Below are 144179 nucleotides of genomic sequence, written 5' to 3' on the forward strand. Positions count from 1 at the left end.
AAGGGGTATCAGAGCTCGGTTGGAGCAGAAAATCCAGATTGGAAGTAATCCCGAAATTCAGAGCTCTGTCTAGTAGATCAAAACTGTGTTTTGAGGCCACCATCGCATTCGGCTTGCCGAGACGAAGAGAAGAGTGCAATCCGGAGCTCAAACGGAGTTCAGACAAGCCTTCACGTGCCGTCACGCGCCTTGATGGAGCAAGACACCATTCCACACTCCAGCCACGCGCCAGACACGCCGCACGCGTCTTCCTAGCCCAAACCGCCTCAACCCGACCCGATTCGCTACCCAGCCCGACCTGAAAATTCTCAAATCCGGGTCAACCCGAGCGTCGATCCACGAATTGGATCCAACCCACCGCTCCGCCCACGTCAGTTGACACGCCAACAGGACACGTTAGCCGGAGGGACACGTCATCGACCACGTCATCAGTGGGCCCACCTTGCCACATCATTGGTAGGTCCCACCTCTGCCACGTCAGCAGAGGTGCCACGTCAGCAAGCTTGACTAAGTTTGATCAGGTTTGACCAAACTTTGACTTAGCTTTTTGGAGTCGTTTTGGGTCCGTTTTTCGAGCGACTCGAACCATTTCCAGGGTTTTCGATCGTTCCGGATCCAACCATGCTATCCTTTGAGCTAATTCCATCTCTAGATTAGAAAATCGAGATATCGAATGAAAAGAGCTCAAAAATCGAAATGTTCAACGGGAACAATTTCGATTTCTGGAAGATGCAGATAGAAGACTATTTGTTTAGGAAGGAATTGCACTTACCATTGAAGGAAGCCAACATCCATGAACGAGGACGAGTGGGAGTTGCTTGATCGAAAAGCCCTCAGAGCCATCAGAATGACGTTGTCGAAATCTGTGGCGTTCAATATCAAGCATATAACATCCACCAAGTCTCTAATGGATGCGCTCTCTAATATGTACGAGCAGCCTTCAACCGCAAATAAGGTACATCTCATGAAAAGACTATCTACGATGAACATGTCTGCATGTGAGAGTTTCAACAGACATCTGAATAACTTCAATGAGTTGTCTGATCAACTCACCTCAGTTGGGATAATGTTTGATAATAAGATTCGAGCTCTGCTGATTCTAAGTCAATTGCCTGAAAATTGAAATGGTGTCATCACTGCCATCAGTAGCTCTGCAGGAAAATGGAAGCTTGTATACGATGAGGTTGTCAACATGATTTTGACGAAGGAAATAAGAATGCAGCCGAACCATGGCTCCAATTCGAGTTCAGCCTTAAACATGGAGAGTCGAGACAGAGGAAACAAGCATGGACGATCAAACAACCGTAGCAGATCTAGGCCCAGGTGGTCTCAATCCGGAAATCCCAGAGGTACTCAGAACACAAGTTCCCAAAGCACAAAAGTTATTGAGTGTTGGAACTGTGGAAAGACTGGTCATTACAGGAACCAGTGCAGGAGTCGGAAGAAAGAATTCGAGACGAAAGCAAAGACAGAAGCAAATATTGCTTCCGAGAATGATGAGATGTTGATATGCTCTTTGGAGAGCAAGCAGGAGTCTTAAGTCTTAGACTCTATAACCTCATTTCATGCCACATGCTGCAGAGATTGCCTAGAGGAGTACACACCAGGTAATTTTGGTAAGGTGTACTTTGGCAACGATCAACCTTGCGACGTAACCGGTAAAGAAGTTGTGAAGATTAATATAAACTGGTTAGTATGGAAGCTGAAGGATGTCAGGTATATTCCAAACCTGAGAAAGAATTTGATCTCAGTGGGTCAGCTGGCAGATGAGGGATACACGATGAAATTCATTGGCAATGAATGGAAAGTTTCAAAGGGTGTACTAATGATTGCGCGAGGTAAGAAAAGTGGAACACTTTTTCTAACCTCCAATGCCTCCATCTCTATTTTAGTTGCTGCAAGAAATGGCGACAGCAACATCTGGCACCAACGACTTGGTCACATGAGCGAGAAAGGTTTCAGGGTGATGCACTCAAAAGAAAAATTGAGTGGTCTACAGCCAATGCAGGTTGACATGTGTGAGGATTGTATAGTCAGGAAACATAAAAGGGTTAGTTTCTAGATAAACACCCATGAATGTGTTGGGACACATCAGCAGAATACCGAGAATCCTCAGGTGGAGGAACCAGTGGAGCAGATCAACGCACCAACATCTTCTACTCCATCTCCGGAGCTTAGGAGATCTATTCGATCACATATATCAAACAGAAGGTATATTGATTATTTACTTCTTACAGATGAAGGAGAGCCCGAATGCATTGATAAAGCATGCCAGGTGGCAGATACAAGCAAGTGGGAGTTTGCAATGAAAGATAAGATGAAGTCCCTCACCTCCAACAGAATGTGAAAGTTGCCCAAAGGCCTTCACAACAAGTGGGTGTACAGAATTAAAGAGGAGCATGACGGCTCCAGAAGGTACAAGCCTCGGTTGGCAGTCAAAGACTTCGAGCAAAAGAAAGGGATTGACTAAACTAGCATTTTTACACTAGTTGTGAAGATGACAGCTATCAGATTAGTCCGCAAGAATTGAGCAGACAGGAAGATGGCGACTACAGAGGGGCTGAAGTTGTGTTCAACTTCAGTTGATTTTCATACTTGAAGACACATATTATGAGCACATCATTTATTCATGATACTCTGGTTGAGGAGGTGTCTCTGTCTCCAAGTGGGAGATTGTTAGAGATGGAGCCAAGATACAGCTGGAGACGACGCGTTGCTAAGTCGGAAAATGCGGTAGAATTATCTCTCAATTAAACTCTCCATTATAAGCTTCCAATTGTGATTAATTTGATTGTTTTGTATTTAATCATGATGTAAATTTCAAGCCTATATAAAGAGGGTTGTGGAAAGTGAAATATACAATAGCACAGAACAGTGTAGGGAGAGAGCACAAAGAAGCTCAGGAGAGCTGAGAGGAAGAAGGGAGGAAGAAAGAGAGAGAGAGAGAGAGAGAGAGAGAGAGAGAGAGAGAGAGAGAGAGAGAGAGAATTGTAACATTTTTCGGCGAGTTAGTGAATTTTGGTGTGTGCTCCGTGGACGTAGGTCGTTCTTGACCGAACCATGTAAAAATCTTGGTGTCACTTTGATCTGGATGCTCACAGGGTCCTAACACTCATATGGTATTTCAGTCAGTTTCTAAGAGGTCCTGGATTCTAGTCTTGTTGTTCGTATTTTTTTTTATCGTATGTTTATCTCTCCACGTGCTGTTGGGCTATACATGTGGAGAGTGTTAAAGCTTGTTATACATTGTTCGCTCGCAATCTGTTGACCTTATTGGTCACGCCCGGTTTTGATTATGACAAATACTCATTGTATCTAATGAGTATTTGAGTTTTTATACAGGAACCAAGAATGTTAAAATAAAGATGTGCACAAAGTCAAGTAAAGCCCGAAGACCAAAGTTTTATTCCATATTGTAATATATTTCTTTGGTCTATAATAGTAAGTAGGTACTTGGCTTGTAATAAGCTCACACACATCACATGTATGAGATACTACATAACCTCAAACAAACCATGAATAAGAAAGGACCTTAGAAAGACCTTAGGGTGTACCCTTCGATCGACCGACACCGGACATTTTTGGTATCTCTATTTTGGACCCAAGTGACCCTAAGACACACACATGTACACATATGATTGTTAGGCACTTGAATATGGCTTGTTTGTTTCAAAATGAGACCGAAATGCACACATGATGCACTTTCGGTCGACCAGCCAAGCCAGTACATTTTGGCCTGGTCGACCGAAATCGGTCCGGGTCAACTGTTGACCAAGGCCCTAGTCGACCAAGCCCTTACAGTTCATTTGACCCCGATCGACCGAACCACCTGGGAGTCAACATTTTGACCTCCCGGTCGACCGACCACTTTTGTACTCCAACTACCTGGTCGACCGGAGGGTCCTCGGGAGAATCCCCAGCGGTCTGGTCGACTGAACCAAGTAGTTCAAAATGTCCTGGTTGACCGAACCTCAAAAATTTGGAAAATCATCTTGCCCCAATCGATCAACCACTCAGTTCAAAATACCCCCGGTCGACCGTACCACTTGAGTCCTGGTAGACCGAGACATTTCTGGTCGACCGAACCTCTTGGGTTGCCTTGATTTTTTACCGCAGTTAATATTTTTTAAACATGGTGTAAATGCTTTAAACATTATTAAACTTTCTTAATAATACCCAATAGGTCCCCAACGGTCATATTTTCTCTCATGTCTATATATATGAGTTCATTTGAGAAAATTAACGGTGATTAGCCACTTTGATTAGGGTAGAATTTTCTGAAAAATAAAAACCCTATACTACTCATTTTTTTACTCAAATCACTTATACTTGCCTTCTATCATTGCCTATATCATTTGTAAGTTGATTGAGTGTTTTGCTTAAATAGGTTTGCTCTCCTTGTGCTACATGTTTTGATACAATTTTCTTGAGAGCCAAACTAAGGATTCTTAGGGGGCTTTTTATAATAAGCCTATCCTAAGAAGACCTTGATAGATCTTCCAAACTTGCACCTTCGTTGCAAGATCTTGAGAAGATTGTATTTGTTTTTGGTTGCAAAAACTTTTCAAACACTTCCAAATATCTATTGCGCTTTCATCTTGTGAAATACTTGAAGAGATATTTGTTTGTGTAATAGTGATCTTTTTTGCAATATTCTTTCACTCATATATTATTTGTTGAATACAAAGATTACACATCTTTTGCAAACCAAATATATATATTACTAGAGCATCATATGATTGAGGAAACCTGCTCATTAAAATATACATATTGTCTGGCTAGTATCTTTGTGTGAACTATTATATTGAACATATCTTGTTATACAAAGATTGTTTGTTTGACACTCTCACGTACACATTACACTGATAGAAAATACTTTGAGAGTTGAACCATCTAGACCACATTGAGCTTACATATTGAATCATATTTGTGGTGTATGTTATTGCGCGCATCTGGGTACATATCTGCTTTACACGAAAGTACAATCACTGTACCATTTGATTGCAATACACTTTGGTTGTATTTCCAGGTACGAGCTTGAAGAGGGATACTAGCCCTAGAATAGTCTCGAATTGGTTTTGACGCAGTTAGGAAAGCTAGGTGCGTCGTCCTGGTAAGACGTGTAGGTTGAGGTTAGCCCTGTGTTAATTTGACCTGATTGTAAACGGTGTTGCTCCACCCTTAAGTGAGCTATTAGTGGAATCCTCTGGCTTGCGAGCTAGAGGCGGGGACATAGGCACGGTTGGCCAAACCCCGGTAACATATTGTGCGTGTTCTTTACATTCCTGTAATTTATTTATCGTACGTGTATGTTATGATGTGAATGATGTGCATGATTTAAATTTCTGCATCATATATTATCTGCACATTTGGAATTGTATAAAAAGACCGTAGGCTACAAATATACTGTTGTTTGATTAGCAAAACCTAGGAGAAAAGTTTAAAATTCCAATTCACCCCCCCCCCCCCTCTCTTGGGAATACACCAATTCAAACACAATCTAATAGTTTAAAATTTTAGGTAAAGTAGTAATCTAACAATATGTTATAACATTCAATTTTTCTTTCAATAAATATCATGAAATGTTCATTCTATTAGGGGTGTTCACGGGTCGAGTTGGATCTGAAATTCTAGCTGACTCAGTTTCATTGATTTTATGAAAATTTAATTTTAAGTCAAACCGTTAATTGTATGATTTGGGTGTTGACTGGATTGGGTGATGCGAACCTCAATCGACACGCATTGAGACCCAACAACCAATATTGGAATGCTTGCCCAAGAAAGTTAAAATTCAGATTTTTGGATAAATATGAATGGTAGACCTCGACCCGTTGTTTACGACAAACAAGAACTTTGGTATATACGACCTCAACCCGTTGTTTGGTGCAAAACACGAACCTTGGTATAAGGAAGACGCCACAAACGGTGGTGGAAAGCCGTTTGATAAGTCATTGGTGAACGCCACGGGAAATCCCGATAAGTTCGAAAAGTTCTTCAAAAGAACCAAGAAGAAACAAAGCCTCAAAGCCTCACATTTTTATTTCCATCTTTCCTTCTTACAATGGTGAGATATATATAGCTAGTAAGGGAGACAAGGACATTAAACACTTAGCAGTACCCACACAAGCATGGAAGACAAGGACATTAAACACTTAGTGATTCCCACACAAGCATTGGAGACACACATAATAAATACATCAACTTACTAGACACATGAATGACTCTCACAACTTACTAAAAACCTATGCAAGCTAAGTTGCCTTGCAATACACCATTAAGTCAAATCCCATATTTGAATTAGTACACAATTATTAATAAGGACATTAAAGCCATTAAACAGGATTAGCTCCATCACAAACTTGAATTAAGTTTAGTAAGTCTTCATCTTTCTTTGGGCCATGCTTGGAGTGCCCCATTTTTGAATAAGCCCAAATATATTGAATCAGCCTGTGAAGTATTTCTTTGATTTTCTTGGATCTCGCTCTGATGATAGGCCCAACTGAAACATATAATGGATCCTTCCATGGTGCTTATTGACTCTCATCATTCCCCCACTCTTCAAAAGGATTCGACCTTGAATCCATTCCATGTAATATTAAACCAATAAGACAAGAAAATAGTGTAGAAACAACGAATCAAAGGAGTAGGGAAAAAAAAAAATCTGTTTCCTTTCTTTTCTTTTTGATTGTCTCCTTTTTTTTTTCTTTTCTGATGTGTCTTTTTTTTTTTTTTTTCAACTTACTACACGTCACAAAACAAGAACAATAAAACAAAACATAAGATAAAAGATAGTAAACCTGATTTTAGAGCCTAAGCTCTGATACCAAATGATGCGAACCTCAATCGACACGCGTTGAGACCCAACAACCAATATTGGAATGCTTGTCCAAAAAAGTTAAAATTCAGATTTTTGGATAGATATGAATGGTAGACCTCGACCCGTTGTTTACGACAAACAAGAACTTTGGTATATACGACCTCAACCCGTTGTTTGGTGCGAAACACGAACCTTGGTATAAGGAAGACGCCACAAATGGTGGTGGAAAGCCATTTGATAAGTCATTGGTGAACGCCACGGGAAATCCCGATAAGTTCAAAAAGTTCTTCAAAAGAACCAAGAAGAAACAAAGCCTCACATTTTTATTTCCATCTTTCCTTCTTACAATGGTGAGATATATATAGCTAGTAAGGGAGACAAGGACATTAAACACTTAGTAGTACCCACACAAGCATGGAAGACAAGGACATTAAACACTTAGTGATTCCCACACAAGCATTGGAGACACACATAATAAATACATCAACTTACTAGACACATGAATGACTCTCACAACTTACTAAAAACCTATGCAAGCTAAGTTGCCTTGCAATACACTATTAAGTCAAATCCCATATTTAAATTAGTACACAATTATTAATAAGGACATTAAAGCCATTAAGCAGGATTAGCTCCATCACAAACTTGAATTAAGTTTAGTAAGTCTTCATCTTTCTTTGGGCCATGCTTGAAGTGCCCCATTTTTTAATAAGCCCAAATATATTAAATCAGCCTGTGAAGTATTTCTTTGATTTTCTTGGATCTCGCTCTGATGATAGGCCCAACTGAAACATATAATGGATCCTTCCATGGTGCTTATTGACTCTCATCATTCCCCCACTCTTCAAAAGGATTCGACCTTGAATCCATTCCATGTAATATTAAACCAATAAGACAAGAAAATAGTGTAGAAACAACAAATCAAAGGAGTAGGAAAAAAAAAAAAAATCTGTTTCCTTTCTTTTCTTTTTGATTGTCTCCTTTTTTTTTTCCTTTTCTAATGTGTCTTTTTTTTTTTTCCAACTTGCTACACGTCACAAAACAAGAGCAATAAATCAAAACATAAGATAAAAGATAGTAAACCTGATTTTAGAGCCTAAGCTCTGATACCAAATGATGCGAACCTCAATCGACACGCGTTGAGACCCAACAACCAATATTAGAATGCTTGCCCAAGAAAGTTAAAATTCAGATTTTTGGATAGATATGAATGGTAGACCTCGACCCGTTGTTTACGACAAACAAGAACTTTGGTATATACGACCTCAACCCGTTGTTTGGTGCAAAACACGAACCTTGGTATAAGGAAGACGCCACAAACGGTGGTGGAAAGCCGTTTGATAAGTCATTAGTGAACGCCACGGGAAATCCCGATAAGTTCAAAAAGTTCTTCAAAAGAATCAAGAAGAAACAAAGCCTCAAAACCTCACATTTTTATTTCCATCTTTCCTTCTTACAGTGGTGAGATATATATAGCTAGTAAGGGAGACAAGGACATTAAACACTTAGCAGTACCCACACAAGCATGGGAGACAATGACATTAAATACTTAGTGATTCCCACACAAGCATTGAAGACACACATAATAAATACATCAACTTACTAGACACATGAATGACTCTCACAACTTACTAAAAACCTATGCAAGCTAAGTTGCCTTGCAATACACCATTAAGTCAAATCTCATATTTGAATTAGCACACAATTATTAATAAGGACACTAAAGCCATTAAGCAGGATTAGCTCCATCACAAACTTGAATTAAGTTTAGTAAGTCTTCATCTTTCTTTGGGCCATGCTTGGAGTGCCCTATTTTTGAATAAGCCCAAATATATTGAATCAGCCTGTGAAGTATTTCTTTGATTTTCTTGGATCTCGCTCTGATGATAGGCCCAACTGAAACATATAATGGATCCTTCCATGATGCTTATTGACTCTCATCATTGGGTCTGCTCAGCAATTGATTTTAATAATAATAATAATAATAGCAAATAAAATAAAAAGAAAGGGAATGTGTGGGATTAAAAATTTGCAAAATATGAGAAAATATCTTAAGAATACTAGTGTGTGTGAAAGTATTATTCGAGTTAAATATATTTCAGATTTCTCATTAAAAAAACTATTGCATCAATCATATTACATTATATTTTAAGTTGCATTATTATTATTTTTCTACAGTTATGTTAGTAAAATTTAGTTTGGGTCAAAACAGGCAGGTTCCACGCTCAATTCGTAACCCAAACCGTATTATTCGAATTATATATAAATTGGACCTGCCAAATTAAATAAAAAGCACACAACGCATCATCTATGCAAATTTTTAATTTATAAATTATCCGAAAAAATAGATTTTTTTTTTAAAAAAATTGTGCCTAGATATATAATATCCTTGTCACAAGAATCTATATTTAATTTAACTATTCCTAAAAGGTAAAAACTAAAATTTTGATAGTCACGAGTGACAAGTTTTATAATAGTCGAACTACAATATTCTTTATTTTAAAAGTTATTTCTTATTATGTTTAAACACATTAGAGACTATCCAAATGCTCTTTAAACTTTGTCAATTATATCATTAATTTGTAAATAGGTTGTGTCTCTTCGACTTTGCTCCCGAATGATGTATTTGCTTCATCCGGTTATAAATTAATTTAGGTAAATGACTAACGTACAATCTATGGAACCTTAACTTCGTATTATAAAAAATAAATTTAATAGAAGACTTTTGTATTAAAGGAGATAAGGATAGAGACACAATTCGTTATCTCCATATATGAGTTGAAATTGTTCTTAAACCCTTAATATATGTGCAAAATAATTTGAGAAGTATGTGGAGATCTACTTGTGAGGAATAATTTTCTTCATAGTCAAAATGACCAAACTCAAATTTTGTGCTTCTCAATTAATTAAATTTTTTTTTTTCTAATCAAATGAAAATTTTTGAGTTAATTCTTCACCTATTTAGGCAATCTTACTAATATAGTACTTGTAATAGGAGTGTTTCTTCCTTAACCATTATGTCTAAGGGTAGCAAAACGGGTTAACGGGTTGCGTTCGGGCATGTCATAACGGATTGGGATTAAAAAGATTCGGGTTTGAGTTGACTCATTTATTAACGACTGACTACTATGTAAACTCAAACTCACCCGTTTAATAAACGGGTCATAAACGAGTCACTTGTTTAAAAATATAACTTATTTATTTTAAAAATTTGTAAACATTTTATGTAAAATTTCATTTGAAAAAAAAAAAAAAACACTCCTTTCATTTTATTTTTAAACGGGTCACTTGGCGGATGACCCGGCCCGAACCTGCCTACCCGTTTAATAAACGAGTCGGATCCAGATTGATACATTTATAACTGGGTCAGTTTGTATTAGATTCAAACCCGATTTAAACGGACGGGTCACGAGTCATTCGCCGGATTTCAACTTGTTTTGTCACCCTTAATTAAAAATAATTTTCCTGGTTAGATAGGAAGTTGAGTCACCAAGTCTGTGTTTCTTGTTCCACTTCTTAACTGGGTATTTCAATTGATTCTTGATACATTGTAATATGTATGATTTGTTTTACTGACTAATGGTTTTTTTTTTTTTTTTCTAAAATATGCATTTGAAATTCCTGATACAAAAAACAACATCAAATTTATTTTAAAAAAATTCACTGGCCAAGGCCGCCATAAAAAAATTCACTTCACAAATTTGATACGTATAATGAGAGACTTATTTCTTGGCTTGAGCCAAAATTTTATTTTAAATTTTAAATTATTTGTTCATCACTATTACATTATTGGACCACGCATAGACGTAAACGATTACCAATTCATATTCTTCAAATGTTTTTCAAATTTCTTAAACCGGATGCCTAACTAGGGCTGATGTCATCCCTCCCAAAGGGTGTGTGCATTGTACTTCTGTCCGTGGGCTCAACTTCAATGTGTAGGCCCATGTTCCCTCTTAGCCCATCCATACTATAATGCAAAGCCCATATTGGGCCATCAACTGTACAGCAAGCCCAACCTCAAGCCCAGTAAGAATTGCACAATTGTAGAATGGAGGCCTAACAAAACTTCCTGCAGCCCGATAAAAGTAAGTCGGACCATAGAGTAAACAAGGCCCAGCAAGGTCCCCCCGGCCCCTAAATATCATGCTGACCACCGCAGGTAGGCCTGGCAAAACGGGGCGGGCGGGCCGGGTTTGGGCGGGTCACTAACGGGTCGGGTCATAAACGGGCGGGTCATAAACGGGTCAATGTTAAATGGATCACACACATGTCAACCCTAACCCGCCCATTTAATAAACGGGCGGGTAACGGGTCACCCGTTTAAAAATATATATATTTTTTATTTTAAAATTTTTAAAATTTTCATATAAAATGACATTTTTTTAATAAAAAAAAAACTGCATTTTATTTATTAATTTCTAAATGAAAAGAACATAAAATGTAAAAAACAATACATCCCTTTAATGAATACAATTTTTTTAAAAATGTAAAATTAAAAAAAACACGCACACCTCTAAAAATATTAAATATGCATAATACATGCATAAAATATTTATATATAAATCTAAATTTAAATGAGTCCCGTAATATTTACATATAGAGCTAAATGTAAAATATTTAATAAGTTCATTCATCATTCATATTTTTTTAATTCATGCATTATGCATAACACATGAATCAAATATTCAAGTCCCACAATCAAAACATAATCTTAAAAAATATAACAGTTAAATATTTAGAAACAAAACCAAATTTAAATGAGTTCCATAAAAATTCACAAGATTACAATTTTCAAAAGATAATAAAAAAACTTAATTAGCCATGATTGTTTGTCGAAGCTTCTCCCAAATCATTAATCAAAAGATTTTCAAATTTGACTTCTAATTGTTCAGCTTCTTCTCTTTCTTCACTTGGATCCACTGCAATGACAAGATAAATAGATAATAAATAAGAAACAATAACAATTGACAAAGGATATGAAAGTAAATAAAATGTAAGTATTGAAATTATTGAAATAATATTGGAAAAACTCAAAAAAAAAAAAAATGCATACTTGCGTAACCAAACAACCAATTTCGAGTTGTTATCAATGCTCCTGAATTTTCCGGCAAAAGTGATCTTCGATATTTGTTAAGAACCTGAGCTCCAATGCTGAATGCAGATTCTGATGCAACGCTTGTGATAGAAATAGTAAGTACATCACGCGCCATAAGAGATAAATCAGGATATCGAAATCGATTATCTTTCCAATACCGCAATATATCCATTTCAGCATGTTCCACACGATTTAGCCTAGGCTCTTCCAAATATAAATCTAATTGAGATTTTTCTGTAGTAGCACAATATTGGCTTTCATAAAATTCAAATTCCTGTCATATATTAGAATAGAAAAACAAACAATATAAATATAACAGCTAAAAATAATATATAAAGTAAGAAATGACAAATTAGAAAATATAAATGAAGTTACCGAAAGCTCATCTCTAATGAGATTGTCACTACCACCAGTACCCCCAGTAGATGAAGTAGTAGATTCCAAAGAAGATTTTGATTTGTTTGCATAATCTTGGAATAGAGAGTACAACTTTTGACGAAGGAGATTTAGCTTTTGCCGAGAAGTGGATGAATCAATCTTTGAGTAACAAAACTCGACAAATTGAAGCTTGTAACGAGGATCAAGAACAATTGCAAATGCCAAAACAACACTATAACACTTCCAATATTTATCGAACTTCTCTTTCATTTTTGCAGCCATACCATTAACAATGCAGTCCGGATTTTCCATTGTTTCAAGTAAATGCAATTGAATTTTCCATATATTTGAAAAATACAAATTAGATGTAGGATAATCCGAACCCGAGAAGAGTTTTGTCATGTCGTAAAATGGCTTCAAGAAATTGCAAATGACCTCAGCTCTATTCCACTCTTCATTTGACGGACAATACTTATAATTTGTATCAAGTAAAGCATAATGAATTAAAGCCCGTCGATATATGAGTGCACTTTCTATCATCATGAAAGTTGAATTCCACCTAGTTGGTACATCCAAGCGCAAACTGATTGAAGCAAGTATACCAACTCGTTTAATGCACTCTTCAAACTTAAGTTTTCTTCCTTCTGAACCCTTAATGTACTTGACACTTTCTCTAATGTTATACACAACACGTTCAATCACTTTTAAGCCTTCTTGAACAATAAGATTCAAAATATGAGCACAACACCTTACATGAAAATATTCACCGCCACTTACTAAAGGTGCTTGCAAAGACAATTGACTTGAAAGAATATCTTGCATACTATCATTAGCAGTTGCATTATCCAACGTGATGGAAAATATCTTGCTATCAATACCCCATTCCTTCAATACACTAAATGTTTTTTCTGACAAAGCAACTCCTGAATGTGGGGGTGGCATGTGAGAAAAGTTAATAATCTTACTATGCAATATCCAATTTTCATCCACAAAATGAACTGTAATGCATAAATATCCTTCAGTTGTAGGAGAAGACCAACAATCAGAAGTCAAACACACTCTACCAAAAGCACTCTGTAGTGTAAGTTTAAGTTTCTCCTTCTCCCTTTTATGTATTTTCAATACATCAGCTTTAGCAGTGTTCCTAGCAATTGGTTTAACATCAGGATTAAGATATTTATGCACATCTCGATTTCCTTCATGCTCAACCCATGAAAAAGGATAACAATGTTTTATTACAGCAATTGCCATCTTCTCACGATAAACATCTTGCTCAATTTTTTTCGCATGAAGTTTGGTTCCGTAATCCATGTGCATCTGCTTCACATCATAGTTATCACGTAATGGACAATTATTAATGTGGCGTCTCAAATTTTCCGTCCCATGAGTTGAAGCATTAGCAACATATTCAGCCCCACATTTTTTACATTTTGCCTTCTGTTTTCCATCAACATCTATAGGTAACAAATAGAATTCATCCCAAGCAGCTGATGTCTTTCTACGTTGTCTCTTTTTGTTAGTGCCATCATTGATAGAAGAACTGTTCTTTTCAGATTTATCTGAAGATGGAGTAATATTACACTCATCATCAAAATCCAAGTTTATGGTATCCATTATTTGCAATTTGTATTATCCCTAACAAAGAATAATTTTTTGGATACACTGGGTGTCTTGGGCTTTCGCACCAGACTAATTCCCTAACAAAGAAAAATAGTTAAGACTCCGAAAAATTATAAAATAAACAAAATAATGAAATATTTAAACAATAAACACAAATCTGTTATTGGGTGTATGTGTGTGTGACAACAAATTATTTTTTTATTTTCTGTAGGGAAACACAAAAAACATTATTATAAAAATTTCTTTTGTTATTACTTGATTTTCATTCTAATTAACTTGTGAACATGGTAGGATCCTTCTTGTTTTCTTAATTTATTTTATTTATCTACTATTTATTTATATACTATTTATTCATCACAAATCTTATTCATCACAAATCCATGGTGGCACTGGCATCATCCATGAACCAAACAAGTTACAAGCCAGTAAATTAGTAACAGTAACAGTAAGGCACTAGTAGCAGATACATGACTGCAGAGAGAGAGCCTACAAAATAAAAAAAGCTTAACAGTAAGTTACCTCTGCAACTCACCTCTGGAGCTGAAGCTGATGCAGTAAGTTGCTGTGGTCACTAGTCCGTGGAGCCTGGAGGCGACGACTCGAGCAACTCACAACACCGGCAGGTCCGGCAAGTAGCAGCATACCAGAGGAGAGGAGAGGAGACTCAGGAGAGGACAGGTCGGGGCAGTCCGGCACGGCGGCACGTTGCAGCGCACCAGATCCAGAGGAGAGGAGAGGAGAGTTAGGAGAGGCCGAGAGGGTGAGAGCTTGAGAGACTAGAGTGGAGACTCGAGAGCCGTGGCGTCACTGGCGTGGGTTAGAGACTTAGAGCCCTTACGGTTTTTTCGTCTTGATTGAGAGTTGAGACTCTTGAGTCTTGCAGGCCTACTGTCTACTGAGTACTGAGAAGTGAAATGCTGAAGGCTGAAGCAGTGAAGCCTGAAGCGTGAAGCACTGAAGCCTGAAGGGCGGCCGAAGGCATGTGCGGCTGTGCCGTGTGCGTGAAGTCAGGACTGCAGGCTGCAGCGTGAGTGTGAGTGACAGTGAGTTTCTGAAGGCTGAAGGCAAAGGGTGAAGCGTGAAGGCAAGCTGGCGCTGGAAGCCTGGAAAATTGGAAATAAAAAAAGCTATTAAGGATTCAAAATAACGGGTCACCCGCCGGGTGACCCGCCCAAACCCGGTGAACCCGTTTATAAACGGGTTAACCCGTGACCCGCCCAAATATTAAACGGGTTAATTTCTTCAAATCCGAACCCGTTTTAAACGGGCGGATCCAGGTGACCCGACGGGTCATGACTCGTTTTGCCAGGCCTAACCGCAGGTTAGGGTAAGTGTTCCATTCAAGTTTTAGGGTGCGTTTGGATCAAAGGTTTTATTTAAATTAAAAATAAAATAAAATTTCGTTATAGTCATTTTTTTTTTTTTTTAGTCTTAACAATGTTCGTGGGTGGATTATTTAGAAAAACAAATGATTAAATTGAAATAAAAAATTCTCAATTTCATGATTCGATCGAGTTGACGATTTTAATAGGCACTTCCTTTTCCGTGGACACCTTTCACATGATATTTTGATCATGATTCAAGTTGCACTGCATAATTGTATTTTGTTGCCATCAATTATGATTATTATGCCATTTGCCAAGGCAAGGAATACTCCTCTATTCCTTTAGCAGCTTCTAGATTGAATGCTAGCCACTACTCACCCTTGATCAATATAATTACTAATCTCTTTAAATGATGGCCCGGGCACACCTTATCATATGTAGGTTAATTGGAACTTATTAATTCGATAATTCAAGGTAGTGAATGTTTTTGGCTGGCCATGTTTCCCATTCTAAACAATGTACTGGAGCTTATTGTGAAGCTTTGTAGAGCCTTCTTTTAGGATGGAAGAAAGAAGTCGTTAGTGGCTTGGAAAGAGGTATGCTTACCAAAATCTGAAGGTGGCCTGGGGATATTTGACGTGAAAGCTTGGAACCTGACCCTTCTCACAAAGGCTATGTGGAATGTCCATGCAAAGAAAGATTCACTATGGGCTAAATGGGGTCATCATGTCAGGGGTGTTAATTTTCGGGAGGCCACTGCAAAGCATAATGACTCCCCTCTTTTAAAGAAATTGATTATGATCAAGAACCAAAATCTCATGAAGTGTGGCAACCATCCTGCCTTAACTAAAAATATGATGGAAGAATGGGATCTTGAAAACAACAACTGTTCTTATTGCCACAAGTTATGGAGACAAAAAGGTTCAAATGCCCCCTAGGGCAATGTTGTATGGAAGAGTGGGTGTACACCCAAATATGTGTTTACACTTTGGCTTGGAATTCAAGGGAAGCTTCCTACTTGTGATAACTTGCTTGGATTTGATGGGGACCCTATATGTCTATTCTGTAGGGAGATGGATGAATCAATAGCTCATATTTTTTTCAAATGCAAATTCTCATCTCAGGTGTGGAATCCAATTAGAAGCTGGCTCGGTCTAGTAAGGGTTATGTCATCTTGGAAAGTGGCTGTAAAGTGGATGCATAAGGAGGCAAAGGGTAATGGAATCAGATCGATAGGGAAAAAGATTGGCTTAGTGTTAGCTTTACTGTTAACCCAAGAAGGGAGGTGAATTGGTGTTTTTTAAAATTGAAGCCCTAGATAAATCTCCTAACAATAGTATTACACAACCTTATGATTAATCTAATGCAGATAAATTAAATTAATTTAAATATGCAGTGGAAATTAAATTGCATAATAAAATTAACCAAACATGTACCAGAAAGCAGTAAATAAGAGATGAAACCCATAAATGTTATCGAGGTTCGGCAAGCTGCCTACGTCCCCGCCTTGACTAACAAGTATAAGGATTACCACTATAAGGTTCACTTAACGGGTGGAGTGGCACCTAAACAACCAAATCAATTAGCACAAGGCTGACCTCAACTTTTATAATCAATCCTTACCGAACTGGATTACCGCCCCCTCAGGCTACGCTTGGAATATAATAGATTTCTTAAATAAATTTGCATACAACAAGAATGCTTCTTATCTAAGCAGATTATGTACCAATCTAATTAATACACCACCGAATGATATATGAAGTAAGTTCAATGTGGTTTAAAGGTCTACTCTCAAATATTTATGCAAATATTGCAATCAGTACGTGAGAGTATAAGTGATATGATATTTATGTCAAAATAATGATTTCAATCACAATGCACAAACAAAGATCCTTAGCACACTTTAAATATCTCAACAAATATTTTTCTCAAATTATAAACCTCAAGAGATATTCAAATTTAGTTTATCAAAATAATTTGATATTTGTGTTCAAGATGATAAAAACAATCAAAGGATATTGTTACAAATATCTCTTAGCACATGGACAAATATCTCAACAAATATTTCTCAAAGTAAACCACACGAAATTTTTGAAGATGATTTGAAAAATACTTTTAGCAATCAAAATGCAATGTAAACTCTCTAAGGTATTGTAATAAAAATGCAATACTCACAAGCTCAAATAAAGTTTTCCTAAGGAAGACTTATCAATAAAGTCTCCGAAAAACTTAAAGCTTTGCTCCCAAAGAAAATAATCTCAATTAACCAAGCAAGGGAGAGCCATAGTTTAGTGATAAAAACACTCAAGCACACACTTACAAATGGGCTTTAGTAATAAGAACTAGTTAGAGCGAGTGTAGGAAGCTTCAAAATGAATGTATGAGATTTTTGAATTTTAGAGAATTTTGCAAATCAAGATTGCTAATTTGGTACTAATCTTTTCAAATGAGGGGATATATATAGAGTACTCAATAATTATAACCATCCATGTAATGACCCGAAAAAAAAAATTATTAAAAAAAATTAATTAATTAAAATTATTAATCAATCAATTAATTAAACATTATTCAATTAATGTATTAAATAAACAAGCAAAAAGAAATAGTATAAAAAAAAAAAAAAAAAGTAATTATTAATTAATTAATTAAACCTTATTAAATTAAATAAAAAATAAAAATAAAAAAAGAAGAAGAAGATAAAGAAGCTGAGAAAGCTTCTTGAACCTGAATTCAGTGCGCGTCTCTCTAGAAAGTTCTCTCTCAATCTCCTTCACTCTTCGTCGCCACTCCTCCGTCTCTGCCTCTCTTTCTTTCATTATTTCTCGACGAGTTTATGGCAGATCTAAAAATGAAAGGTGCCGTTGGATTCGTAACTCCACCACCGACATTTCTACAAGGGTAGATTTGTCATGGGAACGACTTAAACCCTATTCCTAGGGAAAGGTATATTTTCCCTAATTTCTCAATTTTGCTTTAAATCTACTGTTGAATCGACGATCAGACACCACCACGGGGTCCTAGTCGTCGTTGTCGTCATTTTGACGTAGATAATTTTTGAATTGGGATTTTCTAGACCCTACTCCAAAGCGAGAGTGGGATTTGAGAAATTTGGCAATTTGACTAAATTTAAGGGTATATTTATTTATTTAGGAATTATAGCCTTATGAAATATTTAAATAATATTTTATTCAGGAATAATTTATTGGAGTTAGGAATTTTTGATTTAGGGTCCGGGTGAGCGCCACAAGTATTTTTCGGGATCCCTGTTGGCGTAGTTCAAGAAACCAGGTAAGGGGAAAAATATATATTAAATCAAAATTTTTATGAATTTAATGAAAAAAATAAATTGTGTTACATGTACGTGTATATGTTTCAGTATGGGTAAAATGTCAACTGTTTAAATTATATTTTTTTTCGAGTTTAGGGCTGTTTATTAGATATGTATATGCGAAAATGAATTGATAAAAGTGGGAAATATTTTCAAAATAATTAAGTAAGAAATGAAAGGTATTTTCAGTATATAAACATTAAATGTTTGTTGGCTTATTTTACAGGCAATGTATGAATTTTATTGTTAAATTGTATGGCATGAGAATCTGTGCAAATATATGTTAAATGTATGAGATGCAAGCTAAGTAAGTAAAATAATGAGAATAAAAATATGATATGGATAATGTTGCCTATGTGTGTAAATGCAACCATGTAAATGTAAGACAGCTGAAAGATAGCCATGTTAGTAGATCTAGCACACTTCTGTGTAGACTAACTGATGACAGCTAAAAGGAGCTGTGTTAGCAGATATAGCACGTTTCTACGTAGACTAACTGATGATGGCTAAAAACCAGCTGTAGTACGAAGTAATGAAATGAAATGTTATGCAATGAAATGACAATAAAATAAAATGACAAAGGTAAATGATGTAAATGGGAAAGACTCACTTAAAGTGAAACGAAATGCAAAGTTAAGTTATGAATTGGAATGAATGTGCATGAATGTATAATGATAGAAAAGAATGATGTATTATGATATTTGAAGTATGTATGTACATAGAACATGTTACGACTGGGCGAGGCATACCTTTCGCCTGAGGGCTCGCTGAGTAAGGCGAGTGCACTAGTAGCTACAGATGTGGCAGTAGCCGCATAACGTACTAGGGCAGAGGGAACCTACTTGTATGGGCGGGTAGATTTCCCTATCCTTAGGGTCTTTGCCGGTAAACTATTGTTGAACAGTGTGAGTACGAGATCAATTTATCACTTGAGAGCTTACTGAGTAAGGTGAGTGCCCTGGTATGCTTTAGCGGCAACCTTTGGGTTGCAAAAGTATCAGAGCAGAGGGGTGCTACTTGTATGAGCGGGTAATCACCCCTATCCTCAAGTAATCTCGTGGGTTAAACATTTACATGTGTTTGTTTAAGATCAGAAAATAGTTTCAGGAAATTATGTTAATGATTTGCAAATATTATAAAATGATATGTATAATCTCATGATGGCCACACGCTGAGTTTAACATATTGTTTCTTCCCTTACTGAGATGTGTCTCACCCGAATATAAATGTATTTTTTTTCAGGACATCCTCGAGGTCGAGCTTTGAGAGCTTGAGGTTTTTATAGCATTATTGGTAAATAGAAAGAGAAAATGGTATATTTTTATGTTAATTTTAATATGTATATTTTATGTTTTATATCTTTATATTTTAACTCAGTTATGAAAGGATAGTTGTGAAACATACTGGTATTAGTGGATAATGTTTTGGAGACATGTATATATTTGAATACTGGTGGATGATTAATTTATTATGGTTGGTAGTTAGAATTAGTAAACTCTGGTATTATATTATATGGAGATTATTTCCGCTGCGTGTGTTATAGATTATGATCTACCAGGATATGATCAGGTATAGAGCACTGGACCCAGGATTAAGGGTTCGGGGCATTACAATCCAGGACACAAAGAGTATTATTAGGATTGTTTTAAAAGCGTTTTAGCACAATTAACCTCGTCTAAAAAATTTAACTGCGGTAAAAAACTTGTTTAACCCGAGAGCACCGGTCGACCGAACTTAAGGTTCAGTTGACCGAGTGACAAAGTTCAGTCGACTGTGCAAAAAATGAATTGAAAGTTCAATCAATCGAATTAAGGGTCTCAATGGTGATTTTTCCAATTCCGCACGGTTCGGTTAACCAAGTGATTTTGAATTAGGTAGTTCAGTCGATTGGGCAGTTGGATTCTCCCACGTGGGGGTTCGATCAACCAGAGCGTTACCTGCATAAATTTAGTCGGTCGACCGAGGAGTCAAAACATTGACCAGTGTGGGAGTTCAATCGACCAAGTTGAATGAACTTTGTAAGGTACAATCGACCGTGCTATGGTCAAAATGTTGACCTCTGATCGGTTCGGTCGACTAAATGTTTTTATACATTCTGGTTCGGTTGATCGAACATGCATTTTTAATGCATTTCGGTTCTAATCCCCTTATACATTAACCTTATTCATATAATTACATATGTTTATGCATGCATGTGGGTCCTAAGGTCATTTTAAATCTTTTTGAGCTTACCTATCATACCATGCATGTAATGCATTTGATTATTACAAACCATTTTTCTCTTTCTAAGGTCATTTTAGGTCTTTTTGAGCTTACTTATCATATCATGCATGTAATGCATTTGATTATTACAAACCATTTTTCTCTTATTTACTATTATAGACCTGCATTACATAAAATGAATTTAAAGTACATCACAAATATGGTCTTTAGGGTCTTTAAGTTCTACTTCTCGTGCCATCATTTTGATTTGTCAATTATATACCTAAACATATCCTTAGATAGCAGTCAAGTACAACGAGTATTTGTCATTATCAAAACCGGATGTGACCTATAAGGTCAACACTTAGCCACTACTGCCTACTTCCTTTGGCACTTCAAGAACAGGAAAAGGTTTGAAGGCAAATCTATCTCTCCTGAAGTGGTCATTGGGGTAATTCAGAAGCATACCTACAGAGTGATTTATGATAAATTTAGATTGTACTCTACTTTTTTATACAATATGAACTAATTCGAAATGAACTAATTACATCTAACATAGTACTTGAGAAATGACGGAGTATAAAATCGAGCTCAAAACCTCTTTTAATTTGTTATACACCTTTATCATTGAATTACACTCGAAAGGATAAAAATTTAAATTTTTAATTATGTATTGGTATGAATTAAGGCCAAATACCTAAAAGCATCAAATAAGGATATATATATATATATGGTGGGGGTGTAACATTTTTTGAAAGCTATTTGTAGAAAAGGAAAGTCTCAATTATTGCTTGTGCACCAAATATACAGATGGGAGGGCTTGCAAGCCTTTTGTAAGCCTTACGTAGGAGATGAGCACAAAGCAAGAGCTAATTTGTTAAAACAAAAAAACAATGATGTGATTTATATCACTATAAATTCTCCATTTGATTGTTACTCAATCTCATTTTCCAATTTCTTAAAGTACTCTTGTCCCGTCCTCCTCACAAAGTAAACACAAATAATACTAAAAATAACTATACATATAGTTATATTTTAAAATAATAAAACTAGAAAATTTACAATTCGTGAAGCGTGCATATATTAATTGCATGTCTATAACTAATAATAATAATAATAATAACAAAATGATATTCAAAAGACACATTCATACATTACTCTATTTCGTATTCTTGTGTGTTAAAATTTGATATACATTGTGAATTCACAATCTAATAACTTAAACTTTTAGGTAAAGTGGTAATCTAACATGGTATCTGAGTCAGTTTTCAAGAGATCCTGAATTCTAGTCTTGTTGTTCGTGTTTATTTTTATCGTGTGTTTATCTCTCCACGTGTTGTTGGGCTATACATGTGGGAGTGTTAAAGTTTGTTATACATTGTTCGCCCGCAATCTAATAGTTTAAAATTTTAGATAAAGTGATAATCTAACAATATGTTATAACATTCAATTTTTCTTTCAATAAATATCATGAAATGTTCATTCTATTAGCGGTGTTCATGGGTCGAGTTGATCTAAAATTCTATCTGACTTAGTTTCATTGATTTTATGAAAATTTAATTTTAAGTCGAACCTTTAATTGTACGATTTAGGTGTTGACTGGATTGGGTCTGGTCGGCAATTGATTTTAATAACAATAATAATAATAATAATAATAATAATAATAGCAAACAAAATAAAAAGAAAGGGAATGTGTGGGATTAAAAATTTGCAAAATATGAGAAAATATCTTAAGAATACTAGCGTGTGAAAGTATCATTCGAGTTAAATATATTTCAGATTTCTCATTAAAAAAACTATAGCATCAATTTCGTTATATTTAAGTTGCATTATTATTATTTTTCTATAGTTATGTTAGTTAAATTTAGTTTGGGCAGGTTCCATGCCCAATTCGTAACCCAAACCATATTATTCGAATTATATATAATTTGGACCTGTCAAATTAAATAAAAAGCACACAACACATCATCTATGCAAATTTTTAATTTATAAATTATCTGAAAAAAATATTTTTTTTTTTTAAATTGTGCCTAGAAATATAATATCCTTGTCATGAGAATCTATATTTAATTTAACTATTCCTAAAAAGTAAAAACCAAAATTTTGATAGTCACAGGTGATAAGTTTTATAATAGTCGAATTACAATATTCTTTATTTTAAAAGTTATTTCTTATTATGTTTAAACATATTAGAGACTCTCCAAATGCTGTTTAAACTTTGTCAGTTATATCATTAATTTGTAAATAGGTTGTGTCTCTTTGACTTTCCTCTTAAATGATGTATTTGCTTCATCCGGTTATAAATTAATTTAGGTGAATGACTAAGGTACAATCTATGGAACCTTAACTTTGTATTATAAAAAATAAATTTAATAGAAGACTTTTGTATTAAAGGAGATAAGGATAGAGACACAATTTGTTATCTCCATATATGAGTTGAGAGTGTTCTTAAACCCTTAATATGTGTGCAAAATAACTTGAAAAGTATGTGGAGATCTACTTGTGAGGAATAATTTTCTTCATAGTCAAAATGACCGAACTCAAATTTTGTGCTTCTCAATTAATTAAATTTTTTTTTCTAATCAAATGAAAATTTTTGAGTTAATCCTTCAGCTATTTAGGCAACCTTACTAATATAGTACTTGTAATAGGAGTGTTTCTTCCTTAACCATAATGTCTAAGGGTGGTAAAACGGGTTAAAGGGTTGGGTTTGGGCATGTCATAACGGGTCGAGATTAAAAAGGTTTGGGTTCGAGTTGACTCGTTTATTAACGACTGACTACTATGTAAACTCAAACTCGTCTGTTTAATAAACGGGTCATAGACAAGTCACCCGTTTAAAGATATAACTTATTTATTTTAAAAATTTGTAAACATTTTATGTAAAATTACATTTGAAAAAAAAAAAACACACTTTCATTTTATTTTTAAACGAGTCACTCGGCGGATGACTCGGCTTGAACCTGCCTACCCTTTCAATAAACGGGTCGGATCCAGATTGATTCGTTTATAAATGGGTCAGTTTGTATTAAACTCAAACCCGATTTAAACGGACAAGTCACGAGGATCCAGATTGATTCGTTTATGAATGGGTCAGTTTGTATTAAACTCAAACCCGATTTAAACGGATGGGTCACGAGTCATTTGTCGGGTTTCAACTTGTTTTGTCACCCTTAATTAAAAAAAATTTCCCCGATTAGATAGGTAGTTGAGTCACCAAGTCTGCGTTTCTGGTTCCATTTCTTAACTTGGTATTTCAATTGATTCTTGATACACTGTAATATGTATGGTTTGTTTTACTGACTAATGGTATTTTTTTTTTTCTAAAATATGCATTTGAAATCCCCAATACAAAAAACAACATCAAATTTATTTAAAAAAATTTCACCTGCCAAGGCCGCCATAAAAAAATTTCACTTCACAAATTTGATACGTATAATGAGAGACTTATTCGCCAAAATTTTATTTTAAATTTTAAATTATTTGTTCATCACTATTACATTATTGGACCACGCATGGACGTAAAAGATTACCAATTCAAATTCTACAAATGTTTTTCAAATTTCTTAAACCGGATGCCTAACTAGGGCTGATGTCATCCCTCCCAAATGGGTGTGTGCATTTTACTTCTGTCCGTGGGCTCAACTTCAATGTGTAGGCCCATGTTCCCTCTTAGCCCATCCATACTATAATGCAAGCCCATATTGGGCCATCAACTGGTACAGCAAGCCCAACCTCAAGCCCAGTAAGAATTGCACAATTGTAGAATGGGGGCCTAACAAAACTTCCTCTAGCCCGATAAAAGTAAGTCGCACCATAGAGTAAACAAGGCCCAGCAAGGTCCCCCCGGCCCCTAAACATCATGCTGAGCACCGCAGGTTAGGGGAAGTGTTCCATTCAAGTTTTAGGGTGCGTTTGGATCAAAGGTTTTATTTAAAAAAAAAAACATTTCGTTATAGTCATTTTGTTTTTTTACTCTTAACAATCTTCGTGGGTGAATTATTAAGAAAAAAAAATGACTAAATTGAAATTAAAAATTCTCAATTTCATGATTCGATCGAGTTGGCGATTTTAATAGACAGTTCCTTTTCCGTGGACACCTTTCGCATAACATTTTGATCATGATTCGGGTTGCACTACATGATTGTATTTTGTTTGACATCGATTATGATTATTATACCATTTGCTAGGGCAATGAGTACCTCTATTCCTTTAGCAGTTTCTAGATTGAATGTGTAACGACTCGAATAATAATGGTATTTAAATAATAAAGAGGGAGGTAAACCCCCAGGGTGTGGTTCAGGTGGTAGTGTGGGCTGCGGGAGTGCCTCTCATGAGGTCAGGTGTTCAAACCCTCCTAAGCTCATTTCCGCCCCTGAACTCCTGAATTTACCCTCCTTTTGGAGTTGTGGGGTCAACTTCAAGGGGCGCAGGATTAGTCACGTAGACCGTAAAACGAACACGTGGATACCCGGTGCGTAATCCAAAAAATATATAAATAAAAAAAATAAAATAAAATAAAATAGGGAGGTAAATGGAATCAGTAACAGAAGGAGATAGTCGACAACATTGCATTTTGGAAGTAATAATTCCAAGAAATTTCCTCAGGCCTCGTCGACTAACACAGGGGTTTCGTCAACAAGGGTTCTTCAGGACCTCATCGACGAGGTCCCATCTTGTCGATGAGAAGATACTGAGAGAGGAATTTTATGAAGTCTGAAATTCGTCGACGAGAGTGTAGATTCGTCGACGAACTTTCCACAGGACTCGTCGACGAGGTGACGTGGCTCGTCAACGAATCTCGCAATATAAATAGTGCAAAATTTTGGATTAATTCAGAAATACAACGCCGCTCTCTCTCTCTCTCTCTCTCTCTCTCTCTCTCTCTCTCTCTCTCTCTCTCTCTCTCTCTCTCTCTCCCTCCCTCCCTCCCTCCCTCCCTCCTACGGCCCCTCTTCTATCTCTATTTGATTTTAGTCCCGTCAGTCGCCAGATCGACAATCTAAGGCCACCATGACGCTCCTGGCCGAGTTCTCTCCAAGTCTACCGGAGCGGATCGTCGGTAGAACGAAGTTGGGATTCATCCCAAATCCAGGGTAAAGACTTTTATTCAGAATTTGAATTTCCAGCAGTTGTAATAAATGTAATAGACGTAAAAATAGTAATGTTTTGTTCTAGAATTTATGATTTTTAGGGTGTTGAAAGGAGAACCCTGCGGGTGTTGAACCCGTTATAGTAGGGGATTTTTAGTAGGAAATAAGTAAGAAAAATATGCTATACTAGATTATTTGAGTATAATTTCAGTATAAAATTATAAATATTCTACCAAAGTATTATTCACAGTAGAGATTTATACAGTTTATTAAGTATGATTAATATGTTTTAGAATTACTGTGTGGCTTGAGAATAATATAGACATAGTACAAAAATATGTTTTACATTATTTTCCTGTGTTATGTTTTACAAAATATATAGACAGTGAATATATTTTATAGCAATTATAGAAATACCATGATTATACAATTTTACAGTATCATGATATACAGATTTACAGTTAATTATAGAAACACAGTTAATATAGATACAGTTTTCCACAGCGTCATGGTTTATACAGTTATTACATAATCATGGTAAAATAGATAGTTGTATATATAGAGATGTATTATAAAGTATTAGACCCTATTGGACCATACAGTTACAGAGTACAGTACCTTAGCTACATACAGTATGTAGAGTGCAACCACCTATTCAGATAATACGTGGTATAAAGGTCGATCGCATAGAGCCCACGAGTGGACAGACTCCCCATCAGATATGGGTTGAGGAGGGCTGATTAGACTATAGAGTATAGTGATTTATTCCTAACTGACTAGTTAGGGTAAATCCCACCTATGGGCCACACAACCTTGTCATAAGGGGTTAAATCATGACGCACAGTTATTACTATGTTTATACAGGTTTACAGAAACAGAAATATATATATATATATATATATATATATATATATATATATTAGCCGTATTTTGAATAAAAACCTAAAGTACAGAAATGTTAAGTAATAGGTAAAAGATGAAGATTATATTACTGGTATTGTACTTTACAAATTTAGTGATACATGACTATATAGTAATAAATTTTCACAGTATTGTAACTCATTTGCCACACGTTAGCAATAGCATATTTTGCCTTACTGAGCGTTGACTCATCCCAATTACTTTAACATTTTCCAGGTGATCCAGGTAGGCGAGCAGATCAGGCTCGCAGATAGAGGGGTCTCGGTATTGCCCTGACAATAGTGTGAGTATTTTTGGTAGTATTTTTGTATAACCCTAGCCAGTTGAGAGTATTCTGAAAAACAGACATATATGTATATTTTGGCAAACACTTTAGCACTCTGGTATTGTATATAACTACGTATGATTATGTTTATTTGATTTTTACTTCTTGCTGCTTAGGTTGATGATTGACTTTAATCCAGTTTGGTATTAGAGCATTTTAAATGTTATAATATAAAAAAAAAAACCATTTAAATAGCAGGTCATTACAGAATACTAGCCACTACTCCTCCTTCATCAACGGAATTGCTAAACTCTTTAAAGGATGGCCTGGGCATACCTTATCATATGCAAGTAAATTGGAACTTATTAATTCGATAATTCAAGGTAGTGAATGTTTTTGGCTGGTCATATTTCCCATTCCAAACAATGTACTAGAGCTTATTGTGAAGCTTTGTAAAGCCTTCTTTTAAGGTGGAAGAAAGAAGTCGTTAGTGGCTTGGAAAGAGGTATGCTTACCAAAATCGAAGGTGGCCTAGGGATATTTGACTTGAAAGCTTGGAACCTGCCCCTTCTCACAAAGGCTATGTGGAATGTCCATGCAAAGAAAGATTCACTATGGGCTAAATGGGGTCATCATGTCTACTTAAAGGGTGTTAATTTTTGGGAGGCCACTGCAAAGCATAATGACTCCCCTCTTTTAAAGAAATTGATTATGATCAAGAACCAAAATCTCATGAAGTGTGGTAACCATCCTGCCTTAACTAAAAATATAATGGAAGAATGGGATCTTGAAAACAACAGCTCTTCTTATTGCTGCAAGTTATGGAGATAGAAAGGTTCAAATGCCCCCTGGGGCAATGTTGTATGGAAAAGTGGGTGTACACCCAAATATGCGTTTACACTTTGGCTTAGAATTCAAAGGAAGCTTTCTACTTGTGATAACTTGCTTGGATTTGATGGGGATCCTATATGTATGTTCTGTAGGGAGATGGATGAATCAATAGATGATATTTTTTTCAAATTCAAATTCTCATCTCAGGTGTGGAATCCAATTAGAAGCTGGCTCGGTCTACTAAGGGTTATGTCATCTTTGAAAGTGGCTATAAAGTGGATGCATAAGGAGGCAAAGGGTAATGGAATCAGATCGATAGGGAAAAAGATTGGCTTAGTGTTAGCTTTACTCTTAACCCAAGAGGGGAGGGGGGGTGAATTGGTGTTTTCAAAATTGAAGCCCTAGATAAATCCCCTAACAACAGTATTACACAACCTTATGGTTAATCTAATGCAGATTAATCATATTAATTTAAATATGCAGTGGAAATTAAATTGCACAATAAAATTAACCAAACATGCACCAGAAAGCAGTAAATAAGAGATGAAACCCAGAAATGTTATCGAGGTTCAGCAAGCTGCCTACGTCCTCGCCTTGACTAACAAGTACAAGGATTACCATTACAAGGCTCACTTAATGAGTGAAGCGGCACCTAAACAACCAGATCAATTAGCACAGGGCTGACTTCAACCTTTACAACCAATCCTTACCGGGTTGGATTAGCGCCCCTCTCAGGCTACGCCTGGAATATAACAGATTTCTCAAATAAACTTGCGTACAACAAGAATGCTTCTTATCTAAGCAAATTATGTACCAATCTAATCAATACACCACCGAATGATATAATGAAGTAAACTCAATGTGGTTTAAAGGTCTACTCTCAAATATTTATGCAAATATTGCAATCAGTGTGTGAGAGTGTATGTGATATGATATTTGTATCAAAATAATGATATCAATCACGAAGCATAAATAAAGATCCTTAACACACTTTAAATATCTCAACAAATATTTTTTCTCAAAATATAAACCTCAAGAGATATTCAGATTTAGTTTATCAAAATAATTTGATATTTGTTTTCAAAATGATAAAAACAAACAAAGGATATTGTTACAAATATCTTTTAGCACATGGACAAATATCTCAACAAATATTTCTCAAAGTAAACCACATGAGATATTTGAAGATGATTTGAAAAATATTTTTAGCAATCAAAATGCAGTGTAAACTCTTTGAGGTATTGTAATGAGAATGCAATACTCACAAGCTCAAATAAAGTTTTCCTAAGGAAGACTTATCAATAAAGTCTCCTAGGAAAAACCTAAAGCTTTGTTCCCAAAGAAAATAATCTCAATCAACCAAATAAGGGAGAGCAATAGTTTTATGATAAAAACACTCAAACACACTTACAAATGGACTTTAGCAATAAGAACTAGTTAGAGTGAGTATAGGAAGCTTCAAAATGAGTGTATGAGATTTTTGAATTTCAGAGAATTTTGCTAATCAAGATTGCTAATTAGGTACTAATCTTTTCAAATGAGGGGTTATATATAGAGTACCCAATAATTATAACCGTCCAAGACACAAAGGGTATTATTAGGATTGTTTTAAAAGCGTTTTAGCACAATTAACCTCATTTAAAAAATTTAACCACAGTAAAAAACTTGTCTAACCCGAGAGCACCAATCGACCGAACTTGAGGTTCGGTTGACCGAGTGACAAAGTTCAGTCGACCGTGCAAAAAATGAACTGAGAGTTCAATCGATTGGACTAAGGGTCTCAAGGGCAATTTTTCCAATTCCGCACGGTTCGGTTGACCAGGTGATTTTGAACTAGGTAGTTCGGTCGACCGAGTAGTTGGATTCTCCCACGTGGGAGTTCAGTCAACCAGAGCGTTGCCCGTATAAATCTGGTCGGTCAACCGATGAGTCAAAACATTGACTCGTGTGGGAGTTCAATCGACCAAGTTGTATGAACTTTGTAAGGTACAGTTGAACATGCTATGGTCACAATGTTGACCTCTGACCGGTTCGGTCGACTGAATGTTTTTATACATTCTAGTTCGACCGACCGAACATGCATTTTTAATGCATTTCGGTTCTAATCCCCTTATACATTAACTCTATTCATATAAGCACATATGTTTATGCATGCATGTGGGTCCTAAGGTCATTTTAGGTATTTTTGATATCATGCATGTAATGCATTTGATTATTACACACCATTTTTCTCTTAGTTACTATTATAGACCTACATTACATAAAATGAATTTAAAGTACATCACAAATATGGTCTTTAGGGTCTTCAAGCTCTACTTCTTGTGCCATCATTTTGAATTGTCAATTATATACCTGCACATATCCTTTGATAGCAGTCAAGTACAACAAGTATTTGTTATTATCAAAACCAGGTGTGACCTATAAGGTCAACACTTAATCACTACCGTCTACTTCCTTTGGCACTTCAACAAGAAAAGGTTTGAAGGCAAATCTGTCTCTCCCGAAGTGGTCATTGGGGTACACAAGCATACCTACAGAGTGATTTATAATAAATTTAGATTGTACTCTACTTTTTGATGCAATATGTAGTGGTGTATATATACTATTAGGTTAGGAGGATATTGGATGTATGATGCATATTTTGTGATGTAATGCTTTGTATTCTTGAGGGGGTATGTATTCCCCCCTTGTCTGGATATGTCCAGCATAGTTGTATATATTCAATTTGATCAATACATTTACATTTAAGATAAAAAAAAAAACGAAGATTACTTTGATGTTATCTTAGTCAACGACTACAATCTACTCATCTCCATTAAATTATTTAAGAGTACTAAAAAATACAGTTATGCAGAGTGAATGGGCAACCTAAACTTTAGTGGCTAACAAGATTGCCGATGAGTGCATCATTATGGACTATAAGACTTCAGTTAATTTTTAATTGATAAATTTTTTTTATTGGTTTGCCTCTAAACTTAAGAGGTTATAATAGTTTTTTAACAACCATTAATATTTTTTTTATTTCCTTGATATATATTTTTATTTTACTTTTCATTTTTTTTGAATAATCAAATAATAATTAGATTCTTTCAATTTTGTTTCTTATTATTTTTGAAATTCCAAACAGGGATTGATCATGTTGGGCCAAGCCCACCCGAAATAATAGTATGGGGCCGGCCCAGGCCCTCATCGATAGGACATCGGCGTGACCAGAAAAAGTTTAGTAGGGGCAAACCGGGAAAAGAAAAGAAAATGGGTATTAGGGTTTATGGATATATAGTCTTGTTCTGTTTGCACATCGACGGACGTAGGGTTTGGGATTCTCCAGTTTCAGTCTCAAATCCGAAAGCAAAATGGTACTCTCTCTCTCTCTCTCTCTCTCTCTCTCTCTTCTCTCTCTTCGGTGATATAGCAATTCAGTTTATATTTCTTTGGGAGTTGTGCTGAAATTCTTTGCTGCCTGATGTATTGTGTTTGGATTTGTTCATTCATCTACGTATTTCATCAGCTTATGAAATGATGATATGTTTTTTTGGTTGTTTTGTTTTGTCATCTGGGTTTCGTATTGTTTGTTTTGTTTTTTATTTTTTGTTTTTTTTTAACAAAGGTAGTATTTTCCTGAGCAGATTTTTGTTTAATAGAAAAAAATTGGAATCGCGTAGAGCTGTGTTTGGTTGCTCAGAAAATGTATGAATGAACCAAAAGTATTTTAAAAAAGTTCATTTTGGTGTCATATGCTTGATTGTTTCAAGACCCGAGCAGAAAATTGTAGGGCTGCGCGTGTTTGAAATCAGTATAATTTTGCTGCAGTTGTTTGGTTTTCTTTTCTATTTTTTTCCTCAAAAGAATGGAAATAAAATGTATAAGTCAGGTTGCATCTGGGTCAAGGATTTTGAGAATCGAGAGTAATGAGAAATAAAATAAAATATGAAGGAAACTAATTTTTCTTTGTATTTTATCTATCTCATATATTATTGAAAATGAAAATTCAAATTGTGTTCATTGATTTGCTTTATATTATTTTATGAATGATAATCAAACATGAGAAAAGTGGCTCTCCTTAAAATTTTCCTTTATTTCACTTCCCTTTGTGTTTTCCACCTTCTATATGGAGCATGAAGTTTGATGTCTTTTTGTGTTCCTCTATTTTTTTTTACTTAACCCCTGCTGAGGTGTGGTTAATATGGCTTTTCTTCTGAGGTAGGCTAGGATACTTTTTAGGCCTTGGAAATAGTGCTTGGACCAAAAAGATCTCAGGAAGACCAAGGTAAAGGAATAAAATTGTTGAATGTTGCTATAAATGGATTTTGGTCTATGTCAAATCATTTATAAATTCCTCCCTTTCTATACAATTATCCTTCTGGAGATCTGAGATTTAAATCTGATGACCTCAAGCTGTATGTGCTGATTATAAGATTTATATCACTGGTTTTGTTTTTGAGATGCTTATACAGGTTAGGGTGAAGTTGGAAATCCTGTGAAAATTGAGTTGCTCCATCATGTTTTATGAAGTAATTTGGGGTAGATGTTCATTGTGTTTTCTTTTTTCCCAATGAAATGGATAGTGTTTTTCAACTGCTTTCCATCCTGAAATCTATAATATGTGTTGAGTTTACTTGTCCTTTGATCAAATTTTGTAATCATTGCAAAAAGAAAAAATTTCTTGACTCCAAATCCTACCGCCGCACAATTTCTCTTTTTCTCATTTGTATCTCTCCATAACATTTTGTTTTTTTGTTTCAAAATGATGGAAAATTCTCTCTCAAATCAAGAAGGCTTCTCCACAAATGCTTCAACAGATGCTTCTTGTGCAAGCTTCCCCCCTTCCCCTCAATTTTATAGCTTAAGAAGTTTGAATATATGGAGAGCATGCTTTATTCTCATAGCTAATGTGCCACAAGTTGTGTAAATAGTTATTTTTTACTTTTTTTTTTGTTGCTGGCTCTTGAAAGATTTGAAATTTGAACCGTTTGTAATGAAATCAAGATAGTGTGATATTTTTATATAATGTCGTTGAAGCTTGTTGCATGTTGTCTGGAAAAATTTTTTTAATGTTCTGTGTTGTGATATGCAGCCTAAGCAGATCCATGAAATCAAGGACTTCCTTCTGACTGCGAGAAGGAAAGATGCACGATCTGTGAATATCAAGAAGACCAAGGATGTTGTGAAGTTCAAGGTTCGTTGCTCCAAGTACCTTTACACACTCTGTGTGTTTGATTCAGAGAAGGCTGATAAATTGAGGCAGTCTCTTCCTCCAGGTTTGTTATCGCGGTTAATCTGAAATAAGGGGTGTATTCTGATTTATATGCATTAATTTTATGTTGCAATTTGTCCAGTATCTTCTTGTTTACAGGTATAAGATGAAATGCCACATATGCTTGTCACTTATCTTCAGTTACATCTCTTTTGTATTACACCCTGTGTTTTGCCCTTTTTTTGGGGAAATTCCATAGATGTTATAAGCGTGATTATGAGGGATTCTCCTTTGGTTCACATTTGGGGAGGAGGAGGGATCATTTGGTTTGTTGGGAGTTTGTTTGTAATCCTTGGTGTTAGGGGAATTTGTATAATAGAGCTTATGATGCCTTCTCAAAAAGTATTTAGAGTGGGGGATGTTTTAGCATACGGTGATCATAGCTGCAGAGTCATTTGAGTGCTTTGGTAGAAATGATGTGACTTTGGAATTCATATGCTGACTTTATCATCCTCTTTCTTCCTTCTACTAGAGTAATGGTGTAAAATGTGTTGTTAATATGGTTCTTATCTTTTTGCAAAAAAAAAAAAAAAAAAAAACAAAAGGATGACCTAACAGAAGTGGATTTGCACTCCAATATTACTCTTGGTTGCCCTTATTACCATTTTATTGTTCATCATGCTCCCATCTTATGGCTTGTAACGGGAGATATGTTTCTTGAAGCCATTGATTTGTTTAGACATGTAGGGAGCAAGAGAGAGGTGTTTTAATGGTCTGTGTGAGTTTCTCCTTGGATATAACTCGAATTCGGTTGATGGTGTTTTTCTCTTCATATTTTTTTTTTTTATATATTTTTTTTGCAGTTTTCTTAAGTGAAAACACTATGGGTCTGATTAGTTGTAGTAAAAAGCTTTTTTGATTTTGATTCTAGTTTTCTCAAGATTTACAGAAAATGCCATCTTCTATTCAGATATGTGTCATTGTCATAATAAACTTGGAAATATCTAAGTTCTCTGTATAAATTTGTTGTTAAACTATAAGCTAAACAGGCTATTATGATTCTGCCATTGGAGGCATGGTGATTTTTAGAAATCGTATAACACAATAATTTGTACTATTTTACTTATTTTCATTTCCATTTTTGTGTAGGTTTGAACGTGCTAGAAGATCCTCCTCAGAAGTAAAAGGATGGAGTTTGAGGATTGTCAAATGGCTACTGAGTTTTGTGTTATTTTTCTTTTTTTTTTCTAATGCTTTGTTACAGTAGTAAAAACATTTGATGGATGTATTCTGGAAATTCGAGGATGTGTTTCTTTTTCTTTTGGACGAGAGTTTAAATTCAATGTTTGGGAAATTACAATTCTTATTGGATCACTCTGCTTGTTTGCTTCCTTTATCACTTGTGTGGGAGAGCTCACATTTTGCTTTCTTAGATCAAACAAAAATATTTTTATAAAATACTTTTAAAATATGCCTTAATTAATTTATCAATTTGAGAAAAGAATTATCTTGACCTTAATTAATTTAGGGTTCCTTTGGATCAAAGGTTTCATTTGGAGTAAAAAAATAATGTTTCAATGTAGTCATTTTATTTTTCTCTTAATAATCTTCCTGGGTGGAATATTAAGAATAAAGAGTGACTAGATTGAAATAAAGTTTAATTTCATGGTCCTATCAAGTTGTTGGTTTTGATAAGCATGATTCTTGTTGATTATGATTACTATGTTGTGCTGGGCACCTCACTTCTACCAAATACTAATACTGTAATTATTGCTATTGTATAAAAAATTAAAGTAATGCAGAAACTAATAATAAAATAGTAAAAAAAAAAAAACAAGACAAGAAATTAACGAGATTTGGTATAAAATTACTTACGTTCTCGGGCGCCAACGATCAATATATTATTTCTTGACAAAGTACAACTTTGAGATGTTCTTTACAAATGAAGAGTTAAGCTCTTTATATTGCTTTAACTTTAAGTCTAAAAAACACTTCTCTCCAATGTGGGAAATAAAAAATTCAAACAACATTTTATACTAATGTGAAACTATTCTACCAATGTGGGATAAAAAACAACAAATCTCTACCTTAACGATAAATTCAACATATTTTTCAGTCATCAAAATTTTCTGGAGTTCCACATCATCTACGCTTTCCAAAAACATTCAGACTTGCAGGATATTGATAAAGTCCAAACAATGTTTAAACTCGTTTGTTGTCACAATTTTGGTCAACATATTTGCAAGATTTTCAGTTGTAACAATCTTTTGAAGAAGTATTTTGCCTCCAATAATATCCCGCATAAAATGAAATCGAAAGTAGATGTGTTTCGTTCGTGCATGGTAGACTTGATTCTTTGTCAAATGAATAGCACTCTGGCTATCACAGAACACAACAATGTGCTTCTGAAAAACTTCCAAATTTTCAAGTAAACCCTACAACCAAATAGTTTCTTTAATAGTCTCTAAAGCTGTCATATACTCTGCTTCTGTTGTAGACAAGGCAATGGTAGACTGTAAGGTAGACCTCCAATTCACTTGACCAATAGCAAATGTAAAAACATATCCAGTAGTTGATCGACGTTTATCCAAATCACCTGCAAAATCAGAATTCACATATCCAACAACACGTTTATCAATAGTATTATTTTTCTCAAATACTATACCAACATCAATTGTATTCATAATATATCTCAAAATTCATTTCATAGCTCGCTAATATCCTTTGCCCAGACCATGCATATACCTGCTCACCATACAAACAGATTGTGAAATATCAGGTCTAGTACAAATCATTGCATACATCAGACTACCAACAACACTTACATAAGGAACCCGTGAAATATATGTTGACCTTATAGGTCACGCCCGGTTTTGATTATGACAAATACTCATTGTATCTAATGAGTGTTTGAGATTTTGTGCAGGAACTAAGATTGTTAAGATCAAGATGTGCACAAAGCAAGTAAAGCCTGAAAACCAATTTTTATTCCATGTTGTAATATATTTCATTTAATTGGTCTGTAATAGTAACTAAGACTCTGGTTTGTAATAAGCTCACACACATCACATGTATGATAATACGTAAGCTCAAACAAACCGTGAGTGAGAAAAGGACCTTAGAAAGACCTTAGGGATTCGGTCGACCGACACCGGACTTTTTTGGTGTCTTAAAATTGGACTCCAAGTGACCCTAGGACACACACATTTGTACATATGTTTATTAGGCACTTCATTAGGGTTTGTATGTCTCAAAACGGGACTGAAATGCACACTTGGTGCACTTTCGATCGACCGAACCAGGCCATTCATTCTGCCCTGGTTGACCGAACCAGACCTGGGTCAACAGTTGACCAAGGCCCTGGTCGACCGAACCAGGTAGTTCAAAAACTCCTGGTTGACCGAAACCTCCCTGGGTCAACATTTTGACCATCTGGTTGACCGAGCCACTTTTGTACTCCAACTACCTGGTCGACCGAGGATCCTCGGGAGAAATCCCAGCGGTCTGGTCAATCGAACCAGCCAGTTCAAAATGGCCTGGTCGATCGAATCTCGAAAAATTGAGAAATCGCCCTCTCCTAGTCGACCGAACCCTCAGTTCAAAAGTTCCCTAGTCGACCAAACCATATGAGACTTGGTCGACCGAGCTTGTTCTGGTCGACCGGACCTCTTGGGTTGTCCTGATTTTTACCATAGTTAAATATTTTTTAAATAAGGTTGAAATGCTTTAAATATCATTAAACTTCCCTAATAATACCCAATAGGTCCCCAATGGTCATATTTTCTCCTATGCCTATATATATGAGATCATTTGTGAAAAAGAAAGATGATTAGCTACTTTGATTAAGGGAGAATTCTCTGAAAATCTAAAAGCTTATACTACTCATTTTTTAGTCTTATTCACTCAAACTTACCCTTTATTAGTGTCTAAATCATTTGTAAGTTGATTGAGTGCTAGTCTAAATAGGTTTGCTCTCCCACTCTTGATTGATTGACACGATTTTATTTGAGAGTAAAACCTAAGGATTCTTAGGGGACTTTATTGATAAATCTATCCTAAGAAGACCTTGATAGATCTTCTAAGCTTGCACCTTCGTTGCAAGATCTTGAGAAGATTGTATTTGTTTTGGGAGCAAAATATTTTCAAAACACCTTCAAATATCTAGTGTGTTTTATCTTGATAAATATTTTGAATAGATATTTGTTTGTGTGATAGTGATCTTTGTTGCAATATTCACTCACTCATATATTATTTGTTGAACACAAAGATTACACATCTTTTACAAACCAAGCATATACATTATTTGATACTTACATGCTTGAGACACCCTGCTGATTGAAATACTTAAGACTTGACATCTTTGTGTGAAATTATTGGCTGAATATCTTGTGATACAAAGATTGCTTGTTTGACACTCTCACGTATGCATTACACAGATAGAAAATACCTTTGAGAGTTGAACCATTTAGACCACATTGAGCTTACATATTGAATCATATTGTGGTGTATGTTATTACGCGTATTTGGGTACATATCTGCTTTACAGGAAAGCACAATCGCTATACCATTTGATTATATACACATCTGTTGTATTTCCAGGCAAGGGCCTGAAGAGGGAGACTAGTCCTATAATAGTCCCGGATTGGCTTAGACCCGGTTAGGAAAGCTAGGTGTGTCGTCCTGTTAAGGCGTGTAAGTTGAGGTCAGCCCCACTAATTGACCCGGTTAAGGTTGAGGTCAGCCCTGTGTTAACTTGACCTGGTTGTAAACGGTGCCACTCCACCCTTAAGTGAGCTATTAGTGAAATCCTCTGGCTTGCGAGCTAGAGGCGGGGGCGTAGGCACAGTTGGCCGAACCCCGATAACATATTGTGTGCTTTGTTTATATTTCTGCATTTTACATTTACCGCACATATATGTTATTGTGTGAATGATGTGCCTGATTTAAATTTCTGTATACTCTATTTATCAGCGCATTTGGAATTGCATAGAAAGACCCTAAGTTTGTGTAATACTGATTGTAGGATTAGTTGAACCTTAGAGAAAAGTTTAAAATTCCAATTCACCCCCCTCTTGGGAATACACCTTTTCTAACAATATACTTACATTCCTCATCTGATTTAGGAGATAAAGTCGCACTAAGTTTGAAATGAGGAGCATGAGGAGTGCTTACTGGTTTTGACTACTCAGATATGCCAAAACTCTGGACTACCTTATTCAAATACTGTTTCTGAGATAAACTAACTCTTCCTCTCATTTTGTCTCTAAGAATCTCCATGCCAAGTATCTTCTTTGCTTCACCAAAATCTTTCATCTCAAACTCTTGATTTAACTGACTTTTCAACTTATTGATTTCTTCCCTGTTCTTTGAAGCTATCAACATATCATTAACATACAAGAGTAAATATATAAAAGATCCATTTTGTAGTTTACGAAAATAAACACAATGATCATGTTTATTTCTGATGTACTTCTGATCCATCATAAATTGATGAAATCGTTTGTACCACTGTCTTGGAGACTGTTTTAAAACATATAACGATTTACCTAGTTTACATACGTAATTTTCTTTTCCAGCAACCTGAAATCCATCTGACTGAGTCATATAGATTTCCTCTTCCAAATCACCATGTAAAAATGTAATTTTTACATCAACCTGAACTAGTTCAAGATCAAATTGTGCTACCAAAGCCAATAAAATTCAAATGGAAGAATGTTTAACAACTGGAGAAAATACCTCATTATAATCAATGTCGTCCTTCTGTGCGTAGCCCTTAGCTACCAATCTAGCTTTGAAGCGAACATTATTTGCATCTAGAAATCATTCTTTCTTTACATAAACCCATTTGTAACCAATTTCTTTCTTACCCTTGGGTAGTTAGGCTAGCTCCCAAGTCTGATTTTGATGAAGAGACTGCATTTCTTCATCCATCGCTCTTTTCCACTTGTCTGATTCAGAGTTCCTCATTACTTTTTTGAAAGTGTAAGGAACATTATTATCCACAACTGGAAGTGCATAGGCCACCATATCAGTATACCGAGCAGGTTTTCGAATTTCTCGTCTTGGCCTCTAAGAAACAATTGATTCTTGTTGCTATGAAGATTTTCAATTTGAAATCTCCTCTTATTGTAAACTAGTCCCCACCGTAATTGGAGAGTTACCTTGTGTAGTCTCATTTCTCACTGGGTTTCCCAAAATTGTCTCAACCTCCACTTGTTGTTGAGTACCACTGGTCTTCTCTTCAACTCGTGACTCCTTGCGTATTGTTTTCTTTATCATCGCAAGTTCATTAAAAGTCACATCCCTAATTAAAATCATTTTTTTTCATCTCTAGACACCAAAGATGTAAGAACCTGAACCGTGATAAGTGGGTTTAAATATTTAAAGAGAGGGGCATTTTGGTAAAGAACAGGCCTCGTCGACGAAGTCTTTGTCATTCTTGTCGATGAAATTCAGAGACTCGTCGACGAGAGGAAGCCGAGGAGTTTCGAAAAATCGGGAATATCAGGGTTCGTCAATGAATTCCTCGTCTCGTCGATGAGAAGACTATAGTGCCCCATCGACAAGGACACCATTTTGTCGACGAGTTCGCCTGGGTCAAGGGCCTATAAATAGAAATTTTCTTTACTTCTTCATTAAGAAACTTCAAATATATATATATCTCTAGAACTCTCTCTACACTCTCTTTCTCTCTAGATTTCTTCACCAATCGTTGCTGGAATCAGGAATCTGAAGTTACCACGAAGATTGTGGAAGGATTCTCTATAAATTCTACGGATCAGAATCTCGTTTCGGAGATTTTCAGGTTTTGGCGTAAAATCGAGGTAAGGCTCGGTTTTCAATACTGATCCGATGGTTTTGTAGGTAACAGTCTTGTGAGTATATTATATACTGTGATTTGTAGGTTTTTGAACTCAATTCGCTGTTTAGGGACCTTGGAGTTCGGGATTTGCTATTCGAGGAAAAGGTAAGGAGAACTGTGTTTATATCAGTTATTTTTGAAATCGGACTCGGTGGAACTGTGGTTCACAGTCGTGTGTGTGTTTTGGCTACTCATTTGGGGGGATCTAACGGGGAAAACTATGAGTTTTTCATTATTACAGTTTTGGGAAAAAGGGGGCGACGGGCTGCATCCCTGGTTTTGTTGAAAACCGAGGGTATATGTTGATTTATACTAGATTATTGGGATGAGTGTGCCTTGACTTGTTTAAACTGTATTTTTTTGGAAAACCATGATTTAGATTACCAAATGGGTGTAGTTTGTTTGGTTATATGAGCATGCATGTGTGTGTGACTGTTGAAATGCTAGTAGGAACGGGGTTTCAAATTGTTCCAGGTACTTAGAGTGTCCGACTCTATATCCGAGGGCGTAAGCCTATTCCTGTAGATCAGACCGAAGGGTGTGGATCCACCAGTTAGCGTCGGTATGATGCCATGGGAGTCAGGGACTAGCCATGTGTCGGTGGCGCCGTGTTCGCGGGTTGGCTACAGGTCAACGCCATATGTCGCGGGCCAACTTCGGGCCGAAGGGTGTGACGACACCAGGATTGCTGATCATGTGTATGTGTATGTGTGCGTGTATGCACTGTGTAAACTAGTACTGGAATGCATTTAACTGCGTGTATGTTGCATCATGATAACACTCAAATGTCACACACCGATATAACATGTGTTCTCCCTTACTGAGAGGTGTCTCACCCCTACCGTAAGTACATTTTTTACAGGTCCTTCAAGTAACCGGAACTAGCGTCCTGGTGTAGGGAGCGTAGTGGCCGGTGTACTCTAGTTAGCGCTTGGGTAAGTGCTAGGACTGTATTTTTGGTGGGTTGCCATTTGAGATGTATTTGGGCACCCGTTTGTACGTTTGAATAGAGCATGTTTCTCTTATTGTATAGACTCTGGTATGGTACTGCATATGTTTATATAGAATAACCTTTTTCCGCTGCGTATATGATTGTATTTGGATGTGTTTAGCGTGCCTGGGAACCCCACGGGGTCGGACCCTGATCCATTGTACTGTATCTTTGGATGTTTTATCGGATACAGGGACAGGTTAGATTACATTTTCACCTTGGGGTCCCATTTCGGGGTTCAGGGCGTGACAAAAGACGATATCTTTTGACTCCTACACTAATCCCCAAGAATATTGCTTTCTTGGATCTTAGATCCAACTTAGATTCTTTAATATGATAATAAGTCATAGTACCAAATACATGTAAAGAATCATAATCACTAGCAGGTTTTCCAGACCATACCTCATAGGGTGTTTTTCCCCCTATTGCAGATGATGGTAGATGATTGATGAGATGACACGCATATCTAACAGCCTCAGCCCAAAACCTTTTGTCTAACCCAGCATTAAACAACATACATCGAACTTTCTCCAGCAAAGTCCGATTCATGCGCTATGCCACCCCATTCTGCTGTGGTGTATCTCGAACTGTGAAGTGTTGAGCAATACCTTCATTCTGACATACCTTCATAAACGGGTCACTCGTGTATTCACCACCATTATCTGATCTGAGTCATTTAATCTTTCTGCTAGTTTGAGTTTCAACTAATTTTTCCACTTAAAGAAAATATCGCACACTTCATTTTTATGCTTCATAGATTACACCCAAACTCTTATGGAAAAATCATCAACAAAAGTGACAAAATAATGCATACCACCCAACAAAACCATTTTTGTGGAACCTCATACATTTGTATGGATGTAGTCTAAAATACCTTCAGTCTAATGGATTGTTGTGCCAAATTTCATTTTAGTTTGTTTTCCCAGAATGCAATGCTTACAAAATTCAAGTTTGCACACCTTTGCACCCTTTAACAAACCTCGCTTAGCTAATTGTTGTAAAGATTTTTCTCCTGTATGTGCTAATTGCATATGTCATAACCTGGTTGTATCTGAACCTGCATCTTTCTCATAAACAACAACTGCTGAGCCAATAACTGTATATAAGTTGTTTTTCATTATTTCTTTCATCACCACCAGCGCACCTGATTTAATCTTTAAGGTTCCATCTTTCAAAGTGATAGTGAATCCTCTAGATTCTAAGACACCCAATGAAATCAGATTCTTCTTTAGGCTTGGGACATACCTAACATCAGTCAAGATCTTAATAGTTACATCTTGACATTTCAACTGTGTTGATCCTATTCCAATTTGTTAGCCCTGTCAGCTACACTATCTTGGTTTATACGTTTTGATGATATTAACCTATTTGTTGTTTCTAGTATTTTCCATCCTTACAGATCTTATCTAGTATAGGTATAAAGTGTCAGATACACAGAGGTACCAAATCAGAAGCAAAGATCGGACCTAGTAGACATCAAATAGAAAAGATCGGAAAGACACTGACTTAGAAGCACCAAAGCACATCCCGGAGTTTTTATTGTGTATAAATTAATTGTAATAAGGGTTGTGTGAGTGAGTGCGTATTATAACTCTTGCGGTGTGTGTCTTGCATGATTTCTGAGTAAGAGTTGAGCCATTGCATAAGCATACTAGGACACATGAGCATATAGGATCCGCACAAAAGCAACAAACTCACAATTCATAGTTTTCAAAGTAAAAACAAAGAGGTTGTCAAAATAATCCTATACTCAATTAAGTTTTCAAAATGGGACAAGTGTTAAATAATATAAACATTTTAAAAACTTGGTCCTAATTTTACAAAACTAGCTCTACGTCCTAAAGTCCTAAAAGTCAAGCATATTTTCAATAAAGGACATACTAAGCATATAAGATATCGAAACGAGTTTTCAAATATGTTTTCATAAAACAAGATATCTTATATTTATGGAGAAACTCACTTGGACAAGTTTTAATCTTCATTAGACTCAATATATTTCATATACTTTTTTCCAAGAATGTTTTAAGTCATTAAAACGCTTTTTAACAAGGAAAAACAAAGCAATCGTCACTACCGTAGTGCAGCATTGAGTCTTGAACACCTTTCGATATTTTGGGCATAACTTTTGCTAGAAAAGTCCAAATGGGACGATATTGGTATCCCAAGAAAGTTAAGACAAAATTCCACAATTTTCATTTTTATGACTTTTTCTAATTTAGGGACCTCATCGACGAACACAGGAGATTTGTCGGCGAGTCCAACGGGCAGAATGACACTAACGGGCGGAAAACGGCTAGTTTGCCAAATAAAATATCTTTTCTTCCCCCCAACGGCTAGTTAACGGCTCCTAAGGCTCTTGGGCTATAAATACAAGCCATTAGACTTGTATTAACATGGTTTTGAAGATCTTTGATCATTGTTAGTAAAAAACATCATTTTATACAAAACTTAGCACATTGCATATTAGTTCTTCATTACATGTGTTCATTCTCTCTTGCTCACTTATTGTGTTTGATTCAATTCTTGAGAGAATAGTGTGAGGTTTGAGTTGTAAATCATATTTGCTCATTGTAAGGAGTATTCTTTGTAATCTTCCATCTTCTTGTGAAAAGTTCTTTGTGAACCAAGTTGTAAGGTTCTTTGTAAACCGAATCGGTAAAGACTCTTTGTGAGCGATAGGGATTTGTTCCCGAGCTTGTAAGGCTTGCTCTGCCGCGGAAGGAGCGATTATAGTGGATTGTAGAATTCTTGGCTTGGTGCTAAGGCGTGGACGTAGGCTTGGTGCCGAACCACGTAAAAATACCAGTGTTGTTCTTTCTCAACCTTACACTCTTTATTTTATATCTTGTGTATGATTTATATTTATATTGCGATATAATTTCTTGTATCTTGCCAAGAGTTTTTATTTTGTAGAAAAATACGTATTCCGCGAAAAGAGTCTATTCACCCCCCCTCTAGACTATATACTCCGGGTTGGGACTTCCAACACAATTGTTTTACAAGTATTATCATTTTCCATAAAAACAACCCCACCATATAATTCTTCAAAATTAGAAAACCATTCCCTATTGGAACACATATGATAGGAACAACCAGAATCCAAAATCCACTCACCATAATAATGTAATGAAGATGTTCCAACATGAAAAAAATCTGACTCACTTCTATCATCATTGGCTATATTGGCATTTCAATGTGTTTTACCTTTTATTCTTCTGCTGTAATTTAGGGTAATCTTTCTTCCAATGCCCTCTCTCACGACAAAAGGCGCATTCATCTTTAGCAGGTCACCCACGAGATTTACTCCTCCCATGAGATTTACTCTTCCTTCCAGGCATACGACTCTAAGAACGTCCCCTTATTGTTAATGTTCTACTGTTTCCTTATGGATCCTCTGATCTTTCTTTCTGCATTCAGTACTAATCAATGTAATACAAACAACATTATAAGTAACTTTATCTTTCCTATACAATAAAGTGGTGGTCAAATGTTCATACTCATTAGTGAGAGAATTCAGTAATAATATGACTTTATCCTCATCTTTCACCTTTTCATCCAAATTTAACAAGTTGGCCAAAATTTTATTGAAAGCGTTTATGTGGTCATTAATCAAAATACCTGGTTGATACTGGAAGCGAAACAATTTCTTTTTCAAATAGAACCGATTTTCAAGACTCTTGGTTATAAATGTATCTTCAAATGTCTTCCACAATTTCTTTGCAGATGTCTCCCTTATAGCATAATATTTCTGATTTTTAGCGAGATACAGATAAATCGTACCACATGCCTGACGATTGATCTTTTCCCAATTTCTGTCACCCATATCTAATGGTTTATCATCCAAAGTAATATCTAGTTCTTGCCGATACAAGATGTCCATTACCTCACATTGCCATATATCAAAATTATTAGTAAAATCAAATTTCTCCACCTCAAATCTAGCATTAGCTATCGTCTTCAATAATGATGTCGAAGCCGAAGGGGTTGGAGTTCATGTGGACAAAGTTTCTTCTACTGCTGCACTAGTTTCTATCATCTTCTATATATTCAATAGCAACCAACAAAGCAAAAGGCCTAGGATGAATAGTACATACCAACTGTGTCTACTCTGTTTTATCTTATGAAATTTCACTTTGACCAGGCCGACCTCCAGGGAGCGACTGAACCGCAATGGTCTCTGAGCAATCGCTTAGACAATGTCTTTCTTAGGCATCAAACGTGGGAACAAGGATCCTAACAGAAGAACACCTCCGTATCGACACTATTCAACATTACTCTGATACCAATAATTGTGTTGGGCAACCTACTTGTGCCAAACACCAATACTACAACTATTGCTATTGAATATATAAGAAATTAAAGCAATGCAAAAACTAATAATAAAACAGTAAAAAAGAACAAGATAAGAAATTAACAAGGTTCGGTATAGAATTACCTACGTTCTTGGGCGCCGACGATCAATCCACTGCTTCTTGACAAAGTACAACTTTGATGTGTGTTTTACAAATGAAGAGTTGAACTTTTTATATAACTTCAACCTCAAGTCCAAAAAATACTTTTACCTCAAGTCCAAAAAACACTTATCTTCAATGTGGGACAAATAATATAAAAAATTCAAAACAACCTTTTATACTAATGTGGAACTATTCTACCAATGTGGGACAAAAAACAACATATTATACCATTTGCCACTATCCTTTATTTTGTTTTGTTTTATTTTGCAACGGCCCCAAGGCGCCTCTCTCACTGCCCAATCGAAGATCATTTGTCATCTACGACCAAGATTACTATGACGTTATCGTAGTCAACAACTACAATCTACTCATCTCCATAAAATTATTCAAGAGTACTATAAAAATACAATTATGCAGCAAAAATGAGCAACCTAAACTCAAAGTGCTCAACATAATTATATATGAGTGCATCATTGTGGACAATAAGACTTCAATTAATTTTTTATTTAATTTAATTAATAATATTTTTTTATTAGTCTCCCTCTAAACTTTAGAGGTTATAATAGTTTTTAAACAACCATTATAAATGTATTACTCTTTGAAAGGTGATTGTTTTTCTTTTATGGAGTATTGTATAATTGAATTTAAATATAAAATAATTTTATTCATTTTAATCAAGAAATAAACTCATTTTTTACTGTACATTTGTTCTTTATCAAACGCTATTGAAAATGAAAACTTGTTTTAAATGATTAAAAATTAAAAAATTTAAATATTAATGATGTATAAAATTAATATTTTATTTATTGACTTGGTTTATATTTTTCTTTTTCTTTTCATTTTTTTGAATAATCAAATGAAAATTAGATTCTTTCAATTTTTTTTCTTATTATTTTTAAATTTCAAACGGGGTTTAATCATTTTGGGCCAAGCCCACCCGAAATATGAGTATGGGCCCAGGCCTAGGAAAAGTCTGGTAGGGGCAAGCCGGGAAAAGAAAAGTTTAGGGCTTACGCACATTAGTCTTGTTCTGTTTGCAGATCCGGGGAACGTAGGGTTTGGGATTCTCCACTTACAGTCTCAAATCCGAAAACAAAATGGTACTCTCTTTCTCTCTCTTCGGTGATATAGCAATTCAGTTTATACTTCTTTGAGAGTTGTGCTGAAATTTTTTGCTGCCTGATGTTATGTGTTTGGATTTGTTCATTCATCTACGTATTTCATCAGCTTATGAAATGATGATATCTGTTTTTGGTTATTTTGTTTTGTCATCTGGTTTCGTATTGTTTATTTTATTTTTGATTTTGAACAAAGGTAGGATTTTCCTGAGCAGATTTTTGTTTAATTGACAAAATCGAAATCGCGTAGAGCTATGTTTGGTTGTTCAGAAAATGTATGAATGAACCAAAAGAATTAAAAAAGAAAAAAGAGGTCATTTTTGTGTCATATGCTTGTTTGTTTCAAGACTCTAGAGCAGAAAATTGCAGGGCTGCGCCAGTTTGAAATCAGTATAATTGTGTTACTGCAGTTGTTTCTTTTTTCTTTTTCTATTTTTTCCAATGAAATGGAAAGAAAATATGAGTCAGGTTGCATCTGGGTCAAGGATTTTGAGAATCGAGAGTAATGAGAAATAAAATAAAATACAAGGGGAACTAATTTTTCGTCCTATGTTATCTATCTCAAATATTATTGAAAATGGAAATTTATTAATGACATGTAACATAAAAATTGTGTTCATTGATTTGCTTTGCAATTTTTAATAATCAAACATGAGTGTAAAAATATCAATGTGATAGGAGTAAATGAAGCAGAGGATAGCAATATTTGAGTTCTGGATTGATATATTTCAACATGATACATGGGTGATTCTTATAAAGTTCTAGTACAACAGAATAGCTGATTTTCCTCTAGTTGACAGCTACTGGTTTATTTTCTTGTTTTGTTATTCAGCTCAACATTTTCCTCCGCTTTTGATGCACTTAATGTCCTAATTTTTTCATACATAGCCGGTCCCAAGTCTAGGTAAAGGAGGGAGGGTTGCGTTAGGTAGTTGGCAGCTAGCGTAAAATTTGTCAAATCACTATGATATGAATCCTTACCGAATATTTGTTGGGATGTCCCCTATGAGCGCTGCGTTGCACTTGAATCACCCGAGTGTAGCGAATAGTGGGCGAGAGTGGGCTAGGTCGTCACCTCGAAGCGACGTGCCGTGTCAGCGCCCGAGTACGGTGTCAAATATGCGAGGGTTCTTGCAGTCCTGCATCATTTTGGACGTCGACAGGTAAATACGTTAGTTCAGAAAAGTAGGATTAGATTAGCAACTTGGAATATAGGGGCACTTACGGGTAAAAACATGGAAATTGTGGATACAATGATCAGAAGAAGAATTAATATAATTTGTCTTCAAGAAATTAAGTGGGTGGGGAAGAAAATTAGAAAAATTGATAAATCAGGATTTAAACTTTGGTACATTGGAAAAGAAAAACATAAGAATGAAGTAGACATTATTATAGACAAAAACTTAAAAGATAACGTTGATGTAACTCGAGTGGGGGATAAAATTATAAAAATCAAGATGGTATTAGGACAAGAGATAATAAATATCATTAGTGCTAAGGTTCCTCAAGTCGGCTTAGTAGAAAATTTTAAGAAAAAATTTTGGGAAGATGTGGATAGTATTATACAAGGCATACCAAGGACTGGGAAAATATTTATAGGAGGAGATCTGAATGGACACGTTGGATGAGATAATAAAAATTATGAGAGGATACATAGAGGATATGGATATGGAGACAAAAATGAGTCTGGGGAGATGATCTTAGACTTCGCTATGACATATGATTTTAGTATAATGAATACTTGCTTTAAGAAGAGAGAAGAACACTTAATAACTCTTAAAAGTGGACAAAATAGAAGTCAAATAGATTTTTTTTTTCAACTAGGAGGGTAGATCGTTTATCATGTAAGGATTGTAAAGTTATTTCGTGTGAAAGCCTAACCACATAATATAGAGTCTTAGTGTTAGATATATGTATATAAAAATGGAAGAAAAATGATAAAATAAATCAGGGTAAGAGAACTAGATGGTGGAACCTAAAAGGAGAAAAATATAATAAAATTTAAAAATAAAATGATCAAAGATGGGGATTGGATCATAGAGGATGGGATAGATATAAATACTCTTTGGTTAAATTAGCTAGCTCTATTAAAAAGATAGCAAAAGAGATTTTAGGTGAATTAAGGGTAAGATTCTCGAATAGCAAAGAGAGTTGGTGGGATAAAGATGTACAAAAAATCATAAAGACAAAAAGAATTTGGTATAAAACGTGACAAAAATGTAGAAACAGAGAAAACTTTGAAAAATATAAGGAGGCAAGAAAAAATGCAAAAAAGGCCATTAGTGAAGCTAAATATAGATCATTTAATAGTTTGTATGATAGATTAGGTACAAAAGAAGGGGAAAGAGGTATATTTAAACTTGCTAAAGTTAGAGAAAGGAAGAGCAAAGATTTATGAAATGTAAAATGTATAAAAAGTGAGGATGATATTGTTTTGGTTAAGGACAAAGACATAAAAGAAAGATGGCGAAGTTACTTTGGTAAGTTGTTTAACGAAAATCAAATAGAAGGCTTAAACTTAGAGTTTTCAAATGAGGAAAAGATTAATATAAGATTTATTCGCAATATTAAAGTTAATGAAGTTAAGTTTGCACTAAAAAAGATGAAAAATGGGAAAGCTATGAGATCAAATAACATCCCAATTGAAGTTTGGGAATGCTTAGGTGATAACAGAATTATATGGTTAACTAATTTATTTAATACAATTGTAAAAAACTAAGAAAATTTTAGTTGAATGGAGGAAAAACATTTTAATACCTATATACAAAAATAAAAGAGATATTCAAAATTGTAATAACTATCGTGGAATTAAACTTATGAATCATATAATGAAATTATGGGAAAGGGTAGTTGAACAAAGTTCAAAGTTAGAAACAAAAATTTCAGAAAATCAATTTGGTATTATGCCTGGGAGATCTACCACGGAAGCTATTTATCTTTTAAAAAAATTAATGGAAAAGTTTAGGGAAAAGAAGAGGGACTTGTTGGGAATTAAGAACAAATTCCCGAAACCTGTGAGAAACAAAATAGAGAAAGAATACACGCCAAAGAAAAAAATCAATCACACGCACAAGACAGTATTTACGTGGTTCGGTAATTTTGCCTACGTCCACGGAGTTGCAGGGATTTCACTATTATCGGAAAGAAAAATACAGAGAGTGTGGCGGTACAATGCTCTCTCTCTCGCGAAGTGTGACCGCATACTCAATCACCCAAAAATAATCATTTTATATGTTGCACACAGGGTTCTGAATGGATTACAAAACGGGCCCAAAAATTTTTCCCAGGGTGCGTTGCCCCTGGACCCCCACGGCCCAAGCCGCATCGCTCATGGATTCAGCCTTAGGATAGAAATCTCTCATTACAGAAAGGTCGGGTCATCATCCAAATTTAATGCAACTAAGCTCCACAAAAGCCCAACAGGACTTGCATACGATGTTTATTGACCTTGAAAAAGCATATGATAAGATACCTAGGGAATTTCTATGGTGGGTTTTAGAAAAAAAGGGTGTATGTAGTAGGTATACCGATGTCATTAAGGATATGTAAGATGGAATAATAACTAGTGTAAGAACTATAGATAGAGAAACTAGAGAATTTCCATTCACCATATGTATACATCAAGGATCTGCTTTGAGTCTTTATCTTTTTGCTTTAGTGATGGACCAATTGATCGAGAGTATTCAAAAGGAGGTTTATGGTGTATGTTGATTACAGATGATATTGTATTAATTGATGAAATTAGGGACGGAGTAGAGACTGAGTTAGAATTATGGAGAGAAGTTTTGGAATCTAGAGGCTTTAGAATAAGTAAAGATAAGATAGAATATATGAAATGTAATTTTAGTAATGATGGGAGGAATATTAAAGACAAAGTTAAACTTGATGATGAAGAAATAAATAGCACTTATAGATGTCGATACCTTAGATTTATTATGCAAGCTGAAGGAGAAGTTGAAGATGATGTAATCCATAGAGTTAAAGCAAATTGGGTAAAATGGAGAATTGCTTCAAGTGTGTTATGTGATCGTAGAATACCCTTAAAATTGAAAGGGAAGTTTTATAGGACAACTATAAGACCAACTATGCTATATGGATTGGAATGTTGGGCGATGAAGAAACATAATATCCAAAAAGTAAAAGTTGCCGAGATGAGAATGCTTAGATGAATGAGTGGTATAACATTGAAAGATAAAATAAGGAATGAACATATTTGTGGTAAGTTAGGTGTAGCTCCTATAGGAGATAAGATAAGGGAGGGATAACTCAGATGGTATGAACACTTGCAACGTAGGCCACATAGTGCACCTGTGAGGAAGAGCGACTTAGTTACTGTGGGGGGTAGTAGAAGAGGTAGGGGTAGACTTAAAATAACTTAGGAGGAGATAGTGAGTAATGATTTAATATCCTTAAATCTATCAAAAGAATGGGTCCATGATCACATAAATTGGCAGAAAATGATTCATATAGCCGACCCCACTTAGTGGGACTAAGACTTGGTTTTGTTGTTTGTTGTTGTTGTTGTATTTTCCTCTACATACCCCCTCAATCTGAAGGGTAGTGTTCGAACATTCAAATTGGCCAAGACGATTTGAAACTTGCGAGGGGACACCGTCTTAGTTAATGAATCAGCAAGTTGATCTTTACTGGAGATAAACTGAACATTAAGTTGCTTTCTTCAAACTTGGTCGCGCACATCATGGAAATCAATCTCGATGTGTTTTGTAGGAGCATGAAACATAGGATTAGCAGTCAAGTATGTGGCGCCAATATTGTCAAACCATAACACAGGCGGTTTAGGAATCTTTGGCCAATTTCATGTAAAATTGATTGCAACCATTGTAGTTTTGAAGTTGTATTTGCTAGTGACTTATATTCAGCTTCGGTACTACTACGGGCAAATGTGAATTGTTGCTTGCCCTGCCAGGAAATAAGGTTGCTGCCCATAAAAATGCAGTACACACCTATTGATCGACGATCATCTCGATCAGCTACCCAATCAAAGTCCGAGAAAGCTTGAATTGCAAAATTAGATGATCTATTGAGGAACAAACCCGTTGATATGGTATGTTTAAATCATTTCATAAGGTGACAAATTTTTGAGAATAGGTGTTGGAAGACGATTAATTAAATAAATTGCCGTGTAAAATGTGTCTTCCCAATAAATTAGAGGTAAATTTGAATGTGATAACATACTAAGCCCAATTTCAACAATTTGTCTATACCTTCGTTCAATTGACCCCATTTTTTGGTGAGTATGAGGGCATGCTAGGCGATGGGTAATGCCATGTTGTTGAAAATAATTATGTAGCCTACGATACTCACCACCCCAATCAGGTTGTATGGCCTTTATTTTACGTGCAAAGTGTTTTTCCACACAACATTGAAATTGAAGGAAAACACGCGCAACATCAGACGTTAATATAATTGGAAATAACTATAAAAGTTTTGAATAATTATCCAAAAAGCTAACATAGTACTGAGCACCTGTAGTGTAGGCTACAGATGTCGGACCCCATACATCTGTGAAAATTAAGTCTAATGGAGCATCGGAAACATAATTGGAATTGCTAAAAGGCAAAGCATGGCTCATGGTTGATTGGCAATCATGACTCATAGAGCGCCTCTTTATTTTATCAGTTGGGAGCTTATTGAAGGACAAACACGTTGAACAACTTGAGGAGAAGCATGGCCAAGTCCACAGTGCCACTGATAAAGAGAAACACGAACACTTGAAAGGGCTTGAGGATGAATGTTGGTGTTGGAAAAATGGTATAAACCATTACTAACTTGGTCTCAATGAAGGACATTCACTAAGTAATCCTTAACAAGAAAATATTTGTCATGAAACTCGAAATAAACATTATTATCAAGATAAAATTTTTTAACGGAAAGTAATTTTTTTCTGAATTTGAGGGACTAAGAGTACATGATTTAATACAAAAGAATGAGATGATGTATTAAGAGTAGAATTGCTAGTTTTAGAGATACACAAACCTTGACCATTGCCAACCTGAAGTTTGTTTGTACCATTATAATCATCACTTCATTGGTTCAGATTGGCCATATCATGTGTGAATATGGTGAGTGGCACCCATGTCCGCGTGCCATTCATTCTCCCAGCCGTCATTGTTAGCTGCAATCAAGGCTATGTTTATTCTGAGGGCGAGGAGGATCCTGATATGTTAGGTCAAAGCGGTGGTTAGCACTTGTGAGCTGAGTGGCCAGGTTTCCTGCAAACTTGACACACAACTGTAGAAGAAGTACGTGTCACTGCGAGTATAAGAGGAAGCACCCCCCCTCGAGAATTGAATTGTTATGACGGCCTCTACCACGAGAGCCACCTCTCCCTTTATTGTTGGATAGCGGTGTTTGTCTCTGGACAACATTTGCCTCAGCAAGTGGTTCAGGAGCAGAAATATGATGGTGGCTCATATGAGATTCAGTTATAATCAACAGAGAGTATCCTCCTCGAGTGTGACTTGATCAGTGCGAGCATAGATGGAGGACACGAAGCTGTCATATTCGTGTCCTAATCCAGCAAGAACATAATTAATGACGTCGTCACACTAGAGGGGTTGGCTGGCCATAGCGAGTTCATCAGCTAATTTTCTGATCGATATAAAATAAGCATTGGCGGATTGACTGCCTTTCTTTGCATTGGCAAGCTGAGTTCGAACCTGGATGGTACGAGCTCTCAATTGTGAAGAAAAAGTTGTTTCAAGTGCTCACCAACCCCCATGAGAGGTGGCATGAGAGGCAACCTGAGTGAAGACGCCCTTAGTCATGGAAGACATGAGAATGCTCAGGATGTGATTGTCCTGTCGCCCCCACTCACAATGTGCAGGATTTGGAATTTGAGTGATTGCACCTGTATCAGGATGCGGAGTATCAATAGTTTGGGGTGGGATTTTGGACGTACCATTGAGGTACCCATACAGATCCTGGCCACGGAAGTAGGGCACTAATTGTGCCTTCCACAGAAGATAATTATCGGCAGTCAGCTTGATGGAAACAATATTTGAAATGGGAATGACTGTAGTGATAGAAGAGGATGGATTATCAGTGCTAGTCGATGAGGAAGGAGAGGAAGACATGATGAGACGCTTGTCTTTTTGTGGCTCAAAATGATACCATGTAAAAATATGAAAGTGATAGGAGTAAAAGAAACAGAGGATAGAAATATTCAAGTTCCGGATTGATATATTTCAACATGATACATGGGTGATTCTTATAAAGTTCCAGTACAACAATATAGATAAATTGTAGTGATTTCAAAATTTAAATAACAGCAGAAATATCATATTGTTTGTCTTCCTTGATCTCCCCTTGATTATCCTCTAGTTGGCAGCTTGATCTCCTCCTTATTTTCCTCCAGTTGAAAGCTACTGGTTTGTTTTCTTGGTTTGTTATTCAGCTCCACATTTTCCTTTACAATGGGAATGGCTTTCTTTAAAAATTTTCTTTATTTCACTTCCTTTTGTGTTTTCCATCTTCTAAATGGAGCATGAAGTTTGCATGTCCTTTTGTGTTTATCTATTTTTTTGACTTAACCCTTGTTGAAGTGTTGAGGCGTGGTTAATATGGTTTTTCTTCTGAGGTAGGCTAGGACACTTTTTAGGCTTTGGAAATAGTGCTTGGCCCAAAAAAATCTCAGGAAGATCAAGGTGAAGGAATGAAATTATTGAATGTTGCTAGAAATGGATTTTGGTCTATGCCAAATGATTTATAAATTCCCCCCTTTCTAGACTATCATCCTTCCGGAGATCTGAGATCGAAATCTGATGACCTCAAGCTGTATGTGCTGATTATAAGATTCATATCACTGGTTTTGTTTTTTAAATGCTTATTCAGGTTTGGTTGAAGTTGGAAATCCTATGAAAATTGAGTTGCTCCATCATGTTTTATGCAGTAGTTTGGGGTGGTTGTTCATTGTGTTTTCTTTTTTTCCCAATGAAATCGATAGTGTATTTCAACAGCTATCTGTCCTGAAATCTAGAATATGTATTGAGTTTACTAGTCCTTTGGTCGACTTTTGTAACCAGTGCAAAGAGAAAATTTTCCTGAACTCCAAATCCTAGAGCTGCACAACTTTACTTTTTCTCATTTGTAACTCTCCGTAAAATTTTTTGTTTCAAAATGATGGAAAATTCTCTCTCAAATCAAGAAAGCTTCTCCACCAACCCCTCCCCCCTCCCCCCCAAAAAAAAAATTTCTAGCTTAAGATCTTTGAATATATGGTGAGCATGCTTTATTCTCATAGCTGATGTGCCACGAGGTTTGTAAATAGTTATATTTACTCTTTCTTGGTTGCTGGTTGTTGAAAGATTTGAAATTTGAACCATTTGTAATGAAATGAAGATAGTATGACATTTTTATATAATGTCATTGAAGTTTGTTGCATGTTGTCTGGAAAAGTTCTTTTAATGCTCTGTGTTGTGATATGCAGCCTAAGCAGATCCATGAAATCAAGGACTTCCTTCTCACCGCGAGAAGGAAAGATGCGCGATCTGTGCAAATCAAGAGGACCAAGGATGTTGTTAAGTTCAAGGTCCGTTGCTCCAAGTACCTTTACACACTCTGTGTGTTTGATTCAGAGAAGGCTGATAAGTTGAAGCAGTCTCTTCCTCCAGGTTTGTTATCGAGGTTGACCTGAAATGAGGGATGCATTAATTTTATGTTGCAATTTGTCCAGTACCTTTTTGTTTACAGGCATAAGATGAAATAGCACATATATGCATGTCACTTGTCTTCAGTTACATCTCTTTGGTATTTCAGCCTGTGTTTTGCCTTTTTTTGGAAATTCCATATATGTTACAGGCATGATTATGAGGGATTCCCCTTTGGTTCGGATTTGGGGAGGAGGAGGGATCATTTGGTTTGTTGGGAGTTTACAATTTGTCCAGTACCTTCTTGTTTACAGGCATAAGATGAAATGCCACATTTATGCATGTCACTTATCTTCAGTTACATCTCTTTGGTATTTCAGCCTGTGTTTTGCCTCTTTTTGGAAATTCCATATATGTTATAGGCATGATTATGAGGGATTCCCCTTTGGTTCGGATTTGGGGAGGAGGAAGGATCATTTGGTTTCTTGGCAGTTTATTTGTAATCTTTGGTGTTAAGGGAATTTGTATAATAGAGCTTATGATGCCTTTTCTAAAAGTATTTAGAGTGGGATATGTTTTAGCATACAGTGATCATAGCTAGCATACAGTGATCATAGCTGCAGAGTCATTTGAATGCTTTGGCAGAAATGATGTGACCAAGTCCTTTGGAATTCATATGCTGACTTTATCTTCCTCTTTCTTCCTTGGACTAGAGTAATGGTGTAAAATGTGTTATTAATATGGTTCTTATCTTTTTGCCAAAAAAAACAAAAGGATGACCTCAAGGAAGTGGATTTGCATTCCAATATTACTCATGTTTGTCCTTAATACCATTTTATTGTTCATCATGCTCCCATCTTATTATGGCAACGGGAGATATGTTTCTTGAAGCCATTGTTTCGTTTAGACAAGTGGGGTGCAAGAGAGAGGTGTTTTGATGGTCTGTGTGAGTCTCTCCTCGGTTTTAACACGAATTTGGATGATGGTGTTTCCCTCTTCACATTTTGATTTTTTTATCTTTTTTGCAGTTTTTTTAAGGGAAAACACTATTGGTCTGATTAGTTGTAGTAAAAAGCTTTTTGGTTTTGATTCTAGTTTTCTCAAGAATTACAGAAAATGCCATCTTCTATTCAGCTTTGTGACACTTATAATAAACGTGGAGATATCTAAGTTCTCTGTAAAAATTTGTTGTTAAACTATAGGCTAAACAGGCTATTATGATTCTGTCATTGGAGGAGGCATGGTGATTTTTAGAAATCTTATAACACAATAATTTGTACTATTTTACTTATTTTCATTTCCATTTTTGTGTAGGTTTGCACGTGGTAGATCCTCTTAAACAGTAAAAGGATGGAGAACAAGGATAGTCAAATTGCTACTGAGTTTTGTGTGTTTTTTCTTTGTTCTTTCTAATGCTTTGTTACAGTAGCTAAAACATTTGATGGATGTATTCTGGTAATTCTAGGACATGTTTCTTTTGCTTTTGGACAAGAGAGTTTAAATTCAATGTTTGGGAAATTGCAATTCTTACTGGATCACTCTGCTTGCTTTCTTGCTTCTTCACTTGTGTGGGAGTACCTCTAGACTCCAGGCAATTATAATTATACTAATTATACTTCAATCACTGGTACGGTTACGTCACATTTTGCTTTCTTAGATATAATGTTCTTAACAAATGCTTACAAATGCTCACAAGTCTGACTGGTTCACTTAATATTGAACCAATTCAGATTTAACCTCTATTTAGAAGTGATTTAGATCAAACTGACTATCGTAGGAGCTACTTTTGCCCTAGTTTTATAGGATTCAAACAAAATGGACCAATAGAGGTGTCTTCTCTGACAAAAGAAAACGAGTGCATCCAATACAATTGACTTTTATCTTTGATGCCTATTACATACATAAAGAGGCCAGAGGCCAATCCAACTCGCTTAGTAGAATAGATTCTATTCTCAGTTTGATTGCAACTCCAATGATTTTCTATTGATTTTGACACGGTCAGTTGTAATGCTTCCTAATCATGAATCAAATGGCTACTGAGTTTTGTTTTCTTTAAAGTTTGTATTTTGATTGACATAGTTTTTATCAAAAAACTGAACCAAGCCATGTAAACATTTGAGGTGACAAATAATGTTTATGCTCCAACTAAAACTTACAATATCGTTTACAAGTGATTGAAACTGACAATGTGCTTTGATTTTGATTTCTACCTTCTATAGATATGTTCTAAATTTCAAATTTATGGACTAGGAATCAAGTTTCTCCTACATAATTTATGCTTAACCTTCCTAGTAGCATGACCTACATTCCTCTTCAAATTATTTAATTATATTTTATTTAATTCCCTATTAATTAGGTGTTCATGGTGCGAATGATTGAGCCGAAGCAAAGGTATCAATTTGACTTTGTAAACTAAAACCAAATTGAAATTAGTTAACTAATAGTTTGATTAACCTAATTCAATTGGATTATACAACACAAATTGAATTCAACAACATAGTAATTTCTTTTAATGACTTTTTACTTTAATTCGGTTTAGTAAATACAATCACACTTCATTTATGTAGACCAATCATTAAAAAATAATCACATGCACTACTTTCAAATTTAAAAAATATATTGAATAATAGTATATCATATATGGTAAAGAAAAAAAAGTATCATTTAATAATTACAAAATTTGAGACTAAACTACTAACCAAAAAAGCATAAAGATGGTGAATTGAAACCAAACCAAAAAAATATAAAAATGGTCAACCAAAATAACACAAAAAGTATAAATCTTGAAATTGAATTAAAGAAAAGCAAAAGATATTGATATCACCTTATTCAGCAAAAAGGTAATGACCTTCTTTTAGATTTTAAAAATTTCAAGAACTTTTCTTAAAGTTTCAAAAACTTTTTAATATATTTTGTAAAAAAATAATTTTTTTAATGAAAAATATGCATCTTTTTTACAAATCTTATGAGAAGTTTATAATTTTTTTTTTGTTTAAGAGATTCCATCATTGATATTTGTAAAACCTCAATAAATGTATTTGTCTTTTACTAGAACTCTATAATATTTTTGAAAACCCAATAAAAGTATTATTTTCTTGCCAAAATTTCGGTTGGATTCGGATTTCAATTTTCATTTTTCTGATCGAAATTACCATTGTGCCCTCGCAGAGCAGGCAGAAATGAAATGAGATTTCTTCCAATAAAAAACTCGTCTTCTTCTTCTGGCATGTCGGAGAGTCCGCCTGCGACTCTCTCTTTCGCTCTCTCTCATTCCTTTTACCTACACCGTAGAAGGACGAAAATGACCTCCAACATTTCACGGAATCACCGTTCGACCCTATAACCCTAGCTCAAGGTACGCTCGTTCGCTACAACCCCTGATCTTTGTACGTCACTCTCAAATGTTGTTTTGGTGTTTCTGAATCTCCGCTCTCCATTGATCTGGTTTTTAATATCATCGTCAGCTTGGTTGCTGAGAAATTGAGAGAAAAAGGAAGAGAAATATTTTGGAAGTATGAATGTGGAGTTTACCCCTGCTCTGCCGACTAGTTTCCATAGGGCTAAATGATGAAGATATTGAGGTTATGTGTTCCGTAATCAATCGGATTCGAAGTTGGTTTTTGAAATAATAACCTCAAATTATTATCAGTCCGCTCCATTTTGTAGTATTATTAACAAGACTTGGCTGCGCAGATTTTAGTTTTATTGGAATTTGCTTAAAAAGAATTAGCAAGACTATTATATATCATATTTCTACTCTGTGTGTGTGTGTGTGGATTGAAGATTAGCAAATCCATTGGTTGGTAAAACAACCAGAGGGTTGGAATTGGGTTGTGAGTGAAAATTTCCCTTTTCTGCATCACAGCTTGTTTCCTTCTATTAATTTCGTTGGAATTTATTTAAACAGAACAAGCAAGACAATATATGATATAACTGCTACTGCTGTCTGTGTGTGGAATTAAGATAAAGAAATCCATTAGGCAGCAAGGCAACCAACCTGCAGTTGGATTTGGGTGGTGAGAGATTTTTCCCCCCACTTCTGCATCAGTTTGGTTCCTTTTACTAATCTTTATGTCTTGTGTTTTTCAGCCGAATGGGATTAGAAAAATTAGGACGCACTTGCTCAGGTTTGTTTGACATCCTATGAACTATGGAGGTTTTTTGTGGGTCCACCACATTTCACTTTCAGGCTAGGGACACATTGAATAGTGTTGGGCCATTAAAGAAAAGAAGAACTTGTATAACTATGTGTCATGGTCCGACTATTTTCACACCGTTGTGAAGGGCCGTGCGGCGCTAGCTAAAGCACTCTTGCTTAACTAGCCAGCCTATCATTTATCAACATTCATCCACGCAGCACTTTCATTAACATTCATTCAGATAGCAGCGGAAATAGTAATCAATTCATGAAAGTCGTGACAAGCAAACAGTAAACATTGAAGCAAACGTAATTCATTAATAAATCCTCCGTTAACATGGTGTACTTAGTGAGAGAGGCAAGTAGGTTGAGCGCGTTGACAATTGCTAATGAGTTTTACAATGACTGATGAATACTCACCCTCCCCTAAAGAGGTTTTTATGTAATTATCATCCTGACACTAGAAAACATCAAAGTGACCGAGGAGTCATACTGCCTTCTTTGGCTTACAAAGACTCTACTAGCAGAAAATAACCCTATACTAGTATTTATATGATAGAAACTCATCCTAAGCACACGAGATAAGTGGTCACAGGCAAGCATACTGCCCTAAACAAGCTTAGCTTGTGACATTCTCCCCCACTTATGTGGTCGACGTCCTTCTAGACTTTTGGTGGTAGGTACACTTTAAATTTGTCCATGAACGGTTGAATATCTTCCGCTGAAATCCAGCTGGCATTTCTACTTCACTAGGAATTTCCACCGCTTCTTCCTTGAGGATATGAACTTTCTATTTGCAAGGATCTCTTCAACGTCATGTATGTTAGGTTGCACTATCTTCAACTCTCTTCTGTTGAATTGACTTCTGTTCAGGTCATTGGTGTTGGTGTTGAACAGCTTGAGGCATCTGACATGAAACTGTGGTCTTCTCCCCTTATCTGCACACTTCTTCATCTGCTCAGAAGTTTTCTCCAGATAGGATTGGACAAACTCTACATTCTGTCTCCCTTCACTAGTGAAGATGTACGCCCTGGGACTCTTTTGTCTGTACGGCTCACCCACTGTGTGAGGTAACAGTGGTAGCTGGCCTGTAACAAGCTCAAAAGGGCTCTTGTTGGTTGTTGAGCGCCTTTGGGCGTTGCCACAGAATGGAGCCAGATCAAGTAGTTGCACACCATTCTTCTGGTTGTCATTGACAAAATGGCACAAGTACTCATCTAGCAGCTCTCTAAATCTCTTCATCTGTTCGCCTGTGTGTCAGTGAGAACTCAAAGAATATGTGACCTAAATATCCTGAAAAATTCTATCAAGAAGTTGTCAGTGAACATTAAGTCTCGGTCACTAATAATAACTTGGGGAACACCCCAATGTTTCACAACAGTCACAAGGAACAATCGTCCCCTTTGCCGAACAATACTTTGGTACGGCCATGAAAGTACCATACTTCTTCCGCTCCCCCTTATCTTGTTGGCAAATGAGACAAGTTTTGGTATAATCAACCTCATCATCCCGCGTGTGCAGCCAATAATACCTCACCAGTAATCCTGTCATTAGAGTCATTCTCCGCGAATACCCCTTAACGAACTTCCTGCAAAGTTTAGTAAGGCCAAGAAAGGAACGCAACTCCTTCACTGTCGTGGGGATTTTCCGTTCTTGAATCATCCTTACCTTCTCCATACCCCTCCAGATATGACCTTATTCAACCACATGACCAAAGAATTTGTTGCTCCACTAAGCGAAAGAGAAATTCTCCTTCTTCACATCCAAACTGCTTCCTCTCAGCCTGTCGAACACCTTCCGTAGATGCTCTTCATGTTTCCTCTGAAACAACATCGATACTCCCAACGGTGTTTTGGAAGGGCGAACACATCCCGCTTCCACTTCATCAAGCTGTTTCCCCAACTCTATTATCTCAAAAGGTGCAATCCGACATGGCCCTTTAGCATGTGATTTCACTCTTGATAACAACTTGATCTCTTGCTCCATAGTCCATCGTGAAGGCAAATTTTGAGGCAGCTTATCCGGTAACACCTCCTTATCCTCATCCAACACCGCTTGAATGGTCGTAGGCTCTAGCTTTTGGCCTACTTCTTTGTCTATCACCACCTTGGTTAGACGTGTCTGCTCACCCTGACCCAATCCCTCATTGAGTTGTATGGCTGAAAGGGACTTCCCGTCATCTCCTTTTGTTGCAACGACTTGCACCATGCACGAGTGATCTCTCATCAAACACAGGGAACCAACCGAAGGCATCAGCACTGCCCTCGTCCCCCTTATGAACTCCATTCCTAGAATAACTAGAAAGTCATCTAATGGCACCGTTGTAAAATTCGCATGACCTTCCCACTGTCTAAGCTTTATAGCCATTTGCTTGGCTACTCCCAGAGTAGGCTGGACTACAGAGTTAACTGCTTTCATGCGTTCTGTATCATTCTCTAAGGATAAGTTGAGTCTCCATACTTCCAACTGCGAAACAAAATTATGAGTAGCCCCCGTATCCACCATAGCGCGAGTACTCTTCCCATTTATCCTTAAGTCCACAAACATTAACCCTTTTGCTCGTGTAACTTTTGGTGGTTTTTCTTGCTTTTCCAATGCGCTCACCAGCCGCACTAAACCCACCCTCGGGGCATCATCCTCTTCCTCATCGTCTTCCATTGCTTGCTCTGCAATGGAAGCCTGTAAAACATTAAGTGATGCTTTGTGAGGGCACTCAAACACTCTATGAGGCCCACTACACAAGTAGCATGAAATTTTACTCTTCCCTTTTCCATTGGGTGTGTTGAACCCTTGAGACGACGAAGCTTCCTTTGAGGTTGATGATTTAGAGTCGGCTCCCCCACTCTTGGGTTTGCCATTCTTGAAAGACTTTCCACTGTGTCCCTCTCCGCCAAACCGTTTGGACGAAGCGGTCTTATCACCAGCGTAGTCCGTCAAGCGTTCTGCAGCTTGGGTTTGCCATTCTTGAAAGACTTTCCACTGTGTCCCTCTCCGCCAAACCGTTTGGACGAAGCGGTCTTATCACCAGCGTAGTCCGTCAAGCGTTCTGCAGCAGCTTGTGCAGTTGACAAGTCTTGAACCCTTTGCCTATAAAGTTCACTTCTTGCCCATGGTTTCATCCCCTCTAGAAAATAGAACAACTTGTCCTTCTCCGACATATTCCGAATATCCAACATCAAAGTAGAAAATTGTTTCACATATTCCCTAATCGACCCCGTATGCTTGAGATCTCTCAATTTTCTCCTTACATTATACTTAACATTCTTAGGAAAGAATTGAGCCTTGAGCTCTCTCTTCAAGTCTGCCCAACTATTAATTACACAACTTACATTTTCAATTTCTCTGTACTTGGTACGCCACCATAGTTTGGCAACACCAATCAAGTACATGGTCACAGTATCCACCTTTGCCTGTTCTGAGGCCATCCTCACAACGCGAAAGTACTGCTCTACATCAAACAAGAAGTTCTCTAACTCCTTGGCATCTCAGGCACCCCATCCTGGGTTCTGGCACCTTGGTCTTGCTAACTCCCAGAGTGTTGGAGTTCCCCATAGCAAGAACCATCACATTCATCTTTGCATTCAGATCTGCCATTCAGGCTTGCAAAGTTTCCACAATGTGGTAAAAGTCCTCTGACATTTCACTTGTCAAACTTGCTTGATGCTACTGTGATCCCATCACTTCATCAACAAGTCCCCTCAGTTGGGCCATCTCGTTGGCCATATCGTTGGTTGTCTCTTCAACCTGTGCTTCCAGTACACTGATTCTTTCAGCGTTGTTTGGTGTCATGGTCACTTACCAAAGCTTCCCAAATCCAACAACGAAGACAATCGAATTCACATTGCAACTCAATCTTGGGCTCTCACCAAGTGTCACCGACTTGGCTCTGATACCAAATGTCACGGTCCGACTATTTTCACACCGTTGTGAAGGGCTGTGCAGCGCTAGTTAAAGCTCTCTTGCTTAACTAGTCAGTTTATCGTTTACCAACATTCATCCACGCAGCACTTTCATTAACATTCATTCAGATAGCAGCGGAAATAGTAATCAATTCATAAAAGTCGTGGCAAGCAAGCAGTAAACATTGAAGCAAACGTAATTCATTAACAAATCCTCCGTTGACATGGTGTACTTAGCGAGGGAGGCAAGTAGGCTAAGCATGTTGACAATTGCTAGTGAGTCTTACAATGACTAATGAACACTCACCCTCCCCTATAGAGGTTTTTATGTAATTATCATCCTAACACGAGGAAACAACAAAGTGACTAAGGAGTCATACTGCCTTATTTTGCTTACAAAGATTCTACTAGCAGAAAATAACCCTACACTAGTATTTATATGATGGAAACCCATCCTAAGCACACGAGATAAGTGGTCACAGGCAAGCATATTGCCCTGAACAAGCTTAGCTCGTGACACCACGTGACATCGGTTTTAGGATTTATTATGCTTTTTTAGAAAATATTTTCCTATCTCTGGGACAATGGCTAGTCCAAATTATGGACGAGGTACTAGGATAAGACAATCTCCAGTGGTGACAAAAAAAGCATCCCTATGATGTATATATATTTTTTTATAAATAGAAATGTTCATCAATTCAGCATTAGAAATGATAATTTGAACTTTAGTGATGGAGTGTTGTTCATATTCTTAAGTTTTATTTTATAGTCCTGTCAATTGTAACATAAGAAGTTCTTGGGAACTTGAAATTGGAACGGACTCCTCCATCAGAACATTTTGGAATCTAGTTATGGACAAATAAATTGAAAATAATCACATCTGAGAACATTGCACCTGTAGCTCATATTTTATCTTTTCTTTGATTTCTAATATCAATCGTTGATTGATCGGTTTGACTGATTCTAATTAATGGCATGAATTATTTTAGAGTGTCATGAGATTGTGCGGTTTTTAGAATGTCTGTGAGTTTTCTTCCTTTTACATGTTTCATTATTAACTTTTATGATTTGTTTTGGTTTTTAGGGTTTCCATTTCATAATTCTTTGACAACTGATAAAGTATTGACAACCTGAAACAAACGTAAGTCACACTTTTGGAACATTTGGAATTTTTATTCACAATTGCTGCAGGCATAATCACTAATGAATATCTCAAACCTGGTCTAATGTGTGCATGGCATTGCTGCAGATTTTGTTGATCTCAGTAGTCTCTGGAGATGGCTGCAAATTCACTGGCCCATGTTTCTTCATGCCCTACTGTGTTGCCTTCATCATTGGGTACACTTCCACGTTATTCTGGGAATTTCTTGCTTTCTCTTCCATCTAGATCGCAAAAGCAAGTCACTCAGGTTAGAGCTACTTCAGCTGATGCTGGTCATGACCAGCTGCCATCTTCTTCAGAAACCAAAAATCCACTTGCAGTTATTGTGGATATTCCTCACAATATTTGGAAGCAAACCTTACGTCCATTGAGTGATTTTGGGTTTGGTAAGAGGAGCATTTGGGAAGGTGGGGTTGGACTGTTCCTTGTGTCAGGCACGGTTCTCCTTGCACTCAGTCTTGTTTGGCTGAAGGGGTTTCAATTACGGTCTAAGTTCAGGAAGTATCTGACTGTTTTCGAGTTTTCTCAGGCTTGGGGTATATGCACTGGAACACCTGTGAGGATTAGAGGAGTGAATGTTGGCAATGTTATTCGTGTTAATCCTTCCTTGAAGCGTATCGAAGCAGTTGTTGAGGTGTTTATTGTTTATTTATTCTACATATTTTGAAATATTTCTTGAAGCCTTGTGGAAATCATCTCACATGGATCACCTGCTGTTGTAGGTTGATGATGATAAAATAATCATACCACGAAATTCACTTATTGAAGTCAACCAGTCCGGTCTTCTCATGGAAACTATGATTGATATAACCCCTCGTGACCCAATTCCAACACCATCTGTTGGGCCCCTTCACCCTGAATGTGTCAATGAAGGTCTAATTGTATGTGACAGGCAAAAGATAAGGGGACATCAAGGTGTAAGTTTGGATGCATTGGTTGGAATATTTACCCGCATTGGGCGTGAGGTTGAAGCAATTGGTGTCACCAATACATACTCACTGGCTGAACAAGTTGCGTCTGTTGTTGAAGAGGCTAGGCCACTGCTTACAAAGGTGTGTCTGTGATTTAGTCTTATACTTTCAGGTTCAGTTAATGTTTATGTAGTTCATTTTCTTTACCACTAATTTTTTAATGGGCTCCATTACCATTGCGTTTGCATAATAATGTCAGCTACCTCAAGGAAGTATTGATAAACAAATAGAAATAGTTGAATTGCTTATTCTCTTGGAAATCTGCAGATACCCATTTTGAAGCCAATTTGTTAGTTGAATTTTCAAGGCTTTCATCTAGAAAATAAGGGACAGATTACAGAATAAAAAAATTACTTTAAAGTGATGTACAAAGCAAAGTTGGTAAATGTTTTTTCTTGGTGTTTTTTTTTTTTTTGGGGGGGGGGGGGGGTTGAAGATATTATTACGGCGAGGGATGAACAAAAATCCAAAGCTCCTAGGTGAGTTGGAGAAATGGGAAGAACCCAGGGATTGAACCTTGGTTGGTGTCATGGGAACACTTTTCAAGGGGAGGTCTCTTTTCTATAAATAATATTAACATAGAGATTCCCTTTCTACCAGTAAAATCCATTTTTTAATTAAAAAATATATATTAATTGAGATATTGGGCTCTGTTTATGATGTTCATATGCATGTGGGTCTTGGAATACTTAGGAAATGGTCTAGTTTGACAATCCTGCAAAGGCTGGGAGTTCAATATCATTCATTCTCTTTCTGATCCTGAATGTGTTTATATTTAAACTTGTCATTGAGTTGAATGCCCCAAATTAGATGCAGTGGGGGCGGGGGGGACACCTAGCACACAAAGCTTCCATGCCATATCAGGGGTCTAGGGAGGGCCTGATTTAGATAGTCTTACATCTACAATTGTGTAGATGCCATTTCTGTGACTTGAACCTTTGACTTTATGCAGGGCGGGGTTGGATAAAGAGGCATTTTTACAAGGAAAGAAATGCCGACAAGTGATAACTGATTGACTATACATAAGATAAAAAAAATGTGGAAGAATTCTTCCATGATGTTTCTTTCCACAACCAGGGAGGGGTAGCCTCCAAATCTTCTGTCCTCTCCTTGAAGTACATGTATATAACAAAACAGGGCTTCTAAAGTAGTTGTGTCTCTAACAAAACAGAGCTGTTAAAGTAGTTTCTGGATGAATCCTTTAGTCATCCAATATAGATTTCCGTATCTTTGATAATTCTTATATCTATTTCTTTCCCTGTGGGGCTGTGCAGCCTCATCTTCTCTTCTCCTTGAAGTAAGTGCAATCCTTCAACTTAGCTGCTGGGTTAACCACCCTATAATATTACAGTATACAGCATTTAGTTAGAGTGGGGCACCTATGCTTGTTTAAGCTAGGGTTTCAAAGCCTTATAAATACTCTTCTCCATCCTTGAGGAAATGTATGCCCCGTCCTCAACCATAGAACTCCAGTATTTGAAACATTGCACATAGGGCCTCCACCCACCAACCTGCTCAGGCTAAGGCAGTTTGAAAAAAATAAAAACCAAAAGGGGAAAAGGGAAAAGAAAGAAATACAATGGCACCTATGTCCTATCTTATCCCCTTATAGATGGCAAACTAAATATCCAGTTCAAGCCTGTCCAATCCTATAAAATCTTAGCCTGTGAAACATACGCACCCAAAGGGTTGAGGGTAGAAATTCCTTTTTTCTCTCATCTCCAATATCTCATAAATGTTCCAAACCAACTTCTTTGACAAGTCTTATTTTTAATCTTAGTATTCTTTCATCCAGATTGTGTTGTCTCATGGAATTGGAAACAGATTCAAACTCCTATTAATGAAATCTCTAGCAAATATTAATGGAACAAAAATGTAAATGTGGGTGGTAAATTTTTATTAAAAAATGGCTTTGAGCATTACTTCTTGACATTTTCCTTAGGGCTTTATATGCTCTCGCCCTCTCAGTCTCAACATGAACAAACCATTATTGTGCACAAGGTTAGGTGAATATCCACTGGGACACAATAAAGCCACTGTCAATATTTGTTTGCAGTTTGCACAAATGAAGATGGATTGGTCAAAACACTTTTGGAGAATGCAAGATTGTCGGAGCTAAATTACTCTTTTTGTTGAAGGAAACTAGAGTAGTTATGGAGTACAAGGATTCTAGATCACTTCCCAAAAGCCAAATTGGTGGACTATAGGCTCACTCGTGTCTCTTTGAAATTTGAATAGTTACAAGTTACAACCCTTGGCTTGGTTTAAATTAGATACCCTTGGTGCTTATTAGTTCACAAGGGTCACTTTATTTAAACATACTAGGAGACACCTCTTGAATTTTTCATAAATAAGAGAGAGAAGAATTTACAAGGGGTGGAGGATAAGATATCTTCCTAAAAAAGACCAAAGAAACAAAAACAAAAGAAATTACAGTAATGCTCCCTTCAATTCTGTTGAAAGTTTGACAAAAGTGATCCCCATAAAAAACCAAGAGAATGAGCCCAAAAAAACACAAGGTGCCAAGGACCACTCTATCCCATGGTAGACAAGGTGGGGTTGCTTTGCCGTTAAAAATCCTGGCATCCCATTCTGTTCAAGGAGTCCAAAGGATGGCAAAGATAGCGCATCTCCAAATAACCATCCCTTCCTTCTCCTGAAGCCTCTGTAATGCATTTATAAGAAGGCTTCAACTGTCCATGGAAAGACCAACCTTCTTTAGAATAAATAAATCCATGCAATTTTATTTTGAAAATTTTCCGACAAAAATCAGTTCTCAAGTTGCCTCCCTCCCTCCTCTCCAAGCAACCAAAGTTGCTACCATGGCTCCTTGTACTTTGGGGTCAAGGCATTCCATTCTAGAAATCATGCCAAAAAGGAGATCTTTCCTCTGTCCCCAGCTTTAAGAAGTGCCTGCCGTAAAAATCTTCTGGCCTTTTAAATTTGTATGTTCCCGGTCTATAAGGACTTGTAACCTGGTCAGAAAACCAACCTCCTGTTGTTGTGTAACCATCTGTTGTTGGACTATGTTGCATGGCAAATCTAGTAAAACTATCACATCATCATCCCAGCAGAATGAATAATCTCTAGATGCACCCTCTAATGAGTCTCATTACAAATTAATTGTAACGAAGAAATAGTTCATTTCAGTGTCTTGGCTATTCATTTCTGATAAAATTCTTTAGGTTCTGTAAAATAAATAGAAGTCATATGGCTGAGATCCTTCTCTGTGCAGTGGATTTGCAAAATAAGATCCATCAAATGCTTTGTCCCATCACTATTTTCATATAATTATGCCAAAAAGACTGGATGATGGTGGTTGCAAAAATTCCTTGACAGCTCTGGTTGAAGAGCTAACCTGCCCTGTGTCAGTCTTTCATATAATGATCAATCCACATGGCTCATGCGTTCAGCCCATCTGCTTACCTTGCAGTTAGATTCATGTCCACTATGCTTGTTCCAATCACCAACTTCTTCACGGTGAACTGCATCTTAATATGCAAGGACACTGTTGCCATTCCATATGAAGCTAAGCAGGTCAAAAGAAAAAAAAAAACTGTTAACATTGTTGCTTCTTCTTGTATGACAGCAATTCCTTCTATGGGGATGGTCTGCACCATGATTGGTGACAATCTGGCATTTGCAACAACTGTGGGTGGAGTCATGGTGCCAAAACTGGCACATTTTCAAATGCATTTTGTGTTTAGGTGCATACATTTTGTTAATTGAACTTGAACATGCTCATCTTTCAACATTTAATGTATTCTCATGCATAAATTTTGCTGTCATTGATTTAGTAATGTTTCAGATCAAAGCCATGGCTGAAGATGTTCAACCTTTGCTGGCTGAGGTTCGTGATAGTGGTTTGTTAAAGGAAGTTGAGAATCTAACCAAAAGCCTCACTGAAGTCTCTGAGGATTTGAGGTAAAACGTTGTTAGTTGTTACTCCCTTCAATCTTGTGTTGATTTGAGCTCACGTGTTGTAGGTTTTACGGCTATGTGAAAATGATTTTATATTATTTCAAATTAGCATTGTTAATAAATTTGTGGAAGCATATCACGTCATGGTTTCAAGGGTCATCTTTTACTTGAGCTCCTGCACTCACGTCACCATCAAAATTTTCAACCATGTTATATCATGGATTAGTGTAGATAATAGCTTATAGATGATAGCTCTCCTCTATCCGCAAACAAAACAAAACACATAATATATGCACACACACACACACATACATATATATTTCTCTGTTAAAGAATGCAGTAGTTTAATATTTTTCTTCCCTCCTTTTCTGCAGAAGGGTTCATTCATCCATTTTGACGCCTGAGAACACCGAACTAATTCATAAGTCCATTTACTCTCTGATTTTCACTTTGAAGAACATTGAGGTGAGATCCTGTCTTGTCTTTCCACATTTTGAATGAAATACAAAGGCCATAAATTAGTTGTGTTTATTTTATTATTTATATGTTCACTATAAATCCCGGGTTATTTATTCCAATTTTCCTCCATTCCAGAACATAAGCTCTGATGTTTTGGGCTTCACTGGTGATGAGGCTACAAGACGGAATTTAAAATTGCTCATCAAGTCCCTCAGTAGGCTCTTATGAAGGCATGAAGGTGGATGTAGGATAATATATCTTACAGCACTTTGGGGCACTCGAAAAATTATTGCTCTGCTGTTAAAAGCAAGGAGAAGCGCACAATTGCCTTGTAGGTCTTCTGTTTCAGCCACAACAGATGAAGGAAATGATACAAGAGGAGCTTCTTTGGTTGTGCTGTCTGGGGATACAACAATCCGAGTCTTATTGAATGTTTTTCCGTACTCCCAAGTCTAGTTCGACCCATTCCATTTTTAGTTGGAAGTTGTAAATGCTTCTCCATGGAGACACTGGGTGCTACTAAAGAAAAAATTATCGTCTTTCAGCTGAAATTTTTGTGTTTATCATGGAGATTTTCTGATGCTGTGGAATGGTTTCTCTAGTTGAACCTTTTCATTTACAAGGTAAGTTGCCTAAAAAGCGCAGTCCCTTGGTAGAAATGGTTAATCTCTTCTTCTTCTTCTTCTTCTTCTTCTTCTTCTTCTTCTTCTGCTTTGGCAATAGGAGAAATGGAACTGTGGCAGCCTTACTATGTTCGCCAAAAGATGCAGAAGCCGATTGACCACCGCAGTCACTACCTGTAGCTGACTCGGTTTCTCACTCACTAAGAGCCTCAGCCGTGGCGTTTGAAGATAAAAATCCTTTCTGTAAATTGTACTATTGCAGCATAGATTGAAGCAACACAAGTTGACTGTTAGTTCGAGTAAAGGAGAGGTCATTCAGATGCTACCTTTGGCCTCTGGGAACCCATTCCTGTTGCTTCTGCAAACCATTGTGGTTTCATCAATTTGCAGGGAGGTTCAAAAACCAGTAACAAAGAGGAGACAATAATCCTATTGTGATGTTGAGCAATTGTGAAAGGGGCTTAATGCACTTTCCTTTAGGCCTAAATCTTTTTAAATTTTGCCATCTTGATCAAACTGCAGTTTTTTAAAAATAAATGCGATCATGAATTATTACAATTTCAATCCAATAATTGCTCTATATTCCTAGTCAAAATTTAAGAATCAAGTTATAGTTTAAAATTTTCTTTTAATTCAATAAAACTAGAGAGACGTAAGGAGAATGAGACCCCAAAGGTGCACTTGTGTTGGTCAAGCAAGTCTTCATCAACAGTTCTTGTGTCAAACACATGGTATTTTTTAATGCCCCACATACCTCAAGTACCTTTGGTGAGAAAAAAATTAAAGGGTTGTTTGAAATTAGAAATCAAATCAACAGAAACCTTCTTTCGTTAACATTTATAAAATTAATATAAATTAAATTTTTTATTATAAAAATGCTCATTTTCATTTTTGAATCAAAATATTATAAAAATACGATTAAAATAATAAAATTATAAATAATATACATTAAAATTTTACTATAATAAAAATAAATTTTATTATAATTATTTTACTTATTTGTTACTTTCAAAATTTACTTGATGAAAAAAAAAATTTATTGAACATGACAATTGAAAAATAGTAAAAGTATTTTTTAATTAGCTTTATTATTAATTTTTTAAAACTCATGTATATTTTTATTTTAATTATATTTAAATTTATATGATTATTTAATTTTAATTTTAATTTAAAAGTGTGTAAAATGAATAATGTAATCCAATTTACTATAACTAAACAGAAAACTACAAAAAAAAAATAAATACGTTTTTATAATCTACTTTTTTTCCTACGAATAAATAGAAACATAAAATTAAAAATAACAACGATACCAAATAGATCCTAAATTTCTTAGAAGGATGGTCTTTTAATAAACCTTTCCAGCTAGTGAAAAGGTTCCAAACAATGGGTGCCACCAAACTATTATGAGTCTTATCAAGTAATATAAGACTCACTGTTTAGAGTTATTTCATTGATCGGGAAAGCTTAACCAAAGGATTTAATTTCTTCTATGTTATAAGACATACATATTGGACCATCAAATCCAATCCAGCCTCAAGCCCAACAAAGCTTCTAGGTCCTAAATCATCTTGACCACCCCTCCAACAAGGTGGAATGTTATTAAGAACTTTTATGATTGATCTTGTTGGATCAAATCGGTTCATGTCCGACCCATATAAACTTTTCTTGAGATTTTAAAATTAGTAAAAAAATTTAAAAATAAAAAAGAATTTTCTACGAGATGAAATAGACTTGTTTTTTTTATAAAATTTAAGAAAATGTTAATATTTTTATTAAAACAATCTGAAGAATTGTGAAATTTTTAAAACTTTATGAGAGGTTCTCGATAATTTTTAGAAATTTCAATAAAATTTCATTTAAAACTTAGAAAATGTGAGTAAAAGAAAAGAAGAACATAAAGCAATCTAATATCTCACATTTGTTTATCAAGAAAATTAAAATATATATATATATATATATTATATGTCAAATGAATAAATAAAAATATAATTTAATATAACATTTATATCTAATTTTCTCTAATTTTTAATCATAATAAACTTTCAAAAAGGAAAATGTAATAAAAAATAAGATCCTCATCCTTCATTCCTTTTCTCTCCCAACCAAAATCCTTGATCGGAATCAAGAGCGTTTCGGTCATAAACTGAAACGGAAATGAAAATGCAAATGGCGGCTAGGGTTTTACAAATCCACAGACGTAGGGTTTGGGATTCTCCAGTTCGGTCTCAAATCTGTGAGCAAAATGGTACTCTCTCTCTCTCTCTCTCTCTCCCCTGGTGATATTTCGAATCAGTTAATCTTTTCGGAGTTTTACTGAAATTTTGCTGTGTTTGGATATGTGCATTCATATGTTTATTTCATTAGCTGTGTAATATTATCTGTATTTTCTGATTGTTTAATCATTTGGGTTTCGTTTTGCTTATTTTTTTGGTTGTTTTTGAACCAGGACGTGGGGATATTTTGTATAGTAAGTAAAATCGAAACCGTGTATATGTTTGGTTGCTCAGAAAATGTATGAACGAACAAAAAGAATAAAAAAAGAGGTCATTTTGGTAGTCATATGTGTTAGATTATTTGTAGACTCGAAAACAGTAAATCGATGGGCTGCGCCAGTTTAAGCTCTATATTGTTTTGGCAGCAGTTTTGCAATTTTCTTCTTTTTTCTAAAAGAAAATAGAGAGGAAAAATATAAGAATCAGGTTCCTTCTGGGGCAAGGATTTTGTGGGAGAAAATGACAAGGGAAAAAAATTGGAGGTAAAAAAAATTTCATAGTATTTATCTACCTAAAATAGTATTGAGAATGAAAATGTATTCATATATAATTGAAAATAAAGAAAAGCCAAAGGTTAGTGACATGTAACATAAAAATTTTGTTCATTAGTTTGTCCCCTAGGTCCTGAAATCCTAGGGGACTTGTGTAGCCTGTGGATTATAAAATTTTCTTATAATCTAAATCCTACGACTGCACAACTTTTATCTTTCTCATTTGTAGCTTTCTCACATAAAACATTTTGCTTTAAAATTGATGGAAAGTCATCTACCAGAGGTCCAGAGCAAGAAAGTTCCTTTACAAATGCTTCTGCATTTTCAGTAAGCTTTTTTTGTCATTGTATGGCGTAAAAACTTTTATTTTACGGAATGCATGCTCTATTCTGATAGTTGATGTGTTTCAAGGTGTGTATATGGTTATTTTTACTCATGTTATATAATGAGGTTTTATGGTATATGTTGTTTGCAGGTAATACTGTATTAATTGATGCAACTATGGTATGAGTAGAGGTTAAGTTAAAATTATGGAAAGAAACTTTAAAATTATGGGAAGTTTTATAGGATGGTTATAAGATTAGCTATGTTATATGGATCAATGTTAGGTGATGAAGAAACAGAATATCCAAAAAATAAAAATTGTTGAGATAAGAATGCTTAGATGAATAAGTGGTTTAACATTGAAAGATAAATTAAAGAATGAATATATTTGTGATAAGTTAGGTGTAGCTCTTATAAAAGATAAGATAAAGGAGGGATGACTCAGATGGTATGGATACTTACAACGTAGTCCACATAATGCTCTAATGAGGAAGAGTGAGTGAGATACTATAGAAAACAAAAAGGGGTACAGGTAAAGTTAAAATAATTATGAATGATATAGTGAGTAAGGATTTAATAATCTTAAATCAATCAAAAGAAATGATCCATGATCGCATAAATTGACAGAAAAGGGTTCATATAACCGATCCCACCCAGTGGGCCTTAAGGTTTAGTTTTGCTATTATTGTATATTCGCTATACATATGTCAAAGATAGAATGATCATAATTTTAAAATATTCCATATTGAACTAAACATTAATATAGGAACCATCTATATATTTTTTGAAATTTTATAAAATGAATTAAATAAAAATATTCTCATCAGACCAATCTCCTATGTTCAAAAAAAAAATTAAAATTATGATTTTATGAGAATATTTTCTTCATGAGATAAACTAAGTAGGTGAGAATAATAAGCACCTCCCAACCTCCAAAAAATTAAAAACAGAGTAGGTGAGAATGAGACCCAAATGCATTTTTGTTACTCACTCTGCATCAACAGCTCTAGTGTCAAAACACATGAATGGGTTTTTTATTTTATGGCCCCACATATCTCAACTAGCTTCAATTCAATGAGAGACCCATATCATAAATGGGTCATCCCAAGTTTTGATTAAGGAAGAAATTATGAATTACCATATTTAAATCTTAAAACCAGTTACTGTATTAAATGTATATTTCAATTTCTTTTTTTTTTATTGCTAACTCATGTATTAAAGGTATTCTTAGTTCACTAATTTGTCATATCTGAAGTAATCATTTTTAAATAGGAATTTTTTAAGTGAAGTCATTTAGCAATAGGAGGATCGTTTGAACCGAATGCTGAAAAATTTAAAATAAGTAAATGATTAGAGATTTGCTCGAACACGTAGATGGTCCAAATTTAGAAAGTGAATATTAGACTTAACTTAGTTTTTGGGTTTACATCGAATCTTATCGTATCAATTATTAACTTAGTTTTTGGGTCTACATCGAATCTCATCACATCACATCACATCGTTTTTTTTAGGAGGATAATTGAAGTTTCCTTTGCTAGGTACCTTGGTCATTTTGGTGTTTAGTGTACCCAAAAAAAAAAAAAAAGGAAAATGCAATAGAATCAAAATAGTTATAATGAAAACTTTGCAAAAGATTGGATTTAGAAAATTGTTCTTTCGTCGCCCAAAGGTACTTCGGAGATGGTGTGGACCGCATGAAAAGCTTGGAATTTCGAGGAAAATAATATTAAATAGATTGATAATGCAAATATTTAGGGTATGTTTAGTTGTAAAGAGTTTTCATTTTTTATTTTAGTTTTTTTAAGAATTTAAAAAAGAACAAAATAGTTAATTTTTTTATTTTTACAATATATTTGTATAAAATAATGAATAGCAATAAATAATTTATTGAACTAATAAATTAGACATTTACCCTATGTTTGGAGAGACTTTGAATTTAAATTTGTATTGAATTTAGATAAAATGTAATATAAAATTATATTGAAATTTGTCTAAATTTCAATCTAAGGTTCAAAATCATGCTCCCGAACATTGCACTAGCTTTATTTTTTAAATCAATTGTTCAACTTGTTTATCGCTAGATAAATGTTCACTTGAATTGTCTAAATATTTTGTTTAAATTTATTTTTAGTTATTATCTTGATTTTTCATTCACCAAATGTTTACCTTATTGTTTTTAACATCAATTATTTGCTAAGTTACTGATATAAATTAATTTATTTTAGCAATAATATACCATCACAAATCATTATTATATCATTTGAGATCTAAACACATAATTTATTTAATGCATTTTTAAATAAAAGTGAATTATTTTGCCATCCTTTAATAGTATTTAATCCAAAAAAAAGTTTGAAATTTTCTTTTGAAAAGTGAATTAAATTTGTAGATATTCATATTTCATTTGTCTCATAATTCTTGTAAAAACATAATATATCAAACAATATGAAAATACATAGCCCCCAATTTTGACCAAAAAAAAAAGGACAAGACTCGTTAATTGTGTAGTACTATTATTACTATAATACTATTATACCTTTAAAGCAAGAGATCGTAATGAGATAGTGATTCACGTGTTCTTCCTCAAAAATTTTCATAGACTCATAATTATCAAAGTACAAAATCCCTTTTCATGCGCTTATGTGTAACGATCTCATGACCCACATATTTGTCAAATGTTACTGAGCAGTTACATTCGTGTAGAATTTTTTACGCGTATTTGTTTGTTTATATTCACACCAACTTCTCACAGGGTCAAATAGTACTGACATAAATAGAACAACTCTGTCTTTAGATAATTTGAAAGAAATTTACAAGAAAAAAAAAGACTGAATTTAATTAGAAAAAAGTAATTGTGTCCAATCAATTCATGTGGGGGAGAAAAAAAAAGGCACATTATTAGTAGAGCACATTTAGGAGGAAAAAATTAAGATATTTTATTATTATTATTATTATTATGATTTTGGAAACTAGGCAAATTGACTTTTTGTTGCTTGTTCTTTAGTGTTTTTTTGTACAAGAGTGCATCATTTTCCTCACGCCTGCACCCTTCCATGCAAGCAGACTGCAGATTGGTCATTTGGGAGTGGCCATAGCCTTTTAACATCATGATGATTGTTGAATTCTTAATGACTCAATAGGTATTAATTACCCTAGTTTTAGTTTAGATTATTACATTCTTTTTCTTTTAATAAAAATAAACATCCAAGGAATATGAAACTTTGAAGAGAGAGAGAATGGAAGGTTTATTATTATTATTATTATTATTATTATTATACGGGCATTTAAAAAAGGAGAAAAGGGTTTTTTAGTAGAGTAGAAAGGAGAAAGAATGTTTTTTTGTGCATGAGAGAGAGAGAGAGAGAGGGGGGGTTAATATGAAAAAGAAAATATATTTGAAAATGAGTTTTTTTTTTTTTAATGAAACCCCAAGTTTATTGATAATTCTTGTTTAAGGCGGAGGAATATTGTGGTTAGGAGTATGACATATGAGATTTACAAATAAACTATAAAAATCATCTCAGATACCAAAACTAATGATAAAAAAATCAGTACCATAATCCAACTAAAACAATCTAAGCATGTTTATATGGAATCAAAACCAAATAAAAATAAATATAAACCAATTACTTGTAAAATGATGTCAATTACCTACAAACATAAACTAGAGGAAAACCAAATGATATCAATTAAAGACGAAGGCTTTGAATACTCATCTTATTCATACGAATGAGATCTTTCATTTTATTTGGGAGTACATCATCTACAAAATATTTCATCGTGTTGCCTCCCTACCTTGACGAGTTAAGAAATCTGCCACCTGATTACCTTTTCTAAATTGGTACTTTATCGAGAATTGAATACCTTATAACTCCTCCAATAATTTCTAAAAGTCTCATAAATACTAGGAAAAACAAATTCCATATGTGAATCATCCTACCACCAATTTCGAGTCATTTTCAATGCAAATATTCCGATATTCCAATTTTTTACAAAGCTGAATACCACTAGTAAGAGTTCGCAACTCTACTCCATTGTTTGTACTTAACTCAAATTTTCTAGAGAAATCGACACTAATATTACCTGATGAGTCGCGAGTGATACCACTACTAGCACAAAAACCCAAATTTCCTCTACAAGTGTCATCAATATTTAGTTTCAACCAATCTACTAGAGATTTTTCCTAAACTATTTTTCGAGGAGTTCTAAATTTCAGCGTTTTTGTTTTCACCAGAAACTCTTCCAATAAATTCTTATTTATAGAGGGCAGAGAACCATTCACGTCTTTTGTAATTTTTACAAGTCAAAACCTCACAAATAACCAAATTGTATTCCCTGATTCATACTTATCTTCCATTGGGGCTTTACAGTGTCTAAGTCATAGTCTTTAAGAAAATATAGTAGGTAACAAACCAATAATCGTACCTTTTTGGGTTGATTTTTTAGCACGTTTGAACTATCTACTAATTTTCACCCTCCATAGTTCAGCATCAAAATTTAAATTTTCCAAGACAAATGCTGCTCTCTCTAATACCATACTTGCGATGGATCCCGTACTCAGAACATGATTGAGAGACTCATCTTTTTTATTCATGCAATAGTTGCAACATGAGAGCATATCAACTCTCAATTTCTGCACTCTCTCATCTATAAGAAGACATTTGAACATGATTTTTCACAATGATACTTTCTTAGGAAGTAGTTTATGCTAGACCCACTCCGTCCACGAGCACTGCTCCCCTTTAATTCTTATCACCTCCCAAGACGAGGCAGTTGAAAATTTTTTCTTTATGGAAGACTTCCAAATAAACACATCAAACCCCACTTTGTGTTTAATAGGGACAACAAAATCTCATCTGTTTTGGAGACACCTACCAATTCTTTCAGCATATCGGTATCCCAATTCATAGACTTCCAGCAGTCTTGAATCTTTAATTGAGGATGATGGACCGTGTAAAAATACTTAGCAAAGGGACCCCTGCTCAACCACTTATCAAACCAAAAAGAAAATTTCCCTTCTCTAACCTTCACATAAGCATTTTCATATACCTATGGAAAAGCTTTAAGGTTGTCTTTCAAAACCAAGAGCCCGCATAAGCAAAATTGGTTGAATCCATGTGACTTTAACATATTCAGCTTTAAAGAAACGGGTCCTATTTTCAAATCATTGAGTGCTTACCTTGCTTGTTATAATGAAAATGCAATACAATCAAAATAATTATAATGAAAACATTGCAAAAGATTGTATTTAGGAAATTGTTCTTTCGTCACCCAAAGGTACTTTAGAAATGTTGTGAGCCCCATGGAAAGCTTGGAATTTCAAGAAAAAATAATATTAAATAGGCTGATAATGCAAATATTTAGGGTCTATTTAGTTGTAAGAAGGAGTTTTCATTTTTCATTTTAGTTTTTCAAGAATTTACAAAAGAACAAAATAGTTAAATTTTTTTTTTATTTTTACAACATTTTTGTATAAAATAAATGAACAACAATAAATAATTTATTGAACTGATAAAGTAGACATTTACCCTACATATGGGAAGATTTTGAATTTGGATTTGTATTGAATTTAAATAAAATATAATATAAAATTGCATTAAAATTTGTCTAAATTTAAATCTAAGGTCGAAATCATGCTCCCAAGCACAGAATTGGTTTTTTTTTAATTTATTTTTGAAATTTTTAGAAGTATAAATTAGATTTAAGCTATACAATGGAGATAATCTATCTTTCGTTTCAAACCTAAGACCTACCGTTTCCAATATAAATATTTTGAATGTAACACAATATTAATTAGCAATAAAAATTAACCTCACCCTTGAGTTGGGACTTGGGAGGTATTTGGATTCCTTGCATCAACATTTCATGTGAAAAATTTCCCTTGAATTGTCTAAACATTTTGTTTAAATTTATTCTTACTTATTATCTTGATTTTTCATTCACCAAATGTTTACCTCATTGTTTTTAACATCAATATATACTAATTTCCTTATATAAATTTTATTTTAGCAATGATATACCATCACAAATCATTATTATATAATTTGAAATCTAGACACATAATTTATTTAATACATTTTTGAATAAATGTCAATTATATGTCACAATTTAGAATGTATCTTTCGCAATCCCTTAATATTATTTAATCTAAAAAATTGAAATTTTCTTTTGAAAAGTGAATTAAATTTTTAGATATTTATGTTTCATTTGTCTCATTAATTTTGTGACAAAAATTTAAATTTTTGTAAAAACATAATATATCAGACAATATGAAAATACATAGCCCCCAATTTTGACCCAAAGAAAAAAAGACAAGACGAGTCAATTGTGTAGTACTATTATTATTATAGCAGTATTATACTTTTTTAGCAAAAGATCATGAGATGGTGATTCACATGCTCTTTCCTTAAAATTTTTATAGATTTATAATTATCAAAATACAAAATCCCTTTTCATGCGCTTATGTGTAACAATTCCGTAACCCACACATTTGTCATCTACCACTGAACAGTTAAACTCATGTAACACTTTTTACACCTATTTACTTGTTTATATTCACACTAACTCCTCATTGGATCAAATACAACTGACATAAATAGAACAACTCAATAAATTTACAAATACGAAAAAAAAAAAAAAACTGAATTTAATTAGAAAAAAGTAATTGTGACCAATCCATCCATGTGAGAAAAAAAATGCAAATTATTAGTAGAGCACATTTAGGGGAGAAAAATTAAGATCTTTTATTATTATTATTATTGTTTTTGGAAGCTAGGGAAATTGATTTTTGCGGATCTCATGGAGGATTTTAAAGACCAGTGGGTCCCATGGGGGATATATATGTACATTCAAGTGGGGCCCACCAATTGTTTCTTGCTCTTTAGTGTTTTTTTGTACAAGAGTGCATAATTTTCCTCATGCTGCACCCTTGTCACTTGGGAGTTGGGAGTTGGGAGTTGGGAGTGGCCATTAGCCTTTTAACATCATCATGATTGTTGAATTCTTAATGACTCAATAGGTATTAATTACCCTAGATTATTACCTTCTTTTTCTTTTTCTTTTTCTTTTAATAACAATTAACATTCAAGGCATATCAAAGTTTGAGAAGAGAGAGAGAAAGAGCTATTGAATGAGAATAGAAGGGTTTATTATTATTATTATTATTATTATTATTATTATTATTATATGGACATTTAAAAAGGGAGAATATGGTTGTTTAGTAGATGAGAATAAGGTTTTTTTAGTAGAGTAGAAAGGAGGAGGAATGTTTGTGTGTGTGTGTGTGTGTGTGTGTGTGTGAGAGAGAGAGAGAGAGAGAGAGAAAATATTTTTGAAAATGAGTGTGTTGATGTATAAATATAATAATAAAATTAAATTAAAAATTTATCTGTGATTTGAGGAGCCATTCTTTGGATCACCGGCAATCATGAGAATGTAAGAAAAAGTCTTTTAGTTTAGTTTGACTAAATGGATCTTGTGAAAAGGGAGTTATTAGAAAAAAAATAATTGATTTTGAATGCTTGGTAAAAAAAAATTATATGGTGCCTAAAAGTATTTGAAATGATTGAAATATATATGTATTTTAGAAAATATAATTAATGCATCGATAGTTTTTAGTATTTGAAAAAAAAAATATGGACATCAACTAAATTGAATAATTTATTTGAAAAAAAAAGTTAACTTTTTCACTTTTAAATGTTTCAAATTTGTAACTATTAAAAAATCATCAAAAAAAAGCTAAAAGCCTACTTTTATAAGTTTGACCAGTTGTTTATCAAATACATTCAATCCAACTTTTACTTTTAAAAATAAGAAGTTGAGATAAAAAAAAAAGGGAGGCAAACTCGCCCTTAGAGCTGTTGTTCTTCTCTTAGAAAAAGGTTTTAGCTAAGTTTTTTCCGATGCCTAGATGATTTGAGTTAGACTATGTGAAATGAGATGAGAGTTAAACAATATAGAAATATGAAAATTTGCTTATGGTTTCACAAGTAGGTTTTTTTTTTTAAGGTTTTTGTTAGAGGCTTTCCCCCTTTTAATGTCATTATTAAGGTGTGTTAACTCGTTGTACAACTGCGTGCAACTTGATACCATGTGTTTTACCATCTTACCACTTGTTTGCTTTTGTCGACTTTCAAGCGAGGGGAAATGGTCTCATGTCGATATTCTTCTACTATCCGTTAATACCTTAACTTGTGGGCTCATAAGTCCCTTATTAGCAGTGGGTTCTTATTAAGTAGAGAATTATGCATAGAAAAAGTGGTGTCATTTAGGAGCGAGCAATTGGTCAATTTGATTAATTAACCGAACTAATCAAAAAATTTCAGTTAAAAAATCTCACTAAAATTGAACCGATCGAAATTCCATATTTAACCAAACTCAAAACAAACCGAACCGAATTTTTTTAAATTGATTAACTGAATCAAACCAACCAAATTTACTCGATTATTTGATTTAAACCGAATTATGATCACCTCTAGTATCAATCCATATACCTTATGTGAGTTGGTGGACTAGCCTCCTATAAGAGAAGACCCTATATGATCAAATTTAAACTTGTGTAGTTATTTCGATTCACATGGCATGTTTTTAGTGAGGATTTTCAGAGTTTTACCCTTCATTATAATAAATTATCGAAGGCTTCGATCCTCTCCTTGGTAGGAGGTAGAGGACTATCATTAATGAATAAGATTTAACCACTATCTTTTAATTTTTAAGCCTCATCAAGATTAAAATTTTTGTAAACTCAATTAAAATATTAATTAAATTTTAAAATTTTTTGAAGTAGCTTTTGCTTTTGAGAGCAAATTGGAAATTTCAATATTTTAAAATCAAAATGGTTCTTTTATTTTAAGAGTCATTTTTAACTTTTACAGATAACACATTCACAAAATATGCCCGTAGATGGTAAACAAATGAGAATTAGAACCCTTGTACAATTGTGAATTTTCTTTCTCTCCCATAGTTTTCTTGGCATCCAAACATGCTATAACTATTTGCATAAAATTTGTGTATCTAATATCACTCTATCATCAAAATTCTTATTTTATTTTTTGTAATCATTTTGTATCATAATAATCAAAGACAGACAAGTGTACCAAAAGCCTTTACGGCTTGAAAGACAGGCAGATAGCTCTGCAATGGTTTGAAATTAAGAAAATGTTTGTTTGAAAATTTATTCCTACTTAATATTTATTTGAATTCACAAAAAAAAAAAATCAAATTTTGGTAATAATTAGAAAATTAAAAGGTATTAGTTAAATCTTATCCATTAATTATTTAAGTAGTCGTATTACAAGCTACAAAGCGTGCAAAGGATAATGTGTAATGACCTGCCTATTTTATCATATTTATTATATTTTTTTCCCACATAATAATAATATTAATAATTCTAACATCCTTTTAAACTATTATAATCATAATCAACCTAGACCCATGGGTACTAGGAATATACTTGTCATACAACTTTGATACCTAAGCAACGGAAACATAAAATTATATACATGTTATACAACACCAAAAATCATATCAGAGTCCTACTGAATCTGTCATATACATAAAAATCATCCACAAAAGACCAAAAAAAATCCTAGGGTCTCAATCCAAAAACCCATCTGACCCTAACTCAACCACTTACCCTACTGACAGGGTAACTCAGTCTACTTCTACTGCTGCGGGGCTCTATCCGTCCTCCTACATGAATTTCCTAAAATGTTTGTAATACTAGGGTGAGACACCCCTCAGTAAGGGAGATAAACTAATATCAGTTATGAGTATTTTTCGTGATATACATGTAATCAATACATAATTCATAACTAGTATAAACAGTTGTATCATATATGAATAAAACATGATTTATCATAACATAAGTTAACATATTAAATTTTTATACTTGAAAAATCATTTTGTATAACCATATCATACTTGAATTATTACCGAGAATATATAACTAGCTATTGTCATGTCTTTCCCCCCAGATGACAGGGTTGTGCGGTCCACAGGCGAGACCTAGTAATAACTGGCCAACCATGCTAAGTCAAACATAGGTGTGTAAGTATGATAGGCTCATTCCACCTGTGCGGGACTGTCAGGGGAACTACAACACTACCATGAAGTCACATGGACTGACATCTCCCACACTCTACATAAAATGTGTGGTAGCACTAACATAAACATAAACGTGAACATATAACTACGGTACTATACTTCGTGAAACTAAACTAAACTATCCGGGTTGTGATAATGTATAATACATTTCATGATATTGAACACTGAAGTTTCACATTTCAGAATAAAACATGACATGATAATATTTTCTTGAAACTTGACATAACATGCATAATTACGACATTTATGTCGTCATAACATAACGTAAAAATCATGACACTGGCACCGGCATAACATGACGTACTTGTACATGAAATTTTTACACTATTTAACATAATATTCTTAAAACTATAGTTCTTGTATTGTTTTTATGGTTTTCCTGAAAACTGCTATAACATGTTTATCTTAAAAAAATCATAATATTTCAATATAACATAATTTTTATGGAAAAATTATAAGCGTGCCACACAAATGTAAGTAACCTTATAAACTCATAATTTATTTTGAAATCATATTTCCTTATAAAATGTGTTAAAATCATTTCCCTATTCAACAACAGTATTCCAAAACATAGTTCTATAACATACATATTTTCCTGAAAATAAATGTTGTATAATAATAAATAATTTCATGAAAATGTTTACTTAATTTATCCTCTTACCTAAATTACTGAGAAGCCTATAAAAATAACCAAACCTACTCCTGTGGTGTTGTAACGACCTGCTTAATTATTTGATTTTTTTTTTCCACTGTAATAATTATCATACTCTGATACCATAATATTATCCTAAGCAGCGAGAAGCATAATCATATAAACAAAACCTAAACCATTACATACAATACCAGAGTTCTGAAATGTTTTGCAAAATATACAACATAACTATATCCCCAAGAATTGCCCTCAACTAGTTAGGGTAATACAAAATGCTCCCAAAAATGATACTCACTCTCTGTCAGGGCACCATTGAAACCTTTCTATTTGCGAGCCTAATCTGTTTGCCTACCTGGATCACCTGAAAAATATATCAACACTGGGATGAGCCAACACTCAATAAGAGAAAATATGCTATTACTAGTGTGTGGCAAATGAGCTACTACATATCATGAAATCTGTTTCATATAAACATGTATAACTGAGTACAAAAGTATAGTACAAATAATAAAATACACCACCCCTTTTCCCTATTGCTTAACATATCGGTATTATGGTTATAATTCAAAATACTTCTAGTGTATATAGTAGGATCCCTGTTTCTATAAATCAATACGTAAGTAATAGTAACTAAAACTGTTCCCTGTGGCTATCTGTGTCATGACATGCCCCTCATGACGAGGTTGTGCGGCCCGTAGGCTGGATTTACCCTGGCTGGCCAACTAGGAATAAATCACTGAACTACGTCAGTTGACCTGCCTACCTCAACCCATATCTGGATGGGGAGCCTAACCTCTTCAAGGGCCTAAGTGGTCGACTGTACCACGTATATCTGAATAGGTGGTTGCACTCATATAGTAACATAGTATATGTGGCAACGATACCGCACTGTACCACGTATATCTGAATAGGTGGTTGCACTCATATAGTAACATAGTATATGTGGCAACGATACCGTGCTCTGTAGCTGCAAGTCCAACAACGTCTGATATCGTATAATATATCTCTATATACATGTTTATCTGATTTGCCATGATTCTGAAGTACTGAAATAATCATGATACTGCATATTGTACTGAAATGTGAATAATCATAACATGGAACTGCATATTCGTAATACTGGAATTCGTATTATCATGGTACTGAAATTCATAAGATCATGGTACTAAAATATCGTAAAATCATAGTATTGAAATTCATATAATCATGATACTGAAATGCGTATAATCATAATATCGAAATTCGCAAAATCATGAAACTAAATTCATAAACATATTCCCATACCATATACATAATCATAAGCCACACCATACTAAAATACATAATTTTCATAAATAAATAAACTACATAATATTCAGAACTTTCCTAGCATAGTATATTTCCCTTACCTTATCTCTGAAAAGCCCCTACTGTACTCTAGCCTGATACCCACAGGGCTTCCTACAAAACACCCTGAAACCAATATTTGTCAGAACTAAATATCAGTATTTTTCCGCCTGTATCATTTCCTATAACTACCACAAGGCCAAAAGGAGACTAAAAGGCCTTACCCTGAATTTGGGATGATTTTCAACTCCGATTTCCTGACAATCCGCTCCGGTAGATGCGTGGAGAACTCCGCCAAGAGCGTCGTGGTAGCCTCGGATCGTCGATCTGGCGACCAGTGGGGCCGAAAATGAAGAGATAAGGGAGAGGGAGTCGTAGGAGAGAGAGAGGAGAGAGATAGAGAGCGGCGAGTGAATGACAAAATCTCGGGTTTCCACTGTTTATAGGACTGGGTTCGTCGACGAGCCCTTCACAAAATTCGTCGAAGAAGCCCTATGTTCGTTGACGAAATTCAGAGAAACCCGAACTGTCTCTCGATATTTTCTTGTCGACGAAGCCTTGTGTTCGTCGACTAAATTCTGAAGACCTTCGTCGACGAGACCCTGTGTTCATTGACGAAGCCTGGCAAAATTCTAAAATTTTAATTATTTAATATTATCTCCAAAATGCAATGTCGTCGACGAAGTCTACGACCTCCTTCTGTTTCTATATCTATTTTCTCTCCCTCTTATTATTAAAAAGCTATTATTCTTTGGGTCACTACAGGTGTTCCCAGTTCAACACCCTGAAATTACATTTTTTCCAACAAAACTTCAGTATTATTCTATATAAAGCATTTTTCTCACCAAATACCTTATAAAACTAAAAATAACCAACTTACCCAGATTTTGGGATGGTGCCCAAGTTAGGCTAACCAATAAACTACTCTAACAGACTTGAAGAGAATCTTCCCAGGAGTAACATGACGGCTTCCGATCGTCGAATTGGCAAAGGACGAAGCTCAAAACCTAGAGAGAATGAGTGAGAGAGAGAGAGAGAGAGAGAGAGAGAGACGAGGTTTAGAGAGAGAAAAAGAGAGAGAGAGAGAGAGAGAGAGGGTTTTGCATGAAAAATTCACGTTGAAATCCCTACATTAGTATATTTATAAAACACGAATTCGTCGACGAAATACGTCACCTTGTCGACGAGTCCATCAAGGGAGATCATCGACGAACACTTACCCCTCGTCGATGAATTTCAAGCCTTAAAATCAGTCCTCTCGGTAATGTCTCGTCGACGAGACACGTGTCCATGTCAACGAGCTCAAAAAGCTTGTTTGTCGACGAGCACTCTGCACTCGTCGACGAGACTCTGCTAAATCCCCTTTTTGAAAAATTATTTTCTCTCATTTCTTTTATTATTTAATTATTATAATTCTTCGGGTCTCTACACAATGATCCTTTGCTCCCTTCTAAAGAAAATATCTGAAACCATTATTAAAATTTATTGACCCTTTAACACTCGATAAAATTTTAATTAATAATAAAACTTCTCGTTACTTAGAAAGATTCAAGTAGAGTTTTTGAGATCTCTCTCTCTCTCTGAAATAGAACAGGCACACAATAATTTTAGTAATTAAAAGATTATGAAAGCAAGAACTATTTTATTAATGAGGTTGTTTGGGAGCAAGCTTTCAAGGGTGGATTTGAAAAAAAAAAAATTAATATGATTGTATACTATATTTTGTTCAAAAATCATATAAATTCAAATTTAAAGTTTAAATTCCATGCTTCCAAATATAGGATAAATATTTTCTTCTCAAACGATACTTTATTTTCTTCTCGCGAAAATATTGCATTTGTTCCTCAAAACTAAAATTACCACAATTTGAGTATCTCAATTCAAGCCACTGCCTGTTGAAAAGATGAAAATTTTAACACTTAAAACAAAAAATATTTGAGGTCAAGATGTATCTCTTTTTGTGATTCGGGATATTTAAGGATAATTTTTTCAGCTTTTATCCTAAGTTAAAGGCTCCATTTTGAACTTAAAAAATATTAGAAAAAAGAAATGAAAAAATATCAAGAAATTCACGACAATAAATAAATATACAAAATCTATAAATCAAAATTTGATTTTACTTGTATGGTGATATAATAAGTGAATCAAATGTATGGAGGATTTGTTCTACTTGTTCTTTTCACTGTTAGAACTAATTAGAACTTCTTGCTTTTATCTTTAATTAATGAACTTTGACCTAAAAATGATCCCAACCACTTATTTCATTATTAAAAAAACCATAAGTGAATGACTTTATCCTCTGCTTTTATTAAGTGGAACAGAGCATGAAGCCAAGAATAAATGATTAGGTCATCAGTCACATACATTGTGTCGGCAGACAATGTATTTGCTTTCTTTTGCTTGGGAAGCATCCTCTCTCTTTCTTTCTTCAAATTTAATATGCTCTGTTTTCATGTTTGTGTGATGCTCTGCAAATAAATATGAAATTCAAGTTTGTTTTCAGCTTATTTGTCTAATGATAAGTTTTGTACTTATTGAAATTGGATTTGTTTTGTTTTATTTAATCAAAGAATAAAAATCTTGTTAATAGATAACATTACAATATGTCTATAAATCCCTTCTCCAGCTTTCTTAGAATTGATTGGATTAATTTTTTTTTCTTTTTTCATCAATTGGAAACCGGCGCTAAACTCAAGTTACACAACGAGAGGTAGCCCATGATATGTTTCGGTATTTAAATTAAATATTTTTAAGGTAAAAATCTGAAACTTTAGTTACTGGCTTATGCTCATACAAAAATATGAAATAAAAATAACAAATAAGTAGTTAGTGTCGGTGTCAATTTTGTTATTCCACGTGTCAATTTGCTTTTAGCACTTCTCTTTGGTGACCGATGGTCCCTATTAGATTCATCATTCACGAGTCGAGGAAGATTTGTAAGGAAAACATGTAAGGGCTTGTTTGGTTCAATAGAATAGTCATTTTTGGAATAAGATAAAAATATAGTTTAAATTTTTGAAAATTGATGGAATATTTTTTTTTTTTTATATTCTTAATATGAAAAGAATAAACATTCTCTGTTGGGCTTTTGTGGAATCTAATTGCGTTCAATCCGGATGATGACCCGACTTTTTCTTTAATGAGAGATTTATATCATAAGGCTTAGTTCATGAGCGTTGTAGCTTGGGCCTTTTTGGACCCATTTTGTAACTCGTTTGAAGCTTTGTGCGCAGCATATAAAATGATTGTTTTTGAGTGATTAGAGTAAGTGGTCACACTTCGCGAGAGAGAGAGCATTGTACTGCCGCACTTTTTGTATTTTTCTTCCTACTAATAGTGAAATCCCTACAACTCCGTAAACGTAGGCAAAATTATCGAACCATGTAAATACTGTCTTGTGCGAATTATTGATTTTTCTTCGGCATGTATTCTTTCTCTATTTTGTTTCTCACAAGTTTCGCAAATTTGTTGTTAACTCCCAACATTCTCATGGTAAAATTTTGGAATAGTTATGTTGGCCTTAGAGTCGTGTCTAGAGGGGGGTGAATAAACTCTTTCGCGGATATTTGTTCTTTTTTACAAAATAATAAGACTTGTCATGATACAAGCAATTAAATGGAGGTGTCGTCCTCTTTTTTTAAAAAAAAAAAAACAATTATATCACAATATAAGTATGATGGATCACACATTAAATATAAGAAGTGTAAGAGAAGTTTAACACCGATGTTAACGTGGTTCAGCCCCTTACCTATGCCCATGCCTTGAGACACACTCAAAGATTTCAAAATCCATTAAACAATTTCCTTCAAAGACGGAGAAACTTTTACACAATCAGGGAACTAATCCCTTTACGCTCACCAAGATTCTTTCAGCAAGGTTCACCGAGAACCCTTCAAATTTGGTTCACCAAAAACCCTTTGAATTAGGTTCACCAAGAACCCTTTTACAACAAGAAAAAGTAGAGAAGATGTGGTTGATACAAGTGATACTCCTTCTTTAAGCTCATTACGACACAAAATAATTTCTCACACTAATCTCTCAAGTAATGAATCAACACAAGTATAAAGAGTACGAGGGATTATGAGTAATAAATGATGCACTGAATGCAAGATGTTTGTGTAACACCCCGATCCCGGGGGGCTTGGGATATTAACTTTTTACTACTGATTTACAGCGGAAGCAAATAAACTCAATTTTTATTAAACTAGAGCACTAATTATCCATTTTACAATCGTTTATTTCAAAAGAAGAAAAATTACACAAACATAAATATCTGAAATCATACTAATATTTCTAAACAAATTTTTATTTTTCTATCCCCACCCGAATGCTTGTTAAGTCTGATTTCCAACATGCTCTTCAGAGTTATCTGAAATAAAAATATGATTGGAATGAGACGACGCTCAGTAAGTAAATAAGATTATTATTAGTGTGTGGCCAAAATGAGATTTTTTTTAAAGAATTTCGTAAAATAATATTTAATACTACAACTTCAAAATTTCTTTTAGAATAAATATAAATTTAAAAATTTCTGCATAAAACTTTTGTCATCAATTATAACGGTAAAATTTTATAATTATATACTATAACTATTAAATTAAACTTTTAACTTTAAAACTATATAAATATTTAATGATAAATATACATATGCTTTTCCTTATACGTTTTCCTTAGATCGTCATTTAAGCATCAAAATGATCCTTTTCACATAAACTTACATTTTTCCTTCAAATTATCAGTAACTTTGTACACGTAATTAAATATGTATAAATATATATTATGAAAAAAATCACCCTTAGGCCTGTTTGCCGTAAGTCATGTTTACCCCCATGACTGGGTTGTGCGGTCCGAAAACTGGACTTAACTGGCTGGCCGACCAAACTAAATCAACGTACGTAAACTTTAAGTGAGATTTTCCTTATTTAGTCCTGGTCCGAAACCAGGTGTGCACTTAGGAGAAATCCACAGACATAAATAACCACTCTGTAAACAGTGTGGGTGCACTCTGATCCGTATAAACTTTAAACTGCGGTACCGAGCATTTGTAACTTTGAACTTTCGTTGCCATAAGGGGTTTTAAAATCATCTTATTATAATTTATGTAATTTAAAATAATATCGTAAAAATCTCATTTTTACTCACATTTTCATAAAAAATGCAACATAAAAATAAACTCATGCCACACAATTTTTGTGTTAAAAATATATATAATTTTATTTTTAAATAGAAAGAAATGCTGAAAATTTACCCGAGGGGATTAGAACATTTCTTAACCAAAAAATAGATGCAAGTATATTAAAGATAGAACTGGTATAATCAAATACGCGTAAAAATAAACTCATGCAAATTTTATGGAACTAATTAACATAATTGAAATTTACTTATAAAATAAACTCGGGTATGAATTTTAAATAAAAAAAAATTAACATAATCAAAATTTACTTACCTTCTTCTTTTACCGTGTGCTACGAACACAATAACTATCTTTAAGAAATGAGATTGGAAAGAGTGGGTGAATGAAAACTTACTCAAAATTCTCTCTACACCACAAATTCTTTCACTCACTAATCCTTCTCTTCCTTAGAAAATTGTTGTGAAAAATGAAGGTTGAGAGCTCCCTATTTATAGGAAAATTTTGGGGAAAAAATGAAATTTATAAAAGTGTAGGGAGATGAGTGAAATTATAATTTTTAAAAATTAAAGAATGGGCAAGGGATGGACAAGGTATGGGTTGAGTATGGAATGGGGATGGAGGCCATGTGGGAGTGCTTGCTACCATTCCCATTAAATAAAATTTTAATTAATCACTTACATAATTAATTATTTTATTATTTATTATTTTTATTAATCAATATTATCATTATTATTATCATTATTATTACTTTTAACTATTTTTAGTATTTATTTATTTTATTATTTATTTTTGAATAAGAATTAAATTTAAATTTTGAAAACTCATGTGGGCCCCATATAACTTCGAGACCCAAATGGATCCTACGTAACTTCAATAATCCTCATACGATTTTGTGAGCCCTACACAGTTTCGAGACTCGTGTAAACCTCCACACAGCTTAGGGACTCATGTGAGCCCCACACAGTCTTGTGGGCCCCGCATAGGATACCTATATTATTATTATTTTATCATATATTTCTACAAATTTTATCAGTCAAAATATTATTTTATGTACTTATTTACGTATATAAACAGTGTCTTGTGGCTCTGGGACTCATGTGGACCCCACATAGTCTTGTGGGCCCCACATATGATATCAATATTATTATCATCTTATTATGTATTTCTACAAATTATGTTTGTCAAAACACTATTTTATGTATATATACTTATTTACGTGAACAAATAGTGTCTATCCTGTTTATCTTATGAAATTCCATTTTCACCTAACCGACCTCCAGGGAGCGACTGAGCCGCAATGGTCCCTGAACACTCGCTTAGACAAGGTCTTTCTTAGGCATCAAACATGGAATCAAAGATCCTATAGAAAAACACTTCTGTATTGATATTAACTCAATGACCATTTTTATTATTTTATTATTATTGTCCTTTAATCATATATATATTTTTGAGTCATCACAGTTTGTGATTAATTTTCACCAACCATCAAAATGTGTGTATTTATTGCCACTACTTTGTATTTATAGACAAATTGAATTATTAGTCGTTTTATGGTCGTTGGACTTATAAAATAATTAAATACTTTGAAAACTAGCTATTTATAGCCATTGGGTTTGGAACTCGATACAAACCATTGATGGATTTCCCAAACTGTTGACGATTTCCCCCTCAAACCGTGGACGATTTGCTTAAATCATCGACGGTTTCATTCAAGCCAAATTTCATTTAACTCTCTGTTTGAAACCATCGAAGCACTTGGACCAAATTGTCGATGGTTTGCCCTGTTTCTTCATTTAGGTGCTTAATCATGGTTTAAACCCAATTGGGACCAAGTATACGAAAATTTATAATATTAAAATCATTTAAAACCCATCCCTTATGAAAAATACATGAAATGCATTTTTATTTATTTTTTGCTAAAAGAAAGGCGCACCTCCATTTATTTATTAATAAACTCTCATTTTTTATGAAAGAATACCGTGGTTACAAGTTAAAACCAACCAACCAAATTATGACAAATTAACAATACCTCCATTGACAAAGTGTGCTTAGAGGTCGTAAAGACAAGGTGCTCAAAAAAAAAAAAAAAACCCATAAATGATTTTAATTCAAGCTTATTGTATAAGTCCAAAACGAGTCAAGCCCATTCATGCTCAAGCTCAGTTCATTTATTAAAAGAACCGCAAAATAAAACTTGGAAATTACTCATTTACATAATAAACGAGTCTGAATAAGCTCTTACTAAGCCGAGCTTCCGAGCTGCTTGTGAGTGTTTTGGTTCGTTTGAAGCCTATTAACTGGTATAAAAAATAAAAATTCGTTTAATATGACTAAAAATTAAGAAAAATTAATTTTGTTCATAAATTTGATATATTTTTTATTTTCTCTCATTTCTTGATAACAAAACATGAAAATGAAAATTCTTTTATATATATATATATATATATATATATATTATTTCCTCAATACTTTTCGAATTCCCGAGCCTAAAATAAATATAATACTTTATACTTTTCAAGAAATTCCTCAATTTTCTATTCAAATTTAATATAAACTCTTCTTAGATCTAAATTAAAGTTGGTAAACCACTGGTTGGAACCAGGTTAAGTGGGTTGAATTTTCCCCAACTGTGTTTTGTCCTTTTGTGAGTAAATTTTATTCATACGAAGTACCTTTATTTTATTATTGCTTTTGAGCAAATTTTATTCATTCAAAGTAGCTTTATTTTTTTATTCTGTCAATATGTTTACCTTGATTTTGTGTGTTTTCTAAATTTACACATTCAAAATAATTTTATTTTATCGTCTATGGAGATGCAGCTCATGCTTACCTAATATTTTTCTTAATGATATCTTAATGAATATCAATCCCTTAATTTTAAATAACTAAGAGATTGATATTCGGGAAAAAAAATTTGTTTGTACATCTCAAGAGGCTTTTATTTATATATGTTAAGAGATCGACACATGTTTTATTCTATCAACAATCTATTAAGAGGAATATGTAAAAAATAATTACCCTCGATAACAATCCTTTTGATTTTGGCACGTTTTTATTGTCTTGAGAGTCTTTTTTTTTTAATATTTTTAAATTTTCAAAAAAAAACTTTGAAGACTAAATTGTTGCTCTTTTTTTAAAAAAAATTAGCAAGTGCTTGTTCTCATAATTTTTTTACCTAGCGTTTTTGGTTTTAACAATTTAAATAAAAAAACCTTTAAAAAATAATTACCAAACAACTGAAGACAGCTTAGCATACGAATTCATGGAAAGACTTAAGTTACATTTAAAAATTGGTCCACTGCATTCAAAAGTTTGCATGTGATTTAAAACATAGAATTCAGACTTTAGATTTAGATCTCTGTGAATTTAGTCAAAACTTAATAAAGAATTATATTAAGTTTCTACTAAGTATACGCAAATTCAAATCCAAATCCTAATATCATGCTCCAAACACTACCTTAATATTTAAATTAATTTAGGCTACTTTTGGATGGAGTCCCAATTTTGAGATGAAATTTGATTTGGAAGAAGTATTTGAAATTCCATTTTAACAAATTATTTGTTTGGATAAACTACAAATACATTTATACCGGGAGCACGTTCAAACTTAGATTTGAATTTGAATAGGTTTAGATAAATTTCAACACAATTTTATAATACATTTTATCCAAATTCAAGATCTCTCCAAACATAGAGTTATGGTGCATTTGGGAACATGGATTTTTGACTTTGAATTTGAACTTAGATAAATTTAGACAGATTTCAATACAAATTTGAATTACATCTTATCCAAATCTAATATAACTCCAAATCTAATACCTTTCTAAACACGGGGCTACTCAATATTTGGAGAGATCTTGTATTTGGATTTAGATTTGTGTTGCATTCATATAAAATGTAATATAAGATTGTATTATTATTTGTCAAAATTCATCTAAATTTAAATTCAATGTCTAAAATCTATGCTGTCAAACATAACATTACTTTATTTTTTGAGAGACCTTATGTTAAAACTTGATATACATTATTGGTCCACAACCTAACAATTTAAGCTTTTTGGTAAAGTGGTAAGCTAACATGGTATCAGAGCTGATTACCAAGAGGTCCCGGGTTCTAGTCTTGCTGTCTGCAATTTTAAAAAAATATTGCATTCCTTATTATGGGTGTTATTTATCATGTGTTTATCTCTCCACGTCCTATCAGGTTACACGTTAGATTTTAGGTAAAGTGGTAATCTAATACCTTAGATTTGGATTTGGATTTATATATGTATAGGATTCGGTGATATGTAGTACAAAATTGTTCTGAAATTTATTCAAATTCACCAAAATTCAAAGTCCATATCCATACTCCCAAACACTATTTTTTTTTTTAAATTAATTTAAAAAAAAAACTGTATTAAGATATTTGCACATATCTCTTTTCAAACACTATGATTTTTCCTTCTTTTTTGGGGGTAGCTAGCAATAATCCATGACATCTCTCCCCTACATCTCCCATGTGCCTCTCACTGCCCTTGTCCTTGAATTTTCATTATTTAAATATACATTTCTGAAGGGGATGTTTGTCCTAATCAATATTCTGAGATATTTTATAGCATAATAATGTAACCTTCAACACAAGAAGATTATATGATACAGGGCAATGGGTGTACTATTGAGTTGGTCCATAAATGAAATGCAGGCTATGCTTTAATGATTTGTTTGTTATGTGATAATAAAATAGAATGGAGGTTTTTTTTTTAATTTTATATTTTTATCATATACAATATTTCTATTATAATCATGGAAAAATATTTAACCAAAATTCTTTTTCTCGAGTTTCATAATTTCGAATAATATAAGACGATTAATTTTAAAATACCAAACCTTTCCAATTATTTTTTAATTAGGTAAAAATCAAACATTTATTTTTGACTTGAAAAGTTTTACAATATCGAAAAAAATTATATTAATTTACAAATAATATATTTTAAGGATTTCCCACCTTACAATGAGCAATATTGCTTGTCAAAATAATATTTTAATCTGTCTAATTTAAAATAATAATTAGTAATGGAAAAAATAAAAAATAAAAAAGTGGGTCTACTCAATTAATAATGTTTATATATATATATATATATATATATATATATATATATAGAGAGAGAGAGAGAGAGAGAGAAAGAGAGAGAGGGGCACGTGTGTAGGCCCTGAGCTATTGGTGTGGAGATGCCAGCTAGGATTAGCCCCTAGGGCACTTCATCAAATAAAACCAAAGAAAACATGTGCATAATGCCTAAAAAAATGTGCATACCAAAACACACTCTCATATATTTAAGAAAAAATATATATTTATATTCTTTGTAGGATATGTTGTAGGTTTAGTCAAATTTGGCTCTTTGTTACTTTAATGTAGTAGGTGCTCTATGTTCGATTTGATAACCTACGCAAAATGTAGACTAAATTAATATGACTTGTCGATAAAATAGGAATAGGAAATGAATAAAAAAAGGTTAAAGAAAAATATCGTGAAACTAAGTGATAACTTTAATTCTATTTTACTCGATGTCATTCTTTTTCTACTTGTCAATAGTGTATGTAGTGTTGAAAAGTACCCGATGTTGATTTGGAAAAACGATAGATACTAAATGAGAATAGGGAGAGAATTGATGATAATAGTAGAGTGATGTTGAAGAATTGATGATTTTAATCTAAATATTAAGCATGAGTTTGAATTCAAAAGCTGCAAAAGTGAACATTGAAACATTATAATTTATAAGATTCCTATAGCATTTGTGACCCAATGTTGACTAGGAAGGACAACAGATGCGAACGAGAATAGGGAGAGAATTGTCGTTGCAAAAGGGTGAAAGTAGTTGAGAGCGATGTTCAAGAATTTGGCGATTTTAATTGAAAAATTAAACATGAGTTTGAATTCAAAAACCATGAAAAATAAACATTAAAAAAATGATGGTGTCTGAGGTCTTTTGAACGTTTGACTAAATCACTCTGATAATGGAACCCTCTCTACACTTCCCCACACAAATTGTAACAATCCCAACCCTCCACGTGGGCCCGGAGTGTTACTTTAGTGACGTAAGTGTACCTCATACCTTATTCATCAAATATAAAATATACATACGCAGCGAAAATAAAATATAAAATCCTCGAATTACATTACTAGAGTTTTAACTATCTTTATACATGAATATATCCATTTTCACATAATTATATCCCATAAAACTAAATAAAATAAAAGCTCTATCTACACACTACCTACATAAAATTTACACCACTAGCTCGACGTCTCGAGTCTGCTAAACCCAATTTTTAGGATTTCCTGAAAAGATAGTTTGTAAAGTACGGGTGAGGCACAACTTAGTAAGGGAAAGACTAAGTTAATGTCAGTGTGTGACCAACATGCATTTAGTGTACAGAAAATAACCAGTTCACTAAATAGATAAACACATTTATGAAAATATTTTTATTTTACATTCACACACACAATTAGCCGATGATAGGGAAGAATACCCGCCCATACAAGTAGTTTTCCTCTACTCTAGTACTATTACTGCTACCAGGGCACTCACCTTTCTCAGTAAACCCTCAAAATTATTTTATTAATTAACCGTATTCACATAAATTAACCGATATGCATATAAGACACTCCCTGTAACAAATACGTCATTTACTTCCCCATGGCACAGGTTGTGCGGCCTGAAAGCTGGACTAAGTTTGGGTGATCAGTCCAAACAAAGTCAAAAACAACATCCTCTGTAAACACATCTGCATGCATCTACAACAAAGCTGCAGGTCCGACACCCTTACTTCAACCTCACGCAGGCAGTCGACTGGACCCCCTACACTTCTATCTAGACAGTGTGGGTACACATTGTAACGAACTACCATTTAATTGGGGTTTTTTTTATATATATATACTATAGTATTTAAAATGCTCTGATACCACACTAGATTAAACCCAATCATCAATCTAAGTAGCGAGAAGCAGAAATCAAATAAACATAATCATATGTAATTATATACAATACCGGAGTGCTAAAATGTTTCCCAATATATACATATATGGTTTTTCCCCAAAATACCCACGACTAGCTAGGGCTATACAGAAATACTCCAAAACAATTACTCACTCTCTACTGATAGAGCAGTACTGAAGTCCCTTTACCTGCGAGTCTGATCTACTCACCTACCTGGATCATCTAAAAAATATTAAATTAATTGGGATGAGCCAACGCTCAGTAAGACGAAATATACTATTGCTAGTGTGTGGAAAATGAGTTACAATACTGTGAAAATTTATTACTATATAATCATGTATCACTGAATATGTAAAGTACAATACCAGTAATATAAATCATCATCTTTTATCTGTTGCTTAACATTTTTATACTTTAGGCTTCTACTCAAAATACTTCTAATAAATATATATATTTTCTGTCTCTGTAAATCTATATAAACATAGTAATAACTAAAATCTTCCCTATGAATAACTATGTGTCATGATTTAACCCCTCATGATAGGGTTGTGCGGCCCGTAGGCGAGATTTACCCTGGCTAGCCAACTAGGAATAGATCACTATACTCCATAAGTCTGATCAGCCCTCCTCTACCCATATCTGATGGGGAGCCTGTCCACTCGTGGGTTCGATGCGATCGACCTTTATACCACGTATTATCTAAACAGGTGGTTACACTCTATATACTGTATGTAGCTACGATACTGTGCTCTGTAACTGTATGGTCCAATAGGGTCTGATATTATATAATACATCTCTATATACAACTATCTGTTTTACCATGATTTTGTAATAACTGTATAAACCATGACACTATAGAAAATTGTATCTATATCAATCGTGTTTCTGTAATAAACTGTAAATCTGTATGTCATGGTACTGTAAAACTGTATAATCATGTTATTTCTATAATTATAGCAAAATACATTTACTGTCTATATATTATGTAAAACACATCTTTGAAAAATACTGTAAAACATGTTTCTATACTATATCTATATTCTCAAGCCACACAGTAATTTTAAAACATATTAATCATACTTGATAAACTATATAAGTATCTACTGTGAATAATACTCTGGTGGAACATTTATAATTTTATACTGAAATCATACTCAAATAACCTAGCATAGCATATTTCCTTTACCTGATTTATGCTAAAACCCTCCTACTATAACGGGTCCTACACCCGCAGGGTTCTCCACTCAACACCCTGAAAATGATAAATCTCATAACAAAACATTACTATTTCTATATCTATTATATTTCTTACAACTGTCGGAAACCCAAATTCCAAATAAAAGACCTTACCCTAAATTTGGGATGAATTCCGACTTCGTTCCACCAACGTTCCACTCCAATAGACTTGAAGAAAACTCCGCCAGGAGCGTTATGGTGACCTCAGATCGTCAATTCGGCGAACAACGGGGCTGGAATCGAAGAGAGAAGAGGGAGAGGCCGTAGAAGAGAAGAGAGAGAGAGTCTGTGCTAAAATTCTGCGTAAAAACAGAGTTTAAGCACTATTTATACTGCGGGATTCGTCGACGAGTCCTGTAGGAAGTTCGTCAACGAACCTGCACCTTCGTCAACGAATTTCAGACTTCTTAAAAATCATTCTCGGTATCTTCTTGTCAACGAGACGAGACCTCGTCAATGAGATCTTGAAGTACCCTCGTCGACGAAATCCCTGTACTCGTCAACGAGGCGTGGAAAATTTTCTTGAAAATTTTACCTCCAAAATGCAATGTCGTCGATGAATGCTTCGCGTTTTGTCGACGAGGTTGGCTGTCTCCTTCTGTTACTATTTTCATTTCTCTCTCTCTTTATTATTTAAATACTATTATTCTTCGGGTCACTACGCACATGGTCTAACTAGCAACGGTATCGATCTCACAATACACTAGTCCCCAGGGTTCCTAAAGCATATCATGCAATTTAGATAATAAAAATCACCATTTAAAACATTAATTCACATATATTTCATGTTATTCCAAAAACCTGGCCCCCGGTCACAAAAATACAATTCGGTACATAGCCATTAATTAAAAATCGACCCTTGGCCGTCAAATAATAATCTTGACCCTTAGCCAATCAAACAATATCCGGCCACTAGCCATTAATTCAAACACCTGCATTTCATAAACAATTCCAATATTTTTACAAGAATTTCTAGTATTTCTCAACCAATTCAGTATTTCACAGACAATTCAGTATTTCAAAACCCCAAATCTAGATATACAATAATTCATACAAATTAAATCATCTGCCACACGATTTTCCACATTTTAACAAATCCATATAAACAAACAAGCTTTCCACCGTTCATTTTATTCAAAAATACCATACCATATATTCTAGGTTTGTAAAATCCATTTTTGAACAGTTGGTTTCCAAAATAGCTTTTAAATTCTCAAATGAATAAATAAATATATTTATATAAACATAACAATTTAATTTATTCAAATTTCATAAAATTACTGATTTAACTTAATTCCCTTACCTGATTCTTGAAAAAAGTCTGCTAACACCTCGGCCTACGCCCTAGGTGTTCAAAAAGCCCTGAACCCTAAAATTCAAATTTCACTATATTATTCATCATAATTCTTAGAGTAACTTTTCAGAAAATTTTCCTAAATTTTGAATACCCTAAATAGCCTAATAAAAGCCTAAGTTATCAAACTTACCCCCGATTTAGGATTGGTACCCCAGAGCTCCAATTCGAAAACTCACTCTGACTAGATTGTAAATAATCTCCCCACGAGTCTCCTAGTAATTTTCGTTCGTTAATTAGACTTATGGTTTAAGAGAAATTGAGATAAGTTTGAGATTTGACCTTACCCCATGAGATATGCCTACACAAATTTATTATATAGCTAGAATAACCTTCACAAATTGCGAATACTAATTTGTTAAGAATTAATCGGATTGAAGCTATAGCATCATTGTTCGCCATAATTGAAATAGTCGCGAGATCGGGGTCACAATTTGTATCGATTAACGTATAATAAACAAATGAGTGCAGTTCGTTCGATAAATTCCTACCTCTCTATCTATCTCTAAGATGTTTGGATTTTTAAAAACTCCATAGACATGCAGAAGAGAAATGCTATCCCCACTTGGACCAAAACATAACTTTTACTTGTTCAAATAACAATTAAGGTGAAGCAGGGTCAAGAACAATGAATCTCTTTATGATAAACAGATCCATTTTGCAAGTTCCCACGGCAGATCCGCTCCAGTAGAAGTGTTGATGGCGACGAGTAGAGCTTAACGGTATTTTCGGATTTTTGATCGACCGAATATCGGAGACGTGGTAGAGGAGAGTGGGAAAGAGAGGACGAGGAGTACGCATCTGCCTCTGCTCTGCTCTGCGTTTATTCTTCCTGAAGGATTCATCCTTCAGGATATACTTTATATATATATATATATATATATATATATATATGTCTTTATAATATTATATTATTACATTATATTATTTAATTAATAATAATTTAATTAATTAATTTATTATTTTTTAAAATTTTAATTTTAATTTTTTAATAATAATTTTTTTATTTTTTTATTTTTAAATAATTTTTTTTTATTTTTTTTTTAGGGTCACTACACAAATATTGGGGGTATTATCTTAAATGGAAATTCATAACTCATAAGGCTTGAGTCTTAACCATTTAATTATGAGAACCTGAATATTTAATCAATAATGTAACGCCCCCGAACCTGAAAGTAGGGTCCAGGGTGTTATTTCTCTATACTATAGTCTCTGATACCACAATTATCAATAAAAGCTGCGGAAACCATTTGAAACTCAAATGTATGCCAGAGTTCTATACCATCACCAACATAAACATCTTTAAATAGCGTTATTGCAATTAAATGATTTAAAAAAAACAAACATAAAAGTTCCATATCTTACAACCACTCATAGCTACAAAAACTAAACTCTTCCAAAAGCTTCCTAAACTCGATCTCCTACAAGTCCTAAAAAATTTAATATTCATTGGGGTGAGACACCTCTCAGTAAGAAGGAATAAATTATCGTTAGTGTATGGCTAATATGAGTTTTTGTGTAAACAAAATATAACCTTTACTGCAACTTTAAGAAAAACTGCATTTAAAACTGTAACTCACGCCTATATAAATAGGTAAACATACTTTTCATTTCATTCATAATATAATTCTACCATATACTTTCATTCCATTCATAACATACCTCGTGTACTTTTTCTTTACGTACACGAAGGACCTCTCAAGCTGGAAGAACAGAGGTTACTTTGTACTCTTTACGGATGCATGAATAGGCAAGTTGGTCAAATGCTAGCATGGGGCATTTGACTTTGATTGCTTGATTGAGCTAAAGGTTTTGCCATGTCATTCCCTTTAATTGCTAGTAAGAAGGTTAGTCGCTTCGTTGTGGATAGCCTTCGCTTCTGGCTTCTGGGCTTCCCTTAGACGATGTAGTTTTCTTCGCACCCTCTTTGCTTTGGTCTCTTTCATAGAAGAACCTTTCTGTTTGGCAATCATGTAACATCACATGTTCACCCCGCATGATCAGGTTGTGCAACCCGAAGGTTGGACTCAGCCCAGGTGATCAATCCAAAGTTAAGTCAATTAAGTCCTGTCTATAAGTACGACTTGCCAACCCCATGTTGATCCGTATATAAGAGGGTACATCCTCATGATGACCTGTATATATACTGGGAGGATACAATCCTATGTTGACCCGCGTATACAAGGAGGGAACACTACTATTCTTTGGCCAAGTCGACTATTCCATACCAACACTTTCACCCAACATTGTGGCTGCACTATACTTCCTCTAGTAGTTTCGGTATAGAGCTTTCACTGTAATCATTTATCATTTATCATTTATGTGGTCCGTACACTACCGTACCATTTATCATTTCATTATTTGTAGATTCTTTTTAACAATTCCAGTAAAATCAACATAATACTATACATTTCTAGTACAACATCATAAAAATTACCATAGACTTCATAACATAAATTAATCTCATGCCACACGATTTGGATATTAATTCATACTTTCATAAATTAACCAGAGTAAAGGATATCATAATATATTTGTATATTCTGCTGAAAATATGGGTATGATCATCTCCCCATTTTAATTCAATAAAGATATATTTCTAATGAAAATGGAAATAATCAACCCTATTCACTTTATATTTTTCCAAAATACCAGTATAATACCAAAACCCTCATTTCATATACCCGTTTCATTATGAAAATCATTCATAGTATTCCTGTAATCACACACTCCATTTTAAATGGTTTAGTTTCCAAAATAACATGATATAATCTATTCCCTTTGCTTTTACTTAACTTTAACCAGTTGGATTTTGAAATACAACTATCATAATAATTATATATTCATATACTGTAGTTTAATTGGTTCATTTTCAGAATAAAAGCTAACATAATCTATTCCCTTTACCTGTTCTTGAAAATATGTTTGAAACTTTCGGAAAACAAAATCCTAGCTTTCGGAAACTTGTCGCGAAGAGAAATCTAGCAAGCCGAGAGAGGAGAGAAATGATTGAAGGGCGAGAGCGGACTCTGGATGGCCTTAGGAGAAAGAGAGACACATGAGGGATGAGAGAGAGAGAGAGAGAGAGAGAGAGAATTCCAGAACCCTAGCTTTAGAGAGAGAGAGAGACAATTCCATAACCCTAGCTTTAGAGAGAGAGAGAGAGAGAGAATATGAAATTTCTAAAAAGAAATAACCTAACTTTTATTTATAAGCAAGCTACCTCGCACAAAATTGTCGACGGTTTTCTTGAAACAGTCGACAGTTTGGCCTTGTGATCTAGTTTACACGCTCTTGATAGTTGTAACCGTCGACATTTTCTTGAAATTTTTGGAACCGTCAACGGTTTGGTCTTGTCAAATCATACCCTTATGAAACCGTCAACGGTTTTACTGAAACTCCTCAAACCGTCCATGGTTTGGCCTATTCCAAGCCCATTTCTTTTTTGTTTTCTTTCATTTTTCTTTTCATTTATTTATCCTTTCTTTTATATACTTTTCTTTTATTTCTTGAGTTCGTGTCCCTACAAAAAAAAGCCTTAATGCATTATAAAAGTTTTTTAGTATTCACGCAAATAAGGTAAGAAAAGATGAAATATGTGTGTTATGAGGTAGTTATAAGTTACTTTCTTTAATTTGAAGCATACTCATGCACACAACTTAAAAAATATATGAGATTAAGTAGAAATCACTCGAATGAGTATACAATTACTATTACATTGTTCTATATATTTTTTTAAAAGAAATTAATATGATAGTTTTTAATTTTTATTTTATTCAAATTATTTTGAAATAGTCCTCCTCTTTTAACGAATTTATGATTAAAAAAAAATTTTCACTTGATCATGGATTAATACATTAATAAAAATTTTATAACTAAGTAAATAAATATATATTTTAATTATTTTATGCATACAATCTTTTTCATTACTAGTGAAAATTGATAATTTTTTTTTGTCAAATGATGTTATTTTTACTCATACGGCTATTGTCCTTTATTCCTAGACTATTACTTTTGAAAAAAAAAAGTATCTATTTTAATTAATATTTTAAAAAATCAAATATTTTATTGATTTTTTATCTAAGTAAATTAAACGGCCATCTAAGTTTAAAATATAAATAAAATAGAATTTTAAATTTTAAAATAAATCATTTTAAAAAATTACTGTTTATCACTTTTAATTGTTATGCGCAATAAAATTATTCTTAAAAAACACATAATAAAATTTAAAAACATAATAATTAAATTAAAAATTATAATAATTTTTAATTTTATAATAATTTATAATATACTTTTTTACATGTTTATCATTTTAATCATATTCTTTAATTGTGATGAATTCTATTAATTTTTAATCTGTTTTAATTTTAAAAATATTTAACTATCGTTAATTTATAGTTTTAATTTGTTTTTAATTTTCATAACTTTTATAATAACATCAATTGACCCTACTCTTTTAACCAAAATATAACATAATTCTTAATCGTTAAACTTAAAAAATAAACATTCATTTAATGGACAAAATCTTAAAAATAAAAAAATTTAACCCTTTAAGCTGCATAATAGTTCTAATCTAAAATCCAAATCAAAGCATAAAAAGAAAAAAAAAAAAAAGAGAGAGAGAAAGTTTTGGCTTTTTATAATAATAATAATAATTTATAAGCTCTGAGTCAGGAATGTGTTAAATGTACAAACAGTTATCAGTGAATTAAACAGCAGGTTTATAAATTTAAAAGGCTTAACATTAAAAGTAAGATCATGAAAATTAAAGTGCAATAAGAGACTTGTTGCAATTTACATTTATAATTCACTTTTTGAGAGCCGAAAAAATGCTTTCAAGAAATGGCAAGTTGGAATTTGATTTAATGAAAATTAAAATGCAATCAGAGACTGTCGTCTAAATACATGTTTCACTTTTTGAGAGCAAAAAAATTGCTTTCAGGAAATTACTAGTTGGGAATTGGGATTTGATTTCACAGGGGATGAGAAGGAAGTTCTACCGCCAGTAATGGCAGGGGAGGGGCCGTCGCAGTTGCAGGCAGGCGGCAGCCGACACTCCATTTCCCTGCACATGCACCCATTTGCATTTTCCTTTTAATTTAATTCATTAAAATAATGTGAATTTTCGCAAAAACCCTCCACCTTACGTAGAATCTCCATAAATACAAATAAACAAACAGCTTAACAATAAACTTTTGTTCGCTGTAAAGATTCTTTCCCCAGTTTTTGCAATCACCTCAACCCATTTGCTGTGATTTCCGGTTGCTTGCTTCATTCATTGGCACAGCATCCAAACTCTTCCTCGTCTCTCTCTCTCTCTCTCTCTCGCAGTACTGCGTGTTCTGAGATCATTACCAGAGGTGGGTCAGTGTTCCATCTATTCTTTACCTGTATCTGTGTCAGCTTATGAGTTCTGACACCTCGGTGTATCACCAAGAAGCATGGCGCCAATTTTTTCTCTCACCTTTATTGATTTTTGCAGATTCATCTCTTCTCAGCCCTCTTCTTCTTTTTCTTCTTCTGAAGAGCACCTCTATTAGAAGCTGGTCCTCTGCCCCTTGGATTTTGCTTAGCGATCAATCAACGCTTCCTCTGTCTTGGAATCCACAATTTGTAGTTTTTCCCATCTGGGTTTTGCCTAAGATTGCTGCTTCATATCCGTATTTTTTGTCGAATGCCGGAAATTTGCTGAAGGGTGTCCTGTTTGATTCTCAAATTTCCACACCCTGAGTGCCAAAAGCTCGAACCTTTTAGTCTGATTCCTGAACGATTTGCTCTTTTCCTGTTTCTTGTTGTACCAATGATTTAACCTTTTATTGAGAACATATCTCAGCTGGGTTTAAAGCGTAATCCCTTTATCTCCCTCTGCACAAACTGTCAAATATTGTATTTTTTTCGGATCTGAGCATTGTTGAATTTCCTGATTTTTTTATTCTCCTCCATCAATCACAATCCGGGTACTCAACCTACCGATTGATGCCTCCTCTCTCTTCTCAGTCGGTGAGTGTGTCTTCTTTTTGATTTGTTTAAGCTTTTTCCCCCTTTTCCTTTGCGCGCCATTCTTTATATCAAAGCTTAGAAAGCTCTTAGGATGACTAGTTGAGTGTTGCATTTATTTCTGTTTCGTTCGTTTTGCTTGATTAATGCTGTTTTTGAAATCTATTGTTCGAAATGGGAGCCTTATTCCTCTCGCTGCAACCGTTCAAATACTCCTAGATTTCCTTTTAATCTGGGGTTTTGAGAAAAACGCTTCAGTTGCAACAATTTAGGCGAGATCTGTTGAGTTCCAACAGTTAATATTGCTTTCTCTTGCTGGGTTATCCGAGAAATTTTCCATGTTGCAAGAGATAATCTTGCTTTCTCCTCGTGGGTTTTCAGAGTAATGCATATTGAAGGTCTCAAGGATGGCCGCTCTTGTTCCTGGCGTTCTTCTGAAGCTTCTGCAGCACATGAACACAGATGTAAAGATTGCTGGTGAGTATCGGTCGTCTCTATTGCAAGTTGTGAGTATAGTTCCTGCACTAGCAGGTGGTGATCTTTTCCCAAATCAGGGGTTTTACCTTAAGGTATCAGATTCTTCTCACGCCACTTATGTCTCTCTACCTGATGAGCATGATGATCTCATTCTTAGTGATAAGATTCAATTGGGTCAGTTCATACATGTCGAGCGGGTCGAAGCAGCCTCCCCTGTCCCAATTCTCCGCGGGGTGAGGCCCGTCCCGGGCCGACATGCCTGTGTTGGAACCCCGGAGGATCTTGTTGCCACACATTCTCTTGGGTTCCTTGAAAATTCTTCTTCAAGATCAAAAACAGCGGAGAATGCAAAATCCACTTCAAGTTCAAAGGCATTGAGCAATAATCTTGCTGGGGCAAAGAAGGAGAAATCTGTTTCAGCAAAACTTAATGGTAGTAGTTCTAAGGACGAACAACTGGATAAGAATCTGGCATTGCTTGGTAGATCAAAGTCTCAATCGTCAAAACTGACTGTGAATGTAGTAGAGAAGAAAGAATCTTTAATGAAAGCAAAGTCTTCGAGTACACGGTCAATCCCTTCATCTCCGACAAGTTGCTATTCGTTGCCCACTTCTTTTGAAAAATTTGCAAGTGGGATCAAGCAGCAGGCAAAGATCAAAGGATTGGATAAGACAACACCTAAATTGGGATTGCCTGCTGCTGTTCGTTCGGTGAGTCCGAGTTCTAAGAGGGTGCTGGTGGGCGCCTCAATCAAAAATTTGGTTCAGGGGATTGATTTTGGGGCTAAAGCTTTGAGAAAGAGCTGGGAAGGGAATATGGAGGTAAAGAATAAAGGAACTTCAAAATTGAGGGCTGAGAAGCATGAGAAGCCGGAAGCTCGGAGTTTTTTAGTAAGTTGTACTGTTTCTGTGGCCTTTTAGATGTCTTTAATCTCCAGTTTTATAAATAGATGAATAAAGGAACTGAAGTGGTTCTTGTTGAATTGTATCCAAGTTAGCCTAACTTCAGCTAGTTTTCAAAATTTTAGATTATGGGTGGGTGAGAATAGGCGTTCCCTTTATCTGTCTTTGGCTTATGTTGTTATAGCTCAGCTTTTTCTTGTGAAATTTGTTTATTGGGCGGGTTTCTCTTGGTGAATTTATCCCTTATGTCTGGACTTTGCTTCATCTCTTCTTAGGTCTTAATTTTGTTAAGTTTCTCACTTGTTACTGCAGATTTCCTCTTGGCGACTTTATCTCTTATGTCTGGATTTTTTTGTCTCTTCTCATTTCATAATTTTGCTCTATTGCTTTATCCCCTTCTTTTGTCTTAGTTTTGCATAAGGTTTCTCGTTGAATTTTTTTTCAGCTCTTGGAAGAGGAATTTGTTTTACATCGTCCTGAGTTTCTGCTTAGAACCAGTGTTTTAAACGGCTCAACTGAGGCTCGCCTTAAGGCAATGCATGCCTAAAATGCCTTAAGGCTCAATCTAAAATACCAAATTCCAAAAAGGCTAAAGCATTACATGTTTAGGCTTAAGCATTTTCACAGAAGACATGCCTCTTGTGCCTTTTTAGTTGAGGCTTATGCATTTTGGGTGTGTAATTCTCATGTTAGAATTGGTTAAAAAATTTTAACTACATATTTGTATAAAAGGAATGTCATAATATGAGTTGATTTCTAAAACTCTTGAACCTCAACCTTTCCCAAAGAACTGAGAGTTGAATTTTATATCATGAAAATAGTTTGAACTTTGTAATAGTATAGCTATCTCTTGTCATGATTTATGTCATGTGTTCAAGTTAGAAATTTTTGAATGGACGACAAGAAGTTTGCAAAAGATATTTAATTTTTATTTTTTACATTATATTTGTGGTTTTCTTAAATGTTTCCTTACTTTTAGAATATGTATAATTTATTCACATATTTTTATCTTAAAGACAAATTCTCAAGCCCCAAAGTCTTAAGGCTTATGCCTCACCTCCTAAGGATTAAAATGCCTCGCCTTATGACTTTTCCTTTTAAAACATTGCTTAGAACAATGGAAAAAACTTTCTTTACCTAACTAAATTTTCTTTGCCCAGGTTCCTAGGAAAAATCAATCAACAAATGACAGGTTGCCGCCTAAAGAGGAGAATAAAGTTCAGTTACCTGCAAAGTCTTCCAAGGAGGAGATTAAGGTTCAGATGTCTTCAAAGAAAGTTACTGCAAATGGAACATTGGATGATCTCAGGAAGTCCAATAAGCAAAGAACTTCTGCTGGAAATAAATTATCAGGAGAGGTTGCTAATAGTGGATTCCCAGGAGACTTGGTCAAGATTTTCCCCACTAACAGGAGAATAACAGATGGAAGTGTTTCATGGGCTTCCCTCCCATCTTCTCTTGCAAAGCTTGGAAAGGTTGGCTTTATTAGGTCTTGGCAATGTCACTGGTTATTTAGATAATTCCTCGAACTTTCACTTACCTGTCAAATTGTGTTTGCCCAAAATTCTTTATTGCTTTTTCTCTCCATATATGGCGATATTGTGATGTTGAGAATTTCATTCAGCTTAACGGGTTATTTAGTATCACTGTGAAAAGCTATGCTAACAAAAACTAAAAACTAGTCGTGAAAACCAAATCCTGAATATTGGAAATTGATTTTGTTGTGCTCCTAAAATTGAAAACTCATTTGATAAAATACCTAGTTGAAAAAGAAAAGAATTTGAAACTAAAATAAAAATAAAATTAAAAGCACCGAGTGTGTTTTCTTGTTACTCCAGAGAACACTCTCTCTATCTCTTCTCCCTCTTCCCTCAATTGAGATTGTCCACTTTTCTGATACCACATTTCTGACCATCATATGCAACACCAGATCTCCAATGCTTCTAAATTGCCTTGACCATCAAAATTCTAAATTTTGGTGCAAGGGAAGCTGTAGGTACAGGGTTGGCTGAGGGCGGGTGGTTGCCGCTGGAATAAGGATGCTTTGATGGTTGATAATTGGCACACTTATGGTATGGCAGCAGAGGGGAGGGCTTGTGGTGGTGGCTGAAGGGTGAGGGCTTGTGGTGGTGCTGGCTGGGTGGTGGTTGTTGGTGGCAGATGCGAAGGAGGTTGCAATAATGGCAGAAGGGTGAGGGTCTGTGGTACTGTGGCGGTAGTGGGTGGTGGATGTCAGCAGGAAGATTAAGGGGCTCCGATGACGGTGAAGGTAAGGTTCTGCAATGGTAGTTTGTTAATGGCAGAAGAGGAGGGGCCTCCTTCAATGGTTGGATAGCTTTGGGCAAGGGTCTATGGGGAAGAGGAATGGGTAGCGGCGACTTTTAGACATGACTTTTTCATTTCAGATGGTTCGACAATTATGCTTTTTTTTTTTTTTTAAATTTTCGCTATGCACGATGTGTGACTAGTTGGTCATGAGCTCGAGTCCAAGGAAACAGCCTCTCTGCGTAAAAGCAAGGGTAAGGCTATGTACATTGTGACAACTCACCCCCTATCCTTGCAAAGTGGAGAGCCTTGTCGCCCGGGGGCGCCAAATGCATGATGTGAACGACTGTGTTGCTTGACATGATTTTTGTACTGTGGAAATAAGAACACAAAATGCACAGCAGCAAGAATATCAAACAGCCTCATTAATGACAGGGATTTAGTGCTATCAAGTCAAACACAACACGTCTTTTAGATCGTAACTGCTTAGCAGGCCATCATTTTGATGTGTTAGATGTTCTACTTGTAGCTTGTGTTGGGGTGATTGATTGACTTTTTTTTTTCAAATTGCTAGGCGGCCTTTTCACATTCATCCAGAGGAAGTTTTACTAGTTGATTGTCTTGGCATATTCACAATTTTTTGGTTAAGAGCCATCCTCCTTGTATACTGTATGTTGTATTTTTTTTTTTATGCTCACTGAGTGTACTCTGGTAATGGGAGGATAATATGTGAACATAAAAGCTTTTTTTTTTTTTTCGGTCTATTTTTTATCATAAATATTCTTTCATCTGCATATTTCAGGAAGTTTTGAAGCATAGAGATGCTGCACAAGCAGCTGCAATAGAGGCAATGCAAGAGGCTTCTGCTACAGAGAGTTTGCTTCGATGTTTAAGGTACCGTTATGCAAAGAAAATCAATTTCCAAAATATGAATTTAATTCTTTTTTTTTTAATCATAGGATGTCTCTGCATTTATGATACTTTAAAGAATATTAGTTTACTTGGTGGTCACATTTGTAAAACTTTGACTAGTTGCTTCCATTTCTCAAATCTATGGGCTTGGGGTTTTGTTAAGTGGCATGTAAACTTCCAGGAATATGGCACACTATTAGGAAGTATGGAGTTGTAGGATGATGGCCTTCAATAAAAATAAATTTAGAATGAGATTGGGTCAAGAAGTTGGACTAGGGGTGAGCAAACGGTCGGTTCGGTTAAATTCGGGTAATTAACTGAATTAACCGAAAAATTCGGTTAAATAATACCATTAACCGAACCGACCGAATTGACGAAGGACACCGAACCGACCTCGACCGAATTGCCCATTCTTGTAATTCGGTTAACCGATTTTAACCGAAATCATTTAAAATTAATTGCTAGAAATATAATACAATTTTAAATTTTTTTTAAAACCAAATCCAACTTAATTAAATACCTTTTTTATTAATTTTATTAATGAAAATAATATTTTGCCACAGAACAAAGAATCCAAATAGGTTAATTAAACTCCTTAATGCACTTGCATAAGCAAAATTTATATTCATAAATTATGTTTAAAATCTATTTAATTAGTAATTTGGTTAATCGGTTAACCAAAATTTTTTTACCCTGAACCGAACCGAAACCAATTAACCGAAATTTTGTAAAATTATAACCGAACCAACCGAACCGGGATTTTTACCCGAACCGAACCGGCCAATTTCGGCCGGTTAATTCGGTTAATTCGGTTTTCACCGAATTATGCTCACCCCTAAGTTGGACTAGTACATGTGTTTTAGCAATGATCATCATTAAATAAAAATATATAAATTTGAAGGAACTAGTTGAGTTCAAGTCTTGTTCCTTATAATTTGTTTTTGATTTATTTTAATGAAGTTCCTGTTTACCAAAAAAAAACATAATAATTTTGACAATTTAGTTTTGGGAATTTTTTTGATAGGTTTAGCAACATAAAGATAGGCTTTCTATGTCATTTACTGTTGAGGTTGAGCCCTTAAATGGTCAATCTTTGATTCTTTAGGAAAAAAATTGGAATGTTCTTTCTCATAATGACTATAATGATATTGGGCCATTTAACTTTTTAGAATATTAGAACGTTTTATATTGGCTACATGAATATATGGGGATTGTTGAGTTCAACTCTTGCTCTATAGTTTGCCTTTGGTTCCCTCTTATTGAAGCTTTTTTTTTTTTTTTAATATTTATTAAAAATAAGGACAAAAGACACTTACCTCTCTTGAGGTTTGGCCAAAAGATAGGGTCTTCTCCTGAGGTTTCCAAAATTCCATTGACCTCCCCTAAGGTTTCAAAAATGACACAGACCTCCCTTGAGTTTTGTCAAAAAGATACAAATCTCTCCTCAAAAAAATTATTTTTTTGTAAAATACAAGGGGAGGTTTGTGTCTCCTTGGCAAATCTCAGGGGAGGTCTCTGGAATTTCTGAAACCTCAAGGGAGGTCTCAGGAGAGGTCAGTGTCTTTTTATCAAACATCATTTGGAAAATTTTTATAATAGGTTTAGAAAAATTAAGAAAGTCCTTAAACAGTATTTACTAATTACTACTGTGCCTTATGATATATGATGTCCGTAGAATAGAAAAAGTATCACCTAGATATAGTGATGTTATTACAGATTATGGGCATGTATGATATGGTTGTAACTAGCATTAGAGCATTTGAGGGCAGACAAGTTAGTTTTTTTTTAGAACATTAGAATGTGCTTTTAAAGATGCAAGGGGACTTTTTGAGTACAACCGTTGTTCCTATGCATTTTTCTTTTGACTTCTCTATTGAGGTTCCAGTTTACCCTAAAATTGTAATAATTTGGACAGATTATTATTATTACTTTTGATCACAGAACAAAGTGGCCATCTGCATAGATGCAAATTTGATCCCAAAGCAATCAAACTATATACATTCAAGTTGACAGCTTGCTCCAAGCTGACACTTACCACTAGGCTAGCTTATAAAGGGTACTAATTTTGACAATTTAGTTTTGTGAACTTTTTATTGTAGGTTTAGCAAAGCATGGCCTTAAGTTGTATTACAATTTGGCTCTTTGATGGATGGATAATGTTTTCATGCCTGCAAGGGGTGGTGGAGAAGAAGTGTCACCTAGATAAAATAATGCGATAAAGGTAGTTATTAGCATGAAAGCAGTTAAGAGGGGAGATTAGTTGATCTTTTTAGAAAATGAGACTGCAACCAAGAATCAGCATTGATGCCCTTTTTTTTCGTTGATTGTAAATCAAACCAAGTGACATCTTAAGGATGAGAGTCATGGCACTGAATGTTAACATGTGATGAATCCTCAGTTGACAAAGAGCACGGTACAGGGTTTTTCTGTAGCCTTGACATATTGAATGATGAAGTCTAAAATTGTGATAAGCTGGAGCAGAACTTTACTGAAGTTCAGTTTGAAATGGGAAATTGCTGAGAATTGATAGCTCTAGTTTACTTGAGCATGATTATTTTGTTCTATTGGATTCATTGACATAGCAAACAAAAGAACTAGGGGATGCTGGTTGGGGATATTTTGAAAGGATTTAAAAGAGAAATTGGATGGGGATAAATTAATTAATAACTGCTGCTAATCTTTTGACTGCCAAATACCTGTTAAATTAAATGAAATAAAAAAATATATATAGATAGATGCAAGGCCAAACATGCTTTATGCTTTATAACATGGTTACAAGGCCAAACATGTTTTATGCTTTAGTTTGCTAAGCAAGGAACATTCCATTAATATGGTAGCTGAAATGAGGATGGAGGGGTGGTGAAATGAAGAGCTATGATATGAAAATGAATGTGTTTGGGAGCAGTTTTACTTGTCATCAGTTGAGACGGATAAAATAATTTAAGCTCATGTGGTCATATGCAACGAAAACCTAATAATTACATAAATAAGGTAGATTGATTGTTGGTCATGTGAAGCCTGGCTGTCCCGATAAGATAAATTTTTGGAAGGAAAATTGCATATGCATCTGCATGTTATCGTGTGAGTTTTTTTTTCCTGCCTAAATACATGCAAATAGGTGGTGCAACGTACAAAAGGAATTATGTTTTTAAAAATTTTTATTATATTTTCGTTTTCTTAACTGAGGGTAATATTATTGGGACATATTCTTTGGACCCTTGGATATTTTTATATGAGGAAGCTGTATTTTAGTTTATTTAGGATTTTAGTTTCCCAAGCATTTTAAGCCTATAAGAGGTCCCTTAATATTATATTTAGGGCAAGTTTGATTGGAATTGATTTTTATTTTTTCTTTGGTCTTGCATCAGTAGGACATGAGAACTTTAATGTAATTGAAAATTATATTTGGCATTGCATATTTGACCAACTATTTTTCCTTGGGAGGACAAAAGTTGGTTCAACCGCAGTTGCTTGCTGTATTTGTGAATTGGAAGAATGGTTGTAAGCATGGTTTATTAGTTTAAAAATAAGAGCAGCCCAGTGCATACAGCTCCCACAAAGGGGTGGGCCACAATGGGTCTATAGTATGCAGCCTTACAATGCATTTTTTTTTGCAAGAGTCTGTTCCTTGCATTTGCCAAACTTGAAGGATGAAGGTCATAGAGTGGAGAGTCACTTGTAGAGTATCTTGTGACCATCAAACGCCTATTAACACATTAGATGGTGGAAAAATTTTATAAGATTACCCTTGCTTTGAACATGCTTTGTGGTTTATATGTTGGACAAGAAAAATTAGAGAGCTAAAATGAGAATGTTGAGGGCGTTAGATGTTTGGTTGGCAAAACTAAGATGACAGCAACTAGAACTTGGCTTTAAGGCCCACTGGTCGGGTTGGCTGCATGAATCTTTTTTGGCCAATCAACAAGATCTTAGGCAATGTTCTTAGACAAATGGAGCGCTGTTAAACTTGTAGTCACTATCTCATTCCAAGTTATTCTAGATCTACCTATCTCTTCTACTGCTTACGACCTCATTGGTGCATTAGTTGGCTTACATTGTAAGTGCACATACCATCTCAGCCACCCCTTACTCCTATTTTGTGCAGGTTCTGTGCTGGACTTACCAAGGATGTGTAAGTTCTACCACTCATCTACCTTATCATTCTCATTTCTGGAACTTTTTCTTATTGGATATGTTGTTACTAGGTGCCCATTCTGATTCATATAGCATATCTAGTGTTATAGCCATCCTATAGATCTTTCCTTTAATTTTAAGGGTATTTTACAATAACAAAACACTCCCAAAGCACTTTTCATTTGAACCAACTTGCTTGAAATTCTATTTGTTACATCTTCAATTTCTCCTTTTGTATAATAGATCCAAGGGATAGGAATCTACTAATGCTGTTAATTTCTTGACTATCAAGTTAAATCTTTTCTCTGATATTCCTTCTATGACTAAAATTACATTTCATATATTCTAAATTATTTCTGCTTACCTATCATCTAGATTCTAAATCTTCTCTCCATAATTCTAATTTAGGTTTTACTCCACCTCTAGTTTCATCAATTAAGATTACATCTTCAAACAACATACACCATGGAAACCTCATTTTGGATATTCCTAGTAACTTTCATCCATCACTAATGCAAAAATATAAGGACTTAGAGCAGACCCTTGATGTACATCTATTGTAATTGGATACAGTCTCGCCTTTTGTCCTAACACAATAACTCTATGGTTACCTATCCTAATGACATCAATATACTTGTTACATGCTTCTTTTTTTCTTTTTTCTTTTCTTAAAACCCACCCTAGGTATCCTATAATAGGCTCTCTCTAGGTCAATAAAAACCATGTGCAAACCTGTCTTCCTTTTCCTGGACTTTTTCATTAATCTTCTTAGTAGATATACATAATTTTTGTTGTTTATTTCTAATCATGAAACCAAACTGATTTCTGATAGTCTTGTTCAATCACCCTTTCCCAAAGTACAAAAGTGGATCATTTTTCAGAAGCTAAAGATGGCGCAATCTGAGAAGAATAGAAGAGGGAGCCTTTTATGATGGCTAGCCATGGGATGGGAGATGGGAGAGGGAAAAACAGATGGTGCAGCAAAGATGGAAGATAAGGCAACATGAGAGGAGAAAAGTAGAGGACAGTGGAAGCAATAATGCCCAGAATGTTGGGAAATTTTTAACTTGCCAACTTCATCCACATTCATTCAACCAGTCCATCTTGTTCCAATGTAATGATCAATGATGAACTTCTTGAGAAACCAACTTGAGATGACACAATCACATATGGAACCTAGTCAAAAAGATTTTCAGTGATGATTGATCTCAAAGGAATTAGGAAGAAACAAATTACCCTTATGCTCACACTGCGAATGATCGCTAAAGAGATCTTCTTTATTAAGTTTCTTGATTTGTTTTGGACCATGAGAATTGCCATTATCTACTATATAGATTGGATTGAATTTGGCTTTGACAATTACATCATATGGACTTTCCAGCTCTTCATAGTAGCTAGGTGGTTCAGTCCAATAAACTAAGATTTCCTGTAGATTTTCCATTTAAAATCAATGGCCAGACTAAATCCTCCTCAGCCTCCTGGCTCAAACCACTCAAATATCTAGAAGATGAACAACTGTGAGATTCATGTTCTGCAGCACGAAGGAAAGGACTGGCGTCATCATCATCGGTACTAGAAGAATTTTGTTCAGAACCATCATCATTATTCTTCATGATTTTCATAATGATGAAGGTGTTGCTCGAGGTGTTCAACTCCAAATCACAGATGTCTCTCTTAAGTCTAAACCCCATAAAAACTATGGCCCCAAACCTTAACTTACACTCTGATATCACTTGATAAGTGCAGAATAAAATTCACACATGCTGAATCGATATTCAGCTATCACTCCTTAGGATACCCAAAATTACCACTTCCACAGAATGGAGTCCTCCAAAGGGATACAGAACCAATAGTCAAAGCTGGAAATCATAAATTCATTAACTTACTTCAACATACATGAACAGAAGCCACATATATGGATATACTTGGTACAACTGCTGAAATATTATTGGCTGTTTCACTATTTTTGTCACATTAATTGTTTTTCTGATTGGTCATATTGGTATTTGATTTATGCTTCATTTTATGTTTATTTTCTTCTTTCTCAAAAGGAAATATTTTTAACTTACTTCCACATACATGAACAGAAGCCACATATATGGATATACTTGGTACAACTGCTGAAATATTATTGGCTGTTTCACCATTTTTGTCACATTAATTGTTTTTCTGATTGGTCATATTAGTTTTTGATTTATGCTTCATTTTATGTTTATTTTCTTCTTTCTCAGAAGGAAATGGTTTGTGTTTGACTCTGAAAAAAATTCAGAAACAGGATTCAACTTGTTTAAGGTCATATCAATTGTTTTTTTGATTGGCCACATTAGTTGTTGATTTATGGTGCATTTGTTTTTATTTCCTCCTTTCTAGAAAGGAAATGTTTTGAGTTCTCTCTGAAAAGAAGTTCTGAAGTTGGGTTCAACTTGTTTAAGATTCAAGTTGAACTTTGGAATAATATTGTTTGCACAAATATGTAGTCTATTTAGTCCATTTAAAACTGAAGGATTTATAGTGTTGAGAAGGAACAAGTGAGAATTTAACCTAGATTATCACATTTCAGTGTTATTGAGCATTTTGCTTGAAAGCAGCTTTTATTGCTATTTCTAGCATGAATTTTTCTGTTTGGGGGTTTAAAACAAAATTTTGTTTTGACACTCCATATGTTCAATTCGTCATTGCTGTCAGGCCCCTGGCAGGCAGCAGCTCGGCTCCCCTATTCCAACTTTTTTGTTGATTCTGAGGAGAGGCACACTGATTGTTATAGTTTACACTTGTGCACAGTATTACTATCAACTCTACCTCTAATAACTTATGTGTGTGTGTGTGAGTGTGTGTGTGTATAAATATATATATTTAACATCAGGAGTCATTTTTAATCCCAATTACTTTTTGAACCCACCTGGGCCTTGGTGTGATCCCAATATCATCTTGGGTTTGTCTTTCTCCTCCCAAGGCATTGCCTCCATTGTAACAGGGAAAAAAAAAAAAAAACTCAATTATTTTTTCTGTCAGACAATAATAACAAAATGCCTTTAGGTTGTATTAAACTTGATTTTATTATATCTTTTGGCTGGCTCAAATTTGTTTTCCTCAGCTGGCCTTCTCATCAATATGGCAATCAAATCACTTTTCCCTATTTTATCGTTTCTTAATAGAAGGGGAAAAGAGGAAGAAAAAGTGTTTGCATTGTTTATGAGTTAAGGTATTTCATATGAAGCCCTGTCACACTACTCACTCACAGCAGTGTTTCTGTTGACAAATGTTGGAAAAAAATTAATGCTTCTGTTTAACTATTATGACTTGATAAAAATCTTTCAGGTTGTGTTTGGGAGCATTGATTTTGAGCACCCAATTTGGATTTTTGTAGATTTGGAAGAAACTTAACATAATTTTATTCCATGTTTTGTCCAAAACTTCACAAATCCAAATCCAAGGCAACTCCATGCTCCCAAACACAGGGTTAATGAATTTCTTATTGTTTGAAGACAAAATGTGAATTAATGACTCATTTCAGTAATTGAATATGGCCCAATTAGTGATTTCCAGTTATTTCATCTCCAAATAAAGTTCTGCATTTGCCAACATTTTTTGGCTGCTGTTTCTTGATTTTGTAAGCCAGCTTTCTTAATAAAAAAAATAGCTGTGAATTAGGAAATATGTGGATACAAAAGAGGATTTGGTGTGATTATGTGAGGTTTTTTTTTTTAATTAAAAGAAAGAAACTTAGATTGCGAAGGGGCAAAAAAAATTAGGAAAAGAAGGGAGTCCAATATCTTATTTCTACTGGATTACTGGAAAACAAGGATGGTTGTACTTGGAAGCAAAAGTGAAAATAAGTAGTAGTCAGAAGAGGAGCAAAGTCAGATTCTGGAAACTCAAGGACCACGTGTGTTGCCAGCACCACGTTGGTCCCAGGTGCCTTCGTGCGGACTTCCCAGCCATCATAGTTGGTGGGTTGGCAGAATGGAGGGTGAGGAACTTGATGGTCCCTGTGTTATGACCTGAAAACTCTGGTAATGATGGGTTCCAAGAGTGGCTGCTGCTGGAGTTGTTGGCATCATGTGATGGAGTTTGGTTGGTTGGCTTCAAGATTTTGGGGATGGCCTGATTAGAATCTTCTGATAGTGATGCTCTGACAGTGGTGCAATGAGAAAGTAATGGTGAGATGGTGTCTGAAAAGAATAGTATACTCTGTGATTGTCTCTCACTTCCTCTTGTTCATAATAAGAGTTGCTGATGAATAGTTAAATTGCACGGTAGTGTTGTCCAGTTGATCTTCTGTTTGTCCTTGCAAAATTTCTGAAAGGTGGTTGTTGGATTAGCAAAAACAAGGCCAAGACGGAAGGAGAAATAAAAGGCATGGATTATTAAAGGAGAAAAATAAATGGTGCATAGTGTTTTAGTATCAATTGATGTAAAGAAGAGAGGGATAGAAGAAGAGAAGATGAATGTAGGAGAGAAAAAAATATTTTGGGTATATTCAAATTCAATTCATTTCAAAAAACCTCTAAGATACACCAATATACTAATTTCTAAGAAAGACTAAAAAAAACGAAATTACAAATAAACCCATGCTAATTAAATAAAACGCCTATGTTTTGAATTGGCCTCCGAGGAGGGTCAAATTAATCTATCTAATGTTCAGCTTTCTGCCCAGCATCTGTTATTGTCACTACTCATGGGTTGACAATACAATACAACTAAGATTGACATGTAGTTCATAACTCTTGCAGTACACAAAAAGGCTTTTCAATTCTCAAATATACTAGTGCAAATAGAAGAATGATTGTTTTATTGTCCTCAACTTGCAGCCACAGCAGTAGCTAAAACAAAAATTCTATGCATAAGCACCGTTGGGCACTAACTTGGTATGAAGATCTTTTAGGCATTGGAACTGTGGGAATATGGTACTTAGCAGAAATTAGGTAGGGTATTTTAAAAATAGTAGAATGATTTTGATGGACCTGGAACAAATTCACGTGAGAATGAAACAAAATTAGGTGCCTCTTTATGCATCTTTGTGCAAAAAGAGGCATATGTTGCCACTTAATTGTGTTCAAGCAGTTTTGTTATCCTTGGATTGGCATGCGATATCCATGGGATGTTGAATTATGAGGGTTTAATTGGAGTTCCATTGGCTCAATAAAGAAGTTGAAAATCTAGAACCTTTTGACAATCCAATTATCATTCCATCTGTTCTGGCAGAAGCTCATTCCTTCTTGACTATCCATGTCCCTGTGTGAGTTAATATTCCACGTCTTTGTGTTGAATTATATATTTTTTATTCTTGCAGCCTTTATGCAGATCTATGTTCCTCTGCAAAGGAAGATAATCCACAGCCTGCAGTGGAGCAGTTCTTGACCCTTCATGCCAGCTTGAATAGTGCTCTCTTAACTGCCGATTCTCTATCTAAAACAGTTCCAGTTTATTCATCTCCAGATCATGAGGGAGGCCCTTCTGAAGAAGCACTAAAGGTCTCATCAGATAGACGAAAACAAGCTGCTTATTGGGTCCATGCTGCACTAGCCACGAGTCTGTCATCCTTCACTGTATTTGGCAAACAGCCTGTCTCAACTGCGGGCGCAGTTTCAACTCCAGCTCAAGGTCAAAAGAGCATTCCTGGAAAAAATCAACCCATATTAGTCCTTGAAAATTCCACCAAGAATGGATCGACGAAAACCCAACCTAAAACACGGCAGACAGTTGTCTCTAAGCCCGTTGTGCCTGGTACTCCGCGGCGAGTAGGGGATGGGCTCGCCATGAGTCAGAAGTCACGAGCTCCACACCCATTAGAGTGGATTAGAGGAAGTGGTCTTGATGAGGCAGTTGACTTGGCTGAAACTTTACTGATGGAGTCTCAGGACTGGTTCTTGGGATTTGTGGAGAGGTTCTTGGATGCTGATACCGATGCATCGGCTTTGTCGGATAATGGCCAAATAGCAAGCATGTTGACTCAGCTCAAGAGTGTTAATGACTGGTTAGACAAGATTGGATCAAGCAAGGATGAAGGAGAAACACCTCGCATTTCAGCTGAAACAATCGACAGGCTGAGGAAAAAGATTTATGAGTATCTTCTTACACACGTTGAATCTGCTGCTGCTGCACTTGGTGGAGGATCACAATCTTTACCAATAAGTGAAGCAACAGAAGCAAAGGTGAGACGATGACTTTGGCTAATCTGCATTCTGGAATCCCAAGTTCCAGTTTAAGAAATTTGGATGTGCAGTACAGAAACATGGTGTTGGCCACTTAACTGCCAAGTGGTTACAGTGAGCTGGCTCTTCTAATTTATGTACATATATCCTAAATGGGTCTGACTGATCTGAGGTATAGGTTGTCATTATTGATTAATGATTATGAAGAAAAGCGTTCGATGGTTGGATACCAGGAAAACGAAAAAGAGAGAAGCATCTGATTTGAAGGTGAATGATGTCTTTTTAATTTTTTTTTTTCCTCTTGGAATTTGTTTATTGAAACTACACAAATTAAAGCAGTTCTGAAAAGGGAAGATTGTCGTTTTCTTCTTTTCTCATAGTGATTTGGTTTCTATCCATCATCATTGTCTTTTTCTCCTTTTCATCATGGTGATTTGGTTTCTATCCAGCATCAGGTCCTAATGTCTCCCATTGATCCTGACTTTATCCAGCATCAGGTGGTAATGCCTTTTTTTTTTTCACTCATCCTCGCAAGATTCTTCAACAGTAAATATGAATTTCACTTTTTATATGTTCAGCACCTAGGAGAAAAAGATTTCAACAGTAAATATGGAAAACAAATGCGTTGGAATCTTGCTGTTGGCTTTCCTACTCCTGTGCCAAATAGTTGTGAACTGCTCAGATTTATGAGTCTGTTTTTTGGGGAACAGAGCATATGATCACTTCAGGGGTAGGATTTTGGGCAGCTCTTAAATGGTGCGACTCATGATCTTTGCTTTTTCTTGTCTCGGGCCTTGAGGCTCTCCACTTTGCAGGGATAGGATTGTTACAGCACTCGCAACCTTACTCATTTTTTTGGATTAACAACAGTATTTTAGGCATTTTTTTGGTCTAGACTAATCTGTTGCAGCCAACACGATGAAGGTAAATCACAGATGTGCAGCGCAAGCAGCAGAAATCAAATCCGGACTATTGGGGTTACCAGCATGTTCTAAGGCTCGCCCTTACCACCCGGTCATATGCCCAGAGATACTTTACTTTTACTTTTATGCAATGAGGTTGTTTTCTTGGACTTGAATTCATAATCAATCAGTTATAAAGGAGTAACTTTACTATTCATTCAAATACTGTCCTTGCGTTGGAAAAAGGACCTGGGAAAAAAAAGTCTGCAGCTATGCTACAAATATATAGCATTAAGAAAATCTGCAAGAAAAAAAATTACATTTTTTTTTTTGCATTTTTAGGCTGTAATTGGTGTAGCTAGAGTTGGTGCTGATGATGGGATGACCTTATAGCAGACTCATACTTGTTGGAGTATGAATCAAATATTCTTCTCAGTATTCAAATTACAACTTAATAGAACACTCTACTAGTACAATGTTTGAGAAATTGAAGGATAAACAATTAAAGGATTTAGATAAATAGAATGGAAGAAAAATGAAAAATGAATGGGAGATTGTCTGCGAGTTTTTGTGATCAAAGTTTGGAATTGTATCAGAATAGGTAACCTTTTGTTCTATAAATCATTTTTGATGTTGTCTTCTAATTGACCAAAACAGATATATATTTTCAAGAAAAAATTGTGTAGAAAAAATACTAAAACATTTTTTGTGACACAATGTACTAAAATTAGGTCTTTTTTGTCGTAAATTTTAGAGTGGTACTTGCTTTTCACTGAATTCATGCAATTCTTTTTCACCATAAATTTCTAATTTATTCTCAGATGCGTTCCAAAAAAAAAAAAATTGAATAAAATAAATACATAGAAAATTAAATTGTTTAATTTAAAATTTTCTTCTATTTTATGGAAAGAATTTCTGCGTACCCTGTTCACTGGAGTTCACCAGCGGAGCAGCAATGGTGGAGCTTCAGCTTTCCAAGCTTCTCAAGCTTTCGCATTCGCTCCCACGTATTTGCTTCTTTCCGATTTTCTACGTTGAGTTGGAGTTCAATTGCTGTTTGGAATTGTTGAAAACTTTCTATTCTACAGAAATATAGAGTCCCAAATAGAAGGGAAAGTGGAAGATTCCATGGATTAATAAGGCGGGTACTATTCTAAACTCTAGCAATTGGAACTTGAAAAATATTGAGAATTGGAAAAAAATGGGAAAGATTTTTCTTTTTTATGTTTGGTTATTAAGAAAAGTTAAGAAAAAAATAAAAGATATAATAAATTAATGAACAAATTTAAATTTTAGACATAATTAATATTTAATTTTTCTTAAATTTTAATGATATTAAAAGAAATTTTCATTTTCGATAGTGTTTGATAGAGAAAGAAAATAAAAGAGAAAATGAGTTTTTTCTTTATTTTTATTTTTTAAGTAAAATTCATAATCTAAGCAGACCCCTAGCTCAAAAAGCATTGCGTAAAAAAAAGAAAAATATAAAAGAATTTACATTTTCATGTTTAGTTATCAAAGAGAGTGAGAAATAAAATATAAATTATATATAATTTATAAACAAAATTTTAATTTTACACACCATTAATAGTTAGTTTTTCTTAATTTTTAATCATATTAAAATAAATTTTCATTTTGAATAGGATTTAACATAGAAGGAAAATACAATGGAAAATAAGTTTCCTCGTCATTTTCCTTTCCTTTCCTTTTTCCAAATAAAATCTTTAATCCAAATAGATCCTTAAAGAAAAATTCTAATGAAAGAAGAAAGTTGTTCAAAAAACTTGTTTAGAGTTGTTCTTCCTTGATATCTAGTTAGTCTGTGCTGGTCAAACCTAATTGTTCTTTTTTTGAAGTTGTTTGCACCAAACTAGCTCAAAAAAATTTAGAAAAGAAACCCTTATTTTTTATTTTTTTTTCTTCTTAAAACGATGTTTTTCGAGGTTCTTTGAATACTCAACTAATCCACCGGAATAATGGGTCCGTTCCTTTACCCTTCTTCACTTAAATACAGAAGTATTGTCTCAAATGAAGAGTTCTCAAGACATAAGGAAAACTTTAAGTAAACCACATGAACCACCTTTGGGGGCCGAAATAGACCCTTGTTAGTTTGTATAATACTTTCTTTATATTGACTAAAAAATAGTTGTACGTGCATTTGGGTCTGATAGAATTGATTAAAATTAAATTAAATTTAACACTTGACTTTATCACGCTCTTTATTTAAACTTTCATCCTTATCCTAATCTATTCTGTAAACTAAACATGACAGAAGCATAATAAAAACTCAATCATTTTTCTAAACTCTATTGACAATTTGTAAATATTGAAGGCTTCAACTTCACAAAAAAATTAAATAAAAATAAAATAAAGAGTGTCAGCACTTCATTTATTTTCAAATTCAATGGAAACTTAATTAAAGACTATAGAAAATTAATTTGGTCATTACTATTTATATTTATTTGCAACTTTCACTTGATATTATAGTCTTTTAAATGTGAGCCTTAATTTGTCCAGTCACAAAATGTAGGCATTTTGCTAGTTTGTATAAACTTTACGACAGATAATTTCCTTATAAGTACATTTTATTTTAAACATAAAAAATTATACATTCAATGGTGGGCATTTTCAATTTTGTCATTTATTTTTTAGCTTTGCTTTTTTTGTAAATATTGATAATGCCATCTTGTTCTAGTTCATAATTGATCAGTTAATGATTATCTTAATAAAAAAGAAAGACTTGTAAGTAGCGTTACATTCAATCACTTATATTTTAAAACCCTCCAACCACAAGATATTGCATTAAGAGAGTCATATCATTATGTCCTACATCAAGTAATGCCACTCACTTGTATGGGTCAAAATGCTAAAGTGACTTCTTGTTATTGGAGCATTCTATATTTTGCATAGAGACTGCAGGAGAGAGGAAAAAAAAAAGAAACAAATATTGGGCACACATCCTAACCCCCCTCAAAAAAAAAAAAAAAAAAAATAGCTTATCACTTTTAGAAACAGATTGTGCCTAATTAAAGCTCCTAACAAAACGCTTCTTTGTTTGGTTCCCCTCGTATTCGGGTGGGTGCTGCCATCATCTTCATTTTTCTTTTCAACATCCTTTTCTCTTTCCTTCTCCTTAATTTGCAATCATCTCTTTCTGTTTCTCTCGTATGGCAGAGCACCCTCGTTCACCATCCTCAGACTTCTACCACATTCTTGGAATCTCAAAAGGTGCTTCCATTCTAGATGTGAGCAAGGCTTACAAATCACTCGCTAGGAAATGGCATCCAGATAAGAATCCCTTCAACGCAAGCGAAGCAAAAGCCAAGTTTACAGCCATTAATGAAGCCTACAAGGTAACGCATCTATTTTATTTTGTTGTTATTATTATTTGAATGATTCTGTTCATATTCTTGCATGCATGCATGCATGGAAAATAGACAAACATTCTGGATTTTTGTTTGAAGAAAATTGTTTTATTAATTTATTTTCCTCATGATTAAATAGGCCATTAATGGGAAGAAGCAACAAGAGAAATCTATGAATAGTGAGGAGCCAACAACATCGGAGGGTTCTCACAGTCACCGCCACAGCCTTGATGATGGCTTCCCTTCACGTCGTTCATTTCTTTCCAAGAGTTCAAGTAGGAGGAGCTCCACGCCCACGCCATTAATGAGAAGTATGAGCCGCAGGAGCACCCCTTCTTCCCCGATTACAGATCATGATCATTTTCCCGATTCCTTCTCAAAAACTACGAGTACCAGAAGAAGCACAACCCCGAGCCCAACAACAATGGCACCCACCACTGCCACCGACTTCTCAGCCCCCAAGTCTTTATCGAAGAGTGCGAGTCGGAGAGTAGGCGCCACCCCTATAGTGTTTTCTCAATCGACAGCGCCGAAGAAACCACAACCTATCGAGAAAAAACTCGAGTGCACGCTTGAGGAGTTGTGCCACGGTTGCGTCAAGAAGATAAAGATCACCAGAGATGTCATGACAAACACAGGGTTCGTATGTTACTCTTTTACAATGGATGCAATTATATCATCAACCTTGTAGCTAGCTACTTAGCTGCTATATTCTTTTCCTGCACAAGAAGCTACGAGACTTAATTTGTTCATTGGAAAATTATAAAATGTAATAAGTCTTAAATTTAAAACTAAGAGACTTAATTTTTCAAGAAATAACTAATTCATATTTGTCATCTTAATAAATTGAGGCTGTTTTCATATTAAATCAATTAATAAGTCCAAAATGCAACATTTTAATGGTATACTTTGTCAAGAATTTCATTGAACAAAACCTCCAATCTAATAGATAGGAGCAGTGTCAATTGAAGCCTTCTAATAAAATTCATTCAACCCCTTCAGTGAAATACCATGCAATAATGTCTAGAAAAGCTTTCAAACTATTTTGGAATTGAATGTAAATTTAAATCATAAGTGATATTGTTGTTTTACAACTATTTTACTTAAACTTGATGTTACATATACATAAAATTAATTATTGTTCTAGTTGATTCCCAAAATTAGAAATTTTGGTTGTGCTCCAAATATGAAGTTCATCATGACATGCATGCAGGACAATTGCTCGAGAAGAGGAGATACTAATTATAAAAGTGAAGCCAGGATGGAAGAAAGGAACGAAGATTACATTCGAAGGGAAGGGTGATGAGAAACCAGGTAGCCTCCCAGCGGATATAACCTTCTTGATTGATGAAAAGAGACACCCTTTGTTCAAGAGGGAAGGGGATGATTTGGAGCTGGGAGTTGAGATTCCTTTAGTAAAAGCTCTCACTGGTTGCATTATTTCAGTCCCTTTGTTAGGAGGGGAGAGGATGAGTCTTGCATTTGATGATATTATATATCCAGGGTATGAAAAGATTATACAGGGGCAAGGCATGCCTAAGTCCAAAGAGAGAGCAGGAGTGAGAGGAGACCTTAGACTCAAATTCCTTGTCAATTTTCCCATGGATTTGAGTGATGATCAACGCTCTGATATTTGTAGCATTCTCCAAGATTCATCTAGTTAGTTTATACTTTTCAAATTTGTATACCTTTTTCAATTTGTAACATATTTTTCCACATTTTCTAATACTCAAATCTTGTAACATAAATGCACTTCTGTGACAAATATGTAAATGTAAACATTTTACACAAATGCGAAAAATCATGCATGCACTTCAATTTTCCACAACTAAGGTTAAGAAAAAGTTTCCTTGACCTTCCTTCCATATGCTTAGTGTGCACTTGAGAGAGAGAGAAAGAGAGAGAGATGCTCATCTTCCAATTTTGCAATGTACTCAATGAAGTAGTGAAGGTATATTCAACAGTCTTTGATAAAAAAAGAACCATAATGACGTAAATACGAAAGGTGACAAAGGCCATGACAATAAGCGAAGCTTGCTCAGACAGGTGAAATGGAGAATTTCAATAATGGAAAAATGATAATACAAGGAAGTCATTAAGTTCTTTTCAATTTTACATGGAAGTAATTCATACATATTCCCAACATTATGATATTAGAATATGTGGCACTTAAAGTTTTAGTTGGGTTTCTCAAAAACAAAAATAAACAAGTATTAGCAAAAATTATCAAGCTAGACCTTCCTTCTTAAGGAGGTGACATTGCATTGTTAGGAGATATATATGATTCTATTCCAAAGACATAACAAATAAAAGTTGTTAATTATAAGTGTTTAGACATTTACATAAAGTGGATATAATTATGCATACACTCATATATACTTTTTAAATTTTTTTTTTTTCCTAAGATCTTATAAAGCCCCCTTTATTGTTTCTTATGTATGCATTGTGCATATGTGGAATTGGTGACAGAGCCGAATTAAGCTTACATTATTTTCTTCCTAATTTTTTCTTTCAATTGTCCCTTTACATCCCAAGTTTTAAGCATGCATTGTTTCGTTCTGATTCTTTCTTTCCATTGTTTCATTCCACCCCAAGTTTTAAATAGTTACTAAAGCAACCACAAAGTTCTCGAGCAAATGTGTTTTTAAACTCGTTTCATGCAATCATTCTACTATTAGCATGTGCATTTGTAAGTTAATAGCTACATGGTTTGTAAGGCAAGCATTTGCTTAACATATTTTTAAAAGGTCAATTAATAACACCACAAATCTTCAGAGTTTTAATGAATTGTACCACTACTTAGGTCTGGCTGTAACAATTTATACTTAACCATTTGTTTAGAAGCTTAGAATAGAGATCTCAAATTCAAATTATAGAGAAGAAAAACTTAGGGGCCATTGTGTACCTGACTTGTACCATAACCAACAAAGCATTCTCGTAAAACAATACCAAAGTGGAGACCCACATTCAACTTCCATGTAACAACTTTTTCTCTTTGAAAATATTTCGTAGATTCACAACACTCCAAAACGCATCGTCACTATCCACAAAATGAATCAATTAATTCTTTAGATTTTAGTTAATCTCTGCATTAACATCTTCTTCACATTCTTCACTCGAAAGCTTAAAAATTAAGTCTAGTTCACATAATGACCGTTCTTAAAAAATATGACAAAATACAATAAGAATGTATTTAAAATTGTACCAATATAACGCTTTAGGAGGAAGCTACTCATATGGAAATTAGTTTCTTCCTCCCAATATGGAATAAGAAAAGAATAATTTTTTATATGGTGAAATTTGGGAATACTATTATTTGTTATAGATCAAATTTTTTTTTTCCGCATTATAATCAGCTTTACGGTGACAACACTTTTTTTCTGCATAAACAATTAGTTTACATTTAATTCGCAAACTACCTATTCCTACGTATAGATCCATTATAATAAATTAGTTATGATTAATTATATAAAAAAATTGTACTGTAACCATAAACCAAATAACAAAGTAAAAACATGTACTTGTTAAGAACCCGTTTAAAAATATAATTTATTTATTTTTAATTTTTTAAAAACATTTAATATAAAGTGACATATTTTTTTAAGAAAAACAACACTATTTTATTTTATTTATTAATATATAAAAAACATAAAATATAGAAAATAGTACATCTATTTAATTAATATTTTTTAATTAAACGGGTCACGCGGCTGACCTAGTCCAAACTCGCCTAACCCGTTTATTAATGGGTCGGGATTGGGTTTGGATTGACTCATTTATAAACGGATAATCTTATACTAAATTCGAACCCGATTTTAATGGACAGGTCACAAATCACTTGTAGAATTTTGACCCATTTTACCACTTTTATGTACAAGTAATAGTTATTACTTTTATTTTTAAAATTTTCACTATATTTCATTTTATTCTGATAAATGAATTTTCTATCAAATCAAATATGATCTGAAAGAATAAAATAGAATTGAGAGAAGTAAAAATTAAATTTATCATTCTATTTCTTCATATTCTACATTTAATTTTTGATTTCATTTTTTTCATATTTTAAATGTTCTCGTGAGATTTAAAGCTCATCATACCAAAACTCACATTAATACTTACTTGTTGAATTTCGTAGAAGGGAAGGTTCCACAGGACGGTGACAGCTGGGAAAAGGACACGTCACTGGTGCAAAGCGCTGACCTGCCTGTAACCCTATAAACGCTCAGATGATTATTAATGGACGCGTGGTGGTCGACGTGGTGGTGGTGCTAACTAGTGGTGGTGGACCGGTGGCGGTGGTTATGGTTGGGGTGCGATTCCATTTTCCACTCTCTCTGCACACCAAAATGCCTTCCCTCGCCCTCTTCTTCTTCCCTTCCTCGCTATGAGAATGATCTCCCGAGCCGCCTCCTTCGCCATGGCCTCTTTCCCTTGTTCTAGGGTTCGTTCATTTTCTCTCCACTCTTCTATTTCAAACTGCGATTTTTGTTTTTTGTTTTATTTGTTTTGCTTTTTTCTTCATTTTGGTTGTTGATTTTATGTTTCATGTGCGGTAAATCGACGTCCTGATCTCTGTTGTGGATTGTGATTCTTCACCTGCTGCGACTCTTCTTTATTATTATTATTGGAAGATTTTGGGAAAGTTTATGCCTCGTGCAAGAAAATGAGGAATTCTTTGTAAAGTCGGGATTTTAGTTTATTTATTGTTTATGTATTTTTGTTTTTATTAGTCATTATTCATAAATGGTTGAAGCACCATTGATTCTTCGTTTATTGACTTTTGATATTGATTTTGGGGAAAAAGATACCGTGACTTGATTGCAGTTTCTCCTTCTTTCTGGGTTCGGAAATATTACGCCCTGCTTGAGGAATGGCGAATTCTTCATTTAAGTCTCGCGTTTTATTTTTATTTTTATTTTTATTTTTTCTGATTGGTTATATTTTTTTTTGACTCCTAATTATCATCTGTTGCAATTTTTTTCTTTTGGAAAAGAAGGTACTATGACGTGATTTTTGTTCCCTTTTTTCTAGTTGGGGAAATTTTGTTCCCTGTGCCAGAAGATGACAAATGGTCAGTAAGAAAGTAAAGTTTTTTGATTTACTTTTATAACATCTATTGAATATATATATGCACCGGGGAAAAACACTGGAACGTGATTTCAGTTTCCCCTCCTTTTTAAGTTGGGGAATTTTGTGCCCATTTCGATAAAATGAAGAATTCTCTGTGAATCACAAGTTTATGTTTTTTGATTGTTTATTATTTTTTGTATTCCTCAATGGACTAGGGTATTTAAGAAAATTTAGGCCAGGTGTAATATTTGTGTTTGTTTGGATTTTGAAACTAGAGTTTTTTGTATAAAGAGAATAAGTTGATGTTGCTAATCTTGATGAAGAAGGGACACTTTTATGATTAGTTGTGCTTTAACTTGTGCTTAAATTTGATTTGTGTTTGTTTGGATTTTGAAACTAGAGTTTTTTGGTATAAAGAAAATAAGTTGATGGTGCTAATCTTGATGAAAAAGGGACACTTGGATGTTTAGTTGTGATTTAACTTGTGCTTAAATTTTATGATTAGTTGGGTACCAATTTTAACAGTTTTAGTTAATTGTCATTGATAGCATGGGTTCTTTACTCTTCTGTTTTGAGAGGAAAAGGTGGCATTTTAATGGGCTGTTTCTTGCTAATTAGGAGTTTCATATCTTTTTTTCCAATCCCTCTTGTTGCCAAAGGCCATGCTTTTAAATTTGTTTTTGGTTTTGAATTAATTTGTTGTTCATTGTGTAAGAAACGAAGAATGCAGTATGAATTATGAAAATGCCTTCTCCATTTTTACTCTCCACATTTAGGTAAAGAGTGGGCTGTGTGTGTGGCCAGGCATGAGACAATTATGTCTTAGAAAAACCCTTTTATACGGATTCATGCACATTTTGTCCGTGCCGTTCAAAACCTTGCGTGGAGCTAGTCGATCACTCAAAGTCGCTCAATTTTGCAGTGTTTCCAGTATGCCTTCAATGTTGCAAATTGAATTGGTGAGAAGATTTTTTTTTCTTTTTGTTATTGTATTATTGATAATTTATCAATTTTGGTGTTCCTTTTGCTCTCTGGTACATTGTTTTGGGTTATTTTTAATTTAGCATTTTTCTCTACGCTGTTGTTCCCTTAGTACCTGCTTGTTTGTTATCTTTGGATGTTACACATTTATTGCATGTTTGGTATATATGAATGGAACAAAATCGAATTTATCCCCTGATTTCTTCATTTTATCCATTTGAATTTTTGTTCCATTCTCTTCCTTCCCAATTCCATTCTGCAAAGCAAAGGTGATGTTATTTCTATCATAATGTGTTTATAATTATTTAATGGCTAAACTTTACCTTCCTATTTACCATATTAAGTGTACTACCTTAATAAATTCACACAACAGACCTATATTGGCTTGATAGAAAATAGGTGCATATATGAAAGTGGAACATAAGCCATCCTCATTGAAAACAAAGAGGAAAAACTCCCTCCAAGAAAAAGAAAAATTACATCAAGGCAGCCATCCGTTCCAGCTACAAGTTACCAAAAGAAATTCTTCTCGAAACCTAAAGAGAAATAGTCCTTGAAAGATGATAGAAACACGATTCTATCCCAAATGAAAGGTGGAGTGAAATTATCCTGGAAGATCCTCTCATTTCTATCCAATGACAACACCCAAAAACACCAAAGCAGGCACAGTTCCACAAAACCTCCCTGTTCTGCCTCTCTTAAAACCCATAAACTTTGTCTTCGTAAAATTTTCCACATAGAAGACACACCTACACCTCACTATAAACACCAATCAAGCCTAGCAGCCTCATTATGTAGAAAAAGTAGGTAATTATTCTCCTTTGAAGATTTACATGCAAGGTCTCATCACCTGCAATAAGTTGTTAGGTTAAATTTTACAGACCAAAGTCCAAGCCAAGGCTTTAACTTTAGAAGGAATCTACTCTTGAATTAGGGATAAAGGGAGCAAGAGCCCTCCAATAGAAGACCTAACAACTTCATTTCCTATCATTGTGATTTCTGAAGAAATGAAAATCACAAGAAATAGAAACAGATTTTTGCGAGTTTCCATTGGTATTGGAAGCTCATTTTGAGGTCTTCGAACACATTCGAGGGTTCAATGTGACTATTGTCATTACAGCCAACACATAAGAAGAGACTTTACCACTGTGGCTAAAAGGTGAAGGGGTGGTGAAATCCGATATTCAATTATCTTCCCAAGGCTCCTTTGTTCTCCCTTCCTTGTATCTTTGGTTGTCTCTCTTTTGTGCATCAGTTAACTCAAGGAACCGATAAGTTGGATCCTCGCGCTATCAAATGTATTTTTTTTGAGATATTTCCATATTAAAAAAGGATATCGATGTTATAGCCCTACTTTACCTCGATTCTTTGTCTCTGCTGATGTCACCTTTTTTGAGTCTACACCATACTAATATGACTCCTTGAGTTTTGTTGACCTTAATGAGTCGTTTCCTCTGTCTTGCCTTCGATATCCTAACCTAATATCTGTGCCCAATCCTTTACATCTTCATCTTGTTGAGTCTTTTTCGTTGCTTGGATGATCCCAATTTGTAGGTATACACACATTGACTCAAGGGAAAAGAGCCTCCTCTAGCTCCCACTTCTACTCCTTTAGTTCTCTCGTCAGATGATCCTATGTTCCAATATGTTGATCCTCCCATTGCTATATGAAATGGTTGTATCGAACATCCAATCTCTAGTTTTGTTTGCTAAGATTTCTTCTCACCCTTATATTATTGTTTTTTTAGTACTTTATCTTTTGTTGCTCTCCCAAAATCTATTTATGAAGCCCTATCCCATTCTAGGTGGAGGAATGCAAGGATTGAAGAGATGCATGCATTACAGAATAGTAATACTTAAAAGTTGGTACCTTTACCTCATAAGTTTGTGGTTGGTTGTTGTTGGGTGTATATTGTGAAGGTTAATCTAAATGGTTTCGTGGCTCGACTGAAGACTCGCTTTGTTGCTAATGGATATACTCAAGTGTATGGTTTGGATTATTCAAACACATTCTCTCTAGTTGCTTTACTTGATTTAGTACAATTGTTCATCTCTTTAGCTACTATTTGTCATTGGTCTCTACATCAATTAGATGTGAAGAATGCTTTCCTACATGTTGATATTCAAGAGGAGGTATATATGGAGCAACCACCTAGGTTAGTTGCTCAAGGGGAGTCGTGCAAAGTGTGTCGGTTGAAGAAATCATTATATGGTTTAAAACAGTCTCCAAGAGCATGGTTTGTTTCATTCAATGCTGTTGTATTTGAGTTTGGCCTCCAACAGTGTGCTGTGGATCACTCTATATCGTCTTGCTCAAGATTATGCTTATTGTGTAAGTGGATAATACTGTGATTAATGGATATGATGATCAAGGCAGCTAGGATCTAAAGCTTTTCCAACACACTAAATTTCAGACCAAGGATTTGGGACCATTGAAGTACTTCTTGGGTATAGAAGTATTGAGATCTTATATGGGAATAGTCTTGTCGCAGAGAAAGTAAGTTCTTGATCTTTTAGATGAGACTAGGCTGTTTAGATCCAAATTTGTTGATACACCCATGGATACCAACAGTAATTCAGTGGCAGATATGCGTAATCTGTTGCCTAACACTAGACAGTACTAAAGACTTGTTGGAAAGTTGAATCACAGTCACTCAATTAGAAATATTTTTTGCAACGAGTGTTGCAAGTCAGTTTCTCAATCTCTGAGAGTAAGTCACTGGGATGTAGTAATTCGCACCTTGAGATTTCTCAATGGTGCACCAAGGAGGGGTCTCTAATATCAAGCTTGGGTTTACACTCATTTTCAGGGATATACAGATGTAGATTGGGTTGGATCCCCTTCCGACCGCAGATCCACTCATGTTGGTGGTAATTTGGTTTCTTGGAAGAGTATGAAACAAACTCTAGTAGCTAGGTCAAGTGCTGAGTTAGAGTATAAGACTATGGCTCACACTACATGTGAACCTGTTTGGTTGAAGAACATGATGAAAGAACTGATTTTTCCACATTCTCAGCCTATGGAGTTGATGTGTGATAATCGAGCTGCTATCCATATTGCTTCCAACTTAGATTTCCATGAGCGGATAAAGTACATTGAAGTTGATTGCCACTTTTTTCTGGAGAAATTTGTATAGAATCTAAACAAATACTCGTATGAAGTATGATTTTCAACATGCTGATCTGTTTACTAAAGCCTTGGGAGGTGCTTGTGTGAAATTCATTTAAACAAGCTAGGAGCATATGATATATATGATCCAGCTTGAAGGGGGTGTTAATGGTTATCTGGTAATTAAGCATTATTAGCACTTGTTAGGGTTATGTTACTAAGTGAGAGTTAGCAAGGTTATTATGGTCTTTGGCATTGTATTTGACATATATTATAAATAGAGTGAGACCTATCATTGAGGTAAGGTCTTCTACAATTCTAATGCCAATATTAGCATTCCTCCAATTTTCTTGCTTGTTGCTAATTAGGGGTGTACAAAATTTACAGTAAAATAAAAAATTGGACTGAAACCGAGCCTTTCAACATTTCAGTTCAGTGTTATGGTTTCGATTTTCAGTTTTGGTTTTAATTTAATAAAAAATTGATTGTCAGTTTCGGTTTCAGTTTTACAAAAATAAAATGGAACAGGAAAACTAAAAAACCTATTTAAATAAAATAATTTTTTTAATTAAATATTTTCTATATTCTATACTATCTCCAACTCATCAGCTATTTCTACACGAATCTTAAACAATGATACAAAATAAAGAGAAACCGAAGAAGAAGAAGCCTGGACAAAGTAATCCAGCTGCCCAAAGGGGAAAAAAAACCTGCATCCGAGTATCTAAGCATTGCAGACCTTAGCCACCTGGGAATGGAGCCGACCAATCACCTGAAGGAATACCTAGATAAATCTTAAGCCACTCCAGAACCGCACAACCTGCAAGGAAGAAAAACCAAGAACAACACTTAAAACATAAATTAATGGCACCTAAATCACTTTTGCCTATGTTAATGCTCAACCCAAGAACACATTCAAAAATCTGTGAAAGGTAAGGACATTACAAAAGGAGCATATAGACAAGGAAAAAGAAGGCATCATCAATAAACTGCAAGCAATAATTAAGAACATCATCCCTGACCTTTGATAGACCTTGTGTCTTGCGGTAAACCCATGATGTAGGACAATAAGTCAGATGGCCCTGACCATTGGTAGTCCCTTGTTGGAGATTAATGGAGAAGCATTGGATAAGGGTTGTTGTGTTTAATTAATTAGTTTGTTATGTGTTTAGTTTAATTGATAGTAGAATTACGTGTTTTTGTGGGTTTGTAATATTTGTGTATTTAGGGTTTTTTTTGGTAATTTCATGTATCTTTAGGGGTATATGAGTAATATCTTGTAATCTACTCTTCCTTCTTCCTTCTTATTCCCCTCTCCTCTCCTCTATCTCTTCCAAATTGTGTGTCAGCCGTAATTTCATGATGCTGTCCTACATCATTTGGTATCAGAGTCCAACCACAATGACACCATTTTCCTCCATTTTCCCATCTCACTCATCTTCTCTTTTTTTATTCCTCCTCACTTCTTCTTTCTTCTCCTTCTGTTCTCTGTTCTATGTCTAACGCTCTGTTGTCTTCTAATTTCTGTCTAATATGTTGCTGCCTCTCTTTCCTTCTCCCTTGTTCTTACTTCTTCTTCTGTCTTCCTTATTTCTTTCTGTGTCTATATTTGATCTTTTGTTAACTTCCAGACCTCTTTCCTCCACCTGCAATATTCAAATTTCTGCGGAATCCTCAAAACAACTTCCCTACTCCATCTCTGATTTTCTTCTTTCTCGCCTCTTCATTTTCTCCCTTTTCCTTCACCCTTCTCCTCTGTTATACTTTTCTTATCTGATCTGTTTCTATTTCCCATTCTGCAATCAATTTCTGTCCTCAAGTGCTGCAACCTCTCTCCTCTCTTCTTCTTACATTCTCTCCATTCATCACTTCCCCTCTGCCAAAATCTCATCTCATCAACAAATATTCCATTTCCAGTCTCAGATTTGAGAAAAGGAAAAAAAAAAAAAAACCCTGCAAATTCCAGTTTAAATAAGAGTTGTGCCACTCATATTTTGAACTCCACTTTTCCGGAAGAATTCCATGACACGCCCACACCATCAAAAACAGAAACCGCCGAAATGACTCTGCAAAAGTTCATTGCCCTCCAAACACGCATGATGCAGGACAGAATCACGGATTTACAGCCAACATGTAATTTAGGACTTGGGAGAGATGGAAGAGAGGGGAAGGGAAGGGAAAGAAGAAAATGGGGTGGGGTTAGGGGTGTACAAAAATTACTGAAAAACCAAAAATCGGACCGAAACCGAACCGAAACACATTTCGGTTCGGTTTTTCGGTTTGCGGTTTCGGTTTTGAAATATAAAAAAATTTGGTTTCGTTTTCAGTTTTGGACCAAAACCGAACCGAAAAAACTGAAAACCGAATTAATAAATAAGAATTGTATAATTTTATATAATACTGATCATTATAGATGCTGCCTGTTGGATTGCCATTCGCCGGCGAGAAACCACCTCCGAATCCACCATGGCTACCAAAGTCGGAATAGTTAAAGTGTGGTCTCTTCTTCTTCTTCTTCATCTTCAAGTGCTTATGGTAGTTCTTCTAGGGTTAAACGTCAATCTCCCTCTTCGATCTGGAATGGACTCTAACCAGTCCCAAAGCTGTTTGCATCCTCGGATCTGGGTAATCAGCATTCAACACCAAATTTTTCTTTCCAAGCTTGACGCCATTTGGGCCTTCAAATCTGCCGCCGACATGTTTGACGACTCCAACTCCATGAACTCTGGCGAGATAGCCTCGCCAAACAATCTAGCCTGCAGCCTTTCCCGGTGGGCCGCGACCTTCTCATGCAGAAAACCAGAGAGAAGAATTTAAGATGTAGGAACCACAAGATGCTAGCCATCCCTGCGTCCCACATCGGTTGGAAATGGGAAGAAAACAAGTATCCCCACCTTATATATTTTATTTGGATCCTACTTTCGGCATGTCTTATGTTTTTGGCTTTGCAATTAAAGCCTTGGCCCAGTTGTTATATAATGGGCTGTGGCCTGTTGATGCAGCCCAACTTGGGCTCAAGTAATGTTATTGTTGTTTGATAGTTCAAAATTCAGTAAAATCGAAAATAACCGAACCGAACCGCAAAGTTCACGGTTTTTTTTGTTCATAAACTGACGGTATACGGTTTGGTTTCGGTTCAGTCATTTTGAAAACCAAGGAGTTCGGTTCGGTTGGCGGTTTTGGCAAAAACTGAACCGAACCGAACCGTGTACACCCCTAGGTGGGGTGGGGTGAAGAAGGAGATGCACTTGGGGAAAAGAACTCACAATCGCTTCAATTCAAATTCATCAATAACCACCTCCTACATGGCTTTCACGCACTATCTATAAGAAGGACAATAAAACATGAAATTACGTGTATAGCCCTAAAATGACATGAAATTACACATATAGCCCTAACATGCACAAATATTACAAACAAGTCCAAATACACATCATCCTATACTTATTAAACTAAACACACAATAAACTATTAACTAAACCCAACAATCCCTTGACCCCATTCTTTGGAATTAGTCTCCAACAAAGGTTTTCCCAGAGTCCAGCCTCTTGTCCTACACCAACGCATGTGGTCCCACTTACCAGCAGAATACTTCCCAGCCGTCAGCCTTTCAGAACCCCTAAGTTCCTGTGTGTGTGTGTATTTTTTTTTCATCACTCCCACCACTACCATTGAAATTGGCATCCTCTAATCTATCTTCATGCCAAATCTCATCACTGGAAAGTTGCACTGGCAACTCACGCGCTAGCAACCCATGTGTGGGAAAAATACCCTGTTCTGTAACTTCCCATACTGTAAAATATCTACTTCCAGCCAGAAATTTTTGAAGAACTTCAAGAGAAAGTTGATTATGAAGTTTGGTGCGCATTTTAAGGGATCCATTAGTGCTGCCAGTGTCAAACTCAGACCAAATTGCTGCCATTTGTATGAGGTTTGTTGCGTCAATCGAGCATTGGCTTTTAAAAAGCCCAAGTTCATTGCTTTTTTATTCGGGGTCCCACAACCTTTCAAAATTTGGGGCTGAATTTTTTCCTAATGGGGGAGATTTGATGTAGGACAAGAAGCTGGGCCATGGTAGAGGTGTAGACCCTTGTTGGAGATTAATGGAGAAGAATTGGATAAGGATTGTGTTTAATTAATTAGTTTATTATGTGTATTTAGTTTCACTAGTAGTAGGAATATGTGTACTTGGGGATGGGTTTGTAATATTTGTGTATTTAAGGTTCTTATGTAATTTCATGTATCTTTGGGGGTACATGCGCAATATCTCTTAATATTTATAAATGGGGTGTGAAAGCCATGTAAGAGTTGGGTTTTGATGAATTTGAATTTAAGTGATTGTGTGATATCTCCCTCCTTTTCCTTTTCCTCCTCCTCCTCCTCCTCCTTCCCCTCTCCCATCCTCTCTCTCTCTCTCCCAAATTATGCATTGGCTGTAATTCCATGATGCTATCATGTCACCCCGTCTACAGCTCTTTCAATAATCAGACTTGAGCCATGTGTGACCAGAATGAAGAGAAATGGGGACAGAGGACTCCCTTGCCACAATCAAAGTAGCTGTAGGTTTTCCAATGATAATAATTGGAAAAGCAGCAAACTATGGACAACTTTAATCCACCCTATCCATTTTGACCCGAAACCCTTCCTGTAAAAAAATAACAAATCCAATTCACTTTATTATGGGCTTAGTCAAAATCTATCTTGAAAGCAAGGCATTTTACTTTTCCTCCTCCTAGCATCTTCAATTACCTTATGAGCCACCAATGTATTATTAAGAATCTGCCTGCCACCAACAAAAGTGGTCTGCAAACCCAAATTTTTGCAGGCGAAGACAGTCTAGTCAATCTATCAGCCAGGATCTTAGCAATATTTTAAATCATAAACACTAGTCATCAACTTAATAAGTCTAAAATATTTCACTCTAATCGACAGATCCATTTTAGGCAGAAAGGTAATGAAAGTTGAATTCGTAAATTTATATTTAATGAATAGCACTTGAAATTAAAAAAAAAATGCAAAAAAAAAAAAAAAACTCTGAAATTTTAAAGTAGTTTTTTTTCTTTTTGTGCTATTTTCATTTGTTGATTTTTATTTGTTGATCATCATCTTTATCTAGTTACAAACTGCAATAACAAGATTGACGCATAGAAACACTAAAGGGACTATCTCCAAAGTCTCCTATCCCCCCCTCCCCCACCGAAAAAAAACAAAAGACGCACACTTTAAAGCTTCATTGAACCTCTGTTCAAAATATCATCCTATCACTTTAAAAAAGAACCTCTACTGATTTCAAGACAACTTCTCTACTCTGGGAGAAAGTCATTTTTTACGCCTCCTTTTGGGCACATATTTTGGGGATTTTTAAGGGTTTATCGCTGTCTGTAAACAGAAGTAGTAGTTTGGTAAATAAGAAATATTTCTTTATAGAAAGTGAAAATAAAAACATTTTTGAGAGACAGATTGAAATGGAACTGGAGGAGCACTTGATGTCCAAAGAGATTGGAAGGCAGCGTTAAAGTAACTGTGCTTCTTTGTTAGTTTTCTGTTTTCCCTAGAGGATTTGTTATCCTCCATTCTTTGTAATTATTCTTTTCATTAGTAAATTTTTTTTGTTATCCAAAAAAATATGTCTAAGGGTTTAAAGCATTTAGCTCAATAAAGATACTAGTTAGATGAAGGCAATATGTTTGTTGGCATTGCCAAAAAAACAATGAACTATGCTGGGCAATGGCTTATCTGTCCCAATCTAGTTGATATTATTTGACTCCTTATGTCACTTTAACTTGTGGGCTTACCTGATTAGCTCAGTTTCAGTTGCACCAAATACCACAAAATCTAGGGATGAAGTTGAAATGTGGATTCACATACCTGTCTCTGTATGGATTCTTAACATCCGAAGAAGCTTCTCTAGCTTATTTAAAGTGAACTCACCTAATTGTTGTTTTCTTTTTTGTGTCGTGCCATACTGCACAACTAGGGTGGTATGCCTTAGTCTGTTAGATATTTGTGCCTTTTAGTTAGTCTAGTTGGATTTATTAGATTTTATGATAACATCTTATCATCCTTGCAAGTAATTGACTTGACTAATTGAATATGCTTTTCATCAGGTACCATGTCTGAGAGACAACTATGCATATCTTTTACATGACGTTAATACAGGTACAGTTGGAGTTGTTGATCCCTCTGAAGCTGTTCCAGTTATAGATGCTTTGAGTAAAAAAAACAGAAATCTAACCTATATACTGAATACTCATCATCATTATGATCACACTGGTGGGAACGTGGAGTTAAAAGCGAGGTATGGAGCGAAGGTATGACATTGTTATTTAACTTCTACTGAATTTTAAATGCTTAAAGTGATTTCTTAAAAAAACAAATAATGTTGCAATAATGAACCGCCTGAAGTCTCAGCAGTCTTTTGACAGCATATTATCAGTAAACTTTGCCAAAAATCAAGTTCATATTTGCAACTCATTAGACTTTGAGAGGTATTTTTTTCTTTTTTCCATAGCCCAAGTCCAGAGGTTTGAGATTGGTTACTCCCTGCAAAAATGCAAAAGGTTGGAACTATATTTAGTTTATCTATTCCAGGCCCTTTCTTCCTGATAATTTAACTAGATAATGACATTTTTTATGTCTATTTATCATAAAAATAGAAAGTACTCTTCAAGAAAGATATGATTAGTTAATTTTCAGAAGGATATAATGTTATTGTATTGTTACTTAGGACAAGTTTGGAGATGAGTACACAAACAAAGACAAGAAATAAACCAAATAATAAATTTGTACCCTTGCCTATATTGACCAATCATTTATCAAAGACTTGACCAAACAAAAAGCATGAGTAACAATTTTTTTGATTCATAATGTAAGATTGTGATATCAACGGGCCCCAAGAGGGTGCCACTGCCGATCCGAAAGTAGAGCTCCAAAAAAGACACAAGAAATATAGTGACCAATAAATTATCTGAGTTTCTTAATGGATGGTTCCTTCTCCTCAAAAGCGCTTCAATTTTTTTCCTTCTAAACGCATCACCAAATGCACCAATTTTTTTTTTTTTTTTGTTGAGAAAAAACAATGGTGTCATCTCGCCTTCCTTGGGCTTTGCTTTCAACCCTTGATCTTGCTGCAACTAAGAAGGGAAGAATTACAGTATGGCATATGCCAAGCAACACCAAACCACTAGCAAATCAAGCTCCTCAATTTTCTTTCCTGACAGCAGTGCAGCAGTAAATGGAAGGGCTTTCTCCAGCCTTTTGTTGCAAGAAACACCAATTAATGAGAATCAATACCCTCCCAGGACAAAAGAAGCAATTTTTTTTTTTTGGGTGGTGGAGTACACTAAACAGCCTTTTAAGGGATAGGAATGGCTTTCTTAGTGCTGATAAGGTTGAATTTTGAGGTTGTCTCCCAACTTCCCAATGTAATCTTCCTTGGTTGCACAAATTCTGATTGTAATAACTAATGAGATTACCCAGTAGGATAAGAACTTCCTTTAACTCGCATAGTCGTTGTGTGCGATCTGCTCCTTCCTTCTGGAACACTAGTTCCATTTAACACCATTCTCCCCAAATATGACGACAGCTGATTTATTTTTATCTTTGATCAACCAAACAGGGGTGGAAAAGTTCCTTTTAATGCTCTGCATCTCCATTCCAATCATCCAGCTCTAATCCTGTTCACAATTCCCATTTCCCGAACTGAAGCCAATGAAGTTAAAAAAATCAGCCTTCTTGTTCGTAGTACCCTTCCAAAGACCATTTCCATGAAACAAGCTCACATCCTTTTTTCACCAACCCCCATCTGTACGTATTTATCGAAGATCACTCTCATTTTGGTTTTCGTTAAATAGCTTATCAAAGCATCTTCGCGACCTCTCTTTTATTCCTTCTTCTTTAGTTAAGACACTACATTCTTGTCCTTTATACATTTTATATTAATCTGATCTTTGTGTTTTCTTTCTTTAGCTCTAGTAAGTTTATAAATGTCGCTTTCTCCCTATTTTGTATCTGGTCTATTATATAAAGTATCTTAAGTTCTATGTTCAGCTTCACTAATAGCCTTTTTTTGCATTTTTCCTTGCCTTTTATAAACTTTTCAATGTTTTATATATCTACAACTTTGCCATCTTTATACCAATTTATTTTTGTCTTAACAGCTTTTTGGACTTCTTAATCTCACCACCAACTTTCTTTACTACCTGAGTATCTTCCTTTGGACTCACCTAAATCTCTTTTACTATCTTTACGATAGAGTTAGCCATCCTATTCCAAACAGTATTGCATCTACCTATCCTATTGTCCATTTACACTCTTTGATCATTTTATATTGGGCAAAAGACATTGACCTCCCCTGAAATTTGACAAAAAATACTGACCTTCTCTTAGGTTTTGAAAATTTCAGGGACTACCCTTGTGATTTCAAGAATCCCGTAGAACTCCCCCAAGGTTTTCTAAAAGGACATAAATCAGCCTTCATTTTTTTGCAAAAAAACAAGCCTTTTGAGGGGGTCTATGAGATTTTTGAAATCTCGGGGGAGGTCCTTGGGATTTTTGAAACCTCAACTGAGATCGGTATCTTTTTGCCTTTCATCTTTGAATTTTACTATATTTCCTCCCTTCAAGCTCCACCACTTAGTCCTCTTGTGTTGATTTATGTTACTTTTTCTCGCCTATTTTAGTGTGTATATATATATATATATATATATGTATATATATCTAATATTAAGACCCTATATTGTGTAGCTAAACTTTCATCCAAGATAACTATACAATCTTTAAAAGATAGACAATCCTCCTTCCTAGTTAAGAAGAAATTTATTTGGCTTTTATTTTGCCCCCTCTTAAAAGTTATGGAGGGTTCTTCTCTTTTAATAAAGCAAATATTCAATACAATATATCATAAGACATGGCAAGATCTAAAATTGTATCACTAGCCTCATTTTTATCTCCAAATCCATGGTTTCCATGTATTCTCTCATAACCTATATTATCCTCTTCAACCAACTTCTTGTAATTGATTATGTTTAGTCTGTTTATTGTATTACAATATTGTATCTTATACACCACATGCGTGTTTGATATTTTATGATTTAATTATGAATTTTTTCATTATTATGTCTATTTACTATTTCTAAAGTTTCATTAAAAAAACATGCTGTATTGCTAATTTCTGCTTATTTTTTAAAATCAAAGTTGAAATTCCATATAAATTTCTAACCTCAAAATTTTAGTTAGCAGTCAAATTTATATCATTAGTCACAAGCACTGTGATACTAGTAAATAATAGGCATGGCGACCATTCTTTTCGTCAAGATGCACCTTTTTTGGTTGTCCATTGTTGACTGTGATCATATTTCTTGGGACTTCCATTTTCTAGAAATCTTAATGACAGCGGAGAAGCTTTTTTTCAAAAAAAAAAAAAAAAAATACGGAGTTGGAGCCGTTTCATTATTCTTATTGTGGGGATGTCAGGGTGTGGGCTTTATATTTTTCTGACATTTTTTCATCTAATTCTTTCTATTCTAATCTAACTCAATCCCCATATTCCATCCTTGTGCAAGTTGTTTGTGAAGAGGTGAGGCTCCCTCAAGAGTTGAGGCTTTTGTGTGGATGGCTCTTCTTAATAGTGTTAACACCAACAGTCTGTTACAAATTAGCGGACCTTAGAAGGTGTGGCATGTTATGAAAGTGAAGATTACATGCTCATGTTGGTCTTTGTCTTTCTGTGGCTTTGTATTTATGGAACAAGCTTTTTG

General features: G+C 34.8%; 6 protein-coding genes across 8 annotated transcripts in view; all 6 read left to right on the top strand.

Moving 5' to 3' along the window:
• Positions 1-31113: 31113 nt before the first annotated feature.
• On the top strand, positions 31114-34446 carry LOC131150956 (large ribosomal subunit protein eL38z/eL38y-like). The gene is made up of 2 exons (XM_058102064.1): positions 31114-31234; positions 32953-34446. The coding sequence occupies exons 1-2, from the start codon at positions 31232-31234 to the stop codon at positions 33157-33159; spliced, it is 210 nt and encodes a 69-aa protein (XP_057958047.1). The 5' UTR covers positions 31114-31231; the 3' UTR covers positions 33160-34446.
• An 11852-nt stretch (positions 34447-46298) lies between these two features.
• LOC131150958 (large ribosomal subunit protein eL38z/eL38y) lies at positions 46299-56644 on the top strand. Its single transcript, XM_058102069.1, has 3 exons — positions 46299-46479; positions 54947-55130; positions 56421-56644. Exons 1-3 carry the CDS (start codon positions 46477-46479, stop codon positions 56450-56452), a joined length of 219 nt encoding a protein of 72 aa, XP_057958052.1. The 5' UTR covers positions 46299-46476; the 3' UTR covers positions 56453-56644.
• A 1548-nt stretch (positions 56645-58192) lies between these two features.
• On the top strand, positions 58193-70207 carry LOC131150957 (protein TRIGALACTOSYLDIACYLGLYCEROL 2, chloroplastic). Of its 2 annotated transcripts, none has more exons than XM_058102065.1 (7): positions 58193-58461; positions 64228-64284; positions 64393-64939; positions 65028-65357; positions 69085-69200; positions 69572-69662; positions 69792-70207. In XM_058102065.1, exons 3-7 carry the CDS (start codon positions 64421-64423, stop codon positions 69882-69884), a joined length of 1149 nt encoding a protein of 382 aa, XP_057958048.1. In that variant the 5' UTR covers positions 58193-58461; positions 64228-64284; positions 64393-64420; the 3' UTR covers positions 69885-70207. The 2 variants fall into 2 exon arrangements, with proteins under 2 accessions (XP_057958048.1, XP_057958051.1); XM_058102068.1 differs by lacking the exon at positions 64228-64284 and adding an exon at positions 58571-58687 and having other exon boundaries at positions 58302-58461; positions 64409-64939.
• A 34934-nt stretch (positions 70208-105141) lies between these two features.
• Positions 105142-121395, top strand: LOC131150959 (uncharacterized). 2 transcript variants are annotated; one of them, XM_058102071.1, is made up of 5 exons: positions 105142-105512; positions 106531-107516; positions 108689-109003; positions 110596-110687; positions 120133-121395. In XM_058102071.1, exons 2-5 carry the CDS (start codon positions 106557-106559, stop codon positions 121004-121006), a joined length of 2241 nt encoding a protein of 746 aa, XP_057958054.1. In that variant the 5' UTR covers positions 105142-105512; positions 106531-106556; the 3' UTR covers positions 121007-121395. The 2 variants fall into 2 exon arrangements, with proteins under 2 accessions (XP_057958054.1, XP_057958053.1); XM_058102070.1 differs by having other exon boundaries at positions 105345-106152.
• A 3668-nt stretch (positions 121396-125063) lies between these two features.
• On the top strand, positions 125064-127004 carry LOC131151555 (uncharacterized). Its single transcript, XM_058102797.1, has 3 exons — positions 125064-125249; positions 125401-125900; positions 126475-127004. The coding sequence occupies exons 1-3, from the start codon at positions 125064-125066 to the stop codon at positions 126923-126925; spliced, it is 1137 nt and encodes a 378-aa protein (XP_057958780.1). The 3' UTR covers positions 126926-127004.
• Positions 127005-129354: 2350 nt separating this feature from the next.
• The window catches only part of LOC131150960 (probable hydroxyacylglutathione hydrolase 2, chloroplastic), a 22739-nt gene continuing 7914 nt past the window's right edge, over positions 129355-144179 (top strand). Inside the window, exons 1-3 of the mRNA XM_058102072.1 lie at positions 129355-129702; positions 131108-131290; positions 140529-140732. Of these exons, the coding sequence (XP_057958055.1) occupies positions 129646-129702; positions 131108-131290; positions 140529-140732 (444 nt within the window). The 5' untranslated portion in view covers positions 129355-129645. The remainder of the gene's footprint in view (positions 129703-131107; positions 131291-140528; positions 140733-144179) is intronic.

Source organism: Malania oleifera, chromosome 3 (genome assembly GCF_029873635.1).
Source record: "Malania oleifera isolate guangnan ecotype guangnan chromosome 3, ASM2987363v1, whole genome shotgun sequence".
NCBI classification, from domain to species: Eukaryota; Viridiplantae; Streptophyta; class Magnoliopsida; order Santalales; family Ximeniaceae; genus Malania; species Malania oleifera.

What these genes read in the sequence shown, in the direction of transcription:
- LOC131151555 (XM_058102797.1), top strand. Translation starts at nt 125,064, where the DNA reads ATGGCAGAGCACCCTCGTTCACCATCCTCAGACTTCTACCACATTCTT. An exon ending in CCATTAATGAAGCCTACAAG is followed by an intron (nt 125,250 to 125,400) that starts GTAACGCATCTA and finishes ATGATTAAATAG; the next exon opens with GCCATTAATGGGAAGAAGCA. An exon ending in GATGTCATGACAAACACAGG is followed by an intron (nt 125,901 to 126,474) that starts GTTCGTATGTTA and finishes ACATGCATGCAG; the next exon opens with GACAATTGCTCGAGAAGAGG.
- LOC131150958 (XM_058102069.1), top strand. An exon ending in GAAGCAGTCTCTTCCTCCAG is followed by an intron (nt 55,131 to 56,420) that starts GTTTGTTATCGA and finishes ATTTTTGTGTAG; the next exon opens with GTTTGCACGTGGTAGATCCT.
- LOC131150959 (XM_058102071.1), top strand. Translation starts at nt 106,557, where the DNA reads ATGGCCGCTCTTGTTCCTGGCGTTCTTCTGAAGCTTCTGCAGCACATG. An exon ending in CGGAAGCTCGGAGTTTTTTA is followed by an intron (nt 107,517 to 108,688) that starts GTAAGTTGTACT and finishes TTCTTTGCCCAG; the next exon opens with GTTCCTAGGAAAAATCAATC. An exon ending in CTCTTGCAAAGCTTGGAAAG is followed by an intron (nt 109,004 to 110,595) that starts GTTGGCTTTATT and finishes TGCATATTTCAG; the next exon opens with GAAGTTTTGAAGCATAGAGA.
- LOC131150957 (XM_058102065.1), top strand. Translation starts at nt 64,421, where the DNA reads ATGGCTGCAAATTCACTGGCCCATGTTTCTTCATGCCCTACTGTGTTG. An exon ending in CTAGGCCACTGCTTACAAAG is followed by an intron (nt 65,358 to 69,084) that starts GTGTGTCTGTGA and finishes GTAATGTTTCAG; the next exon opens with ATCAAAGCCATGGCTGAAGA. An exon ending in TCACTTTGAAGAACATTGAG is followed by an intron (nt 69,663 to 69,791) that starts GTGAGATCCTGT and finishes CCTCCATTCCAG; the next exon opens with AACATAAGCTCTGATGTTTT.